The following is a 144179-nucleotide window of genomic DNA, read 5'->3' on the forward strand; positions in this document are numbered from 1 at the left end:
GGTTTCATTTTTTTATTTAAATCTCTAACCCATTTGTACTTGAGTTTATTATTATATATTGTATGGAGACATATTTTACTGCAGTGCTATTTTTAATTACATAATACAAGTAACTTTCTAAATGCTCAAACAAGGAGATTTGTTTAATGCTATAGTACAGAGACACAATAAAGTATTAGGCAGCTATTAAAAACTGAACCATATATAAACTGATATGGAATGGTGTCTAAAAGACACTGAGTAAAAAAAAACTTTAAAATAATTTATGTATATGTATATATTTATATAAATAGGCAAATGACACATTTATGTACATACATGACTTAAATGAAATTCAGAGTCAGAGAATGTTTCAACTTAGTGGTAAAACACAAGCATATGTTTCACCATTGAAGTAGCTGAGATTCAGAGTCAGGCAATGGCCTTACCCCAGGATACAGAACAAGTCAGAAAAATTATCTCCCACAACCCAATACTAAAGGGCTTGGAATGAACATAAATAATGCTAACATGCATCCTACTGGAATAAGTATTAACTACAGTGTCTTTATTGTGCTGAAATTCCAGAAGAAGGTGCTCTGCCATACAGTCCCCATTGCCTTTGCAAGAAACTGACTTACCCTGTAAGTGATCTCCTCACTCCACTGGTTTCAGAGAATAAAGCAGGGAAGTGATTCTGAAAGGCAGATGGGAATGATTCCCACAGGTTTCCTCACCTGAAAACTATGAGAAACAGGATCCCCATCATAAAAAACATTCTCTAGTAAGTCATTTATGATTCTACATGTTATACCCAGTTATAAGATTTTGCTCCTTACTTGAATTTAGAGATAAAATTGGAAATCAGAGAACTGTTGGAGTTGCTGAACCCAGCTCTCAGTTGTAAAGGAATGTGTACTGATTACTACTGTGGATACACACAGAAAATTATTCAGAGTATATCATAAATTAGTTTCTAAAGCAGTCTCAAAAACACTCAGTGTAATGAAATTCACAAAAGAAAGGTAGAACTCGTCTCATTTTTAGTATGTAGTAAAGGGAAGAAGAATAAATGAAGCCACACAAAACATTAAGAGATAATATTAATTCATTCACCATAGGTGCGATTATAGTAATTTATTGGAACTCCATCCATACTAGCATGTTAAAAATGTCTTTCTTATTGACTCTATAGTTCCAAATCCAGAATTAATTTTCCATTAAGGCATCCAGATGGATAAAACATATTAAATGTATAAAAGATGGAGTTGGATTGTGAAGTCAATAGCCATTACAATTGTGTGTGTTTGTGTGTGTGTGTGTATGAGAGAGAGAAAGTGTTATCCATGTTGTTTCCTCCTTTTTCCTCAGATAATTTCAAATGTAATGAAGAATGATGGATAATTACAGCATTTGTTTCTCCATAACTCCACATACTTCCATAAGCATACAGTTTCATTACTAGGATTCTACCTCCTTCCCCAACCAACTAAGTTTACAGAACCCCTTTCTCTAGAGCAGAGCCTTTTACACAATTTCCCTTTCCTAATTCATGGTAGCTTACATGGTTTCTGCTTTCCTGCCCTGCAGGTTGTTTTCTTATCATCAACTCAAGATTTTGTATCCTTTATACAAACCTACCTAAATGGTCTGATCTCCAAGTGAGTCCATTTATCATAGGATAAATAGAAGCAGTCCTTGATTTTCAGTAAGGTAGTGCAATACTATAAAAATGACTATAAAAGCAAAACCTGTGCCAAATGATCTCAACAATCAATGAGAAAAATTACAAATGTCCTGTTACACTTGAAAATGTTTTCTTAACACCTTAAAAATTCTCTTACTCTATATATTATAATGTATAGAGAAGTGAAGAAAACATAAAAATTAATATTTATTTAGCACATAGTACATTTAGACAATAGAAACATTGAGAATTTAAGGGTGTTCTTTTAAAAAATAAACTATCAAGGATAGTTTGAATAGTATTTGCTTTCTTGTTACAAAAATTACAAAACTTAACGCACATCTTTTCTATGACATCGTAAATTGCCTTGCTTCTTTCTAAGCTGGGATCAGCTTCTAACATTTTACTCATTGTGTATTCAACATGATGAAATGTTTCTGAGAGTTCTTTTATTGCAAAGATTTTTGTTCTTGTTACTTCCTCTGGGATATCTACATTCTTCTCATCATAAATATGTTTCTTATTTGTGTCGATAAGTCTATATTCACTAATTTTCTCTGGCTATATTAGAACAATGATTGTGTGATATCTGTAGTCTTTTTTCTCTAAAGCCATTTGTATTCTATTTAAAAGTAAATTTCAGGATTATTTTTTATTTATTTGTTGCACTTTTATCTTTGTTGGTCAGTGCTCTCTTTGGCCCATTTTTGTAAAGTGTTATGTGGGTTTATCACTAAGAGACAAGAAGATAATACAACCACATATATTGCTGTCTGTGAGCAAACTGAGTAACATAAAAATGTGCAATGAACACTAGCTGACAGGTTTTGAAAGAAGGGAATCTCTGATCATGATGTGCATCTGTCACTCACATGATACCTGATGGACCAAAGAGCTAGCAGAGATGTTTGCACTTCTTGTAACTACTAATAGTTAATATATGGTGGTAAGTGAAATTTAGACCATATTGTTGAGAGACTGGTGTTATTTCACTAAACTATGATAACTGAAATACATGCATATCAAAATGTGCCCAGCAAGAACTGACTGTATAGTTTTATATATGAATATGCATGTATTTATGCATGAAGGATTTCTTTATATATGACAAAACTTGTTCAAAAATAATTTAAGGCAGATGGTCCCAAAAATTAGTTTTGATCTTTAAGATTCCTTTTTCATTTCTCCTGAAAATTGCCATAACAGGCATGGTTCCAATTTGAAGTTCCAGGCAATCTGGAACTTCAAAGCATATGACAGGAACTGCCTTTGCTGGCCAACTGCTCCTTGGCCACCATCAGCATCAAATAAAGATTTTTTATGTAAACTTAGGCTAGGGTATCTCTTTTCTTCTATAAATGATAGATGTCAGTGTCCCCTAAATGCACAAAATTCTATTTGGCCCGTTAAATGTATTTAATCCAAAAATGCAGTTAGTGGCTATCAATGCACATTACACAATTGTCATTAAAATAATAAAATTCTATTATAGGACATTAAACTGTATGTTCTTATGACAGCAACACAACATACAATGGCATAATACAACAGCAAAATACAACATAATAATTATAAATAATAATAATAATAATAGCTTGCTTTTCAGAGTATCTTCATAACTCTAATTAATTGGAACAACTATAGAATATTGGAGAAAACTCCAAGGCAGGCTGCCAAAAAAGTAAAAGGGCTCTCAGTTCATGAATATGTAATTTTTAATAGTCCTGAAAGTGCTGCTGTTTGTTCATATTCATTTCATTTTTGTCCTCTTCCTTTTGATATCTCTGAAGCACCTCTGGATCACAAAGCAATTATCTGTTAGCTAAGTGTCAACAATATATTACAATGAGCAGATCATCTGTGTCAGACAGTGGTAATATGGGCCCCTCCGGGAAAGGTATATCCAAGCTAGAAGTTTGGCAGGAAGTGAACAGTTGGAAATAAATCTAAGACCTACCCAAATTATGCCCAGGGATTGGCATAAGATACAATGATAGATAAAATATTGTTGCCACAGGCTCAAGTCATACAAAGACTGAGCTGAAGATACTAAGTGACGACTTCTAACATCAATAAAAGTGGTCTACTGGAAAAGGCAAATCACAGGTTTTAAGAACAGGTTAAGAGAGAGAGAGAGAGAGAGAGAGTAATCAAGTGGTTTTAACGTGGGAGATGACTTTAGCACCAGTAATATCTAGCAATAGGATTCAGAGACAAACCCCCAAAAATGTAATTTGAAACTACTGAAGATCTTCAGTTGCCAGCACTGTTGACAATAGCAAAGACTTGGAACAAACCCAAATACCAATCAGTGATAGACTGGATTAATAAAATGTGGCACACAATGGAATACTATGCAGCCATAAAAAATGATGAGTTCATGTCCTTTGCAGACATGGATGAAGCTGGAAACCATCATTTTCAGCAAACTAACACAAGAACAGAAAACCAAACACTACATGTTCTCACTCATAAGTGGGAGTTGAACAATGAGAACACATGGACACAGGAAGGGGAACATCACACACCGGGGCCTCTTGCAGGAGTTGGGGAGGGATGGTGGCTAAGGAAGGAATAGCATTAGGAGAAATACCTAATGTAGATGACAGGTTGATGGGTGCATCAAACCACCATGGCATGTATATACCTATGTAACAAACCTGCACCATCTGCCCATGTACCTCAGAACTTAAAAGTGTAATAATAATAAAATTTAATTTAAATTAAAACTTAAACACAAAAGCTATCTTTGAAATAGACAGAAAAACAAAGTTACCTTACAACAGACATAAAAGTAGGCTTTGCCTGAGAACAACCGACATGTAGTTTCCCATCCCCTAAAGCTGTGGATCCATGTTAGCTTTGAAGGTGGAAGGACACCTACTAAGGAAAATAGGCTACATCTGGTATGGGCATTATGAGAAAATGGTAATAGCTGTCTAGTTCGTTTTAATAAAAATTGTGAGGCTGCACTCCACTTCAGTGGAAAATTGAACTGTGATAGATTCTGAAAGAAACTGCACTCTGATTGATTTGGAATATCCGTCATAGGCATGACAAGCATGAGTTGTAGCACATGTAGAGTGTATTTCTCAATCCAACCCTGTAGTGGGTGTTGGAAAGAAAGCCTGTCTGGCTTCTGCCCCTCAAAATCTGGAAGGGCAGAAGCCAGACAGGCAGTTATAATTAATCTTGCTCAGGGGATCTCACCCTCTGCCTTTTGTTGCTTATGTCCTTTCTCTTTTATTGTCTAGTGCAGCATTACAAGTACTTTATCCATAAGTAGAGAACTTCAGAAATGCTTATGTCTGGGGTGAGTTAGAAGCTTTTCATAGGCTATGGCCAGATTATAGAAAAATCAGCATTTGTTTATAATAAGATCCTATTTTCTTTTCTCTGTGCATGTAGAAAAACAGGGTTCCATTACCCTGGATATATTTAATTATTTATACAGGGGTTGCTAGTGTGTGGTTAGTGACTTCTTATTGAAAGTTATAGATGCCAGTAACCTGCAGTGAAGCTGTGTAAGTGTTTTCGCTAAATTATTAAGATATAAAATGAATAATGAAGGGCATCGTAATGGAAACTTATCTAAAAAAAATTAGCTATTTAAGGTAGGAAAAGAAAAGTAAGAGAGTAAAAGTAATGAATCATTCTGTTCCTTAAAGCAAAACCATCTATCTCATAAATTATTGTATGATGGACGTATATCCAAGCAGATGACACAAAAAGCAGCAGTATTTAGACTTAATGTATCCTGAATCTTTAAAAATGGCATTGTGGAGGGCACTGATATTCTTCCTCAAAGTACTCCAGTGTGTTATCAAACTATAGTGTAATTTTGCCTCTCTTCTATACCTATAACCTTACCTCCATTCAGATATATCTACTAACTTAGCCTTGTTCTGTCCACAGAAAGGAAAAATGTAGGTGTTTCTTGCCACAAATATATGGACATGCCATTTTCTATTGATTTTTTCCTTGGACTTATTGTCCCAACCTTGTACCTATATCATTATCTTATTATCTCTATGGTAGATGTGTGATTTATTTATTTTTAATAGATTTTTTAAGTGTTATCAATATAACATATTTATACATATGTTGGGGATACATTTGATATTTTGATACATGTATACTATGTGTAATGATCAAATCAGCGTAATTGTTATATCTATTACCTCAAAAATTGATATTTTCTTTGTGTTCAGAATATTACAATTCTTTTCTAGCTGTTTTGAAATATTCAATTATTCTTAACTATAATTTTCCTATATTACTATTGAATACTATAACTTACAATTTTTATCTAACTATATATTTTTACCCGCTAACCAACTCCTCCTCACCTTCCCCTACCTTCCTGTTCCCGCCTCTTGTAACCATAATTCTACTCCCTATTTCCACAAGGTTCCATTTTTTTAGCTTCCACATATGTGGTGAGACATACAACATTTATCTTTCTCTACCTGACTTATTTCACTTAACCTGTCAGTTCCATCCATGTTGCTGCAGAAGACAGGATTTCAGTTATTTTTAATGGCTGAATAATATTCCATTGTGTGTATATATATATATATATTTTTTTTTTCTTTATCTATTCATTCACTGGTAGACACTGATTTCATATCTTGCCTATTTCAAATAGTGCTACAATAAACATCATTGTGCAGGTATCTTTTAAAAATATTAATTTCCTTTATTTTGATTATATCCCCAGCAGCAAATTTCTGGATCATATGGTATTTTTATTTTGAGTTTTTTGAGCAACCTTTATACTGTTTTCCATAATGGCTGCAGTACTTTAATTCCCACTACCAGGGTATGTGAATTTTAACATTTAAGTTACCTTTCCTTGCCTGTGTTTCTAACTTGTGCTATCCCATTCCTATTGTATTTCTTCCTTATTTTTGCTATAACAAATTACCACAAACTCAGTATGGTAAAGCAACACAAATTTGTGATCTTGCTATTGTAAAGATCACACATTTAAAATAGTTTGGTAGGGCTAAGTTGCTTCTGGAAGTGCTAGGGAAAAGCTGTTTACTTATCTCTTCCAGCTTCTAGAGGCTTCCATATTCCTCAACTGTGGCCCTGCATCATTCTGACTCCTGCTTCTGTCATCATTTATCCTTCTGTCTGTCTTCTTCTAGAGTCACATCACTTTGTCTGACTCTGACCTGTATGCCTCTTTCTTATAAGGACCCTAGTGACTAAATTGAACTCACTCAGATAACCCAGAATAATCTCCCTATCTCTTAAGCCTTGATTTAGTCACATCTTTGAAGACCCATTGGCCGTATAAGGTAACAGATTGACAGATTCTGGGAATTAGGACTGGGACATTTTGCAGGGCCATTGTTCAATCTACTACACCTATATGAACCCATCTGTTTGATCTTGTCATTTAACATATTTTAGTCTATGTGTTGGACCTTGTAACCTCAAGTAGCCCTTATACCTGAATTTCTTGGCTCTGTAATTTGATACCTCATGTTGCCCTCACTTGAGTTTGGTTTACCAGTTTGGATTCTCTCCACCTGCATTGTTTCAACTGGGATTCTTAACTCCAACCATTCAGTTGAAAACTGACATTTCCTTCTTTCTTTCATTGAACTTTGGGCCCTTAGATTCAGCCAGTCTAGTAACTTGGTAGGATAAACAAGCATCCTTTTAATAGTGAAATGTAGAAATCATTCATCAATGTGGAGTTTCTAAGTCCACGTTCTCCCCCAGCCTCCCCATTTACAGCCCTCTGTATTCCTATAGAAAGAACATATTTTTGTCCCATAATTATTAACTTAGTCCAAGATTAGTACCCCTGTGTCCAACATTTGCAGTGATGACCTGTCCCATGGCTGAAAGCCTGTCTGAGACACTTTGGGTTAGCATCTTACACAAGGTGAATTTCTCAGATGCTTTTGTTGTCATGTAAACCAGACAACCAGGAAAGAGGAGGTAGTGAGGTGGGCGGGGGGTGGGGGGGAATGGGAGAGAGGGTGAGGAAACAAACAAACGAACAAACTCTGCCTTACTTGAGTTTATTGTCGATATGGTTTGGCTGCATCCCCACCCAAATCTCAACTTTAGGAATATCTCCTAAAATTCCCACATGTTTTGGAAAGGACCCAGGGGGAGGTAATTGAATCATGGAGGCTGGTCTTTCCCATGCTATTCTCATGATAGTGAATCAGTCTCATGAGATCTGATGTGTTTATCAGGGGTTTCTGCTTTTGCTTCTTCCTCATTTTCTCTTGCCGCCACCATGTAAGAAGTGCCTTTCACCTCTACCATGATTCTGAGGCTCCCCAGCCATGTGAAACTGTGTAAGTCCAATTAAACGTCTTTTTCTTCCCAGTCTCAGGTATTTACCAGCAGCATGAAAATGGATACATGGACTAATGCAATTGTTTTTTGAGTTTATTTCACATTTTTATCCTTACCTATTCTTTTTACACTTGCAATGCAGCAGAGTCACAGGCACTACAGAGAGTTCCTAGTCAATAAAATTCCTAACCCATAAATTATGGTTTGCTATTTGTCCCTACAGGTTTCAAAGGATTAATATGAGCTTGTGATTATTAATCTACTTGGTTACAGATATGGTTTCAGTTTGCACAATTTAAAGAAATCCTCCTACAGATCTAATGTTTTCATTTACAACATTTAGATTTCCCTTTCAAATGTTTGTCCCATATTTTCACAAGGGGATTTCTAAACTGTAATGCAGAGACCTAAATATGGAAAAAGAATTCTTTGTTCAATTGCTTGTAAAATTTGGTAAAGTGCTTGTCTAGTTGGGGAAAGCATCATGAATAATAAATCGAATTGAGAAAAAATTTGAAGGAGGGTTTGGGTAGTTAGAAAAAAACCTATTTGATATAAAAATTTGTTTTATTTAAACCACATGAAATCTACCTTGAAATTTTAAATAACACTAAAGAAAGGCTTATAGTTTTTATGCATATTTAAAGGGCACATGAATTTTTTTTTTTTTAGATTAAGTCTCACTTTGTTGCACAGGCTGGAGTGCAGTGGTGTGATCTCAGCTCACTGCAACCTCTGCCTCCTGGCTTAGAGTGATTCTTCTGCCTCAATCTCCCTAGTAGCTGGGATTATAGGCACCTGCCACCATGCCTGGTGAAATTTTGTATTTTTAGTAGAGATGGTTTCACCATGTTGGTCAGGCTGGTCTTAAACTCCTAACCTCAAGCAATCCACCTGCCTTGGCCTCTTAAAGTGCTGGTATTACAGGAGTGAGGCGCCATGCCTGCCTGGGCACACGAATTAAAGAGGCTAAGACATACTGTTTTTTCTAAAATTTTGAATTTTTAAATTATTTTGTTTACCTGTATTGTCTCAATTTTTCATGTTAGAGGATGTGGGCAGAGATAGAAAGTCACAAAAAGAAAGACAGTAAAAATAATATTGTAGAAGTGAAAACTTGGGACAGAGATTTGAGAAAGATGTAACAGCCATTGGAAGGAAGAAGTAGATTTGGGCAATCTCAAAATAGAGAATAGCATACTCAGAGGGAAGATTTGTTCTGTTACATTTAAATGTAGAGAAATTTCCCTATTTAAAAGTGAGTAGTTTCAGCTTGAATCAAATACACCTTAAATTCTCACATTTCTGTTGTCCTCTGCTGCCAGACTTCCTGTACTTTGTATGATTCAAAATCATCAGGTGGCAATTAGACAATAAAAGCATTAGAAAATATTATTTTCCTAAAATACATTAAATATGAAAACAATAATTTAATTTTGTTCTGTTTTTAAAAATTGCTATATTCAAATTAGTTCAGATTCGTGACAAGAAAAATTTGAGGAGAGAAAACTAATTTACTGGTATTTTATTTTGTTCTGTTTTTCTATTGACGTAGATGTACAAAAATTTATACCTCTGGGACTAATTCACTTTTCAGGAGTCAAGGTGTTGAGTATTATTTAGACAGGTAGTATTATTAAATAATCATTATAATTTTCATTTAAAAACATATTTCTGGCTGCACACAGTGACTCATGCCTGTAATCCCAGCAATCTGGGATGCCAAGGCAGGCGGATCACTTGAGCTCAGGAGTTTGAGACCAGCCTGGCCAACATAGTGAAACCCTGTCCCTACTAAAAAATACAAAAATTAGCTGGATGTGGTGGCACATGCCTCTAATCTCAGCTACCTGGGAGCCTGAGGAAGGAGAATTGCTTGAACCCGTGAGGCAGAGGTTGCAGTGAGCCCAGATCCTACCACTGGGTAATAGAGTGAGACTCTGTCTCAAAAAAAAAAAAAAAAATTCTATGAGTATTCATTGCATTTCGGAATGGTCTCATATAGAATATTAAATAGAAAATTATGAAGAATGGCTATTTTGTCCAGAATTTTTATCAAATATATTAGAGATGAAATTGTTATGGTTTAGTCTATCTCAGCAAGGGGTTCCTCAACATTTTCTAGAATAGGCAGTCATCTGGAGCCAAATCATATTTTCTCCAGGGAAAACAGCATTTTCCCACCAACCCAGAGCTCTTTTCAATTCTTTTCTGAAAGTTACACATCTGACAAGAGGTTACAAAGCTGTGATTTTACAGAGAAGCCATTTGAAATAACTAGCTTTCCCTTAGATAAGCCCTCCTAGACATTTTCCACAGATGGTATAGAACACACAGACATTTTAGATTACTTCCCCACTAGCATTTGCCTCTTTTATCACTAATAATCTCCCTATCTCTTGAGATTAATTATCTGAATGGTGGTAGAGTTTGATCTGTCATCAGTCAGTGACTGTCAACTACATATAGTTCATATTCAAATATTTGCTTATTAAATTGCTTTCTACAATTAAAAAGAATATTTAGTCATTAAAAAAAGATGCAATGAAACCACAATTGAAGGTTATTCTAATGTGTTTGGTTTACTAAAGTATACTAAAAAAGTGCAAGAATCCTATTAAGAAAACTTAATTTACTATAATTAACTGATCTTAGGCATCAATCAACAAATACGTACAGTGACTACTTTTAGTTCTAGCAACTAATGTTCCTTTTCATTCTATTTTTGCTGTCATCAATACTGTTTGTTATCTTCATCCTTTAAAATGTATAAGCATTTATTCAAACTTAGGTATTATCTCTAATCCCAATCTAATGAATACAATGAAAAAGACCAAAGACCAATTATGATTCCAGTGTCTATGGCATTTATAATGATTGAGTTACTGCAATACCCAGAGTAGTTCTATCACCCTGAAACAGAGTCAAAGCCATTATTCCATAAAACAATGAGCCTTAGATAACATCTCCCCATTTAAGCTGAATTGAGTAGTCATACTGTATTCTTTCATTTGTTGATTCAACAAATAACAATTGCCAAACTTGTGCCAGATATACTGTACTCTGGGAGTTGTGTCTGCGGGGGATTAAGATGAATTTGAGAGTCTCCTTTTGTGCCAGATATACTGTACTCTGGGAGTTGTGTCTACGGGGGATTAAGATGAATTTGAGAGTCTCCTTTCCAACCCATGAATCATTAATTTTGAATATAGAATTTAATTTGTACCAAACATCATTAGTGAGTTAGTTACTTAAACATACTTCTTCAAATATAATAAAGTAAGGCACTGTATAATGTAATAGGTAAGAAAATGAGCTCTAAAAGCCTATAGTTGAGATTCAAAGATCGTCCTTATCCTTTACTAATTGTGCAGCCTTAGCAAGTTATTCTATGCCTCAGTTTTTTCACTGATAAAATATTTTAAAATTGTGTTGTTATGAAAGAAGATAACATTTTAAAAGCATTGAGCAAAACTCCTGACATATGGCATAGTTTTACATATGTAAAAAGAAAGATTATAATAAAAGGAAATAAATTCTTGGCGAGGTATTTACTGACATAATTGTTTAACTGGTTTCCTCAAACAGATGATAAAGTGATGGAGAGTTTTATCTTTTTGTGACCCTGCCTTTACAACTCAGAACTTATTGTTTATGCCTTCAGAAGTTTATGACTTTTGAAATTAGAATTTTTATAATAAAATGCACATGTTGTAGATAGGGATCTATATGTTTACTTGGTTTGGAAAATCTTAGGGTACCAAAGTTTACTTAGGCCATGACTTGAAAGAGATCAGAACGTCTTCCCACAAGAATAAACATAGTATTGCATTTATTCAATTGAAATAAAATTATGTCTCTTCAACATAATGGATTCAATTTATCACGATCATCCATCATAGAGATTTTAATGAGAGGATATTAAGAAAGTGTATGTAATTCTGAATAAACATATATGGAATTAATGTCTCTGTGGGAGTGTGTGCCTGTGTGTGATTGTGCATTCATGCATGTGTGTATAATTTCAATATTAATAAAAATATTATCTTCTTTGGAACCACCAATGCTGACTCCATCCAGCCTCTCTTTACAAGGTATAAGGGTATGGAATTTACTCTTGCTCATATGTTGCACACCTAGTTGCTATTTCCATTATGGAGAACTAGAACTATATAATTTAGTTTAATTGCCCCCTTTTCCCCAAAGTTCATGTGTATTTGTTGTCTTCTTGGCCTTGTTTATTTTGTTATTACAGATAAAATAGAAGTTAAAATCTGAATTAATGTGCCAATATGTTCCATGGTGATAAAATATAATAGCTTATCTACATATACATATACGTATATATGCAGGTATTTATAGCACACGTGCACGTGTGAGTGTCTGTGTATGTTTGTGTGTGTATAACTTAAATTTACGACCCTGTGGACATTGTTCTGTGGTTATTTTTTGGAATGTATAATTGAATTGGACAGACATACAGGCTCATAGCTTATGATTCACTTAGCCCTTATGTATATTGTTCTTAGACATTAAAAAGTTTTTTGGTGATATGTCAATTCTTCTGTAAGTTTGCACTCAACCTGCTGACCTATGATGCTTTCCTTATGGCTTCTCATAAGCTTAATGTGCCCCTGAGTTACATCTAGTTAAGTAACGTTACACTTCTTTTTCCAGGTGCTGTATTGTGGACTAAGTAAGCAAACAAGGTGAAGAAATTGTTTATGTCCATTGTGTTTGAGCTAGAATGGATATGGATAGAAGTCATTTTCCCCTGCCCTAAATAAAACAAGTCTATGTCTTCCTAGGGAGAAACAAATTTATGTTACTTCTAAAATGTGGTTTTCCTGTGCTTCATTTAATTGAATGCAATATCAATAGAGTCATTTAAAATGGCTCAAATAATGCCAAAATATAAATCATTATTTTCTATCCAACTATTATTTTCTTACATTTTTATGCACTTTGATTTACCAATTTTTGGCTTGATATTTTAACACGAATCCATGAACATTAGAAAATTTGTGGGTAGCCACAATCATTAATATGAGACTGAACAGCCTAGAAATTAAATACAAATAGATGTAGAGATTTGCTGAAGACTACTATAAAAGCATTGCTGAAGCTTCCCTTTTTAAAATGACCATTATATATGGCTTATATTATTTCTTATACAGTAGATAGGCAATTATCTCTTTTCTAGTTTTGTCTCCTTCAAGAGATGTTTTCTCCACCATTGCTCTTTCTTGACTTTCCTCACTTTGTATTGATAGGGCAGTATATTTCCATTACCCTCACGGTCTTCTTTCATTCCTCTTAAAATTGAATTAAACATAGTCTGCTGTTACAGATGTGTTGACTCAACTGAGTTATTTAAGCTAAAAAGAAGTACAAGATTATTATTATTCCAATTGAAAGTTTATATGTTATAAGTTTGTCAAAGATGGGAAAGTTTCTAAAAAGGAAATAATCTTCTTGTTCTTGTGATTTTGAAAAATGTACATAGTGGAAGTGATAACCACCTTTATCCTGGCCCCTGAATTTTTATACCATCTTTCAGCTGATATCAATTGATTTTGATACCAACTGTATAAGAAATTTAATGTACATATTTTCTCTTGTCTTAACCTTGCATTGAATGTTCTCTGCAATTTCACATATTGGAATTATTCAAATAAACTATATTAAAATTTTGATAATATATAAGCGATTTTAGCACAGAAAGGATGGTTTTTTACCTCCATACATGTAACCAACATGATTCTCTACTCCAACTTCAGCAGCCAAATTGTTTAGTAGTTTATAGTTTGGCTGTAAGTGAGTTGTAACATTCTTATCAGGTTTAGCTTTGCCATCTAGGAAATTCAGAGTTGGATCAGTGTTGATTGAAATTTTGATTAAAAAATATAAATTATAATAAAATAATATCTGCAAAGTAAATCCAGTAAGTTCAAATTTCTGTGACTTTGGACTTACTCACTGGAGCATTAAAAGACACAGAGAACCAGCAATTGTCATTCAGGAGTTAGAAAAATACTGTTGTTATATTTTATAGGTATTAACTAAATTTCATTTATTTTTATGTACTTGTAAACATAAAATTTATTTTTATTATAGGTTGAATACATGTCCATAATTCTAAAAATATAAAATACTTAAAGTTAGAATAAAAAGATAATGGAAAGTTTGACGACACTCAGATAAAGCCATGTAAATGTTTAATTTATTTAATACTCCCCCCTTTTAATGCATATTTTGCTTAATTATGACATACTTACACATGAAAGGTACTTCCAATTCCTGAATGCTTTACTTTTCAGAGCAAAAACATTTCTCATGACATAAACTTAGGCAAAATATTATTTTATTGGCTGCATCAATGCCTGGTCATTGCCTAACTATTAGATTGTTTGCTTCCTGATTTTTTATGTCTGCCATCACAACACTAATTTGAAGATCACTTGTGTAAATCCATTTATTTTAATATACTCCAGGTGATTTCCTTAGGAAAACCCCCAAAAGTGAAATTACTCATTTAATAGTTAGGACTAGATCTTGTAACTCCTAATTATTCTGAGTTTAAAGTGTATTAATTTGCAGATAATCTATTAGAAACTATTTCATTAATTTATTGTTATAAGAAATTTCATGTCTCTTTAACAATATAATATTTTCTATTATAAAGTGGCTGTTTGTTATCTACAGTACTTAAAGCAATCCTTGAGTATTATAAACCAAATACTAGAACTTGTCTAATAATCAAGTTTTCATAAGAGTCAGAACTAAACATTGAGTACAGGTGTTCCTAATTGAACAATATACCTAAAGACCAGATACTTGGACCTTGAGCTTATTTTAGTCTGTGTCTGCATATCTTCCCTTCCCCACACCCCTAAAAATGTCAAAATTCTTTAGTACAGAATTCATGCCTTACAACTTTGGTGCTTCCTCCAGTTCTCTCTCTCTCTCTCTCTTTCTCTCTCTCTCTCTCTCTCTCTCTCTCTCTCTCTCTCTATATATATATATATATATATATATATATATATATATATTTATATGTATATACACATATATGTGTATATATATACACACACACTCATATACATATATATACACATATATAATGTCCATATATATGTATATATGAACATTGGTACATCTTTCCAGAAATTTGCAATTAGATTTGTAAATTAACAAAATCATGTTGGTGAATTAATATAACGTTCACAAATGAACTTTACAGATTCCAGAGAGCATTTGTAAAACTAGTAATAATCATAACTCCAGAAAGGACTATTGCCTTTCACCAAAAAGAAAGTCTAAATGGTATCATAGCTATTTCCATGAGCTGCACAATGTAAAAGAAAAAAAAATAATAGAAAGAAGATGCTCAGAGCACCTCTTAGAAAAGTGACAGTAGCTTTCTATCCTCCTAATGAGGCTATATGCAACTCATTTTCTAATTCCCCTGTTGCAAAAATAGGAAACATATTCTCTCCTAGAAATTGTAATCCCTATGAATGTTCTTAACTTTATTCCCCTGGGAACCTAGCTGTGTCCTGAGCTAGTTAAATGAATGCCTCCTGAGAAAGCCTAACTCGACAGATGTTCTTCAAGAAATTATGTAATTTTAAATATCTAGCTATTCAGAGAATTAAAGACTACTCTTAAAAAAGTATTATTTTTTAGGGATAAGTCTTACTTTATAAGAAAAATTGGAAATAGGTGATAGTAGAAATGGGAAGGAGATAATAAAAAGTAATCACCTCTCCCAAGAAAGATAAAATGAAATTTTTTCTATGTATTTCTTGTAATTATATCTTTACTTAATAAATATTTGTTTAACACTTAAAATTTAGTAGACTCAGCAATAAATTATAGGGATTTAAAATTAAATAAAGCAGGGCTCCTGCCCTCAAAGAGCTTAGGCCATAAAGGGAACAGACAAGTGAATTATTAAAAACATTAAAGTGTGATAACCATTATGTAACAAGAGTATGGGGAGTCCTCTGACAGCACAGATTAAGGGCTGTGGACACTTGGCTGTGGCTTAAGAAATATTTTTGAAGGCTATGTTCAGTCAATTTTTAATAAAAATGAAAGATGAAAAATATGAGGAACAGAGAATCACATTTCAAGCAAAACAATTGCAGGTATAATGCACAGACATAGACATGAGAAGGAAGCTGGGGCAGTTGGCAGGTTCCAGATCTTGAATGAATATCATAAAAATTCTATGCTGAAGAAAATCCTGAAGGAGCTTTAAAATTATTTTAATAGAAATGATATGATCAGATTTGCAGCTATGTGGAACACAGGCAACTTTTGTCTGTTTAGGAAAGGATGTGAGGATAAGATCACAGTCAGACAAAATAGGAGATTCCTTACTTTGTATGGAAAAAATTACAGGAGTCTGAACTAAATAGGTGGTGAAAGAATTCTAGAAAACAGACATGATGAGATGTCAAAGCTGTAGAATCAACAAAATTTGATGGCCATCAGACAAGGCAAGGTAGGGGACAGTGATGTTAAAACAAAAGTGAATTTGTCCTAGGTGACTTGGTGGCTAATGATGTCATTTGCAAACTGACAAATGTGAAAATGCTAAGGTTCTTGCTTTATTTTGTTAGTTTGTTTTAATTATTTCCATTTTAGCATGAATTGTTTCATTTTAACATGAAAGCAAAGATGTCTGACAGAACACTGGAGACAGAGGTCTGGATTATATGAGAAATAGGTCAATTGTTATTTGATTAGCAAACATACAGTAGTTGAAGACTGAATAAAGGTGTTTTGAAGATATTGTGAATTCAAAAGAGAGGAGAAATTGAAAAATATCAATAAATGTTAAATTTTTAAAAATGAAAGGTAAAGGAAATCAGGCAAGGGACACAAAGGTAAGGGAAAGTAAGGTCCCACAAAAACTAAAGAAAGAAACAAACATAAAGCCAGCTCTAGAGAAGAGAGTCCGAACGGATTAAAGACTTTAGTAGTAACTTCTTTGTGATTAAGTTGATAGAATTGCCATAACCTAATCTGCAACAGTATCTTATTCTGTCTAGTGAGGATGAAATGAAATCACTAAGAAGAGCCAGATGATACTTTTGGATATGTTTAAGCTACCTGGATAGTCTTTACAATCTCAGAAATGATAGCCAGAGGAAAGTAGTATGTGTGATAGTCAAAAAAAAAAAAAGGAAAAATATTCTACCTTTACAGATTGGAAGAAGCAATACAGTTAAAATATCCATCCTGCACAAAGTAATCTAGAGATTCAAATCAATATCTATTAAAATACAAATGATTATTCATAGAAATAGAAAAAATAATTATAAAATTTACATGGGACCACAAAAGCACAGAATAGCCTAAGCCATCCTGAGCAAAAAGAATAAAACTGGAAGAATTACATTATCTGACTTCAAATTATACTACAGCTAATTTGGTTTATGCTAAACCAAACAGCATTACACTGGCATAAAAGCAGATTTACAGACCAATGGATCAGAATAGAAAATCCAGGCATAAATCTATACATGTACAGTGAACTCATTTTTTACAAGGTGCCAAGAACACACTTTGAGGAAAGGACAGTCTTCAGTAAATAGGGCTGAAATAACTGGATATTCATATGCAAAATAATAACACTAGACCACTACCTTTTGCCATAGACAAAAATCAAATCGAAATTGATTAAATAAACAAATCTGAGAGCCCAAGCCATGAAACCCTACAAAAAATGTTGGGGAAGCTTTCCAGAACATTAGACTGGGCAGATACTTTTTTTAGTAATACCCCATAAGCATAAGCAACCAAAGCAAAAATGTACAAATGGGATCACCTCAAGTTAAAAAGCTTATGCACAGCAAATAAAGCAAACAACAAAGTGGAGACCAATCCACAGAATGGGAAAGAAATATTTATAAACTATCATCTAAGAAGTAATTAACCAGAATATATAAGGAGCTCAAACAACTCAATAAGAAAAAAATCTGATATTCTCATTTTAAATAGAGCAAAATTTCTGACTAGGTATTTCTAAAAAGAAGACACACAGATGGCAAGCATGTTTATAATAAGATGCTCAACATCATTGATCATTAGAGAAATTCAAATCAAAACTGATGAGATATCAATGTATCCCAGTTAAAATGGCTTATATCCAAAAGACAGGCAATAACAAATGTTGTGAGGATGCGGAGAAAAGGGTACCTTCCTCCTGCACTGTTTGTAGGAATGCAAAATAGTACAACCACTATTGAAAACAGTTTGGAGGTTCTTCAAGAAACTAAAATTAGAACTACCAATATGATGCAGCAACCCCACTTCTAGTTATATAGAAAGGAAATCAGTAATCTGGAAATAAAATAAATATTTGCACTCCCATGTTTACTGCAGCACTATTCAGATTAGCTGAGATTTGGAAGCAACCTAATTGTTCATAAAAAGATTCATAGATAATAAAAATTTGGTACATATACACAATGGAGTATTATTCAGCCATAAGAAAGAATGAGATCCAATGGTTTGCAACAACATGGATGAAACTGGAGATAATTATGTTAAATGAAATAAGCCAGGCACAGAAAGACAGACTTTGCATGTTGTCACTTACTTGTGGAAGCTAAACATTTTAAACAATTGAACTCTTGGAGATAAAGAGTAGAATGATGGTTACCAGAGGCTGGGAAAGCTAGTGAAGATGGGAAAATAGAGATGGTTAATAGATACAAAAATATAATTACAATGAATAAAAACTAGTAAGTGATAGCGAACAGGGTAACTACAGTCAATCATTCATTGTACATTTTAAAATAACTAAAAATATAATTGGATTGTTTGTAACACAAAAAAGGATAAGTGATTGAGGTGATGGATATTGCATTTACCCTGATGTAATTATTATGCATTCTATGCCTGTATCAAAATATGTCATGTACCCCATGAATATGTACACCTACTATGTGCCCAGAAAAACAAAAATAAAGGGTTTAATATTATATATATATATGTGTGTGTGTATGAATTTTCTGCCTGTGTCTGTATGTGTACACACATATATATATTTCTGTGTATATATAAATGTATAAATAATAGGCATATATATGCATGTGTAGATATGCACATACATAGTAAGTGTATATATTTATGGGATACATTAGATATACATATGCATGTGTATACATGCACAAGCAGGCAGAAAATTCATACTTTCTATGTAAGAGAGAGTTATAGTAGCATATATATATATATGCATTTTATATATATATATATATGCATGTGCATACATACACACACGAGCAGGCAGAAAATTCACACTTTCTATGTAGGAGAGGGTTATAGTAGCAGTCCAATTGAAACACAAAGTTAAATAGTATTTTGGGGGTTGTATTTCTATTAATACAAGCACTTGATTTTTATTTGGAGACTGTGTTTTATCAGAAGTAACAAATGGAGGCTTGGCTAAAGGAGTTTTGAATGTGACACTTATCTTACCTCATTTCTAGCTCTTGGGACCTATTAGACAAGTGAAATCATGTTACTTTACATGTTTTTCCTGAATAAATTGACACTGACTTTAATAAAGGACCCAAAACAGGTAATTGTATATTTCTATTTGTTACAGGTATAATTACCCATTTAAATGAAGTCTTCCTTAGAAGGTGAATACTAGTATGATACTCTTTTGAAATGTCTTACAATATTGCCTGCTGTAGTTTCTATAATCAAAGCTCCCATGTATATATGTATTTTAAAAAGATGAACAAAGATAAAAATAGTAATCAATGCTTTAAAATAGTATAGCTTAACCAGTAAAATGACTATTATTCTAAAAAAATCAAAAAACAACAGATGCTGGTGAGGCTACAGAGAAAAGGGAATGCTTATACCTTTAGTGGGAACATAAATTAGCTCAGCCACTGTGGAAAGGAGTTTGGAGGTTTCTCAAACAACTTAAAACAGAACTACCATTTGACCCAGAAATCCCATTACTGAGTACATAAAACAGTTGTTCAACTAAAAGAAATCATTCAACCAAAAAGACACATGCACTTATATATTCATCACAGCAATATTCAAAATATCAAAGACATGGAATCAACCCAGATTCCCATCAATAGTAGATTGAATAAAGAAAATGTAGTACATATATACCATGGAATACTACACAGCCATAAAAAATAACAAATCATGTCCTTGGCAGCAACATGGATGCAGCCAAAGGCTATTATCTTAAGTGAATTAGCACAGAAGAGAAAACCAAATACCACCTGTTATCACTTGTAAGTGGGAGCTAGACATTGCATACTCATGGACATAAAGATAACAAAAATCAACACTGGGGACAACCAGAGGATGGAAGGAGAGAGAGGGGCAAGGGTTGAAAACTAACTACTGGGTACTATTCTTACTACCAGGACAACAGGATCAACCTACCCTAAACCTCACAATCAGGCAATGTAGCTGTGTAGCAAACCTGCATATATACCCCAGAATCTAAAATAAAAATTGAAATTTCAGAACTCTTTAAATTAAACAATGTTATTTTTTCTACTCATTCCTCAGATCCTAACATAGTTGATGATGCTGGAGGTATTTCAAAGTTGGCATAGCTAGAATAATTTCTGTGAAAGTTTCAATGAGTGATTAAAACATGAGGATCCTTAGAAAAGCCATTCTCCCTTATCTTAAAAAAATTGTTTATATCCACAAAGGATTTCTCGAAAGAAGACTTCTCAAACATTACCATTTTATGAGTAAAGATAAGTAAAATCACTTCGTCCAAGTGTAAGTAACATACATAAGAAAATTCTCATTAAAAATTTTCTAGGGCCTTTTCATTTAGTTCAATAACACTCAAAAGGCAATAGCGATAAACTTGAAAGTTGGCAGTAGTGGAATATTCCTGCATATAACACACAGCCGTACTGAAGAAAACTACTGCCATATTTCTAAGTTGTTAACCTTTACAATGAGATATATATTTTTATGCATAAATAAAAATGTTCTCTACTTTAATGTGAACTTAAGTAGGAAATATTAATCAAATAAAGAAATCTAAATTAAGTTATATTGGTCAAAGCTGCTTCATTTTATCCTTTGTACATTTGACTTTAAGTTACATTCTGGAAAAATAATCATAGGAAATGTTTGAATCTCTTGTATTGATTGTAATAATGGAATTCTATTATATGAAAACAGGTGAAGGTATTAGCTAAGGCAGATACTTTTTTCCTAGAAGCATGCTATAGAACCCTAATGCTCTTAAAAACCCTCAAAAATCTTAATCTATATCTGATTCCTTCATTAAAGTTTCCCATTTTTCACTGTGGTTCTAGAAAATTCCTTTATCCAAAGAAATACCAAATGGTTGTTTGTTTGTTTTTTAACTTTATTTGTGGAATACATGTGCTGGATGTGCAGGTTTATTACATAGGTATACATGGGCCATGGTAGTTTGCTGCACCCATCAACCCATCATGTAGGTTTTATTCTCTGGATGCATTAGGTATTTGTCCTAATGTTCTCCTTCCCCTTTCCCCTCACCCCCCAGTAGGCCCTGGTGTGTGATGTTCCCCTCCCTGTGTCCATGTGTTCTCATTGTTCAGTTCCCACTTATGAGTGAAAACATGAAGTGTTTGGTTTTCTCTTCCTGTGTTAGTTTGCTTAGGATGATGGATTCCAGCTTCATCCATGTCTCTGCAAACAACATGAACTCATTATTTTTTATGGCTGCATATTATTCCATGGTGTATATGTGCCACATTTGCCTTATACAGTCTATCATTAATGGGTATTTAGGTTGGCTCCATGTGTTTGCTATTGTAAATAGTGCTACAATAAACATATATGTGCATATGTCTTTGTAGTAGAATGATTTATAATCCTTTGGGTGTATACCAAGTAATGGGATTGCTGGGTAAAATGGTATTTCTGGTTCTAGATCCTTGAGAAATTGCCACACTGTCTTCTGCAATGGTTGAACTAATTTACATTCCCACCAACAATGTAAAAGCAATTCTATTTCTCTGCATCCTCGCCCAGCAGCTGTTGTTTCCAGACTTCTTAATGATTATTGTTCTATCTGGCGTGAGATGGTACCTCAATGTGGTTTTGATTTGCATTTCTTTAATGATCAGTGATGATGAGCTTTTTTCATATGTTTGTTGGCCTCATAAATGTCTTCTTATGAAAAGTGTCTGTTCATTTCCTTTGCCCACTTTTTGATAGGATTGTTTGTTTTTCTCTTTTAAATTTGTTTAAGTTCCTTGTAGATTCTACAACCATCTGATCTTCAACAAATTATACAAAAACAAGTAACAGGAAAATAATTCGTTATTTAACAAATGGTGCTGGGAAAACTGGCTAGCCACATGCATAAAACAGAAATTGAACCCCTTCCTTACACCATATACAAAAATTAACTCAAGATGGATTAAAGACTTAAACATAAACCTAAAACTATAAAAAAGCTGGAAGAAAACCTAGACAATACCATTCAGGACCTAGGCATGGGCAAAGACTTCATGACTAAAACACCAAAAGTAATTGCAACAAAAGCCAAAATTGACAAATCAGATCTAGTTAAACTAAAGAGCTTCTGTGCAGCAAAAGAAACCAGCATCTGAGTGAATGGGCAACCTATAGAATGGGAGAAAATTTTTACAATTTATCTATCTGACAAAGGTCAAATATCCCAAATGCTTTTATCCACTCATTTCTGTGTAAGAGCATTTACATAGAATTGGTTATATAAGTTGACCCAATTCCCCCCCAAGAGTTAGATTTTTCACAAATGATTTCAAAATGTAATCTCCCCTTACAAAAACCTCTTCCATATTTACCAAGATAGGATGGAGTACGTCTCATCATATATAGATACATCACATTTGTAGCTAAACTCTATGAACTTTCTCAATTTATGTACTTACCTTGATTAAAATCTTCCATTGTAAAGAATTCATCTCCAGTTTTATTTTGATAGTCTTTTGTCCCATTCATATTACCCCTATGGTTAAACATGTGAGTTTGAAGTAAGGCAGCCAGGGGATATAATTTAGTTTTGCCACTAATGTTTTCTGAGCATATGAATTGATTCTTTGAGGCTTAACTTATGCATGTGTATTAAATAAACAATAATAATATTAATTACAAGGTATTCTTATAAATATTGTATAACATAAATAATGTAAAACAGATACATTAGAATAATACATTGAAAGAATTTAATATGTGTTAACTATTCTCATTCTCAATAATGTTATTATTCTTCTGTTTTTGCATCTCTTCAAGAAATGTAAAATGAAATGAGATAGAGCAAAATGAGCATGGGGTTTTAAGTTAAACAGTTCTGAAATATTGACCTGACTCATATCTTATTCGCTGTGTGACTTTAGGTTAGTGTTCTAACCTCTTTAAGTCACAGAGTAGTGATTCAATGACATGATGTGTATATAGCAGCTGACATGAATTGTGTCCTTATCAAATGCCTGTTGAATAAATATATGACTTATATGATGATGTACATTTCAGTGTTGGCCTTAACAGTTTCAAAATGACCTTTATTAAATAGCATAGGTTTATTTATTACATACAAACAATATACTATGGAAAGCACTAAGAATAATTTCTTAATACATAGGTATACATGTGCCATGGTGGTTTGCTGCACCCATCAACCCATCGGTAAAGAACATTATCTACCCATGTGGTATGTAATATAACACTACATGCTATTGAATTGGTTAATAATTCTCTGTAAACAGTAATGTGTCTTTGCTCATGTCTAAATTATAATTCATATACATCTGAGTGTGCCTAGAAAACTGATGGGGCAGGCCCTCTCAAAATCAATCTCCAGAATGCCTTATCTTTTCCTCTATAAGCCTATCAAGACACTGGAAGCAGGGATGGGTGTGGCCACAAGAGCAAAAATCAAGACTAAGATACTAAGAGAAAGCATTCAGGGTCAGCAATCAGAATACATGCAAGGTGAACTTTGAAATAAGCACTGTGGAAACAGAGACTTTGTAAGTGGCAAGGCTAAAAAGAATCCATGTGTCCAGGTTGAGGGCCAGGATACAGTCACCGGACAAAGATTTTCAGTGTCATCTGAGGAGCAACAAATCTGAATTACCTAAGAGATGATGGTTGAGGCAATCTCAGTTATGTAATCTAGAGATATTTATTTCCCTACATCAGGGTTCAATGTTGGTAAAAAGAAAATTTAATTTAGTGTTTACATATTAGTTACTCAGCCGCAATAGTCAAAACAATGACAGTTAATTCTAATGTTTACCAGTCAAAATATGTATTTCTATAATCAAGTTCTCATTACTTATTGGCTTCTCAGGGGTTGGTCTTTAAATTAATTTTATAAAGGCATTAGAATATGCATTATGACACTAAATGCATTAATAAATTATTTCTGTTTTTAGGCATATGATTTCTCCAGTGGCTTCTATTATTTTCTAAAATCATGTAGTAATAAAATAACCCATAAATAAAAAATGAAACAACACTTTTGATTGTACATGTGTGATTTTGAAACTCGATTATAAAAATTAATGGTCCATGGACCTTTTATTTTAGTTCATAAAATGTGCTTATTTAACCCAGTCTTGGAATCTCTGACAATTACAAGCATGATGTTATTATATTGGATTAAAATTCAATTAATTTTAGTTTTCCTCCAGAAACTCTCAGAGACAAGAAACAGCTCTTGAATAGAGGTTATTTCCAGATTTGATTTTAAACAATATATTTGCAATAGAATTATGTAGAGAATATGATGGAAAATAAATAATTGAAAAACAAAATTTAAACACAGTAGTGTTATTTCCAGAAACAGATAAGATGATTCACCCATGCCCAACAACTTTTCAAATGAAAGTAGATGGAAATCTCTCGCCACTTGACATTAACATTTCAATAGCAAATGTATCTGGCTGTATTCCAAATTGAGTAATTATATTTAGTCCAGAGCCCAGACATTCGATGCCTTAAAATACTCTAATCTAACTTTGTGGCAGGCAGGAGGATCAAAAACCTAGGTCCAGGACATTCTAGCACACTTTTGGTTCTTGAAGTTGGTTATCAGGCATGAAACTTAATAACTCCAGAAGTTCCTTTAGATATCTTGCTAATTCAGCATCAAGAGAAAGTATGGCTGAATGGTTTTCAATCACTCAATCAATTTTGGCATGTTCACTTGTTTAACATACAGTATTGAAGAAAGATTAATAGAATTGGGGGCTAAGATTAAGAAATGAGAATTAGAAAAAATAAACCTCTAAGAGGATGTGCCAGAGAAAGTGAAGAAGTAATTCATCCACCTCAAGTCTTGGTCACATACTCAATTAAGAGAAAATGGCCACCAGTTTCTATTATACATACAACAGCTATCATTCTCACAGCTTGCCCTATTGCAAGCTGGACAGAGGATGGCTAAGGAGCAAATTCTGCCTGAGTTGCTCTACACAGAGTGGCAGCCCATTAACAAGCTCTTTTGGAAAGCTCAGTGAGCAGGGAAAAGGCAGGCTCCTGGGTCTTACTGTGTTATTCTAAGTTCATTACACATTCTGGAAGTATGAGGGAGCAACGTAATTTGTGAGGTGGTGCCCCTTTGCCCTCACATATGTGGGTTCTTGCACTAAGCCTCCACTGCAGAAGATAATCTATGTAATCCCTAGAAACATTAATGTGCTTGATCTCTTATAAGAGACAAGCACAGCAATATAAGCATCCAAATTCAGAAACTGTTGTATTATAAAATGCCATTTTAAAATCAGGCTGCATTTAAAACAGAGTTTTTAAAATTAAGGACTGTTTCAGTAAAAATGTAGTTAAGTTTTGAAGAGAAATTTACACTTTATAGAACACTATATATAGATGTTATCTTATTTAAACTTCAAAATAGCCCCAATAAAAAATAGATATTATATTTAATTTAAAGACAAAGAAATTAAACCACATAAAGACTGAGAGGTGAGATTTTTTTTCTATTTATCAGAAGGGCAGGGTTAGATTGGCAAACAGGTGCACTGAATTTGATTCCAGTTGTATGCACATGAGCATACTATATACTCTCCTTTGAAACAGGCCTCATTATGTGGTGTTATTCAATGGAATGTCTACTACTTGTAAATGATTCACCATTACAACAAACATTGTTGTGTAATTGATAACGGTTAGAAGCCCAGGTACAGTTATTTTACCTTAAAGAGATTTTATATTTTAACTTTTGGATCAAATCTGCAAGGCTATTATGGGAAGACTGAAATTCCATTTGATTTGCAGAATTCCATTTAAAATAAGAACTTGACTACTTTGTGAACAGTAGTAAAAAGACATATTTGATGCAATCAAACCATGTCTATATATGAGGTGATTTTAATCTCATGGCTCTCTTTTTAAAAAATAAAATTTTATATAAATATATATATAACATATATATATTTATATGTTTCTTATATGCATATATAGCATAGCAGTGAAGTCTAGACTTTTAGTGTACCCATCACCTGAATAGTGAACATGGTCACCAATAGGACCTCTCTTTTTCAAGTAAGAATAAAGTTAAGAATAATAGCAGTGAACACTGAAGGCATGCTTTTATATCAGGCATTATTCTAAGTGACTTATGTATATTAATTCTTTGAAATCTTACAATAACCATATGAAGAAGAAACAATTATTTTCCCTTTATATCACAAAACTGAGAAACTGAGACAGAGGGCCTAGACTAGAGTAACTTCTTAAGGATTGCATAGCAAAACAGGCTGTCTCCAGGCAGCCTGAATATATACATTTAAGGAAGAAACTATACTATCTCCTACAAGAGTAGGATTATATCATGGAGAGGAACTGGAGTCACAAAGTCAAGTGGATTCCTGGCTCCACTGCTGTCCAGCTGTGTTACCCTGACCAAGATGTTTACCTCATTTCTGCCATGGTTTATTCATCTGTAAAATGGAGATGCTGGTAAAGCCTTTTCCCTAGGATCATTAGAAGGCTCAAGTGAGACAGTGCAAGTAAAGGCTACTTTCTTGCATATTAAGTAATGAAGAAGTAATAACTGTAGAAGAACAGCATAAATTGTACTTTAAAAGTAATCTACTCTAAGCCCTTAATTTTAAAAGGAAGATGAGAAAACTGAATTCTAAAAGGGCTAAGTGACTGATTTTATATCATTTTGTCAGTGTCAGTGAATGATGAGTGGAAGCCAGGCCTCTCAATCCTTCTAGAGTTCTTAGAACCAAAAAATAGTAAAGAATTGTATCTCATGTGTCATTTCTTCCATTAAAAAGAAATTATTATTAAAATATTTTAATCATTTTCCTCTGTTTAAAGATGCGTTTACTGATGGTGACTGTCACTGGAATATCTTTTTAGTCTTGTCTGTATAACTATTTGCAAGTAAACCGTAAAAAGGTTTCTTCTATCAAATGTGGATAATAAATAAATTGCCTTGAAAAAAATAAGAAATAGCAAGCAAAATCCCGAATTTTGTGTTTTTGAGGCAATAAATTTACAGAGGAGTCATTTTTCTTGCTTTGCAGAGTTAAGATGTCTGCTTATTTATATGTTTGACAGCAGTCATTGCTTGAAGTAAATTCAAGAACTAACAGGTCAGGAGATCCACAAAATATTATAAAACATAAAAACAAGCCAAAGCAAATACAAAGTAAACTCTGAAAGCAAGAAAACCTTCAACTTTGGCTTACTTGTCCATCAGAAAAATCCCTAAGCCAATCACATGGCCCATTTGACCAAGACAATGAGCATACAAGCTGTCAAACTGATTGTGCTGCCTTAACTTATGGCTTTCGAATAAAGCAGTCCCTGATGCCAGAGCTGCTACTGGCAGGGCAAGGATTGTAATGTACTTTGTCATATTTGATAGTTTTATATGGGTACCATAAGTAATCCAAAAAATACAAGTTATCTAAAGGCAGGAGTCTTTAAAATCTTCTCATATTTTCTAGCATAGAATTAAGTAAAGAGATTTTTAAAAAAGAAGAAGAAAAGAAAAATAACATAGTTTAATTGAATTGAAATATGGTTCCTAAGACTATTAACAGCAAGCAAGTGTAAATGTATTTGTTCATTTGATATTGTAGCATCACTACCTTTCAGTAGTAAAATCTACAAATAGACTAACAAAAGGTACAAGGATAAATGAAGATTAAATGCAATGATGAGCCAGCTTTATGCAAAATGACAGCTGAATTCTCCCTGCACTCAGCTATCATGGAGGTACTTTAAGTTATCATTCTTTCATTTTTTTAAATCTGAATAATAGATGTCACTTAAAAATGAGCCTCGGCCATATTTTTAATGTTTTTCAAGCTGACTCAGTTGTAAAGTTGCAGCAGCAGAAATTCTGGAAAGAAAAGAATCACAGTTTAGCAGTCTAAGACACCAACAGTGTTTTGATGAGGTTTTTCTTAATAGCATATTATTTTAAACTCATGGTAGTATAACAAATTGACAAGTAGAAGAAATCTAGTAAAGAGTTTAAGAAGATACTTTAGAGTTTACTTGGGCAAATACAAAATAGGCAAAATTCTAACAGTGAACAGACTACAGATGCTCCCTTTATTTTCCTAGTTATTAAGTATCTACACACTGAGCTGAAGAAAAGAAAGAAATAGTTAATGATACATACAAAAAAAGACAAAAGTTGGTAGAAAATGCAAATAATATATAAAAACCAATAATAACTGTGATCAATATGGTTCTATTTTCTATCTCTCCTTTTCTTTCTTTTCATCTGTCTTGCTATACTTTGGTTTATCCACTGAAATGCACCAATCTCTTCCAGAATAGAGCATATTACACATTTAAAATAAGAAAACAAAAAAACCAATATAATCAAATTGAAAAACACGCTGTTAATATGTGTTGGGTTTCTTAAGCTTAATGTAATTCAGAAAACTTTTATAAAGCATCTATAGCATCTACTGGTAATACTTTCATTGATTTAAGTATATATGCAGACACATATACCTAAGTGTACAGCTCAATGATTTTTTATGAAATACACATCTCTGTAACAGCATCAATATCAAGAAAAAAAGACATTACCAGCACCATGAAAAGCACTTCTGTGCTGTCTTCAGTTTCTATCCTACCAATAGAACGAGCTGTCCTGAATTCTATCATAGTACATCAAGTTAACCTGTTTTCATACATTATAAGGTGTAATCATAACATATGAATTCTTTTGTGACTTATTTCATTCAAATGTTTATTTACATGATTATATTTAAACCTCCTTCAGTATGTAAACTCATAACAATATTCATAAATTCCTTGAAAAAAATTACTATATAGCTAATTTGTCTATTTTTAAATTGGGTTGTCTTTTTGTTTTTGGATTTTTTCTAAATTCTTTGTATATTCTAGAAATAATTTTCTAAAAAGCAGTAAAGAATTTTCTCATGTGTCATTTTTTCCATTAAAAAGATTTGCAAATATTATCTCCCATAATGTAAGTTGTCTTTTAACTTTTTTGATGGTATCCTTTGGACAAAAAATTTAAATTTTGATGATGCCCATTTATGTATTTTTATTTTCTGTCTTTTTTTTTTTGCCATTGCTCAAGTTTTGGAGTCACATTTCAGAGCCTTTTGCTAAATACAAGGACACAATGATTTACTCCTATATTTTATTATTAGATTTTTATAATTTTAGTTCCTACATTTATGTCTTTGACTATTTTGAGTTAATATGTGTATATGGTGTGAGGTAAGGTCCAACTTCATTTATTTGCATATGGCTACCCAGTTGTATCAGTACTATTTGTTGAAAATACTATTTTTCTCTCTAGTGAATTGTCTTGGTACAACTGTTAAGAATGATTTGAATAGATGCATGTATGGGTTTACATCTGGACTCAATTTTATTCCATTAATCTATATGTCTATTCTTCATCAAGCACTCCACTCTCTTGACTACCATTTCTTTGTAGTGAAATCAATAAGTTTAAGTCCTTCTAACTTTTTCTTTTTCAAGTTTATTTTGACAATTTTGGATTTTTTGTAATTTCATATGAAATTTAGAATCATCTTATCAATTTGTACAAAGAAGTTATCTAGAATTCTGATAGGGATTATGCTGACTTTGTAGATCAATTCAGTGAGTGTTATCTCAACCATGTTAAGTCTTCAAATTCATGCACATAGATTATTTTCCATTTATTTAGATCTTCTTTAATGTAGTTCAACAATGGCTTGTAGTCTTCAGAGTATAAACTTTGTACTTCTTTTGTTATATTTGTTTCTCTGTTATTTTTAAATCACTGTAGTAAATAGAATTGTTTTCTCAATTTTATTTTTAGATTGTTTCTTGTAAGTATGAAAGTATAACTGATTTTTTGTATAATAATTTTGTATTCTGATACCATGCTGAACCTATTTATTAGTTTAATAGCTACTTACTGGATCTTTTAGGATTTTCTATATACAAATTTATGCTATTAGTAAATAGATTTTTTTTCTTTTCAAACCAGATACCTTTTATTTATTTCTCTTATCTATTTGCTCAAGCTAAAATATCCTGTACTAATAGAATCATTGAGAGTGCACATTCTTGTCTTGTTCTTACTTAGGAGGAAAGCATACAATCTCGCATCATTAAATATGTTAGCTGTGGAATGTTAGTAGTAGGCACCTTTTATGAAATTGAGAATGTTTCCTTCTGTTCCTAGGTTATTCAGTGTGCATTATTATGAAAGCATAACAGATTTGTTAAATTCTCTATTTAGATGATCATGTAAATGTTGTCTTTTATTCTATATAGATAATGTATTATGTTAATTGATTTTCAGATGTTAAACCAATATTACCTTCCTGGGATAAATAACAATTGGTCATGATGTGTAATTATTATATGTTGCGGGTTTGGGTTTGTAGTATTTTGTTCAGTATTTTTACATATATATTCATAAAAAGTAACAGTCTATAGTCTTCTTATCTTGTGATATCTTTGGTTTTCATATCAAGGTAATTTTGGCCCTATATAATGAGTTAGGAAGTGCCTCCATTCATATATTTTGCAGGAGCTTGTGAAGAATCATTATTAATTTATAATTAATTGAGAATCAATATTTTATGAAACAGAGTTTGGGAAATATTGTTTTTGACAAGCTTCTCTCTTGATAGAATAAAAATACCAATATTTTTATTTTTTATCTGTCTCTCTTTTGATTTCTTTTTAACAGTGTTAGAAAGCAGTTTTGAAGACTATAACTAAAATTACCTTTTGTTTTCAACTTCAATTCTCTGGTCCCCAAATATATAAAATGCTGACGTATGCTAGAAACAATTCACTGATTAAGACTCAAGGTAACAACTAGGTATGAGCTCTTGATAAATCTATCAAGAGATATAATTATTTCTTTATAGATATTATATCTTGATATGTAATTGGTATATAATTATATCTTGATAGATTTTATTAAGTTATTTTGCTGTGTGTGTGTGTGTGTGCGCACATGTGTGTGCTTTATGAACATAAATCAAAATTATAGTGAATGGGTCAGAATGTCCTCTAGAAAGTGATAACCAGAAACATATCAGTAAAACAAGTTAAACTTATTGGGTCCTACAGGGAAGAAGAATGTACACCATGGCAGATAATGGAGTGTGTTGGTAAGAGGGTATCAGAAATGACTTACACATTCTGCCTTTTGTTAGGTGATTTGGGGGAGGGTTCAAACATGTAAGACTTTTGTTTGCATTAAATGTTATCAGGAAATGTACCTGATTTTGAGATCAAGTAACAATAAACCTTATTGCAAGAAGAGAAGATTAGAGAAACTTTAAAGCTGTAATTGGTAAAGAGCAGTCACTCATATTAGTTGGAAAGGGAGGATGTTTGATATTTTAGGGTTTGTACAGTAATGCGGTTTTTCACTTTCCTTAGTCAACATCATGAATTGCTGTTGGGTTTTGTCCCACGTTGTCTGAAACAGACATTTTGTGAAATTGCTCATGTTTAACAGGGGCAAACCATGACTTACTGAAGGTGCTGGCAGAGCTCTTAAAAATACCAAAAAGGCCTATCTATAAAAGTCAAGCAAGTGGATTTTATCAGATGATTTTCTCTTTCTTGTCAATGAACTATATTTTTAAAAAGCACATTTGACATAAAATCTATAGAGGGTAATTAAAATGGAAACAAAAAGCCAGATAATGTAATTAAACTTCAAATGTTACATTCTGTACATCCAAACAAAGACACTCTCTGCGACTGTTTCTCCCTTGCAATTGTCCAAAATAAAAGATATGTAAAGCACCGTAGAGTCTAGCAGAAGAGGTTGGGGAAAAATATATATAATAAAACTCTGACTAGATCTCATGTTTGCACAAACAATCAATACAACAAAACATGTGGTCTAATGATTACAATCCAACATGACAAATAATTTGTCATCGAAAAAGCAATCACTTTCTAATAATATGACAAATATTTCCAAATCTCAAAGTCAGCAGTAAAGTTTGAAGACCTCTATTTATATTCAGATCATTCACTAGGTTCTACACTATCAATTTATTAAGTTTCATGTTAACCTCAGATATTTAAAGGATACTCTTTGGAGTAAATCAGCTGTTTGGCCTTCAGAGCAGTGAATTCAACTTAAATGCACACTCAGGGGGAGATCCACTTTTATAACAGAGCCAGTGTTTTATAATTTGCATGTTCCTTTACTCACAAAGAATTCCTTTTGTAAAGGTATTTTATTATTTCCATTCATCTTATACTATTAAAATAACCTGGCATTGGCATTGCTGATTAAATGGAAATATAATAAATTCATTGAGGCTCCTTGTGCTGTTTCTGAATTTTATTGTATCTGTAAAATTGTCAGTAAATCTTGAAGTTTATCTATTATTTTAACTTATTAATGTAAACCAATGTTTTTAGAGTTATTTAGCATACAAAAAATAATATGTTGTCTACTGCAACTTTAACCAGAGCAAAAAGGGCCAGATTATTCTGACACCATTTCAAAAACATGGGTCTGCCTCATAAAACACATTGATCAATAACTTGTGGGTAGAATTTCTCCATTCAGTGAACTTGAACAGCCAAGCCTAAAGTAAGGTTAACTGGGGCAAAATGTATTGTGAAGTTTCTGATGAGCAGGATTCATATGAAAAACGATGAAGCTCAGAGGGAAGCAAATTACTCATTCTCTTCTCCATGTTAAATTTGATTTCTGAAATGACAAAAATTAACCAAGTATCTAAGACTCATCTCAGAATCCTAAAACAGAAATGATCCTAAAACTGAGTCTGGGTAGAGGATATTTTACACCAATTAAAGCTTCCATAATTTCAGATTTAGAACTCAAATTACAATCTTGTTCACACACATGAGCTTAGGTAGGTAAGACAAATGAGTGACTTTACATAAGATGGTATGAAGTGGTAGGGTTGTTGTGAACATTCTCTCTCTAATGAAATTCCCCTTCACAAGTTTCTTAAATTCTGGACCAGACAAATTAATATGGATATAATGCAATCCATGGAAGACTAGTTTGCCACTCATGTTTACACAGACCAGTGGACACTAAAATACACGATGAAAAATGATGATTACAAATTTATAAAGTTTAGAATAGGCACAGCAATCTGAAAGTTAACTATGTTTACTTCGATTGTGTTCAGACTGATTTATAGGCTTCCCTTTGTCAGTCCTTGAACATTTTCCATGATACCTTTCTACCTAGCTTATGCTATTAAACCTTGAGCCTGCCTTATCAACACTGGATTGGGAAACACTCCAATCAAAAATAAATCCAAGAGCACTCTGTTAAAATTTTGCTTTTAAGTTTAATCTGCTGGGAAAAATTTGAATGTTTTAGATAAAACTTATGATCTAATGTTTTACAGGAACACTAAACTTCAATTTTTAGGATGAGATTATATCTCTGAGTATTCTATTCTGCTCCATAGAATATACATATGTATTATTATATCATATATATAATATATATTTGCCAACATATTTGAGTTAATGTTATTAAGCCAATATCACAGAGTATGTATATTTTCTTATATTTCTTAGTTCTATTAGGCCAAATACCTCTGCTTTACTACTATTATTTAAGATCAGTTTATTCAAGAACTGTTCTTCCATATAAGTTATAGATTAAGTTTTTTAAGCTTATCTAAATATAAAATTTGAAATGTCATTGGATTGCATCAAAGTTATAGATTTAAGAACAACTGATTCATTTATAATAAATAGTAAACCATCCCTTTTAAAAACATGAAATGTCTCTTAAAAATTAAGATATTCTTTTTTTTTTTTTTTTTTTTTGAGACGGAGTTTCACTCTTGTTACCCAGGCTGGAGTGCAATGGCGTGATCTCGGCTCACCGCAACCTCCGCCTCCTGTGTTCAGGCAATTCTCCTGCCTCAGCCTCCTGAGTAGCTGGGATTACAGGCATGAGCCACCATGCCCAGCTAATTTTTTGTATTTTTAGTAGAGACGGGGTTTCACCATGTTGACCAGGATGGTCTCGAACTGTTGACCTGTGATCCACCCGCCTTGGCCTCCCAAAGTGCTGGAATTACAGGCTTGAGCCACCACGCCCGGCCAAGATATTCTTTTATACCCTTAATTTTATAGCTTTTCCCCCATAATGTATGTATGATAAGCTAAGTTATTATAAGAGTTAAAGTTTTAGTTGCTAGTGTGATCGTGTCCTATTTTGTATAATATTTTCCAGGTGATGTGAAGAACTGTGCAGGGTCTGAGATTCTTACCTGACTTGCACGCTAATAAGTTAGCCTATCACAGTTTCATGGATGCTGGCAAAGACACATGACTCTCAGTTCAGAGACAAAAGACAATTCATTATGCACAGGGATAACATTCCAGAATAACAGTTTTTTTCACTCATTTTTTGAAGTCTAGTTTCCATGAGGAAATGTGAAGAAGGCTAGATGATCCCTGCACATGCAGTGGGGGAAAAGGGAGCTTTCAGGAGATAAAACCTCAGCTTAGAGACATCAAACCTTTTATAATCAAAAGCTGGCAAATCATTTTCTTACTCTGGACACCAACATCCTCGATAAGTGTATGAAAATGTTGTAGGCAATGATATCCCTTCAGTTGGTAATTGTCTGGAAAAAGTGTAGAGAAATGTTGCTGGCTTTTATGGGCATATCTTGTGTCCAGACAACTCACAGGGTTCTCATTTATTCTTTTTGTTTGAATGTTTCTTTTTGCTATGTTTTCCTTAGGTAGATAAGTAAATATCTGCATATAATGATAATTGTATATTTTCATTTCTAATCCTTGCACTTCTTAACTATTTTTCTTTCTGTTACGATTTGGCAGGACTTCCAGTACTCTATGTTAAATATTTCTTTGTTCCTAATATTAAAAGAAGTATGTCTAAAATTTCCTTGTCAAGTCTACTGCTTACTATTGGTTTTAGTGTACAACTTTTATCAAGCTAAAGAAGATTTCTTCTAGTCTTCATTTAAGAGTGTGTTTTTAGAGATAACTAAAATATATTTTTATAGAGATAACTAAAAAATATTTTTTATTTTAATGGGTTGTCATTGATGAATTTTTCTGATACTGAATCAGTCTTATATTTACATCTAACCTTGTGATTATAAGAGAAAACTTGAGATTTAGTAAGTTTATATATTATTTTAAGATTCAATGCTACATGTATATATTTTGAGATCTAATCCTACTTATATTTTAATATTTAATGCTACACATATATTCCTAAATATTTGTGTGTATGTGTGTGTATATTCATATGTAATATAAGCCTATACTTTCCTTATATTGTCATTATCTTTATGGTAATCAAAAGCACACTAGCTTCATAAAATGAACTAGGCATCTTTGTCTTTTATTGCATTTTGTCAGACAATTTGTATAAAATAGGAATGTAATATTATTTGAAATTCTGTGTCAACTAACTTTAAAATCTTTTGTTCCTGGCTTTTTTTTTTTTGTTAATAAATTGTGGCTACAATTTTAATTTTGTTTATAACTTATAGTTACTGAAGAAACATTGGCATTATCTATTTTTAAGAAATTACAATTTTTCTCTAGATTTTCAAATTTGTTGGTTTGTATGGGAACCTATATATGATAATGGGAGAGTCAAAAGTAATGGGAAAAGAACAAATTAGTTTATAGGCATAGGTAAATTATTCAAAAAAGAAAATACTTAACAGCACATTCAAATGTAGCTTGATGAATTCAAATTTAAATGTGAAGGATAAACTGCAAGATAATAGGAGAAAAAGAAATCAAGTATTATATATATATAGGCAGAAATGTGCTTATAAAACAAAAACTTCAAAATCAAAGACAAAAAATTAATGAATGCAATTACATGAAAATAGCGACTATTTGTTGATAAGACACAGAAGACAATGTAGATGTGGAGGGCTGACGAAGTGAGAGATGGTATATTAAAGAAAGAAAAGCTTAATATGTAAAAAACAAGACCTGCATCCCAATATAAACAAAGGGAAGTATCTAGAAACCTCCAGCAAACAGAAAGTGTATTGTGAGGATTTAGAAGCATCCTCGTTCTAAAATGAGAGATAAGCAATGATGCCCCAAGGTTCTGTTTGAGACAGTAGGCATACAACATAGAAACCAACAGACTAAAATATTAGTCCCCATGGGGGTTTTGTCATGGTGGAACTTTTGAGATATGTTAGTGTTCTTGCTCACTTTTTATGGGGGTTGTTTTTGCCTGTAGATTTAAGTTCCTTATAGATCCTGTATATTAGACATTTGTTAAACGCACAGTTTGAAAATATTTTTCCCATTCTGTAGGTTGTCTGTTTACTCTCTTAAGAGTTACTTTTATGATGCCGAAGCTCTCTAATTAGGTCCCATTTGTCAACTTTTTGTTTCTGTTGTAGCTGCTTTTGGCACCTTCATCATGAAATGTTTGCCAGTTCCTATGTCCAGAATATCCTAGATTATCATCCAGGATTCTTACAGCTTAGGCTTAGTCTTAAATCCATCTTGAGTTGATTTTTGTATATGATGTAAGAAACAATTACATTGTTGGACTTTTTATCATTGAATTACCACTCTCTTATTACTTTTGAGTTTTAGACTTACAATAATGAAGATGAGGCTAAAGCAAAAAAAAAAATAAAAAGGAATGAGTCATCAAAAATGGTGACTTCTAACTGACACAAAAACAGAAAACCACACTGCATGTTCTCACTCATAAGTGGATGTTGAACAGTGAGAACACATGGACATAGGAAGGGGAACATCACACACCACCAGGGCCTGCTGCGAGTTGGGAGAGCTAGGGGAGGGATAGCAGGGGGTAGGGTGACTGGGGAGGGATAACATTAGGAGAAATACCTAATGTAGGTGACGGGGTGATGGATGCAGCAAATCACCATGGCACGTGTACACCTGTGTAACAATCCTGCACGATCTGCACATGTACCCCAGAACTTAAAGTATAATTTAAAAAGATTTTTAAAACAAATAAAAATTAAAATAATAAAAAAAATTTTAAACATTGTGACTTCATAGACTAATGAATGTGCCATGTTACTCTTAGTATGTTTGTAACAAGCTAAGGTGCAAATATTCTGTTATTGTGGGAAAATATTTTTCTGAGCTTCATTTGGTTTTGGCTTAGTTTTGATCCTTAAAAAGCAAGACTGCATCAACTGAATCACTGTTCACAGGTGGTGTTTATGTTGTCTATTTATGGAAAGAATATAATGTATTCTACTCAAGAGAAAATAATCCAATAGGTTTCTGATTCGGTTGCTTAGATATTTTTGACAAGTCTTCCTACAAGTCTGGTTTTTATGCTATACTAAAGTTTTAAGGAATTTCAAGTCTAAATACTGGTAAGTCTCAACAACTTAAGAGCTTTAATTTAGGATTCCCAATATTCTAGTTTTGTACCACTATCTTCTACAGATTCATATGCCTATTTTTTAGTGGAAGATTTCTGGTCTGTTTTCTCTGGTAAATAGATATACAGAACTTTTTCTGCATATCTTTTTCTTTATAGTTCATTGGAATGGTTGGCAATGATTTCTCCTACCAGTTACAAAAGAATAGGAAGTAATATGAACATAGATTATACAAAGTGAACATAGATTATGCAAAATATATCAAATTGTCACTTAAAGATCAATTATAAAATGGGATCTAGAGAAACAGAGTTCTATTTTAAACCTAGAATCAATACCAGAAATTCACTGTATCAGGATTTGAAAACTAGTTGATATCTTTTTTAAGTTCTGTGATTTAATACACAGAAGAGAAATGATTAAGGACTCAGATAACACTTTCTAAACTCAATAAGGGGACATTAACAAGCAAGGTTAAGCTGAGGTGTGGTGATAGTTTCTGGTAGTCCAAAATGGATTATTTTATGATTCTATGCAGAAACTGACAATTCTAATTGGGAAGAGAGGGTGTGGAAGTGAGACATTGTATAAGACATGACAAACTGCAAAAAGATTCCTTTCCCCTGTACATTCATCTGGCTCCTATTGGAAATATTGCGATCTTATATAATCACATTATCTCAGCTAAAAATGATAGAACCAAGGGACCAGATCAAATTTTTCCCTAAAATAATATTTTTTTCTTTAGGATTGTGGGCTCAGAAGATTAAAAGATCCAAGGTTGTCTCAGGTGATAGAACCTGGCTATCAGATCTCTAAGTTCAGAGCTATTAGAGGCTATGTGGAGAAAGTAGTTCTGTATTGACAGAAAAATAATGCCAACAGGCATGGTAGAAAAGTCTTTACTCCCTGGGAGCAATTCTCTTGGCAAAAGGAGCATAGATCAACTTCTGCTCCCAGAGAACAGAAGTTATACTGTTCCTCTACTGGTATCCAGAATTACCAACGACAAAGGCTTTTAATGAGTCATATCCTTTTCCATAAAGCCAACAGGAGTGCCTCTGAATATACCTTTAGTTTAATAAAAAATAAAATTCTATCCCTTTCATTTTCCTTCACCAAAGGTTTTTGAACAATTCAGGATAAGCTAAGGTGTAAGAATAAATGTGTAAGGTCTCAGGTGGTCCTTTCTTTTTTTGTTAAGCAATATTGCTATTACTTGAATTAGAGTCAGCAGGGAGTTAGTGCTGATTTGGAGCTAAAAATGATCATCCTGTACTGGATAATCAGTGGGTATTGGATCAAGTCATGGTCCTGAACTGTTTCGCTGGCTGGAACTGCTGTCAGGAAAAAGAAATACAGGACAGCTCAGTTATGAATTGCACTTTATATAATAAACAGATAAAGAAAAGTCTTATAAGGAGACTTCAGAGATGGCTGGCTTTTCCCAGTGCAATTCTCAGACACTTAGAAGCCATGTTGACAATCAAAAAGATGCCATTGAAATGAACTCAATGCTTAAGGTTTCAAATTAAACTGTATCAAATCTAGTCAGTACTTTGATTAAAACAGTATGTTAATAAAAAGAAGGGACAGTTTAGGTGACTTTCAGATTAAAATCCAGGAAACATATAAACAATTGGTAGGAAGTAAACCAACTTCTTACCAGGCAATTTTATCCCCATACGCAGAACTGCATTTGGCACTTCCATCTAAATTCCCACTGTACTTAAGGAAGGAAAAGTCAAAAGAGGGAAAAAAATGTTTCCTGGAATTAAACTTCTTTTTCACTTAATTTAGGTTTCCAAGATTTATCTGTATCAAATCTAACCATTCAACCTATAAAAATGCTAACTTAAACTCTGTCATACTTATCCAGTTATTAAAAAAAATTTATATTCTGGCTGGGCACAGTGGCTCACACCTGTAATCCCAGCACCTTGGGAGGCCGAGGCAGGCAAGTCACAAGGTCAGGACTTGGAGACCAGCCTGGCAAATATGGTGAAACTCCCTCTTTGGTGAAACAAAAAAATATAAAAATTAGCTAGGCATGGTGGCGGGTGCCTGTAGTCCCAGCTACTCAGGAGGTTGAGGCAGGAGAATGGCTTGAACCTGAGAGGTGGAGGTTGCAGTGAGTCCAGATCGCACCACTGCATTCCCACCTGCACAAGAGAGTGAGACTCCATCTCAAAAAATATATGTATGTAGTTTCCTAATGGATATCAAAATAATTGACAAATATGTTTATAAATAAAATAATAGTAAATGATATTAATTCCTGTCAGTCCTGATGTTTAAAGGAGTAATAGTTCTCTCAGTATTAAAAAAATCTTGTCATATAGTTGAATATTTTTTTATTATTATTTTAATTTATTTATAGTTTTCTTTTTATACTTTAAGTTCTGGGATACATATGAAGAATGTGCAGGTTTGTTACATAGGTATATGTGCTATGGTGGTTTGCTGCACTCACCAACCCGTCATCTACATTCGGTATTTCTCCTAATGCTATCCCTCCCGCTCCCCGCAACAGGCCTGGGTGTGTGATGTTCCCCTCCCTGTTTCCATCAGTTCTCATTGTTCAACTCCCAGTTATGATTGACAACATGAATGTGTTACGTGTAGGAATTAAACCTGTTTGTCTATAATGTGTATTCTTGATCTCTATGAATGTTACAGCATGTTTCTCCCACTCCCCCTACTGAAAACAAAATTAAAACACAATATGCTCTGTAGAATAATTAAAATCAGTTCTACCTGGGAAAGAAGTTTTCTCATTTTGCAATACCAACATGTGGGGTTCTTTAGTTTCAACGGAATGAAAAGTCAGGAGTAAGGCCAATAAATTGAAAATCTTCTTTCTGATTAGACAAGCAATGTGAACTAAGACCTCTGATAGTATAGGAACAAATAGAAGCGCTAGATCACTTGTTGTCTGCATATTCCAAAACATCTTTATCATAAGGTCTTAATCTAGTGTTTTCAATTTGAAAGACATAATGATCTTGTAGACATTTTCCAATTACAGATTTCATTTTTAGTCCCTGAATCATAAAAAACATCCCTTTTTATTTCCCAGCTGACTCTTCTCTATCTCCAAACTCCCTGTAAGGTGCTATGTCATCTACAAGTCTTTTGAAGTGAATTTTCTTTGAGGTCTCTTGTTAATTTTCTTCCCTTAGCCAAAACCCCATTTATTAAAAGTGCTCCAATAGTGCAAAAGCTTTCCTGAAAGATCTTGAAGAGGATAAACTTCATAGATAAAACTGCTAAAGAAAGAGAAACGGAAGCCTAGTTCCCTTGCCTCTTCGATTAGATTAGCATAGTCTACTTAGTTGTAGTCTATTTAACTGCTTGCAAAGCTGTTAGAAACCCAAACACCATAAAATGAAACAAAAATTTACATAATTGTGTCCTGCATCTAAAAATGTCTTTAATGGGGGCTATTTCAAAAATGTCAAAGCAAAGGTAACAATTTAAAACATACTAGTTTCCATTTATTGAAAGCCTTAGTCTGTGTCAATATTCTATCATATATTATTTGATTCAATTTTTTAACAAAATACTAGGAGATGAGTATTGTTATTATCTTTATTTCATAAGTGAGGAAAATGAGATGAAAGAAAGGTGCAATAGATAACTTGCCTACTTCTCAAAAAGTTATTCAATTAATATTTAGTCTGCACAAATATTCATCATGTGATAATAATGTTTTGAATAAAGATAATATGGTAAGCTTTGTGACTCAGTATACAACCACAAAAATAAAGTCTTTGGGGGTCATTTCTGAATGTCCATCTGCTTTTATTACTTTAGCTGAAATCACTGCCAGACTCTGATATACTAGCCCACCAAGATATTTCCTTTCCCAGTTCAGAAAATGGACTAATTTTAATTAAACTACTCTTTCAGCCACTTATTTCCTCATTTATTCATGCTATAAATATGATTTATTCTACAAGTTTGGTATTTCAGAAAGCATTGCCTTGTATTATTAAATGTAATATACTAAATCTGTCTCCTGTATATTATGATTTTTAATTGACTGCACATTAGGTTTTAAATTTTATTTCATCAAAAATAAAATTATTCCTGTGAACATAAAAAATCAGCTCACGATTTGTTATCTCTGCCTCCAAGTGCTTTTGATTTATGGCATTAGTTTATTACCTAAGTGGATCTGGATCACTTGATAGATTTCATTTTTATATTTTAATCATGTGTTTAGACAATATCCTAAAATACAGAAATTTCTTATAAATTTTATTTTCTAGATTTAGAAAATATTGTCACAGCTCTCTTTAAAAAACTACCCATATCAAGAGAGAGATTTTTATGGCTGATTCTTCTTTTCTACAGACAACAGCTTTTTAAATAATAATGTGAAAGTTTACTCTGGTGACTGCCTTAGTCTAAAGGTGTATTATTGGTATAATATATTATTCAGAAGAGGCAATCAAATAGTTTTTAGATTAAAAAATGTTAAGGGAAATAATAAATGACCATGCCAATCCTTTCTATTTCATCATAGCTGTATTGTGATTTGGGACAGTTTTGTTGACTCATAGTTAAAAGTTCCTATTTCTTTATTTCTAGCTATACCTACATGCACACACACAGACACACACACACACACACACAAATACACATATGCAAAGATACACATAAACACACACAAATGAAACAATATATATTCAGAGATAGCTTTTTCCCAATCTGTGTATGCCTGTATATATACAAGCATATATGCATGTATGTAAAAAACTAAAACTAAATTTAATAGAAGCATGAATATACATTATTGAACAAAGGAGCCAGGATGGTGGAATAAAAAGAGTTTCATCTCGATACTTTCCTAAGCATAAAATGCCTATATTTACAATTTTTACTTATTGCAGGGTAAATATAAAACTGATTCATTAAAAATTATCTTTTTTAAGAATTCAAAGGACATAGAATTTTGTGAAATCTAGTAGCTTTACTTAAGTGCCTTTTTTCTTTCTAATTCTACCTCCCAATCTGTTATTTTATAAACCAGTTGATACTTAAGTAGTTACTTGGGAGATGATATATCACTTATATATGTTCTATGTAGTAAACATTCATATATATTATATATAAATATATAAATATAAATTCATCCAACTTTGTTGGAACAATTCCTATGAATTGAAACTGCCAGGCCAAATAATATGCAAAATATATATTTTGAGTAAGTTTCTCATGACAGGAGTAAGTTTTCCCAGTATTTGAGAATTCTTCATTTCCTAAAGCTGTACTAGCATTAGATATCAATATTTGTGAGCACTGATAATATAATTTATAATGAAATTGCCTTTTTATCTATTAATTTTAAGCTATCTCATCTTTACATAGCCTTACAAGTCATTTGTGCTATTTCATTTTCTTCTTTTTTATTTTTACTTCCCTTGTAATGTTAATCTCTTTGTTACTGATTTCTAAGAGTTCATTTATGATTAAAGATGTTAACATTTGGTCGAGCATTTTAAATACGATGCTTTTTCCATTCATCTTACTGCGGTGTTTTATTTCTTGGCAGTACAGAAATTATATATTGAAATATGCTCTTGTTCTGTTTTTTAAAAACATGAATATACTTCAAATGGTAATCAATGGATTATAAAAATCTCACATTTTAAATATTATAAGCCATAGCCAATTAATCAGACAATGTTTCTTGGGTTTATTTCTTCCCTTTCTCTAGCTCTGCAAATCATGTTTTTTTCTATATTTGAACTTCCTCTGAAGATATCAGTTTTAAAGTTACATTTCAACTCTGCAGGCACACAGAATGAGAGAAGTAGAGTCTACACAACTGCAATGACTGTAATTTTATAATTTTGGCTGTCATGATATTGTCTTGGAACCATAATTAATGCAATACATTTGTTAGCTTCTCTCAGGGGTAAAAAGAAAGATCTAATTGAAACCTTGTAAAGCAACTTCACAAGTGAAATGGAAAGGGTATTGTCTTTTATCTCCCAGCCCCACCTTGACGTAGTCACAGATTATTAATGTTTCATAAAAGTGTTGTAAATCTTAATGCTAATATCACTACCACTGGTGAATTCAGGTCAATAACAACAACTGCATCTTTAATTGCTAATATTTAATAGCATTTCATTTCTGGAATTGGAAGCTATAGATTCTGAAAATGACACAATTGGTCAGTCATAACTCTCAAGAAGTTTTGTATCAGCATATATCAATTTAAGACAAAAGAAACGTTTCATATTCTAATAAAGTAGTGAGTTGATTAATAAAAAATAGCAGTGACATCTAGATAACATAATAAGCACACTCTTCCTTCTCCCACACGGACTGTGTTTGGTATCACCCTTTGAACACTGTGAATAAGGTATGTTGAAATTTTAGTTTTAGATAAGAAAAATAGTATCTTCTCTTCTTCCTCTTTCTCCTTTTTCTATTCTTCCTCCTTTCCTCCTCTTAATGATGCTGCTGCAAAATAGGACAGCCTGAATTCTGGGCTATGCTTATATTGTCTAATTGAAAAATTATTACCTGTTATTGACTGACTTATGGTACTGATTTAAACCTCTGATTATTATAGGAATTTCATGGAGTTATTCTAGGATGTATCAACTCAATAAACATTTACTGAACACATACTATGTGCCCCACTTTAATATTCATGATGTATTAGCTAATACATCATGTAATATTATCGTATTATTAATACAATAATACATCATGTAATATTATTGTATTATTGTATTGTATGAATATTATTACAATATTCATGATGTATTATCTAATACATCATGTAATATTTTAATACACTAGGCTTAGTGTATGAGACAGACTTAACCTTTCTCTTTATGGAGCTTATCTTCATAATCACAGTTTAAAAAAAAATTGACTGGAAGTATTTGGTTAACTCATAGCTTTCAATGAGCCTGATGATAGGAAATTCTCAAAAACAGCACTACATACTATGCTGTATAATTGGGAGTATAATTATTTTTTATTTTTCCTAAATTGTTACCTTAGTATAATTTTTTATGGCCAAAGGCAACAGCATATTGCAGCAGATGCTGCTGTTGCCCAGCTTTTATCCTCTCTGCTTTATCATTTTGGTGCATTTTTTCAGATTTCCAACAGCTAACATCTCAGTCTCTTTGCCTGAGAGTGAGTCTCTGACTCTTGAAGATCAAATAGCATTTGTGCATGGCAGACTGGATGTCACAGAGAATTAATGACTCACCAAATCAATATTTTACCAGTAATCAATCTTAATTGATGTATGAATACCCCAACTCTCTTACCCCCTGGGAAAATGACTTTGAAATTTCTTTAGGTAGTTTAAGCTCCAACGGCCCACAAAGATAACTTACTTGATAATGCACCCTTCATTAGTTCTTTCCTCTCTCTGTCTCAATGTGCTACTTCATTACTCATATTTCCTTAAATAACTTACAAATCACTATTGACATTTGAATTATTTTCTCAGTAGTGGCTTATGAGACAATCTAAATGAAGACAGTTGGTACTGGAAGTGATTTTTAAAAAGCATATCCTTTGGATAAAATTCTAAAATGATATTACTCAATAACCAGACAATTCTTAGTTTTCATTATTGTTAATAAGTAGGAATTATCATTCTTAAAATTCTGTAAAAACACAATAAACAATATTCTTACTTGTGGTGAATTAAAATACAAATGGAATAAAATGCAGTAGCTTATGCAATATCTCTAGTGATCTGGAGATAATAATTATATGAGCTGTGAAATTGCTTGGTCATTAAGTAATAAAGAAAAAATACTGCATATCAAGTCAATTTATGACATTCTTAACTTAGAGTATGACCATGTAAGCCACAAGTCTCTATGGCATTATTAAAGGTACTCTTATTTCTTGCAACCAGAGAGCACAGTGTGTTGAATATCAAACCTAGAATCTGAGTGTGAAAATAATAAAGTTATAAAGAAGGCTAAATTCATAACCTGGCAAATCTTCTATACAAAAGTCAGAGTACTGAGAAGAAGAGTGGGACTTTAAGACCTTAGATGAAATATCTAGGTAGAGTGTTTGAGAACCTTGAAACCCCAGGAGTTCCCAAAACTGTCTGTGCTAGCAAAAGTGGCCCATGCTTCTTATCAGAAAATGGCATCACTTTTCCTGAAGAACATGCAAAGACTTCATCTGAGGCAGATGTGTTATACAATTATGTTTTTTTTCTCCTCCATAGCTGCTTCCCACTTTTCTCATTGCTTTTATACCAGTAACCATGATTATGATTCAGCACAGCCCAACTGAGAAAATAGTATCCTTGTGGTATTTCTTATCTGCTACTGCATAACAAATCACTATGAATTTAGCAGCTTAAACAACACCCATGTCTTATAGTTTCTGTAGGTCAGTCTGAATATGATTTAGCTGGATCCTTTGTTTCTTTTTGGGATCTCACAAAGGTGCTATCGTAGTATCAGCCAGAACTTCAGTCTCATCTGATGTTTATCTAGGGAAGAAACTTTTACTAAACTCATGTAGTTTGGGGCAGCAATTCACATGGGAAGTTGGACTGTGGTTTTCTGAGGATTTGCCCAATTTATACAATAAAAACAACACAAGCATACACACACAACAAAAAACCTTAAAAGTGGGTTACAAAAGGCTGATGTCAACTACCATAATGCAAAATTATAACCATATACCAATTTCCAGGGAACCTATTGCAGAAGAGGCGGTATACTCTTGAGGAATACTCTGTAAAACAAAGCAAGTAAACATAATAGTAAATCCCACAATCTTTTCTCAACACAAACTAGAAAAGATTTCCAGGACCTACTCCTATCTTTTAAAAGATGTTGGTTACAGGGTCTTAGATGACACAGTGCTAGGAAACCCAAAATTCCATTATAGACTCTAATTAGAGAGTAAGCATATAGAGGCCAGATGATACATTAAATACTGGCCTTCAGTCATCTCACTGTGGGTCCACTGATTCCCAGCTCCTAACCCCCAGCCCCAAACCTGATGTCATTTCTCAATCCATAATCAGAATGCAAACACTTAATTAATAGTGATCTCATACTTGCAACTAGACCTGTGTAGAGTACAAGAATCTTAGGAGCATTCAAGTAAAAACTCCTGAAGCTTCCCACTTCCAGGCAAGTTAGTAAATTGAAATTAATACTGCATCCCAGATAGAATAGTAGAATTGTAGAGAATCAAAGAATGAATGGGTGGTAATTTTTTATTTTAACCCTGTTTAATGAACCAGTCTGCATGTCCCATGCAACCTTCCAAAAAAAACAAAAAAAAAAAAACAAAGAAAATACACAAAATAAAGATGGGGTACAACAAATAATAGCAAGTAGTATCAACTTAACTAGGTGTTATTTCCAATTGCAGCTGCTATGCCATCTATGTAACTCTATTAGAGCAGATCAATACAGCCTTGGGCATTTGATATACAGTTATTTATCTGAAAAATATGCTTTTCCTTCCCAATGCTAATGAGGAAAGAGGATTTGAAGCAGTTTATATTCATCTGAAATAGATGGAACTATGTTTTTATAGTCTTGCCCCAAAACAATATTAACTCCACTGATCTTAGCCACATATAGTCAAAAGAAACCTAAGTAATCTGACAGTTATATATACAGTTGATTTTCTATATTAGTGGCATCATATTAATTGGGATCTAGTGAATAGGAAGTGCCAAATACTTTGGATTTAATGTGTCCAGAGAATGGAAGAAAACCCCAATTTAAAATTCAGATTTAGATAGCTGAATAGAGACAGCTCTGGAGTACAGTTCCCAGCAAGAGCCATGCAGAGGCTGAGTGATCACCACATTTCCAAAGAAGTTATTACTGCCCACAGACCAGGAGATTCCTGGGTTGAAAAGCACCATGAGTTTCCAGCATGGCTGTTTCAGTCAGCACAGCAGGTCTCCACACAAAAACTCATGCAAATCTGGATGACAGTTTCAACTGGCACCTGGAATGCCTGGGAGACAGAGCCACCATTCAACTGAAAAAAAAGCGGGCAGAAACAGGGAACCAGGTGATCTGGCTTGGCAGGTCCTACTCCCACAAAGACCAGCAATCTGAAATGCTCTTGACAGAGAGTTTCACAGCAAGCTCAGCTGGACCCAGGACAGTCCAGATCTGTGGGGGTAAGGGCATCCACCATTACTGAGGCAGTCCACCACTACTGAGGCAGTCTGCCACTACTGAGGCAGTCCACCACTTCCATGGTAGTCTGCCATTACTGAGGCAATCTGCCATGACCAAGGCAGTCTGCCATTACAGAGGCAGTCCACCATTACTGAGGCAGTCCACCATTACTGAGGCAGACCACCATTACCAAGGCAGTTCTAACTTTATCTCTATAAAGAAAAATTCAGGGAAGTTCACAGCAGCTGGGCAAAGTCCACAGCAGCTCAGCAATGACTCTGCTGGCAGACGTGACTAGGCTACCTCCTTTCCAGGCAGAGAATCTCTGAAAAAAGGCAGCAGCACATAAGGAATGTATAAATAAAGCCCCAACTTCCCAGGACAGAGCACCTGGGAAAAAAGGTGGTTATGAGTTCTGCTGCAGCAGACTTAAACATACCTGCCCAGCAGCTCTGAAGGGAACACAGGGCTCACAGCTCAGCATTTGATCTCCTATAAGAAACAAACTGTATCCTCAAGCAACTCCCCAACCCGCATATATCCAAAGGGACACTTCTTAAAGGAGAGCTCAGGCTGATATCTGGCAGGTATCCTTCTGGGACAAAGATAACAGAAGAAGAAACTGGCAGAAACCCTTACTGTTTTGCAGGCACCACAGGTGATTCCCAGGCAAGCAGGGTCTGGAGTGGACCTCCAGCAGTCCTACAGCAGAAGGGCCTGACTGTTAGAAGGAAAACAAAAACAAAAAGAAATAACTTCATCATCAGCAAAAAGGACATCCACTCAAGACACCCCATCCAAAAGTCACCAACTACAAAGACCACAGGTAGATAAATCCACAAAGATGGGAAGAAACCAGCACAAAAAGGACAAAAACACCCAAAACCAGAATGCCTCTTTTCTTCCAAGGGATTACAACTTCTCACCAGCAAGGGAACAAAGCTGGATGGAGAATGAGTCTGATGAATTGACAGAAACAGGCTTAAGAAGGTGGGTAATAACAAACTTCTCTGAGCTAAAAGAACATGTTCTAACCCAATGCAAAGAAACTAAGAACCTGAAAGAAAGGTTTGACAAAATGCTAATGAGAATAACTAGCTTAAAGAATATAAATGACCTGATGGAGCTGAAAAACACAACACAAGAACTTCGCAATGCATACACAAGTTTCAATAACCAAATCAACCAAGCAGAAGAAAGGATAACAGAGATTCAAGATCAACTCAATGAAATAAAATGAGACGGCAAGATAAGATTTAAAAAGAGTGAAAAGAAATGAACAAAGCCTCCAAAAACTATGAGATTATGTCAAAAGACCTAATCTAAGTTTGATAGGTGTACCTGAATGTGACAGAGAATAAATCCAAGTTGCAAAACACTCTTCATGATATTAGCCAAGAGAACTTCCCCAACCTAGCAAGGCAGGCCAATACTCAAGTCCAGGAAATACAGAGAACACCACAGAGATATTTCTCAAGAACAGCAACCCCAAGGCACATAATCGTCAGATTCACCAGGGTTGAAATGAAGGAAAAAATGCTAAGGGCAGCCAGAGAGAAAGGTCGGGTTACCCACAAAGGGAAGTCCATCAGACTCACAGCAGATCTCTTAGCAGAAGCCCTACAAGTCAGAAGAGACTGGGGGCTAATATTCAACATCATTAAAGAAAATAACTTTAAGCCTAGAATTTCATATCCATCCAAACTAAGCTTCATAAGCAAAGGAGAAATAAAATCCCTCACGAACACGCAATTGCTGAGAGATTTGTGTCATTACCAGGCCTGCCTTACAAGAGCTCCTGAAAGAAGCACTAAACATAGAAAGGGACAATCAAAAAGATACCAAATGGTAAAGAGCAACAACACAATGAAAAATCTGCATCCACTAATGGGCAAAACAGCCAGTTAGCATCAAAATGGCAGTATCAAATTCACACCTAACAATATTAACCTTAAATGTAAATGGGCTAAATGCCCCAATCAAAAGTCACAGACTGGCAAATTGGATAAAAAGTTAAAACCCATCAATGTGCTGTATCCAGGAAACCCATCTCACCTCCAAGGACACACATAGGCTCAACATAAAGGGATGGAGGCAGATTTACCATCTGGAGAGTAAAAAAAAAAGCAGGATTTAGAATCCTAGTCTCTGGTAAAACAGACTTTAAACCAACAAAGATTAAAAGAGAAAAGAAGGGCATTACATAATGGTAAAAGCATCAATACAAGAACAGCTAACAATCCTAAATATATATGGACCCAATACAGGAGCACCCAGATACATAAAGCAAGTTCTTAGCAACCTACAAAGAGACTTAGATTCCCACATAATAATAGTGGAGACTTTAACACTCCAATGTCAATATTAGACAGATCAATGAAACAGAAAATTAACAAGGATATCCAGGACTTGAACTCAAATCTGAAACAAGGAAACCTAATAGACATCTACAGAAATCTCCACCCCAAATCAGCAGAATATACCTTCTTTTTAGCACCACATCACACCTACTCTAAAACTGACCACATAATTGGAAGTAAATCACTCTTCAGCAAATGCAAAAGAACAGAAATCATAACAAACAGTCTCTCAGACCACAGTGCAATCAAATTAGAACTCAGGATTAAGAAACTAACTCAGAACCACACAACTTCATGGAACCTGAACAACTTGCTCTTGAATGTAGACTGGATAAACAATGAAAAGAAAGCAGAAATAAAGATGTTCTTTGAAATCAACAAGTATGAAGACACATGTACCAGAATCTCTGGGACACATTTAAAGCAGTGTCTAGAGGGAAATTTATAGTAATAAATGCTCATATGAGAAGCAAGGAAAGATCTAAAATCGACACCCTATCATCAAAATTGAAAGAGCTAGTGGAACAAGATCAAAAAAACTCATAACTAGCAGAAGACAAGAAATAACTAAGATCAGAGCAGAACTGAAGTAGACAGAGACACAAAAAACTCTTCAATAAATCCAGGAGCTGGTTTTTTGAAAAGATCAACAAAATAGACCACTAGTCAGATTAGTAAAAGAGAAAAGAGAGAAGAATCAAATAGATGCAATAAAAAACAATAAAGAGGATATCACCACAGATTCCACAGAAATACAAACTACCATCAGAGATTACCAGAAACAACTCTATGCACATAAAGTAGTAAACCTGGAAGAAATGGATGCATTCCTGGACAAATGCATCCTCCCAAGCCTAAACCAGGAAGAAGTCAAAACCCCGAATAGACCAGTAACAAGGGCTGAAGTTGAGGCAGCAATTAATAGCCTACAAACTAAAAAAAGGCCAGGTCCAGATGAGTTCATAGACAAATTCTACCAGACATACAAAGAGGAGCTGGTACCTCTCCTTCTGAAACCACTCCAAACAATCCAAAAAGCGGGAATCCTTCCCAAATCATTTTACAAGACCAACATCATCCTTATACCAAAACTTTGCAGAGACTCAACAAAAAAAGAAAACTTCAGGCCAATATCCATGATGGATGCAGATGCAAAAATCTTGAATAAAATACTGGCAAACCGATTAAAACAGCACACCAAAAAAGCACATCCATCACAATCAAGTAGGTTTCATCCCAGGGGCGAAAGGCTGGTTCAACATACCCAAGTCTATAAATGTAATCCACCACATAAACAGAACCAAAGACAAAATCCACATAATTATCCCAATAGATGCAGAGAGGCCTTCAACAAAATTCAACAGCCCTTTATGCTAAAAACTTTCAATAAACTAGGTAAAGACAGAATGTATCTCAAAATAATAAAAGCTATTTACAACAGGCCCACAGCAAATATCATACTGATGGGCAAAAACTGCAAGCATTTCCTTTGAAATCTGGCACTAGGCAAGGATGCCTTCTTCTCACATTCCTATTCAATATAGTATTGGAAGTTCTAGCCAGAGCAATCAGGCAAGAAGAAGAAATAAAGGGTATTCAATTAGGAAAGGAGGAAGCCAAATTGTCTCTAATTGCAGAAGACATGATTGTATATCTAGAAGACTCCACCCTCTCAGCCCAAAGTCTCCTGAAACTGATAAGCAACTTCAGCAAAATCTCAGGATACAAAATCAATGTACAGAAATCACAAGCATTCCTATACACCAATAACAGACTTAAGAGAGCCAAATTAAGAGTGAACTGCCATTCACAATTGCTACTGACTGTGTGACCAGTCATAAATTTAGAACAACACTGACCCCTTGATATCAGTCTGGTTATTAATTTATTGTCTATAAGCTCCTAGTTCACCTTTCTTTGCCCTGATCTATGATACTGAACCTTAAACCCAGGAACATTTCTCCTTTGCCAGCTGGTGCAATGTGAAGCTTTGGCAATAGGGGGAAATGGAAGGACATGGCAAGGTTATAGAAAGAGGAAGGGGCTTCTCTACTTGGTACTGGTGTACTTTTGTTTTTCTGTGATGTAGCTACCAGGAAATCAGTGTGCCAGAGACCTAGTAGCAAATACTCTGTAGTAAATTTTTTGACCACCAACAGCCATTTCCTACCCAACAATCCAAGCCCACATTTTCCAGCAAATTTCTTCTCCACTGATCTTTTGCATATTTTTGTGGTAACCACACTCTTTCTAATAAGACCTGAATCTCAGTCTGGGAGATGGTATCTCTTCTAAGTTCTTATTCCTTCCTTGTTCTTTCTTTCTCAGTCTTACATGTACAACACTCTTTCACTCCTGTTAGTCATTAATAATACCTTACATTAATTTTTCTTGTTTAAATTGCTGGTATGATTTCTACATCCCAACTGGATCCTCATTAATACACATACCATCCCCTCAAGGAAACCAACCAGGTACCTTTTGGCTAATTGACTACGTTAGTTGCCTTCCATAGTGACAGAACAATGATTCATCTTTACCAGAATTCTTTCATTTCCTGGGTGAAGATTTATGTTTCTATTTTTCAGTGCCTTGAACCATAACACTCTCTGAAGGCTGTCAGAGAAAAATTTCACAGGACAAGTTAGGCAAGGAAGACTTTATTCAACACTATTGCAGTAGATGAAAGAGATTGGACTCACCTCTACTAAAACAAAAGACAGGAGGGTTTTTAAGCACTGTGATGAGGTGGTGAAAAGTACTAGACAATATAGTGGGAAAGTGGGGCAATGTGATCAGGCCTTCTGTGTTGGCTAATTGGTACTTTGTTTATTGAAGGTAGGTTCCCACCCTCCCACAGAGACTAGGAGATTGGAACACTATCTTCTTTAATGATTGCATTTCAATGAGATGACTCCCAGGACCTCAAAGTCCTAGACTGTAAAACTTGAACGAGGCTGGAGAAAATCTTCATTTGTTTTCTAAGGTAAATTTTCTAAGAAAGGTGAGGGATATGTCATCAAGAAGAAACCAATCTGTCAAAAATTTAGTCAAGTGTTGATTAGTGTTCACAGAATAACTGATTTATTGTTATTGGATCCTATATCATATCCCCTTGGATCAAGGAACTCATTTTACAGAAAAGGAAGTGAGCACAGGATCCTCCAGTCCCCCATATACCTCATCGCTCTAGGCTGCCAGACTAACAGAATATTAAAATGGCCTCTTAAATGTATAGCAGGATACCAGTTTGTAGTTGATGCCATTCCTTGAGTTCTGTGATTCAAGATGTGGAGTCTAGTTAAACATATGGCCATTACATGATTTTATAGGCCTGATAAATAGAATAAATAGATCTTGGAAACTGTGGTTCTTATCACACTTCCTGGGTTCACATAGGGAATTTGTACTTCTTGTGACTATAACTTTAAGCTCTGTTGGAGGTGGTCCTGGTTTTCAGGGGGAATTGCAATAATACATGACACAGTAAAAGTTCCACAAAACCTAATTGTTGGACTTCTGTCTAATTATCTGAGACTTCTTCTGCCACAAGATCAGCAAGCACAACAAATTAAAAAAGCGACTGTATTAACAAGAATAATAGAACTTGATTATCATGAAGAGCTAGGAATGCTGTTATCTGATGGGGTTAGGGAGAATTATGTCTAAACTTTAAGATAGTCCTTAGGGAATCTCCTGGTGTTACCATGTTGACTAATATCTGTTAATAAGTAATAATAGCAAGCATGGTCTTACAAGGACATGCTATCCACTGGCACAGACATCTGAATGATTAAATTCTGTATTTATTGACTGGGCCAGCAATCCATAACAGTGAGAGTGAAGGGAATGTAAAATTGAAGATAGAAGTAGAGAAATAATGAATTTCAGCTTCAGAATCAATGAAGCAGTGCTATTATCCCACTTCCTCTAATGTGTTTTTTCAATGAAACAGTGACCCACTGCCATATGAAGTAACAGTGACAGAATAGATTAAACTTAAGAGCAGACAAGTGAGGATCTGGTTAGGATAAAAAGGAAACTGTAGCAGAAGCTCTTGGTGCCCCATCCATTGTCCATTTCTCTACATCCCTTATCATTTAAGTTCATAATAATTAGTTATTACCTTGGAGGGCAGGTAGAGTTAAGAAAAGGGAATAATGAGGGCCTTTGGTAGGTTGACAATGTTTCTTTTTAGATCGGAGTATTGGTTGCACAGGGGTATTTAGTTTGTGAAAATTTAATAAACTTTACATTTATGTGCATGTGTGTGTGTGTGTGTGTGTGTGTGTAAAATTAAGAAAAGCAAAATGGAGTTAAAATCAGAAATATGGTTATAGAAGTTATCGGGCATAACCAGGTTTTACAAACAGTGCATTTTGTTATTTAAATATGTCAGAATATTTCCTTTAACATTTGTCATTATTTCAACTGAAATACTTCATTACAGCCAGGAAACTGATTTCTATTGTATCATTATTTCTTAAATAGGTCTGTTGTATTTAAAATTCTAATATCCATACAACAAGCATCAGAATGCTTTTTTAAAAACTCAGTTAAAATGCATGCCAGGCTTGACACATTCTGATTCAAAACATTAAATGTGTCCTTCAAATTAATTTCTGTGATATTACTTTGAAATGCTTTAAAATTTACTTTCAACTTTTTAATTTCATTACATAAATCAAAACAGACAGTCAATATTTCTTGGATACTCACATACTCAGTATATTCCCTCTTCTTTCTCCTTTTGACTATTTCTTTTAATTCAGGGAAAAAATCTTATCTTTATACCTTAACATCACCTGGTAAGCCATCTTATTTAATTTTCTGCCTGGTTAAAGATATGAATGGCTAGAATAGTGGGGGAGAGGTGGTAATAGTAGAGATTGAAAGATGACTGTTTTTCAGTTTAATATCAAGGTTATGTTGGTATTATCAAACTTGGTTGCTTAAGGCAATTTTTTATGTTCACAAACTATTTTGATAATCCATTAATTCAACATTTATAGAATTTTAAAAAAATACTTTTTTAACAGCCAAATAGGTGGATCCTGCTCTCAGGGAACTCATTGTCTAGCTATATTCTGGGACAGTGTGTCCTGAACCCCATCAGGCTGTAGCATAAGCTTGACAAAGGTAATCTAACAAGCTCTATTTTTATATTCTCAGTCGATACTCTGTCAGTATACACAGACAAAGATGAGTATGGAATGAGAGTTCCTACATATAGGTTATATGGTAAAATTTGTAGAATATTCAAAGAGATAAATAAGATATATTTGCTTTACAGCATTCACTAGGGCTTAGAAGACTCCTGTGGCACCTGAAAGTGAATGTGCAATTGGATTGGAGTCATGCTATAACAATTAGCTGTTCAATTGTGTGTTTATTTCAAATACCATGATCACTTAAATAACATTACAGTGAGACTTGAAGATTTAACCTAAAATACTTTCTCTCACAGCAATTTGTAAACTGACTAGTTAAGAAAGGTAAAAGTCAACACCGCTGAGAATTGGAAACAAATTTCATTCTTCCCTTTCAATATCCTAAATACGTGTTTCTCAATTATTGGTGAATGCCCCAGTGTGAATGCTTCCAGGAGAATTACCTTCAGACTGCCAAACTGAGTCATTATTTTGAATAGCTTTACCTTCCTAAAATGTTTTAATTTGCATCTAGAATTTTCCCACTACTGAAGTTGCCCCAAGGCTGCTCAGAACAGGGGCTGTAAGAATTTCAGAAGTAAAGTGATTTTCAAAAACATCACAAACCCAAACCTGAAAACTATAGAAAATATATAATGCCTTTTTAGGCAAAATTCATCCCAAAGAATTTTTACAGGATTGAAATTCACCAGAAAATTGTTTCTTTTTCAACGATGAATGAAAACAGAATTGAAATGGCTAAAGAATAACTAAGCTATATCACTTGTGTTTTTTATTGTGTTCTACCCCAAATTTATGTCAAAACACTAAGTAATTATAGAATTATTGACCCAATTTGTTCTATCATGATAATTTGTTGACTCTTTGGTAACTAAATTGGCTCAAGTGTACCAAAAACATATTAGTTTATCTGTCATTATGAAACCTAAAACCACTGAATTAGCCCAGAGTCTTATTCAGCATAGACTTGCCTAAAGCCCATATTGATTAACAGCTACATAACATATAAACAGTTTTGCCCTGTGGATGGTGAATTACTCTAAGGAGGACTGAGATATTTTATCAAAAGTTAAGAGCATACAATAGACTATTTGCAATATATGCCCAATGGTTCTCAACTGATACTTTACCCCTTCTATGCCCTCACTCACGGACATTTGCCAATATCTGGAGAAATTTTTAATGGTTCTAACTGGGTAGCATCTAGTAGATAGAAGCCAGGAGTCTTCCTAAATATTCTGCAGTATAAGGACAGTCCCCCACAACAAAGAATTATCTGATACAAAAGGCAATAATGCCAAGGTTTTAAAAAACTCTGTTAGAAACTTCTTTTTATAAATGTTTTATTTGGATTATAAACATACAATATATTTGCTCCAATGTTTTCAATTTTTAGATGACATATTTTATTTTATTTAAGGAAATGCAGAATATATAATGAGTTTGAATAAAATTCTTTCTTAAAATAGAGAATATTTATTAAATCACTGAAGTTCAAACAGGCAATTAAAAAACATAGCAGTTTAGGCAAATAGAAATAAGTGATATTTATGTCTGAAGCTTTCTTTGAAAAGCAACCAGGCATAAGCTCACTGGAAGGATATTGAGAAGATTAATTTGATATGCTTTGCAAAATCGTTTTCTAACTCCTCTTGGAAAGCTACCCCATGTAAGGAGATATAAAGGTGATGACCTTCAGTACTATTCCCTAGAAGCAAAGAGTGTAGCTTAGGTGAAAGCAAGTGCTTGGATTCCACTTTATCACTTCAACCAGTGAATTAAGAATCTACTGGAAAAACGATCTAAAGATTTGGAACAGAACAGAGACCTCAGAGGCAATGCCACACATCTACAACCATCTGATCTTTGACAAACCTGACGAAAACAAGCAATGGGGAAAGGATTCCCTGTTTAATAAATGGTGTTGGGAAAACTGGCTAGCCATGTGAAGAAAGCAGAAACTGGACTCCTTCCTGACACCTTACACTAAAATTAACTCCAGATGGATTAAAGACTTAAACATGAGACCTAACACCATAAAAACCCTAGAAGAAAATCAGTCTATTCAAAACCATTCAGGACATAGTCATAGGCAAGGACTTCATGACTAAAACACCAAAAGCATTGGCAACAAAAACCAAAATAGACAAATGGGACCTAACCAAACCACAGCTTCTGCGCAGCACAAGAAACAGTCATTAGAATGAATCAGCAACCAACAGAATGGGAAAAAATTTTGCAATCTACCCATCTGACCAAGGGCTAATATCCAGAATCTTCAAAGAACTAAAATGGATTTACCAGAAAAAAACAAGCCCATTCAAAAGTGAGCGAAGGACATGAACAGACACACTTCAAAAGAAGACATTTATGAGGCCAACAAACATGAAAAAATGCTCATCATCACTGGTCATTAGAGAAATGCAAATCAAAACTACATTGAGATACCATCTCACGCCAGTTATAATGGCGATCATTAAAAAATCTGGAGACAACAGATACTGGAGAGGATATGGAGAAATAAAAACACTTTTACATTTTGGTGGGAGTGTAAATTAGTTCAACTATTGTGAAAGACAGTGTGGCGATTCCTCAAGGACCTAGAAATAGAAATTCCATTTGACCTAGCAATCCCATTACTGGGTATATATCCAAAGGATTATATATTGCTCTATTATAAGGACACATGCACATGAATGTTCATTGCAGCACTGTTTACTATAGCAAAGACTTGGAACCACCCCAAATGCCCATTGATGATAGACTGGACAGGGAAAATGTGGCACATATAGAGCATGAAATACTATGCAGCCATAAAAAAACGATGATTTTGCGTCCTTTATAGGGACATGGATAAACCTGGAAACCATCATCAGCAAACTGACATAAGAACAGAAAATCAAACACCACATGTTCTCACTCATGGGTGGATGTTGAACAATGAGAACACATGGACACAGCGAGAGAAGCAGTACATACTGGGGTCTGTGGTGGGGAATAGGGGAGGAAAAGCAGGGGGTGGATAGTTAGGGAGGAATAACATGGGGAGAAATGCCAGATATAGGTGATGGGGAGGAAGGCAGCAAATCACACTGCCATGTGTGTACCTATGCAACAATCTTACATGTTCTTTACATGTACCCCAAAACCTAAAATGCAATTTAAAAAATGCAATTCCATTTAAAATAAAAGCAGCTGTCTGTTAACTACTATGACATCAAAATTAGGCTATCACTACATGTGAATGAAAATTAAAGTTTTAATTATTTTCTTTTAAAAAAAAGAAAAAAAAACAGAAGGAGGAAGGAATGGAGGGAGGGAAGGAGGGAGGGATGGAAATTTTTTTTTTTTAAAAAAAAGGAAAGGAAAAGAGTGAGAGAAACCAGGAAGACCCAACTGTTAATGTTAAGTCTCTGTTATGGACAGTATGTGAGAAATCTGCATTATGGCTGTGGCTCTGTGTTATATTTTGTACTTGCTTCTCTCTCCCTCATGACTTAAATGAACTAACCTTAAGACAGATGAGTCTTTTGTTTAAAAGACCAGAAAATGGATTGGAAGAGAAAGTTGTAAATACATTCTAACTGTAAAAGAGCAGGTAGTTACCTTTTTACAATAATGCAAAAATGACTCTTTTTAAATTCCAAGCATTTTGAATTTGGAGAATGCTCATTTTATAATTTCAGGTAAACAATATAGCTCCATGTTGATAAATCCTATGTAATTATTCCATTAACCTCTGTAAATATTTTGACTTTCTCCTGTAACTCAATAGCTGAATAAAAACATACCCTCAGGACCTCATTTACTTACTATACCTGTCTCATTTACAAACCAATTAATTTACATTTTCAGCATTTCAATTACAAGGTTCTATTAATGCCCCACATAATCTACAGTAATAGCTTTCTAAATTCAAATTATTATGAAACTCTAAAATTCTGTAAGTTGATATAAACCAAAAAGTACATGTTAATAAAACATATGACATGAGCCCTAATAGGTACTATTATGTTTTTATGATCCAAATGGAACAACTTATTGTTATAAAAAACTATATCTTTAGTCTTCTATTTTTGGATTCTCAAAAAAACATAATACTCAAATGTGTATGTTTTACTTTCTGGATTGCTGCCTTGCCCACAGTAAAAGTTCAATGAACATGTTCTATTCCAACGTGGCAAATTGCTATCTGTTCTCAAAATCATACTTTTCTTCTTCCTGGGCGCATGGCTATATTACGTGTAGCCAAATAATGGAGATCTACTTACTGGAATGTGAGGAAAAGAGAAACACGCATTTCCAGTCCTGGCCCGTAAAGACCTCTCCAGGCATGACCATCTCTGTTTGTTTCCTTTTCAGTTGGAAGGAATGGAGATGACCCCTGCGTAACTAGATTCTTTAATCTCTTCTTCCTGCAGGACAGCTGTGACTGTGAGCACCTACTTGGGTCTATTACATTGAATGAGAAATCAACTTGCTAGAATGCAAGTCATGAAGAGTGAGGGCTTTTCTGCTTTTATCTGTAAAAGCAGCCAGTATTATCCTGGGACCTTCTGACATACAGAGAAATAATCAAAATAAGCTTTTTGGGAAATATATTTGTATGTGTTCACGCATACATATATATATACATGCACATAAAACAAAAACACACTCATATGCACAAACATATATTTAGATAACTTTCTTCAACAGATATTCTATTCACGGAATTATTTATTGCTCACTGTGAGAAGTTTAACAAATTTCAAAACAAATCTAAAATCAATGAGCTAAGGCTTAAAATCCTTTTCAACCTTTTTCTCCTTTCCATCATGAGTTCTCAAGAACTCTTGTTCACATAAATCTTGGACTAACATCGGAAGCAAAGATTCCTATTAAATCATTACACTGTTTGATTCTTCTGCTCTGATTTTCCTTCATTCCTAATGACTCAAATTCTAGCAATTTCACTTGGTTTCGTTTTTTATTTCAACTTTATCTTTGCAGTGCTTGACTTTTCTGCCATTAGTATTCAAGAATCATAAAACTTTAACCACAAAAGTACTAAGCATTTGGCTTGTTCTAAATATTACATAAACCTGGACTATATTCATGTTGAATGTTCTCTTTTGATTAGATCAATAGGCAATATTTCAGAGACTACTAATCTGATATTCACTTTTATAGAGCCTTTTTTTTTTACATTTCAAGCAACTGAACTGAACACAATGATTGTGTTTTTGTTTTATTGTCTCAGAACTGTTAACCCAAGTGTGTGTTTAAAAATATAGGTAAGAATTTCAAAATTATATGCATCTGGTGACATTTCTCTTCACGATGTGAACATTGCTGCATGTTCTTTCCACTATGATAGCTTTTACAAGGTACACCATGTCATTGGCCTTTTATTTCACTGAGAGGCTTGCCTTGTTCACAAAAGGCTGACAGTTCCACTTCAACTAGTGAGATTTTAAAGGAGCTTGTGACAGTGTAGCTAAGCCAGGCTTCACAATGGATGGTCTTAACAATGGAGTGTTAACATGAAAAGTCAGAGAGTGAAAGGAAGATTGAATAGAGTCCCAGATAAAAGGAAAATAAAGACTTAAGGACCTGTCACATAACACTCATTTCTCTGAGTAAAAGTAACTCAGATATAATTTAAAAAATAATAGCTTTGAAGTCAGAAAGACCTAGATTCACACATTGTACCCTCTCTCAGTTTTAGTATCTTCATCTTAAAACAGGGGGATACAGATGTCTGCATAATAAAGCTATTAGGAAGATAAAGTAAAAAATATGTATGTGTAAACAGTTCAATTCTACATCTGTCTCCCAGAAGTACTAATATTTTAGAATATTCCTATGTGCCAAGCACTGCTCTAGACACATAGGCAGAAATACCTGACCCATAGGACATTCATTCTGGTGGGAGAAATTCAGATCAATAAAAAAGATAAATAAGTAAAAGGTATAGTACATTAGCTAATGAGAGTGAAAAGGGAAGAAAGAATGAAAGGAAGAGGGAAAGGAAGGATCATATTTAGAATAATAGATGGGATGGCCCAAAGAATCAGCACAATTTCATGAAAAGATGGCATGCCATAAAGTGAATGAGTAAGCCAGGGAGATGGCTTGAAGACAAGCATTCTAAAGATAAGAAACTTTGGGAGGCCGAGGCGGGTGGATCACAAGGTCAAGAGATTGAGACCATCCAGGTCAACATGGTGAAACCCCGTCTCTACTAAAAATACAAAAAATTAGCTGGGCACGGTGGCGCGTGCCTGTAATCCCAGCTACTCAGGAGGCGGAGGCAGGAGAATTGCCTGAACCCAGGAGGCGGAGGTTGCGGTGAGCCGAGATCGCGCCATTGCACTCCAGCCGGGGTAACAAGAGTGAAAATCCGTCTCAAAAAAAAAAAAAAAAAAAAAAAAAAAGATAAGAAAAAAGCAAATTCGTGAAAACTAAGGCAGATACAAATGACTCATTCCTGGAACAACAGTGAGTGAAGGAAAAACTAGTGAAAAACGAATGTTAGAAATATCATATATGGCCCTGCAGGTCTTTGTCAGTGGTGATTTTTATTCTGATGAAGACAAGCCTGAATGAAATGTATTGAGCAAAGAAGAGATAAGATCTGTCTAACCTGTTAAGATTACTCTGGATGCTGTTTTGAGAATACATGAAGCAGAGGTAAGTAGCAAAGCTGGAAGACCAGTTTTTAAGTTTTTTTTTTTTTAATCCAGGTAAGAGATGAAGGTAGTCTGACCTGTAGTGGTGGCAGTATAGATGAGAAGTGGTTAAATTTTGTTTATAACTTAAAGACAAAATGGGCAGGATCATCCGAGTGATTGGACTGGGAGTGTGAGAGGCAGAAAGGGGTCAATGATGACTCCAAGGTTTTATATGAACAACTGGAAAAATAATATGCTCTTTTTTTCTCTCCTTTTCCTTTATCTTTCATATATTTTGAGGCTTATTGTTTGAAACAACAAATGATCAGTTTATCTTCTAGAAAGTAGATTCTCAACAATTTAATGAAGAGTCTGCTAGTCAGTGATAACCAAAGGACTGTGTGGGAACTGGAGGAAAACAATACCCTCGATCATGTTCTAAGGCCAATATTTAAGAAATATTCATAAATATATTTTTCAGAATTTTCTAGGAGTCAAATGATACGTTAATAAAAGGAATTCATTCTTTGTTCAAAAATCCATTTTATAATACTTCTGTCTATACTCAGGCTCCATTTTTCTGTAGGCTAAATTGTAAAATCATTTGTTGACATACTCGTTCTCCAAACACCATTCTTAGGTACTGTATTAAGCATACTGGATTACCCAGAGACTTCAGCTTGCAGACAGACCACCATGGACTTTTTAGCCTCCATAGCTGATGTAAGCCGATTTCTCTAATTAATCTCCTCTCAAATATTTATCCAACTCTCTGTATATATCCTATTGTTTCTGTCTTTCTGAAGAACCCAAATGCATGTTCCTTGTGAATTAATATGTATTAGTATGTATTATAAATACATGCTCTAGGTTTAGTAAGATTTATTTTTAAAAATTCATAAGATTGATGGATGCATTATTTATTTGCCATTTTTCCTCTTTTTAAAAATAGGCCTTTAAAAATCTCCCTCTGAGCACTGCTTCAGAGGCATTCTAAAATTTTGATATGTTTTGTTTTCATTTTCCTTTCTCTTTTCAAAAACCAAACACACCATATTAGCATAACCATTCCAACTCTTTTGGCCTTTTATGATTATATCTTTTTTAATCCTTTTATTTCAACTTGTGCCTTTGAAAGTAAATTTTGTCTCATTTATATAATATCTAGTTGGATATGTTTTTTAAGCTAATTTTCCAATCTCTGCCTTTTGATTGAAATGTTTGGTTCATTCATTCTTCCATTACTTCTTTCTTTTGTTTTAAATAGACATATTCTACTATACCATTTTTATTTCCTTATTTACTTTCTATTTTTAGATTATTTCACAGTGATTGCCCTGGGAATTACATTTGCAACTTAACTTAAAACAATCTACTTCATATTAATATCAACTTAGTTTTAATAGTGTACAATTTTTTCCTCACTAACTCTATAACTTTCTTCCATGTGTTATTAATACAATACAAATTATATCTTTATACATTGTAAACCTATCCTTTAAATAAAATCTAAATAAGTACTTATTTATAGTAAAGTTAACTTCAGGAAATGTTTTGACCTCCAAAGCTGTGAAGAATGTAATGAACTCTCTGAAACTAATTTCATTCTTGTCTAGTATGTCCCAAAGAAGACAATGCATTTTAGTTCGACTCAAAGTACATTAAAAATCACCACATAACCTAAAAGTTATCACCAAAGTCCAGAAAATTCCACAGGAGGTTAGGAAAAGGGTGTTAAATTGAAACCATGCAAGAAATTTTCCAATCTTTGGCTCACTCGTAAGTGGGCAATTCTCTCTCTGAAACACACTTAACAATTTTAAGTTAAAATAATTTTACCACCAAACAGACTTGTGGTAAACTCCATAAGCCATCCATACAATAAATGTTTACTATATGTCTACTTTACTGTCTACAGGGTAGTAAGAATGGAGTTTCTCTTCTCAAAGAAGTCACAGGCAAGTGCAGTAAATGCTGAGAAAAATCAAGTTCTTAAGGATGATAAATGTAGGTGCTGGGCAACAGGATAGCACGGGACATAATGTGTAAAAAGAATCCTCCTCTAACTCCTCAAGCTTGGTGAGGACAGGCAGGGATCACTGCTATTAAAAAGTAACACAGAAACTAAATCTTTAAGGATAAACAGGAAAAGGAGAAAAGCAGAAAAATGCCTTATTTTCATAAAGCAGTCCTATATTCAAGGAGTCTGAAATAAAATGAAATGCTTGGGGAAACTTTGAGAAAGTGAGTTTGAATGAACACAGGAGAACTAGGACTTCTTAAAGAGCCATAACTAAGAGTCCAAACCACACAATATCCAAGGATGATCCACTATCTGACAGACTCAACTTTTTAAGTGTGTTTTTCTCTCACGATCCACAAGTGGAAGTACAAACAGTAAAAATAAGGTTGCAACTGCATAATAATAGAATACTTTAAAACACAGTCTTTTTACCATGTTTCTTAATTTAGTTCATTATTTTATTCTGGAGTATTGCATTTTCCTTTTGTCTACATATAAGCAAACAAATGTAATAAAGCTCCAGTAAGTATTAGTGGAGTTTATGTATATCAGTGATCAAAGCCCAGTGGAATACAGAAAGTTGAGGCTCAGGGAACTAAAATAGGATTCAGTATCACATTGAAGCTCTTTTGTTTGAGTCTGTGAATGACAAAGTCAACAGAGAATTGCCCTTCATAGCCCTTCTGCTGTCCCAATGTTACACTCCCGATTATACATGAGATGAATTTTTTGTAGCACTTTGCATCCCTGTATCCAATAGGCACAGAACTTCATAAATAATTAAGTACACTCAAATATTACTACTTGTGAATGCATTTTTAGCTATTTCCATTTTTGAAATAGACAAATATGCCTCCTGGTGACAAACTGCAGGTGCACAGCAATTGTAGCTTCCACTTTACAGACATGACAAGGGTAAAGCCAATTTCAAAATTGTACCTGAAGCATCAACTCTTCAATAGCTTTCCCATAATAATGTGAATGGAAGGTGAGAACTCAAGGAAGATGTTAAACTTGACATGAGGTAAATCAGATGCCACAGCCACGAAGCTATGATCATTTTTGCAAACCAACTTAGGAAACTTTATAAAGCATCTACCAATAAAAAGCCTGAAAGTTGCTGGGATTTCTAAGAAGGCTTTGGAGATATTCAGTAGTTACTTACAAAATTTGGGATAGAGTGTCTCTGGTTTAAGATTCTTGTTTTTCTTTTAAGAGACTCAAAATTGCACTATAAAGTGGATTCTTCTAAATCTGCACAATAATTTGGGAAATACAATATTCTTGGTACAATTAAAAAGTGATGAAGTAAGGAAATCGTTCTTGAGTAATAACACCGGAATATAGAGAATAAGCTCCTACAATTACTCCTCCATTGTATGTTTTTATATTATGTTTTTTGAAACCTGCTTTCTATTTCTGTCTTTAGTTCATATAGTTGAGCTCATTATACTCAAAATTATAATATAAACACAAGATAAATAAAGGGACACCTCTGAACCTGGTTACACAAAAGGATGAAGAATTTAAAGTGTATTTTCTTAGCAAAATGTAAGATAATTTATATTGCAAGGTTGTAGACTTTTTGAAATGAAACTTAAATGACTGTCAGAATGTATTTTGGAAATATGCTTGTATTAGTCCCTTCTCACACTGCTATGAAGAAATACCCAAGACTGGGTAATTTATAAAGAAAAGAAGTTTAATTGACTCACAGTTCCACATGGTGGGGAAGCCTCAGGAAACTTACAATCAAGACAAAAGCACCTCCCCAGAGGGTGGAAGAAGAGAGAATAAGTAACAGCAGGGGAAATGACAGATTCTTACAAATCCATCATATGTTGTGAGAACTCACTATCATGAGAACAGCATGGAGGAAAACTGTTCCCATGATTCAGTTACATCCACCTGGTCCCACCCTTGACATGTGGGGATTATGGGAACTATAATTCAAGATGAGATTTGGTTGAGGACATAGCCAAACCTTATCAGTGCTCAATGCCTCTACTTTAGATAACAATTAGAATAAGTTAATCAGTTCTGTATACTCCAATCCAACTCCTGCCATAGTTCTGGAAAGATTTAAACATAATGAAGAATATATTTTAACTAATATGGGTAATTCTCCTTATTAATCTTTAAATGATTATATGCTGTCAGCTGGATTCAGTGGCTGTTTGTCATTTGTGAAAACCAAAGATTAATAACTGCCTGCTTGAAAGAATAGGTTTATTCTCTGGCCTTACTGGCAGAATAAAAATATTAAAGTCCGAATGTTGAATTCATTGCTAATGATTAATTCCTCTGGATAATGCATGTGTTGTGGGCATGTTGTGTGTGCAAATGGTCAGCATTCATATTAGTCTGAAATATCAGCTGTGTGAGTGATGTTAGCACTTGGCTCAAAATATCCTCAATGTATACAAGGGATGGAGTAGAAGTCAAAAGTGCATGATGGAGACAAGAACAACCCTCTAATTTAGCCACTTCTGCTATAATGTATAAGGAAAGTCAACAGTTTTAGAAGGATTCTATTTAATCCCATACTTGTCAAAATTAATTTTTATCAATTCTATGCTTATTTCCTAACATTTGAAATAAGATGACTCTTATAGAAAAACAATGAATAACACAGGATTTAATATGAAAATTACATGACCAAAACAATCAAGGTTTAATAAAAGCTTAACAAGGCTGCTGGTTTGTAGCAGCATGTGTTAATTCATTTTGGAGTTGTGTGACTCTCTAAAACAAATACAGTTAAGTTATTATGAACAAAGCTGATTAAACAGTCATCACTATAGGCCTCCCACACAAACTCCTGTACTCTGTTAGTAATATAGCTGTAAGATGCTGTTATACTAGAGAACAGGAGTAGACTAGAACATGTATAGCTGTGTCTGTATTCTCTGTCTGTTTTTAAAATCTTTAGTGAAGGAATTACTGTTGAGAACAAAATTTTGCAAACTATGACTTAAGGACCAAAGCTGTCCAACTGCCTGTTTTTGAAAATAGCTCTTTTAGAACACAGCCACCCTTATTCATTTTATGTTTCCTCTATAACTGCTTTTACACTATAAATGTGGAGCTGAGTAGCTGCAGCAGAGACTGCATGGGTCAAAAAGCCTAATATATTTATTATCTTGCCTATTCTAGAAAAAGTTTGTTGACTCTAGTCTAGAACATGTAGATAACTTTGGCTTGTACCTACCCACCATCGCTGCATTTGTTGTGTAATAGTAATCAAGACCCAAGGACGGTGAGGTCATTAACTGCAGTAAAGCATCTCTAAACTAGAAACTTCCGTGAGAGTCTCTCTACGATGAGATCATATCATCTCCAGCATTATTGATTGCCTATCATGGTTCTGACATCAAATGATGTCAGAATTAGAAGAGACAAGCATCCTTGTATCATAGACTTACATGCTTGTAAAGAGGACATATATTCAACACATAATTATGTAAATACTTATTCATTTATAAAGTGGCATATTAAAATGATTCAGTGTACAATAAGAGTTATAACCTTGTCTGGGTTGAGTTAAAGTGACAAGAATGAAAATGATGCCTAAAGATGAGCAGGAGGTCAGAGGGGGAGTATGTCAAAAAGAGGTTAGCATATACAAGGCCCTGAGTTAGGGAGAAGTTTGGTAACTTCTAAGAAGAAGGCTGTATGATATACAGTCAAACCAAAAAGAGAAAGATGTATTAAAATAATGTCTATAGAGGTCTAAAAATTTATCTCCAGAAATGTACCCACATAGTGGGATCCCCAAAGCTTTTTAGCCTCTAAGAAAGAGTTTTGCTGTGAAACCTCACAATACATTCCTTTTTTTCTTTTCCTTTTTTTTTTTTCTTCTGAGAGAGGGTCTCTCTCTATGTTGTCCAAGCTTAAGTGCAGTGGCACCATCAGGGCTCACTGAAGCCTTGGCCTTCCTGGCCTCAGGTGATCCTTCTGTCTCAGACTCCCAAGTTGAGTAGCTGAGACTACAGGCATGCACCACCACACCCAGCAATTTCTGTATTTTTTTTTTTTTTTGGTAGCGATGGGGGTCTTGCCATGAGGCTTGTCTCAAACTCCTGTGGTCAAACAATCTGCCCACCTCAGCTTCCTAAAGTGCTGGGATTACAGGTGTGAGCCACCACTCCCAACTACTATGCATTCAGAGAGAAGGAGAAATCATGAAGTCATGACCACTTACCTCTGATAACAAACTTGACAACATCTTTAAGATAATTTATAAACAAATGGACTTAATATATATAGAACATTTTTATCCAATAACTGTAGAATATGCATTCTATTTAACAGCACATGGAACTTTCTCCAAGATAGACCATATGACAGGCCATAAAATGAGCCTCAATAAATTTAAGAAAATTGAAGTTATATCAAGTACTCTTTCAGAACACAGTCAAATAAAACTGGAAAGCAACTGCAAATGGAACCTTCACAACCATGCAAATTATTTAATATGGAAATTAAATAATCTTCTAAATAAATACTGAGACAAAAACAAAATCAAGATGAAAATGAAACATTCTTTGAACTGAATGACAATAATGACACAACCTATCAAAACCTCTGAGATACAGCAAACGCAGTGCTAAAGGGGAAATTCATAACCCTAAAAACCTACATCAGAAAGACTGAAAGCACAAATGACACCCTAAAGTCACACCTCAAGTAACTAGAGAAACAAGAACAAACCCAAACCAAACTCAGCAGAAGAAAGGAAATAACCAAGATTAGAGTACAAGTAAATGAAATTGAAACCAAAAAAATACAAAAGATAAATAAAACATAAGGCTGGTTCTTTGAAAAGATAAATAATTGAAAGACCATTGGCAAGATTAACCAAGAAAAGAATAAAGAAAATCCAAATACCCTTACTAAGAAATGAAATAGGAGATATTGCAACTGACACAACTGAAACACAAAAGATCATTTAAGGTGAACACCTTTATGCACATAAACTAGAGAACCTAGAATAGATGAATAAATTCTTGGAAAAATACAACTCTCCTAGCTTATATCAAGAAGAACAGATAACCTGAACAGACCAATAACAAGCAGTGAGACTGTTAATGGTAATTTTAAAATTACCAATTAAAAAAGGCCAAAACTACATGGAATAACAGCACAATTCTCCCAGACATTCAAAGAAAAATTGGTACCGATCCTTTAGACACTATTCCACAAGATAAGGAAAAAAGAACCCTCCCTAATTCATTCTATGAGGCCAGCATCACCCTAATACCAAAACCAGGAAAGGACATAACCAAAACAGAAAACTACAAACTGATATCCTTGATGAACACAGATGCTAAAATCCTTAACAAAATACTAGCGAACAGAACCCAACATTATAAAAAGATAATCCACCTGATAAAGTGAATTTCATATCATGATGCAGAGATGACTTAACATGCAAATCAATAAATGTGATACACCACATAAACAAAACTAAAAATAAAACACATAATCATTTTAATAGATGCAGAAAAAGCATTCAACAAACCCAGCATCCCTTTATGATTAAAACTCTCAGCAAAATCAACATACAAGGAACATACTTTAATGTAATAAAAGCTAGCTATGACAACTCACAGCCAAAGTAATACTGAATGAGGAAAAGCTGAGAATTGGAACAAGAAAAGTATGTCCACTCTCACCACTCCTCTTTAACATAGTACTGGAAGACCTAACCAGAGCAATCAGCCAAGAAAGAAATAAAGGGCATCCAAATCGGTAAAGAGGAAGTAAAACTGTCATTATTAGCTGATGATATGATGGTTTACCTTGAAAACCCTAAGGACTCCTCCAGAAAGCTCCTAGAACTGATAAAAGAATTCGGCAAAGTTTCTGAATACAAGATTAATGTACACAAATTAGTAGCTCTTCTATACCTTAATAGTGATCAATCAGAGAATGAAATCAATAACTAAATGATAGCTGCAAGAAAAAGAAATAAAACACTTAGAAATATATCTAACCAAGGAGTCAAAAGGCCTCTACAAGGAAAACTACGTAGCATGTCTGAAAGAAATCATAGACAACATGAACAAAGAGAAACAAATCCCAAGCTCATGAATGGATAGAATCAATATTGTGAAAATAACCATACTGCCAAAAGCAATCTACAAATTCAATGCAATCTCCATCAAAATACCACCGTCATTCTTCACAGAATTAGAAAAAAACAATTCTAAAATTTATATTGAACCAAAAAAGAGCCTGCATAGCCAAAGCAAGACTAAGCAAAAAGAACAAATCTGGAGGCATCACACTGCCTAATTTCAAACTATATTATAAGGCCATAGTCACAAAAACAGTATGGTACTGGTACAAAAATAGGCCTACAGACCAATGAAACAGAATAGAGAACCCAGAGATAAATCCAAATACTTATAGCCAAATGATTCTCGACAAAGCAAACAAAAACTTAAAGGGAGGAAAGGACACCCTTTTCAACAAATGGTGCTGGGATAATTGGCTAGCCACTTAGAGGAGAATAAAACTGGATCCTCATCTCTTACCTTATACACAAATCAACTGAAGATGGACATAGGACTTAAACCTAAGACATAAAACCATCAAACTTCTAAAAGATAACATTGGAAAACCCTTCTGCACTTTAGCTTAGGCAAAGACTTCATGAATAAGAACTCAAAAGCAAATACGATAAAAACAAAGATGAATACCTGGTACCTAATTAAACTAAAGAGCTTTTGCACAACAAAAGGAACAGTCAGCAGAGCAGCCAGACAACCCACAGAGTAGGAGAAAATCTTCACAGTCTATATACCTGTCAAAGGACTAATATCTAGGATCTATAACAAATTTAAACAAATCACAAGATAAAAAAAACAATTCCATCAAAAAGTGGGCTAAGAATATGAATAGACAATTCCTAAAAGAAGGTATACAAATGACCAACAAATATGAAAAAATGCTCAACATCACTAATGATCAGGGAAATGTGAATCAAAAACAAAATGCAATACCACCTCACTCCTGCCAGAATGGCCATACTCAAAATAAAATTAAAAAAAAAAAAACAGTAGTTGTTGGCACAAATGACAAATGCAGTGAACAGAGAACATTTCTAAACTTCTAGTGGGAATGTAAACTAGTACAGTCACTATGAAAAACAGTGTGGATACCTTAAAAAACTAAAAGTAGAACTACAGTTTGATCCAACAATCCCACTACTGGGTATCTAACCAAAGGAAAAAATGTCATTATTCAGAAAAGATACTTGCACACCCATGTTTATAGCAGCACAATCCACAATTGCAAAATCATGAATCCAACCCAAATGCTCATCAATCAATGAGTGTATAAACAAACTTCGGCAATGAATACTATGCAGCCATAAAAAGGAATAAATTAACAGCATTTGCAGTGACATTGATGAAACTAGAGACTGTTATTCTAAGTGAAGTAACTCAGGAATGGAAAACCAAATATCATATGTTCTCACTGACATATGGGAGCTAAGCTATGAGGATACAAAGGCATAAGAATGATGCAGTAGACTTTGGAGACTTGTGGGAAGTGTGGCGGGGGAGAGGAACAGAAGACGACAAATATGGTGCGGTACACTGCTCAGGTGATGGGTGCACCAAAATCTCACAAATCACCACTAAATAACTTACTCATGTAAGTAAATACTACCTGTACCCCAATAACTTATGGAAAAATAAAAATAAGTAATATATATCACACATATTTTTGTGATGCTCAATGAAGACAGTAAGGAATCTATTCAAGGGCATATTTCTTGTTATTCTTAATCCCCTGCTCTAAGCCTATTTGTGAATGCAACCACTTTTACAAGCAATAGTCACAAATCTCATATTTTCTTTGTTCAAATTTGGGCAACTTGCTTTTTCTTCTTTATCAATTGCTAGGACCTGGAGAAGTACTTGTATTATTAATACCTGCATGAATAAACTGATGAGTAATTGGCATTAGAGGACATCTTAATTATTAGCCTCCGAAACTTGTACAACTGCCCCAGACTCAAATACTTTAGGAGTTGTGGGTGAGAGACAACAGGTAATACACGATGGCATCACAGAACACCAATGTCTTGGAGTCACTCCTTGGATTAACTCTGGAGAATGATGTCAGGTTGTCAATTTTGCAGCAAAAGCAACAAGAGGAATATGGACTGATATTCTCTTTAGGCCATCAAATGATGAAAATCCGTATTTTTTTCAGAATCACAAAATGTATGCTCATTGAAACAAGTGATTTAAATTAAACATCTTAAATATTCTCTTGTTGAAATGACTGAAATTGGTCTTGTTATTTTAATTTGTGGCAAGCCCATAGGGGAAACTGCAAATTTCCCTGATTTTGAACAAATGCCTAAAAGGCAAGACTTCCAATTGGAGATCTTTTTGTTAGTTAAATCAAAGCTTACCAGGGAGAAACTGTGCTAATATAGTGGAGATGAGTCAAAATTATAAAAATTATATAAGCAGAGAACACAACTTAACGAGAGAAAGTGAGCAAGAGGCTTATTTTGATGGATTCTTAGAGATGACAAGTCTAAACAATAAACAACAAAGCTCTAGTTTAAGCTTCAGAGAATATAGTATGATTTATGAATTCACAGGTAAAAGCAGGAACACTATCACCACCCTAGAAGAAAATTTATGATAACATTTGAGGAATCTCTTCTAAAGTCTGTGGAAGTAGCTAGACACACACAGATGCGACATGGCTACTGAAATTATTTCTAGAACAAGATAAACTGTGAATCAATGAATACAACTGACTTATCAAATAAGTGTGCTATCTTTTTAGAAGAATGAGTAAACCTCTTCTAATCTATCAAAATATATCCTATTAATTATTCTTGTGCTTCTTGTGAAGAAAATTAACAAAGGTAATGTTAAAAATCCAAACTGATTTCACAATACTACATAATTGTTCGGATCTCTAAGTCATAAACAAAAGTCACTGCATTTGCTCCCAGGAAACTTACAATATAGAAAAGGGACCTGCATTCAGATAAAGCAAAACAATTTAACATGTCTCCTATTGTAATGGAATAGGAACTAGAAGTAATAACAGCATAGTGGATGGAACTTCTAGATCTGGCTGAGGGGCTGTCAGGGAAGACTTCCCAGAGGAGAGTGCAAACACCATGGGGGGCTTTGGAAAAGAAGTAGAGATTCACAAGTGATATTCTCATGCAAGTACATTTCCAACTGCATTATCTGAATAAAGGACCCAGATGATGATTTTCTAGGACAAGTTGAGAACTAATTTTGAGGTCATAATATCCTTCTATTTGAAGTCAAATATTGTGAATAAATGAAATATTCATTATATTCAGAAATGAATAAAATCAAAAAATTTCAAGCAACACTGCTCAAAGACAGATCTCTCTCTCTCTTTCTCCCAGTCTCCCTCTTTCTCTCTCTCTCTCTATACACACGCACACACACACACACACACACACACATACAAGTATATAAACACACACACATATATATAATCAATAGTAGACATTATAGTCTGGCCTGGTGGCACATGCCTATAATCCCAGCTACTCAGGAGACCAAGGCAAGAGAATCACTTGAACCCAGGAGGCGGAGGTTGCAGTGAGCCAAGATCACCCCACTGCATTCCAGCCTGGGTGACAGAGTGAGACTCTCAAAAAAAAAAAAAAAAAAAAAACCCTAAGGCGCACGAGTCTCCTTCACTAATGTACTGTCTTTGTTCCAAGATACTTCACCCTTTAAAAGTTAATAGGGAAGATCAAGAGATCAAAATGAAATAAAGGCTTCACTTCCTCTGAAAAAAAAATAGTAGACATTAAAGAGAAGATTCAAAATATAAAGGAAATAGTGACTAATTTTGAAGTTTTAACCAAACACAAGACTGATTTAATGTCAATAAATTATAAAATGTATGTGTGATTACAGTTTTCTAAAAATAAATACATAAGTATATGATCAAATTACCTCCAGGAAAAAATAGGAATGCTGAATTGATTAATAGGCATTAAGTAAACTAAATAGGTAGTAAAAGTTTCCCCCTTTTCCTAGACTTCAATAGTACCATGTATAGATACTAATAAAAGCAAATTTTAACAAACTTCCCCAGTTTACCTTTGACTTTCACAAACTTTTCCAGAGAACCAAAATGGAGGGAAAGTTATCCAACTTATTTTAGATTTATATAATTAAAATGACAAAACTAAATAAGAATAGTTCAAAACAAATGGTATATACTTATAACTTATAAACATTGTACCAAATCCTTAGATACATTAAATTGTATTTGTGTATTGACTTAACATTGTATAATAATTTACATATTAGGAATGAAAAAGTTATCCACATTATTCATTAAGAGAGTAAAGAATGCATATGATCATCTCTAAAGAGACAGAAAAATCTTCAAATAAATTCTGTTCACAATCGTTGAAAATAAAAAATTAAACTTTGAAAATTAGTAATAGAAAAATAATTCTTAAATTTACTTACCAAAATTCTACAGCAGACAACACACTTAATGGTGAGTACTTAGAACATTTTCCATCAATAACAGAAATAAAGGAAATATATCTCCTCTTATTGCTGTTCTTGTATCTTTAAATTTTGCTTTTCCAATATTTATTCATCCTTCTGAAACTCCTACTAAACACAGGTGGCCACTTAGCATCATATAATCATTTTCTTTAATCCTCATTTTTCACTCTTTTTTTCTCTTTAAATCTGTTTGTACTGCAGAAAGGTTTAAATCTATCTTGAGGCACAATAATTCTTTTTTATGGTTTATTAGTCTCTTTTTCATGCTCTCTATTGAATTTTTCCCCTACATATTACTTGTCTTATTTGTAGAATATTTATTTGTTTTCAAAATTATTCCTATTTTTAATTCATAATATACTGTTTCTGTCTTTTAGAGTCTATTCACCCTTTTAATCAGTTTGACATTTTACTTTTAATTCAGATCATTCTATTGTCTCAAGCACAAGGCTTCAAATAGTCTCATGTGTTTCATATACTGACATTCGACAGTGGTGGTTTCTTTCCCTGACTGCTTTTCAAGTGAGGCAGTTTTAAAAACTGGTACAGTCCTTTCCATTTGACCCAGCAATCCCATTACTAGGTATATATCCAAAAGACTATAAATCGTTCTACTATAAGGACACATGCACACGAATGTTCATTGCAGCACTGTTTACAATAGCAAAGACCTGGAATCAACCAAAATGCCCATTGATAATAGACTGGATTGGAAAAATGTGGCACATATACACCATGGAATATTATGCAGCAATCAGAAATGATGAGTTTGTGTCGTTTGTAGGGACATGGATGAATCTGGAGAACATCATCCTCAGCAAACTGACACAAGAACAGAAAATGAAACACCGCATATTCTCACTCATAGGTGGGTGATGAAAAATGAGAACACATGGACACAGAAAGGGGAGTACTAAACACTGGGGTCTATTGGGGGGAAAAGGGGAGGGCCAGTGGGAGGGGGAGGTGGGGAGGGATAGCCTGGGGAGAAATGCCAAATGTGGGTGAAGGGGAGAAGCAAAGCAAAGCACACTGCCATGTGCGTACCTACGCAACTGTCTTGCATGCTCTGCTCATGTACCCCAAAACCTAAAATCCAATAAAAAATTAAAAAAAAAAAAACTGATACAGACGCTTGACTTGATTTCCCTCCTCATCGGAGCTGTGAGACAATTTCTTTATCCATTTCTATTTTGATGATGCATTCCAAATTCTTGCATTCCATTATTTCTACCATGTCTATATGTTGGAAGTGGCTTTTGAATCAGCTCAGACCTCCATACTGAATAGATAATATATGATAGACTATTAGATACCACCTTCAAATTGACCAGCCAAAATTCAGTTACAGCTCTTTGGCTAGACTCTGAAAGGACATAGCCAAAAGTGTACTCACCCTGACCCTCATAAATGTCAAACTTTTCCATGGGCTGTATTTACAGTCTTGCAAAATTCAAAAAAGTAAGGTGTTTTGTGTGGTTTTCTTAAAAAAAAAAAAAAAAAAAAAAAAAAGACACCATTTCTCCAATTCTATAAGTTTCAGGTCCCAGAAAATCTGTAACTTCCCCCTGAGTATGACTTTGAGAAACTGGAGATTCAAAAATATTCTAAATATGCAATCAGTGATTAGCAACTACAGAACTATTGAAACTGCCCACTATAACAGAAAATATCAGATTCACAAATATTTTTAAGATGAAAAAGAAATATACAATCACAAATGAATACTAAAAGATGGCATGATTAACAGAGAATTAGGAAAAGTATCCATAATGAGTTGAAGTCTCAAGAACGTGCCAATAAAAAGAATACACACTCACACACACATATATATGTATATATGCATATAACATATACATACATGCAGTAGTTCATTTGAACACTGCTGACAAAGATATACTAGAGACTGGGTAATTTATAAAGAAAAAGAGGTTTAATTGACTCAGTTCTACATGGCTGGGGAGGCCTCACAATCATAGCAGAAGGCAAAAGGCACATCTCACATGGCAGCAGGCAAGAGAGAATGAGGACCAAGCAAAAAAATTTTCTCCTTACATAACCATTAGATCTCAGATCTCGTGACTTTCTCACTACCATGTGAATAGTATGGGGAAAACTGCCCCCATAATTCAATTGCCAACACTGGGTCCCTCCCACAACACATGGGACTTATGGGAGCTACAATTCAAGATGAGATTTGGGTGGGGACACAGCCAAACAATATTCATATCTATATCTATAATAATCTGTATGTATATCTATCTATCTATAAACACATACATATTTGTTAAAATTATGTCCCTGATGCAGAAGAGAAATAGAAAGTCAACAATCTAAAGGGAAGACACTCCAACTCAAATCCTATTTTAGTTCATTCTTCTAGAGTCAGAAAAATAATCTTTATTATAGAAATGTATTTGAGATCTCAAACAATGATAAAATTAAGATTTCCAGTAAGCATGTCAGGAAGAAGCATATAAAAAGATAAGGAAGAGACTGCAAATGTAATATCATAGTCTGAACAATTTTAAAAATGGGGGAGAAAGAATGAGCTCAGAAAACGGAAGATTAAGCAAATGTTCTGATTTTTCAAAATGAGTAGAGAAAAGATGTCATTTGAGAAAATTACAGTCAGAGGATGAGAAACTATTCTAGCAAAACTCTAAATAATCAAAGAATATGAATGGATTTTTAAAGTATATAGAAAACTTTATAATACATCTGAACTCAACTATAGTACATAATGACAAACTTGACTCATTCATATATTGGATGAAATTGCTAAGAGGCTCTTAGGTAGCAGTGGATTCACTGTATTAACACCAAGACACAGGATATCATGGGAGTTTCTATATAAGATAAAAAACAAAATAGGGTGATTTGAAGCAGTTTTCTTATTAAGTTCTGTTGAAACCTGGGTAAAGTGCTGCTGGAATACCATGTAGCTCTGTTTAAGGATTTTTTTTTAATGATATCTGGAGTATTTGGGGTTTCTTTTATTTTCTTCCAAAATGCAAAAGCATTAAAGGCAGATTTTTCAAACTTGTAAGTGAAGCAGCTAGATGAAAAGCTAATTTAGTAGGTAACAAGATCAACATTGATTTATTTAGGTCAAAACAAATAAAGCCTTCTCTTTGATGTCCAAGAATATACTAGTGTGGGAGACTGGCTATATACAGCACTTGTCAAAATACAGGTTCCACATAAGCCAAGAAAATAATGATAACATTGGCACAAACTAATATTTGAGAAAATACCCTATCACAGGGAATGAAGTCTCTTTGTTGTTGCAATGGGCAGACCACACCTGTGAAGTGGATTTAAATGTTGGTGGTCCACATTAATAGGAATAGTGGAGAATTGGAGAATAGCCATACAAAGGGTACATTAGTCTGTTTTCACACTGCTATGAAGAACTGCCCATGTTTGGGTAATCTATAAAGGAAAGAGGTTTAATTGACTCACAGTTATGCATGACTTAGGAGGCTCAGGAAACTTACAATCATGGCAGAAGGCGAAGGGAAAGCAAGGCATCTTCTTCACAAGGTGGCAGAAATCAGAAGTGCTGAGCAAAGCGGGAAGAGCTCCTTATAAAACTATAAGATCTCATGAGAACTCACTCACTATCACCAGAACATCATGGGAGAAACTGCCCCCATGATCCTAACACCTCCACTTGGTCTCTCTCTTGACATATAGGGATTATTGGGATTGTGGGGATTATAAATCAAGATGAGATTTGAGTGGGGACACAAAGCCTAACAATATCAAAGGGTAAAGAAGAGAATGAATTTTTTTTTCCTTTTGGTCAAATGTGGATGCTACACACAATATCTAAAAATTCTTTGAGTGATTTATTTCATCCAAAAACAAGCAGCAACAACGTAATAGAATTTTAAAACATTTTTTAAAACTCAGGTTGATTAGCAATCAGAAAACTTCCATGATGCTTCCTATCTGTCTGAATGATTTGCCGTTCTTCACAGACCATGGCAAAAAGCAAGCACTGTGTAGAACTCTCCAACAATCCCAAGAATGTGCTCTGCCAACTCTTATTTTCTAAACAGTTTGTATAGAATTTTCTATTATAATTTTTATTGCATGTGTATTGGCATTATGTGTTTATGGCTGTATTCCTCTTTAGAGTTGAGAGCAGAGACTGTATTTTATTAAGATTTTCATAGAATTAAATTTTGGTTGAACCGAGCCAGACCTTTCAAGCAATTAGAGTCCTTCAACAATGGAATGGAATGTGGTATTTTGACAGCAAGGACTCAGTTGTAAATATTAAGTAAAAATTTATCTTTCCAGTGGCTATAAAGATGACTTTTTCAGCAGGTTGGATTGGGAAAGAGGTGGATAAGAACAAAATTAAAGAAAATAAAGATTTTTTTTAAATTCCAAACTTCAGTGGTTTTCTCTCCACGTCTCTCCCTTCTGCCTTTCTCTTCCTAAGCATTTTTGGTACCCTATTCCCTTTCCCCATCAACAAAGTTGCAGTAGTCCATCTGAGCTGCTAAAATAAAATTCCATAAACAAGGTAACTTACCAACAATATAAATTTTTTTTCTTATGCTTCTAGAGGGTGAGAAGTACAAAATCAAGGTGGTAGCAGATTCTTTGTCAGCTAAGGGCCTACTTGCTGGTTCATAAATGGTGTCTTTGTGCTGTGTTCTCACATGGCTAAAGAGACTAAAGGTCTATTTTAGCCTCTCATATAAGGCCACTAATTTCATTCATGAGGGCTCTGCTAAGACCCTAATCACTTAATCACCTCCAAAAGACCACACCTCCTCATACCATCATCTTGGGTGTTAGGATTTAAACATATGAACTATTTATACTTATGTCTTAACATATGTTAAATATTTTTCAGGATTTAAACATATTTAACATATTTAAACATTTAAACATAGAATAAAGATTGTCCTGATATAGGATCCTTCAATATTAAGATCCTCACTGGTAACCAAAGGTTACTTCATCTACTTCAATAAAACCACATCATGTGGACCTATCTTCTAAGAGGCTCAACTACTTATAACAAATGGAACGGGCTCTGGACATAGATTTAAAAGACCCTTTGAAGTTTATCACAACTTACTCATTTCAAGAGCTTTGATAACTCACTTAGTTTCTCTGAATCTAATGGAGTTATTGAAAACCTCAAATAGTGTTGTCATTGTGAGAAAATCTGTATGGTGTTTTATAAATATAAGTAGTACAATCAGTATTATCTTCATGGTAATTCTGTCTTCAATGTCTTCAGTGTATGGTGGGTGGGGTTTGTTGTTTGGACAGGAATATGTTCAGGACATAGTGGTTACATATAATACTGGCTTCTATCCCTTTATTTGCCTATAAGATCATTGCGCACTCCCAGCAGAACATAAGAGAAGTTTAGTATCATTTAGCTCACAGACTTTAAAGATATTTAACTTCTGGTATCATAAAAAATTGTATATTTCTATTAAAGATCACTTTAATCACTCTACTTTTCATTCAGTGAAGAGAATTGTGACACACCACTCTGAAGAAGCCTGGTTCTACATGTAATCCCTGTTTGTTTTGTCAAAATGGGCATGTGTACTTAAGAACTAGAGATTTTACACTTGTGTCTCTGGGGATCATCCAGACCCTTGAAGTCTTACTGTCCTTTTTAAAAGGTGCCTGTACTCGTTGCATCATTAGTAGGGCCTAGTGCAAAATAAAAGCATGTAGTCTTTGGTTCAAAAATGACAAAAATTTCAAGATGGTGACATTAGATCATTAAACTAAGCACTAGGACTCTCTGGGCATGGGGCCTTATGTAATTGCCTAGGTTAAAACCCAAGAAGCCATCCTGCTAGGTGTCAATGCAAAAATAAATGTAAAACAGCTGTAAAGCACTATAACAGGGAAATGAGCTTTACTACCAACAGTGTAAACATTTGAATTAATGCAAAGAGAAATTTCTGAATAGCCAAAAGCCTTTAAGGAACTTCAAATACAATACAAACTACATTTGGAACTAAGAAAAATTCTGTTTTAACACTCTCTCAAAGCAAAATTGAATATCTACTGTTCTGTCTTTCAGCCTCAGACCTAAACACGAAAAAAGGTTGAGTTTCTACTAAATGGCTCTTGTATTTCACCAGAGGTGGTTTGAGTTCAATGAACAAGATGACCTCATAGCAAGATATTTATAAATGCTTTTGAGATTAGGAAAAAATCCTTCTGTTAATATAAATTACTATTTACTGTCAAATTGACTCTGCTAGAGATTCTGTTAATCATCTTTTACCTTAATGGCAATAATGAGCAAAATGAGGAGGAGAGGAGAATGAAAAAAGGAGTAGAAAGGAAGAAAAGAAGGATGAAGGAGTAAGAGAAGGAGGAGAAGAGGAGGAAGAGAACAAGGAGGAAGGAAAGGGGAAATTTCCAGGAAAGACTTCAGTTCTTGCGCTACATTCATTACATTTTATCACTGATGCTAAATGCTAGAATCACTGAACCAAATTTTTTACTTCGTCCTGGGTAACTCTATCTCAATTATAAGCTGAAGGTTTTCAAGGTGTATTTTACTTCACAGCAATTTTATTTTCATTAACAGAACCAGTGCTGGTATTTTATAACTTCTCAAGAGATAAGAATTCTGAAAAAGGCCTTGATTTTCTCATATTTTATAATAATATTTACTAATCCAATCATTCATCTGTTTTTATTCTTCAATAATAATAAATATCTATGGTTTAATTCAAAGATAAATTTTCAAAAAAGAGGAAAGATATCAGTTCCTGAAATTCAGACATCTAGGCAATCTTCAAAACATTTGCTTGAATAAACATTCAGACTTTAATTTAGTGCTGGGAATAATTGCTCACAATTATTTTTCCTAAATGTTGTCTTTATTTTGGCTGTTGTTCCATGTTATATATTCAGATTATAATATTTATTATATATTCTGTATTACCTGCCAATGCTGGGCTTTAGCCACACCTCATTCCTTATTTAACAGACATCATATGCACACATACTCACACATTCTGTATTAAAAAGAGATTGAATAGGGATTGAAGAATTATAATATTATTACTTTATGAAAGAGCTACATTTTGGTGGCATTGCCCCTGTCACTTGTTTGGAAGATGATTTCAAATAACTTTTATGCTTTACATTTTGAAATGAAACAATTTTCAAAACAGGTACTTAGAGAAGTTCCACATCTTACTTAAAAGCCATAAAAACTATACCGTTGATACATAGTGCTTCTAGCCTATGAAAATAATATTTTAGGTGATGTATGACTTAACCTTATTTATCCAACAAACCTTTATTGAGGAAACGCCATATGCAAATACTGTGCTAAGACGTATCGATATAAATACTAAATGAGAACTTTTTTTCCTTTTTTTTGAGACAGAGTTTCGCTCCTGTTACCCAGGCTGGAGTGCAATGACACGATCTCGGCTCACCGCAACTCTGCCTCCTGGGTTCAGGCAATTCTCCTGCCCCAGCCTCCTGAGTAGCTGGGATTACAGGCACGCGCCACCACACCCAGCTAATTTTTTGTATTTTTAGTAGAGTCGGGGTTTCACCATGTTGATCAGGATAGTCTCCATCTCTTACCTCGTGATCCACCCGCCTCGGCCTCCCAAAGTGCTGGGATTACAGGCGTGAGCCACCGCGCCTGGCCTAAATGGGAACTTTTAGGTAAATATAAGCCCTTTTTCCTTAACAGCAAACAAAATTTGCTGTGTTCTAATACCATAATTATTGGCATATTCAAATGTGCTGCATGTTTAACAGTAATATGAAACATGTCAAAATTAATTGACATCTGTCAAAATATTAATGTGAATAAGAAATATGTTAAATAAATTTTAACAAAATAAAGCCTCACAATAATAATTCTTTACAGTTTAAGAAAAGTGATTATTTTCTTCTAGTGTCAATGCAGGTGTGTTTACTTGATTTTTGGTTACAGGTTTTTTTTCCTTCTAAAATTCAGCCAAATAGTGAACAAGTAGCATCTACACAAATACTAGAAAATGCTTAGTGACATCTACTGTAGATGACTGGAGACATCTGTGAACTTAGACAAATTTCTGCTTGCCTTCTCACACTTCAGGTTTAAAAGGGATAGCTGTTGTCTCTGAAGCTTCTCACTTTTATTTCTGAAATAACACATAAGACTTCTTTGAAACTAAAATTATTTCTGCTAACCAGTTTCAAACTATAACTGTGTTCCAAAATATTTTGGAACTTTATTTATTGTTTGCATGTACAGATATGAATTAAGTATGCACACATTTATGTATTCATTACAAGCTTTGTTGCTATCCAGTCTTGTAGATATTTGAAAATTCAGGATACATGACAGAAGAGACAAGACTGACTTCATTATCTAGAGCCGGAACACACAGTGTCTGTATAACCACGGTGATTAGGACTAATGCCAAGATTTCAAGTAATACCTCAGACAATTCACCTTCAGAGAGCTATTGAAAATTCTAAAATATGCCTTGTGAAGGTACATTTCTCTAAGCAAAGCGAATATGTAAACAACATGTCTTCTTATCAGGGATTTCTCCCTTTCCCCTTCAGTGTTCCCTTTCTCTTTCACCAGGCTCCCAGTCTCTTGACATTCCTGGTTCCTCTCAGTCCACTTGTGTTTCCTTTAATATTTATGCCTACTTTCGAGATATCCCTTTCCCTCTCTGCCCCCTGCAAATCCGACAGTCCCCTTGTAATGTCCCTTTTCCTGAAAGCCTCGTTATTTATTACATTTAAAAGATAGAGTAGTTAAGTGTATACCCTAACCATTCCACATGACATCTACACTGTAATTGAGGCTTCTAAAAAGTGATGTGATATGGAGGACCCTAGTCGGATCAGTGGAGGCATTTGAGAGAGCAGGAGCTTTGGAAATTACCTCAGTGACAGTTGTAAACAAAATCAGCCTATTCTTTTTGTTGTTCCACATCATTTTTTAATACTATTTTTTTAAGAAAAAAAAAAAGATTCCCTCAAGTAAGTATATTTAACATATACATACACATCCTACTTCTATATAGTAAATATTCTGGTTTCCTCAGACCATCCCATTGTGTTCCATTCAGTATTCTAGTATGCCTAGAAAACCTTTGGCTAGAAACCATCTTTTTTTTAACTTCCTCTTTTTTTGAAAAGAAATTTTGTCTTCATGATGTTTGTGGGTTTTTTTTTTCATATTTTTGCTTCATGGGCAAAAACATTTATTCTTTACCTTCTTGATAAAAATACATCTGGATTAATTTTTTAATTATAATTTTAAGAAGGTTTGTTTGTAATTTTCCAAAAGCATCAGACAGGTGGGGCTTGTTTTTCCAGCCTGCAGTGCCCTGTAGCAAAGAAATCTAAGGTGAGTTACTTGACCTGTCTATCCTCATTAGCAAATGTGAGAAAATTCTGGAGTATGATTTATTTTTCATTTACTGTCTCATTCCATTAATGATAATATCTTATATTGCTACGAGTATTTGTGACAAATTTCCTTCTTTCCTGGCACACAAAATACGCAGTCACACTGTGCTAAAGACATTGTCATGGGGCCTCTCTCTGCCCCTCAGGCAGTGAGTGGAAACCTCTACATAGGGATGAGAGATGCTGCTGCCCAGTCCAGAGCCACAGAGCCAAGGAGGGCCTGGCCTGCCCCAGGGCCCATTAGAGAAGAGTTCCTCTTGTTGGCAGAGACTGGGATGAAATTCCTTGCCATGAAGGGTTGTATTTGGTTTTAACTTAAATATTCATCGAATAGCTTCTATATGCAAATTATGAATACAGAAATTCATATAATATATTATCACTGCTTCAAAAACCCACAATCCCTTTTCTTCTACACAGATTTCTCCATCTTCTCAATTGTGATGATAAAGGATTTACTACCTCAGGCACCTCACCACTCTTGAATTTCAATCCCATGGCATCATGCAATAAGAACTGGTATGTACTAAAGACCTCACAAAACATCGTTTGTGTTTCTACCAGAAACCTCCAGAGTGACTAATTTGAGTTTTACCTAGTTGATCTTCACAGGTTGACTTTTAAAAGTAAGTTCTGAATAATCTATAAGGTTTTGGAAATTGAGAAGAATTTAATGGAAAAATGTGTTTATATGGCTTGATTAGCAAAAATTCCCTCATAAAGCATAAACCTGCAGGATCCCTTGGCAATTTACTGAAGAAGGAAAATAAGCAGAACAACTTTTTATAGGTATGTAGTCACTGGACATTAGTTACAAACACTAGGTATATTTTAACCTAATTCTTGGTTCTTGAAAAGCACTAGAGATGACAGCAACAAAAGATAATACTTGCTTTTACCATGAGGAAAGAAAATGGATAACTGCGGGAGGTGATGGATATGTTAGTTTGCTCCACATAGTAACCGTTTTAACTAAATATATGTATCTGATGACATAATGTTGTAGATCTTAAAATACACACAATAAAATTTAGGTTTTTATTTTTTTAAATTAATCAGATTCCCACCTTATTTCTTCTTAAATATCCTTGGTGGGAAAAATGAGATAGTAAACAAATTGTTTAGCAATTCCTAAACATTTCCTCATTAATTATATATCTGATGGAGGCTTCACTTTGTTTTTAAGTTAGTATTGCACTGAAGTAATGTTCTAGATATTCACCTAATATAGTTTACCTCACACATGGGCCTAGCTGGTGTGATTTATAAGAGACTAAGGAAACTTCAGCCTGAAAATACTTCCCATGCTGATGCCTAAAGTTGCTCAGTTAGCAACTGATTTATCTTGCTTTATTTAGTTCATTGCCTATTCTCAACCCATTTTATTTTAAAATCAAAAGGCATTTCCAAACATGATCCAGTTAATTGACAGCCTGAATTCAATCCATATAGGCTACTAAGAAACATTTTAAATCCTTTTTCCATTCTTTTTACCTCAAAGTAACAAACATGAGGAGATTACAGCCCATGAGCTAACCATTTCCTGATTGTTATGGATTTTTGTTTGTTTGTTTTTTCAGGTTTTTTTTGTTTGTTTGTTTCTTTTGAGATGGAGTTTCACTCTTGTTGCCCAAGCTAGAGTGCAATGGGGCAATCTTGGCTCACCACAACCTCCGCTTCCCAGGTTCAAGTGATTCTTCTGCCTCAGCCTCCAAAGTAGCTGGGATTACATGCATGTGCCACCATGTCCAGCTAATTTTGTATTTGTTTTAGTAGAGATAGGGTTTTTCCATATTGGCCAGGCTGGTCTTGAACTCTTGACCTCAGATGATCCACCCACCTCAGCTTCCCAAAGTGCTGGCATTCCAGGCGTGAAGCATCCTGCCTGGCCGTTCCCTGATTATTACATGATTGCATGCATTGATGCTTTAGGAAAGGGGTGGCCCTGAATGTCTTTTAAGTACAGTTTTTCTTAGAATTTAAAAGATGAGAATATTCCATGAAAGTCTTTATTTACTCTCTGTTTACTTATCTTATATATCTACCTAATACTATTCTTAAAATGAAAGAATTATAACCAATATTTAAAATTTTTCTTACCATTAATGGGCACCTAGGTTGATTCCATGTCTTTGCTATTGTGAATAACTCTGTGATGAACACACAACTGCATGTGCCTTTTGGGAGAGTGATTGATTGTATTTTAGATAGATACCTAGTAAAGAGATTGCTTGATTGAATGGTAGCTCTGTTTTAAGTTATTTGAGAAATCTCTGAGACTGATTATCATAGTAGTTGGACTAATTTAGATTCCCCCCAACATTGTATACGCATTCCCTTTTCTCTGAAGCCTCACCAGCATCTGTTCTTTTTTGCCATTTTAATAATAGTCATTCTGACTAGTATGAGATGGTATCTCATTGTGGTTTTGATTTGCATTTCTCTGATGATTAGTGATGCTGAGCATTTTTCATGTGTTTTTTGGCCATCTGTATGACTTCTTTTGAGAAGCAATCTGTTTATGTCCTGCCCATTTTAAATGGGCTTATTTATTTGCTTGTTGATTTAAGTTCACTTAGACTGGATAAAGATACACTAGGTAAATATACACTAGGTAAAAGATACATGTGGTAAATATACACTAGGAAATACTATGCAGTCATAAAAAAGAATTAAATCATGTCCTTTGCAGCACCATAGATTAAGATGGAGGCCATAATCCTAAGCAAATTAACTCAAGAACAAAAATCTAATAATGCATATTCCCACTTATAAGTGGGAGCTAAACATTGAGCATACGTAGACTTAAATGTGGGAATAATAGGCACTGTGGACTACTAGAGGGTGGAGAAAGGAGGGTAGGTGGGTTAAAAAAACTACTCATAGAGTACTATGCTTACTACTTGGGTGACGGGATCCATACTCCAGACCTCAGCATTACACAATATTCCCATGTAACAAATCTGCACATGTGTTTCCTAGATCTAAAAGTTGAAATAAAATATTAAAAGTTAAGAAGGAAAAAATATTTTTCCATGTCATTCCTTTTTTATTCTTACATTTCCCTTTCTCCTTCTGTCTCTGTCTATGTATTATGGAATAATATAAATAAGTATTTTTCTATTTATTGAATAAAATCTTACCTATTAGTATTGCAAATACCATATTTTAGGCCATTTTATGTCTCTTAAATGTAAGTTGCTTCTTACCTATGTGACTATTTGCATTGTTGTACTATTATTGATACAAAACAAGGCCTATATATATCTTCACGGCATACTCACAAACATTTTGTCAATACTCCATCCACAGGATTCTTCTACTTTTGTATATATTAAAAGTTCAAAAGTCTACACATTATCAGAGAGAGATCCTCCCTCCTCTATTTAATTTAACTGATAGAATTTTGCTATCATTTGACTATCTGTCCCCTCCAAAACTCATGTTGAAATTTAATCTCCAAAGTAGCAGAATTGAGAGGTGGGGTACCTAAGAGGTGTTTGGGTCATGAGGTCAGAGCTCTCATGAATGGCTTAATCCATTCATGGATAAGTGGATTAGTAGAGTAATGAGTTATCACAGGAGTGGGATTGGTGGCTTTGACAGAAGAGGAAGACACCTAAGCCAACAGGCTCAGCCCCATTGCCATATGATACCTTGTATAGCCTAGGTAATCTGCAGAGAGTTCTCCCAGAAAGAAGGCCCTTAACAAATGTGATTCTTTGACCATGGACTTTCCAACCTCCATAACTGTAAGAAATATTTTTTTCTTTATAAATTCTCCAGTTTCAGGTATTCCATTATAAGCAATAGCAAAGGAACTGACAGATTCGTTGAGGACATTCAGATGTTATGTTTTTACAGATTTATTTGTGGATGACTGACATAGAATTAATAGCATGTATTTAAAAGTACAGTTTGGTAAGTTTTGACCTATATGTAAACCTGTGAAAATATCATGATAGTTAAAATAATAACCATATCCATTACTCCCCAAAGTTTTTTGCTACCCTTTTGAATTCCTCCCTTCTCCCAACCCACTTCCTGCTCCTGGTTGTCCATTAATCTGCTTTCTGTAGGGTATATTTGTTTTTCTAGACTGTTATCAGGTGGAATCATACAGTATGCACTCTTTTTTGATGGTGGTGGATCTGACTTTTTCCTAGCATATTTTAAATTTCATTCATGTTGTCATATGTATCAATAGTTCTGTCTTTTTTTATGGCTAGTAGTCCATTATAATATAATGTCACAACTTAGGCATTCATTCATTTGTCAGTGAAGATATGAGTTTTTTTCTCCACAATATTTTAACATTTTGGCAAATATTCATTGTTCTGCTACCAAGTCATTATTTCAGATACAAAATCTGCTTAAAAATTTCTCAGGCAGGTAAAATATTCCCTTTGTCATGGTGTGTAAATATAATCTTTCCAAAAATAATGCAGACAAAAAATAAATTTCCATCAGAATTGAATTTTTCAAAATATGGAGGATGTCTACAAATATGGTTTTATAACAAACCTATATATTTGATGAAATTAGCAAATCAACCATATAAAACTGCTGTTTATATGATTGGTTTCTTTAAAACATTAGTAGGGTGAGAATTGATAAATCAGATGATGTTCTGGAAAAAGTAGGTGTGAAATATATCAAGGATTGATATAACAACACAAAGACTCAACAGGGAAGTGCTGTCACCTTTTAAGTCTTATTAGGTATGATTATTAAGGGTAATCGCCGTAGAAACCTCACCTTTATTTTAGTAGCCTAATTTGTTTCACTTGGATCTTAAGAAGATCAGCAGAACAAAGCCTACATGACAGTGGCTGAACAGGGCATAAAAGATCCCATTTTGACAATAATCTGAGTCTGCTGCATCCTGCTTCTGCCTCCCCCTACTTCTCCCTTACCTAGATATGCCAGGTCAAGCAAGGCCAAGATCAGGAGAAAGAATCTAGCAATGAATTGGCATAACTATTGACTGTGAACTTGGAGAAGTTGCAACAGATGAGCCTATTTATCAGAAGTGTAACCTGTCACCTATACCTTTCATGGAATCAAATACATCCTCTCTAAGGCAGGGGTGTGTGTGTGTGTGTGTGTGTGTGTGTGTGTGTGTGTGTGTGTTTGTGTGTGTATCTTGAGAGCTACAGGATAAGCTGGGAAATATATTCTAGTGAGATGTAACACATAGCTATACTCTTAAAATATGGGCTGATAGCAGAGATGATCTATTCATCCTAAAGCAGGAAGGGTCTCTGAAACACACTATCTCTTTCCAGTAACACCTTTCCCGTAGTCCCAGAAGAGGTGCTTTGGATAAAGAAAGACTAATTACTTTTACTGATGTGAATGACATACTATTTATGTCTAGCATACCCTAAAAAGCATTAATATTGATTAAATATGTGTAAGCACTGTCTTTTTTGGTCCTATTAACTTCCAGACATTTTTTCTGATCATGTATATTTAGTTTTATGTTCATAGTCTGTAGGTTACATAGCATGGCTACCTGCTTACAACTTAAGGAGAAAAGGTAAAAGAATACTGGCAGTCAGACATATAACAGCATACCAACAAAATGTTCCCCAAGAGACCAACAGTTCAAATGCTGGTTTCTGACAAGTTTTTTGACTGAAAAAGAAAATCAACTCTTAAATATTTTACTGAGGAAAGACCTATTGTTTCCTCAGCAATCTGAGTGTGGTAAAAAGCACACACCTGGGTAATTAGGCATTAATCTCAGTAATGGAACAGCCCCACCTGCCCTTGACCCCATCAGCACAGAACAAGACTTGTTACTTTTTAGTGACACACGTTTTCTGTTTCTTTTCTTACTTTGCATTTTGTTGAATTGAAAAAAACAGTGTTTCCTTGATTGGATCTACACTGTGGGGATACCCTGATCTGCAGTCATGGGAATAGTTAAAGATACAAAGAAACCCAGACACAAAATACTGCTACTTTCACAAAAAGATCCTGTGGAGAAATGACATTGATTATTCCTGGGGACATTTTAAGAAAGCTTAATTATAGCTCTTGGAACATTTTTCTTTTTCACTTTGTGTCATACATGAATAGAAGTGAAAGATGCTTTTATACAGCAAACCCTATGTGAGCAACAAAAGTGACTCAATTGAATAAACTTGGCTCAGTAAAGACCACTGATCTATATTACTGTAGTACAACAAATACCGGATTAATGCCTACCATGTGCAAAATACTTAATAAATATAATTAATGTATCATTCCTGATAGCCTGAACTTTAAATTCAAGTAGAGAAGTAGGCATATACTTATATAACTATAATGAAAGGGTAACTATGAAAGACACTATAACAAAATTAAAATCATTCTGTTCACTGTCAAGTGCTAGATCTCTAAGTATCACCCAAACCCCCTTCATTAAAATAACATATTGATAAGCAAAGCTGATTTTTCCACAATTGAGAGAGAACGCTGCATCCACAGAGCTTTGATAATGTCTGAAATTGGAATAGACAAGATCAGAATTTATTAAGAATTAAAAGTTTGGCTCAGAGGGGAACTTCCAATGGAAAATGGAGAGTGGGGAAAAGATGATGTGTGCTTAATTCAGATTGGGTAAGAATCATAATAATAATAGTTTAGAGTTGGTGAAAAAGCCAAGGAAAAAAATTCTGAGGCAAGGAATTAATAGGAACTCAAGGTGAAAACTTTCTGTTGATGCTTTCAATTGAACAACTGGCATTTTGGGGAAAGTTCCTGCAATGAGCAATTAACCTACTTACCTGGGAAAGGGTATCCTAGAATAGTAGTCATGCTAATAAATGGCATAATAAAGTCATGCTAATATATAGACCAGACACTGGCAAACTGTGCCCAGGGGCTGAATTCAGAAGCTATAAAGGCTTCTCACATTTTTCAACCTTTTCCAAGATTGTTTAAAACAACAAAACCAAAAAAAAAAAAAACAGAATATGTAACAGAGATTTTATGTGGCCTACAATATTTACTCTCTGGTCCTTTACAGAAAATCTTTTGCTAAATACTGATATAGACTGTAAATTGGGTAAATAGGAAGGTAGTTCGAGCACTTAGCCAGCAAGCATGGGATAGCTCTAGACAGTTTAGGTACTCAGTACCCAAATGAGAGATAAAGGAGATAGTCATTCTTATAGTTAATGGTTGGTGAGAAACTTGGGTTTGGCCTGTGAATTCTGATAGGGAGATTAGGAGATGAAGTTGAAATTGGTATATTTTGAAAACAGCACATGAAGAAACTTGCACAAAGGCAAACATAAGGAATGTAAAGATTTTTCTCCTTTATGCAAACACTACATCAAGAAGCATGCATTCATTTCCTAACTTTTGACAAAGGTAGGCCAATCAGCTTTATCTCTGCTCTGCGTGGACCCATTTTCTAAGACACCAACAAGTAATAGGAACAGAACAATTAAAGATATCAATCCCCATAGAACACCATTCATATATATGACACAGTTATCAATGTCTATGTTTTCTTTTTCTTTTCTTTTTATTGTTGAAACTCTGAATGCCAAGCAAACTTTTTCCTTTAGGGAATCTTTCTATGGCATTTTTTTCCTCATGAATAAGTTATAAAACTAACTAGAATTTAATAGCCAAATAGCCAGTTTGGAATCTATTAAAACAATTAGACCCACCTGATACAATACAAATTGCTAATTAATGAAATGCTGCAAGTAAATCCTTAACAACATAAGTAAAAATTATTTTGGTTTGGGTAGTAGATAACACATGAGTTTTTTCATATGTTCTAGTACAGTAAATATTACATTCTCTTATTTCAAAATCGTTCTATTCTTCGAAGCTCTCCCAGAGTGAATATATGTGGCCAAGAACATTTCCATTCAGTTTGCTTCTAGACTACACCAACATCACGCCAACCCTAGGACTTTGAATTAATCTGTCAGAATATTCAAGTAGCCATGTATGACTATTATAAACAGATAAAGCTAATACCCAGAAAAAACTGAAAATCATTTTTTAACATCTATGATGGTTAATTTTATGCATTAACTTGAATGGACTAAGGGTGTCAAGATATCAACTACTTCTGGGTGTCTGTGACAGTATAGTGTTTGTGCAAGAGATTAGTATTTGAGTCAGTACACTGAGTAAAGAAAATCTGCCTTCACCAATGCGTTCAGGCATCATCCGACTGATTGGGCCCTAACAGAATGAAAAAGGCAGAGGAAGGGCAAATTATCTCTTATTGAGCTGGGGCAAGTATCTTTTCCTATCCCCAATCATCCAAGCCTCTGTTTCTCAGGCTGAGAGTCACATCATCAGTGAAAGACACTATAACAAAATCAAAATCATTCTGTTGGTTCTCAGGCCTTCAGACCAAGACTGAATTATACCATCTACTCTCATTCTCCAGCTCACTGATGGCAGATCATGGTCTTTCTCAGCCTCCATAATTACTTGAGACCATGAAAAATCTCCTATTGTATATTTATATATTGGTTCCCTTTCTGTAGAGAACAATGACTAATACAAGATCCAATGATAAAGGTAATCTCTCCAGATGCTAGAAGCAAAATTAAAACAGAGGAAAGGTAAGATTTTCCAACAACTTTAAGAGAAAAAGAGAGAAGGCCTTTTGTCATATAGAACTAAGAGACTTAATGAAGTCTTTGGAATTTGAGTGTTCAGCACTACTAGAATGAAAATTTGAGAATAAAATTTCTCATTTAAATAATTTTCTTGAAGACTTAGAATGTAGAATGTACACAAAGGATACCATCCAGTTTATTTCCATAAAATGTATGAGTATCCACTTTCAGGAAAATATTAGAGAAGATACAGACATTATTACAATGACTAAGTCTACATGTTATAGACCATTAAGAGTTTAATTTGTTTTGTACTATTTGATATGTAGCACTGTGCTAGAATTTTATTCTACTTATCAGATAGAGGGAAAGTAAAATAAAAAATATTTATTTGCTTGACTATTGGTTATAAATACCTGATAAAAGAAATCAATTTGTAAATTGTTCATGTAACTGAGCAAATTGTCTTTGGGAATAATTTTTTACTGTGATAATTACAACTAGGGGAACAATAATGATGACAGATAACCTTAGTGTGTGTGTTCTTTTTATTTACATATGGATGATCTTTTAAAAGCTCATTTATATATTCCCTTAAATTTTGATCTGTGATCTCTGTACAATTATTTGAGGACTACATGATGTTATATATTAATTCAAATACTTTAGAGAGAGAAGAAAATGAGACTCAGAAAGGTCAAGTGTGTTTTTCAGATTCCCACATTAGGTCTCTTGGGCCTCCATTTCTCTGCTTTCTACTGAATCCTAACAGCCATGATAAATGGTACAGGCTGAGCATCCCAAATCCAAATATCTGAAATCCAAAAGGCTCTAAAATATGAACATTTTTGAAACTCAAATAAAATGTTCATTGGAGTCTCTCAGATTTCAGATTTTCAGATTTGGAAAGCTCAACTGGTAAATGTAATGTAAATATCCCAAAATTAAAAAAAAAAAAATCCAAACTCTCAAACACTTCTGATCCCTTTTCAATAAGGGATACTCAATCTGTATTTCTACTGTGTCATACTTCAGTAATTGGCCCAATAATTTCAATAATGGTCTTGCAATATCAGTGTGTTTACTTCAGACAAAAAAGAGTGGAACAAACATTATATGCAAAGAGAAAAGGACAGGATTATTTTAATGCCCTTTCCTGTCATTAGCCCTCTCTATCTTATCCCATTTATTGAGTTCATTAACTCTTAAAGAAACATACAAACCTTTAATGCCTCCACTTTTCTTCGTTGATGTATCATACTCTGTATCTTCATTTACATCATGGTCCTGAATGCCGTATTAACTACCTGCTTTACTCCTTCACCAGCTCCTCAATCTCAAGGGAACTTCTGAACTTCTGCCACATCCACTGAACCAACCAGAGGCACTTAGCAACCACTTAAAGCAGCCAAAAATGTTGGTTCCTTCAAGATGGATATTAAGTGCCTTTGGAGAAAATGGTGTTATTCTGTTACATAGCTGGGTGATAATTTAGTGCCAGAAAGGAGTACAAGTTGCTGGGCAATTATTTAATGTGTCCTTGGTAACTGCTTTCTTATGCCCCTCAATGACTGTCCAAATATGAATCACTCTCCTCATGCTGTCACACAATCCAGCCCCTGCTCTCCCCTTTCCAATAGAAAATCTCACCTCTCGAAGTACCAAATAGCGTGGTATTGTAGCACAGTATTGCCGCCCTTCATTGCTTATCTTTCTTCACCATTTTACTGTAAATAATTTAGGAAGTAGCATTTCTTATTTATTTTTGTAACGTCAACAGCTAGTCTACAGGAAAATCCAGCATCAGTAGATATATATTGTTCATTGTTCTCTTTTTTTGTTCATTCTCTTCTTGCTAGAATTCCTTCTACCCTATCCTAACCCTATCTTCTTGCCATCCTTCCAACTTATTGAGAAATTACTTCTGAATTTGTTTTGTAATGTATCACTCATCTATCTCCTCTCAGAAGACTTTCTTGACTATTCTTAATCTGAGCTACCTGTTCTGATTCTGTGCTCACAAAATGCCTTTGAATAACTCTGCTATCATTATTATATTGCCTCTATAACTAAATTATATACATAGTTTTAAAAAATCACATAGCACAGAAAGTTAGGAAATAAAAACTAAAATTTTCTGTCTCCAATTCCTTGAAAAATAATGTCAGGGTTAAATGGTTTATTTTTTCTCAAACCACACCATTTTCTCAAAATCATGGATCAGTTGTTTGCTTTGAATTTGGATTACAACTTTCAATAACTTTTTTTGTCTATTTGGAGATTTCAATTGCCTTTCTTTTGCTTGCCTATGTAAGAAGCGTACGTCTTTGGCCTGACTCTAAAATCATTCAAGTTCTCAACCAAAACATTTGTTAAAATGAAGCATCTGACTTCATGTTTCAATTGGAGCTAGTTATTCTCTAATTATGCAGCAGAGTTCTCATTATGGCACTCCAAATTAAGTGCATTTTAAAATTCTGTGTATATATTTTTAAATTTTGTTTTCATTTTACTTTGGAGTATAACCCTACAAATCTGGAGGAAAAAACTCCTCACAGATTATGGATGGCTTGGAAAGAATATAAAATTTTCTCTCGTCTCACAGTAGCATTTTCTAATGCCAATCTGATTCCTCTTCACTTATCCATAAACTGGCAATTTTTCCCAATCACCTTTAAGACCATCTCTGTATCTTTTATGTTCTAAAATTTAATTAATGTGTTTAGAAATAGTACTTTTTTAATCATTCCAGGAACTTTCCAGCTTCTCCCAATTTGATATTTGTTGTGAAATAATGCCAATTAGTTTTTGACTAGTTTCTTGTCTCTGTTTTTTCTGATCTTTCCAAAGTGCTCATTAGCATGATAGGATTCTACCCTCTCTATCTCTATGCTTCTCTCTGATGGTTCTCTAGGAATTTGCTCATTTTTTGACTTTTTGCTCTATCTTTTGAGACCTTTTTTCCTTTTATTTTCTAATACTTTTTAAATGGTTTTCTTTCCAGTAACATTTTCTAATTCTCTGATAATCTTTTAAAATAGAAGCTTGATCTTGTTTTATTTACTGCTGAATCTTCTTGAATCTCCAAGGAATCTCAAAATACATTTTTCTGTTCCTTGAGTTCTGTTTTTTGGGCAATTTTTTCTATTTGCTATTATTATGCTTCTCTACATTTGTTCTTCTCGAAAATTTCTGGTGCTACTTTGTTCTCAATTCACATCTATGAATGCAGCAGACATGTTAAATATTAGTTATTGACCTTCATCTCCTATGACATAGTGTAGGTATTTCTGTTGCTCTGTGTATAAAAACTTACTGCATTTTATATCAGAGTTAAAGATATGTCAACTGGAAGACTTCATTCTCACTTGCATGGGTGGAAAGAATATAGGTCTCCTATAACCACCAAACCTCCTGTCTTGTGCCAAGATAGGATATTGACTCTGAATCCTTGACCACCATAAATTAAATTTTTCAACTTCTTTAAACAGCAGATCTCTAGTCTTCATCTTGGGGCTAGTCTCTCTAAAGGTGGAGAATGAAAGAATGTGGTCATCTGCTTTTGATATTATGAATAAAAGCATAAATAAATGACCTGTTTAGTAGCCTACTCCTGGTCCCTAAACTTGAAGGCGGGTAGGGAAAGAACACTTTTTATTTCTGCTAGAGTCTCCTCCTCTTTATGTTTCTGGATTGCTACTAGAATCATCTGCTATTCTTTATACTTCAAATATCCACGCATGTTTGAGGGTCTTTAAGCCACTGATGAAACCTCTCTCATTATGAGAGCAGTCATTAATTCACACCTTTTTATACAACTTAGGTGTCATTTCACAAAATCTGGAGTGAGAAATGAAAGAAATGTATGAACTTGGCCACCTTGAACAGTAGCACAACCAACACACGTTTTTAATAATATCCACTTATCAAAGTTGCAGTAAGTAAGAGTTACGACTCTTACTGATAAAGACTAGAGATTTGCTGCTATTACTTATGATGCATAGTTAACAAGCTTTCCAATTTCCTACCTGAAATGCATTACCTTTTTGTCAGCTATAAATAGGTTGTAGCAATAAAAATGCCTCTATGTATAAATGTTTATGTATATGTCTTTCTGCATTAAATAGTTAAAAATCCACAGGTATATAAATCATACCTTCTTAATCTTTAACTTGATAGTAGCTGCTCCCCATGGGGAGTTTGTTTAATTGACCTCTAAAAATTACTATTTATTTTTTACAGGAAAGAGAAATAAACCTAGGTCCGATGGATGAAAGTTCCAGAAAGATAACTTCCATATAAGGGAAGATTATCTAACAATTAAGCACTTCAGCAATGAAATAATCCATGTCAGAGACAGTGAGTTCTTGGTCAACAGAATGCTCAAGTAGAGATGTGAAGACCACTTGAAAGGCAACATCTTTCATTAGTAGAAAGGTTTGTTCAAAGAAACTCTAGTTCTATTTTAACTCAGATTTTAAAGTCTATTCAACTGTTGCCTGCAACTGAAAAAAAACTATGCCACAAAATGAAAGCAAAACAAATGAGTCAAGTAGCTAGCCAATGTGCATACTTCTCAGGCTGGAAAAGCTATCTTGTCATCAAAACCTGTTCTCCGGTGTCTCACAGGAGATGCTGCTCTTCCATGGTAAATACATTTTATATTGAGTATAATCTTTCTGTTCACTAAAGATTTGCTTGCTTTAAATATACTTTCTTTTAATATTATCTTAATTTATTCAACACTGTTGCTAATTTTCCAATCCAGAGGGAATTTAAAGTATAACAATTATTAATAAAGTGATGTTAATTATAAGCAAAATGATTACAATTCCTTGAGCAGTAGCAGTTCTCTCATTACAAAGGGGTTCAAAGCAGCTTAGAAGCATTATAAACGGCATGTCTGATCTTTGGTTTCATAGATCTCTTCATTCATTCATCTACTTTTATGCTGGTTTTATATAAATGATAAGACAACTTTCTAAGCCTAAGATGCAATTATCTTGTGTTAATTATTATAATAAAAATATCTACACAATGTCTTCTCTGAACTAGTGTTGATTAGTGTTCATCAACTCAAGTACCCAGGGTGCTAGCAGCTAAAGTAAAGGAGTGTTTTAGGTTGCTATTAAAAAATAAACTGTGTTTTTGGTGAAATATTCTATCCTTTGAGATGGCGTAGTTTCATTTTTATCCATAACCCAGCCCAAATAAATGGTTTTGGTGTTCTATCTTTCCAACAACCTAGTGGGTGGCTTGGGGTGGTGGGGGAGGTGGGATGTTTAATGGGCACAAAAAAATAGTTAGAAAGAATAAATAAGGCCTACCATTGGATAGCACAACAGGGTGATTATAGTCATTAATAACATGGACATTTTTAAGTAACTTAAAGAGTGTGATTGGATTGTTTGAAATTCAATGGATACATGATTGAGGGGATGGATGCCCCATTCCTCATGATGTGCTTATTTCACGTTGTATGCCTGTAATTTTTTTAATTAAATATTTGTTTCCTCTTTAGTACTACTCTAGGTAAACACAACAGTCTAGGCTTGTTCATTCAAACTGTGTCACAGTGGGGAATAGTGGGTCAGTGGTGAATTGGACAGTAGAAGCCTTGTGTGTGTTACAGTTGTTTTAAAATTCATTGTAAAATATTGCAGTATACTAGAAGATATAAACAATGCTACAGTAAATATCTGTGTACCCATGATTCAAATAAAATGTTACAAATGCTGCTGGAGATTTTTGAATATCTAACCTTTGCTTCTTTTGCACCCTACCTACCTACTCTCAGACATATTCATTATATTGATTTGGTTCTTAGTAGTTTCATACACTTCTGTAAGTAATTATTATATAATTGTGTAACTTTAAAATCAAATATAATCGCTTTTCATATCTTAAAATTAATGTACATGGTATCATACAATATGTATTCATTTATCAATGACTTGCCCACCCAAAAGTATGCCTGTAAGATTCATTCATATTGACACCTGTAACAGATCCATTCCTGTTTGTTGCTGTATAATATGCCATTGTATAAACATATCAACACTTTTTTACCTACATACTACATTTATGGTTTATTCTTTGTGTATATTGATATACTTTATTACTCTGAATTCACATAGATATTCCTCTATTCATTTATAACTTGCTATCTAGAATTTATTTTTGTATCCAGTTTAGAGGAAGAATCTAATTATTTCATAAGGTTAACTGAGTAACTGAATCCCATTGATCTGCGATGCCATTACTCGTATGTGTCAGGCTTCCATTGTTCTACTTGCCTATGCCTACGCCAATATCACAGTATTTTAGCTACAATAAAGATATAGTAGATCTTAATAGCTGGTATGGCATACCTACCCATACCAGCCATCTCATTATCAAAAATAACTTGATTCTTCATTATTTATTTTTCTTCTACATGTATTTCAGAATAAATATAATTTTTTGGCAAAAAATATTATTTGTTATTGGTAGTGCATTGATTTTATGAATACATTTAGAAACAACATCTTTACAAGATTGAGCACTTTTAAATCTATGAATATGGAAAATTTACTTCTTTATGCCATTTAAAAAATGCTTATAAAAGTCTTTGTTTTAGTGATTTTGGAAAGATTATGTTGCTGCTGTTTATGATCCCACTAAGAATCCTTATTTACTGGAATAAAGTATCAAAATATTTAGTAATTTTATTTAAATATCCTGTCCATATTTTCTTGTTTAATTTTTTATTTATAATATTGTTTACACCTTTATAGAAAGTTTTTTTTTCTATCAGATCACTTTTGCCAAAGGACTGGCAATTTTCTCTATCTAAAGAAGCAACTTTGTGTTGTTTACCCTCTCTTTTGTATCTTTTTATTCTATTTAATTTCCTTTCTTTATTATTGGCTTACTTTGAATTTATTGTAGTCATAAACTTTTTAGCCCTTCTTTTTGGTAACATTAAAATTGTAAAGTTTTATATTTTCCTTGAATTACTGCTTTAGCTGCATACTTCAAGTTTTGAGATGGAGCATTTCTATTATTTAGTTCTACAAATATTCTAATTTACAATATGACTTTCTTTTGTCTCTGACATATTTTAGTGTATTTTCCAATTTTAAATAAAGTTGTCATCTCTATTTTGACATTGATTTCTTTTTTTTTTTTTTTGAGATGGAGTTTCGCTCTTGTTACCCAGGCTGGAGTGCAATGGTGCGATCTTGGCTCACCGCAATCTCCGCCCCCTGGGTTCAGGCAATTCTCCTGCCTCAGCCTCCCGAGCAGCTGGGATTACAGGCACACACCACCATGCCCAGCTAATTTTTTGTAATTTTAGTAGAGACGGGGTTTCACCATGTTGACCAAGATGGTCTCGATCTGTTGACCTCATGATCCACCCGCCTCGGCCTCCCAAAGTGCTGGGATTACAGGCTTGAGCCACCGCGCCCGGCCTCTTTTTTTTTTTTTTTTTTTTTTTTGAGACGGAGTTTCGCTGTTGTTACCCAGGCTGGAGTGCAATGGGGCAATCTCAGCTCACCGCAACCTCCGCCCCCTGGGTTCAGGCAATTCTCCTGCCTCAGCCTCCTGAGTAGCTGGGATTACAGGCACGCACCACCGTGCCCAGCTAATTTTTTGTAGAGACGGGGTTTCACCATGTTGACCAGGATGGTCTCGATCTGTTGACCTCGTGATCCACCTGCCTCGGCCTCCCAAAGTGCTGCAATTACAGGCGTAAGCCACCGCGCCGGGCCGACATTGATTTCTTAGACAAATGTATTGGAGTAAGCGAGTCTAATATGATGACATCAATCTTTGAAATGTGTGAGACTTTACAGTTTAGCATATTGTTTTTGTAAATGTTCTATGGTGTATTTTTAAAAATGTGTACTCTTAATTTACTGGGTATAGCTTCACATGTGTACATTAAAAAATGGATTATTAAATTCTTTTCCCACTGAATTGAGTTTCTTACATATTCTGGCTATTAATCAAACATGTTCTCCTATTTCATGGGTCGTCTCTTCACTTTGTTGATTGTTTCCTTTGATGTGCAGAAAGGTTTTGACTTGATGTAATAGCATTTGTTAGCCGAGAGCGGTGGCTCACGTCTGTAATCCCAGGACTTTGGGAGGTCAGGTTTCGTGGATTGCCTGAGGTCAGGGGCTCAAGATCAGCCTGGCCAACATGGTGAAACTGTCTCTACTAAAAATATAAAAATTAGCTGGATATGGTGAAGGGTGCCTGTAATCACAGCTACTTGGGAGGATGAGGCAGGAGAACTGCTTGAACCCAGGAGGCAGAGGTTGCAGTGAGCCAAGATTATGCCATTGCACTCCAGCCTGGGTGACAAGAGTGAAACTCCAGCCCCCTTCCCCTAAAAAATAGCATTTGTTAATTTTTGCTTTGGTTGCCTGTGCTTGTGGTATAATACTCAAGAAACCTTTGCCAAGTGCAGTGTTTCCTTCAAGTACTTCTTTTAGAAGTTTCACAGACTGAATTTTCAGATTTAAGTCTTTAATCCATTTTGATTTGATTTTTGCCTATTTCTGTGATCAACAGAAGTATGGTGTCATTCTTCTGCATATGGATACCCAGTTTACCAGCACCAATTATTGAAGACTGTGCTTTCCCCAATGTATGTTCTTGGAACCATTATCAAAAATGAGTTCACTGTAGATGTGTGGATCTATTTCTGTATTGTCTATTCAGTTCCATTGGTCTCTGTGTCTGTGTTTATGCCCGTATCATGCTGTTTGGTTTAGTATAACTTTCTAGTATAAAGTCAGATAATATGATTCTTCCAGTTTTGCTCTTTTTGTTCAGGATTACTTTAGCTACTCTGGGTCTTTTGAGGTTCCATATAAATTTTAAGATTATTTTTTCCTATTTCTGTGAAGAATGCCATTGATATTGTGATACGGATTTGATTTTGTATCCTGCATTGAATCTGCAGATTGATTTGGGTAGTATGGGAATTTCAACAATATTGATTCTTCCAATCCACAAACATGGAAGACCCTTCCAGTTTGTGGTATTCTCTTCAATTCCTCTCAGCGATGTTTTACAGTTTTCATTGAAGAGGTCTATCACTTTTTTGGTGGAGTTTAGTTTTATGTATTTATTGTACCCACAGCCACTGTAAATAGGCTTATTTCATGATTTCATTTCCAGATTGTACACTGTTGTCATACAGATATGCTACTGATTTTTTATGTTGATCTTGTATCCTGCAACTTTACTGAATTTATCTATTCTGACAGTTTTCTGGTGGACTGTTTAGTTTTTTTCAAATATATGATCATATCATCTGCAAAAAAACAAGGGATAACTTGACTTCTTCCTTTCCAATTTTGATTCCTTTTTTTTCTTTCTCTTGTCTAGATAGGACTTACAGTACTATGTTGAATAACAGGGGAGAAAGTGGGCATCTATGTCTTTTTCCAGATCTTAAAATAAAGGCTCTCACTTTTTCATCATTTAGTATTATACTATTTGTGAGTCTGATGTATACAGCTTTTATTGTGTTAAGATATGTTGTTCTATATCCATTTTTTGAAGGTTATCATCATGAAGGTTATTGAATTTTACCAAATGCTTTCTCAGCATCAATTGTAATGATCACATGGTTTTCATCCTTCATTCTGTTGATGTAATGTATCATATTGATTGATTTGCATGAGTTGAACCATCCTTGCATCCTTGGGATAAATCCCACTTTGTCATGATGAATTGTCTTTTTAATGTGTTGAATTTACTTTCCTAGTATTTTCTTGGCAATTTTTACATCAATGTTCATAAGAGATATTGCTCTTTAATTTTCTTGTTTCAGTGTGTCATTGTTTCATTTGGTATGAGGGTAATGCCTCACAGAATGAGTTTAGAAGTAATCCCTCCTCTTCTATCTTTTAGAAAAGTTTGAGTAGGATTGATATTCATTCTTTAAATGTTTGGTAAAATTCATCAGGGAAGCCATCAGTTCCTGGGCTTTTATTTTCTGGGAGACATTTTTTTATTTGCTGGGAGACAGAGTCTCACTTTATTACCCAGGCTGGAGTGCAGAAGTATGATTGCGGCTCACTGCAACCTTCACCTCTCAAGTTCTAAGCAATTCTCCTGCCTTAGCCCCCAGAATTTTTTTATTTTTAGTAGAAACAGCATTACCCCATTTGGGCCAGGCGGCTCTTAAACTCCTCACCTCAAGTGATCCACTCACCTGGCCTCCCAAAAGTGCTTGGATTACAAGCTTGACCCACTGCACCCTGCCACTGGCACACTTTTCATTATGTCTTTGATCTTACTACCTTTTATTGGCCAAGTCAGGTTTCTGGTTACTACATGGTTCAACCTTGGGGGATTTTATGTGTCTAGGAATTTCTTATAGGGTTTCCAATTTATTAGTGTGTAGTTGGGTATAGCAGCTTCTAATGATCCTTTGAATTTCTGCAATATCAGTTGCATATCTCATTTTTTTATCTCTGATTTCATGTGTGTTTTTCTTTTTTCTTAGTCAAGTTAAAGACCTTTTTTATTTTGTATTATTTTCTTCATTTCAATTTTATTTATTTCTGCTCTGATGTTATTTTTTTTCTTCTACTAATTTTGGGTTTGGTTTCCTCTTGCTTTTCTAGTTCTTTAAGATTAAATTTTACGTTATTTGAAATTTTTCTGCTTGTTTGATACAGCTGATTATTGCTATAAACTTTCCTCTTACTACTGCCTTTGCAGTATTCCATAGGTTCTGGTGTGTTCGGTTTCCATTTTTATTTATTTCAATAATTTTTTAAAATTTTCTTCTTAATTTCTTCATTGATCCACTGGTCATTCAGGAGCATGTTGTTTCATTTCCATGTGTTTGTGTACTTTACAAAGTTCTTCTTGATATTGATTACTAGTTCTATTCCATTGTGGTCAGAGAATATACTTGATACGATTTCTACTTTTTTGAATTTTTAAGACTTGTTTTGTGGCCTAACATATCGTCTGTCCTTGAGAATGTTCCATGCACTGAGGAAAGGAATGTGTATTTTGCAGCCATTGGATAAAATCTTCTACAAATATTTATAAAGTCCATTTGGTCTGTACTGCAGATTAAGTCCAGTATTTTAAATATGTCATGCCACTCTCTCCTGGCCAGTAAAGTAACACTGAAAAGTCTGCTGCCAGGTGTATTGGAGCTCCTTTGTATGGACGCTTATTTGCTCCTTTGCTGCTTCTCTCTTGCTGCTTTTAGGGTTCTTTCTTTATCATTGTCCTTTGGGAGTTTATTAAATGTCTTGAGATCATCTTATTTGGGTTAAACCTGGTTGGTTTTCTATGACCTTCTTGTACTTGAATATTGATATCTTTCTCTAGGTTTCAAAAGTTCTCTGCTATTATTGAATTAAATTTCTACCTCAATCTCACTCAGTATGACTTCTTTACAGTCAATAACTCTTAGATTTGTCTTTCTGAGGCAATTTTCTAGGTCTTGTAGGCATGTTTTATTTTTTTAAACCACTTTTTAATTTTTCATTCTCTAACTATATATGTTCAAACAGCCTGTCTTCAAGCTCATTAATTCTTCTTTTTTGTCAATTCTGCTGTAGAGAGGCTCCAATGCATTCTTCAGCTCTAGAATTTCTTCGTGATTTTGTTAAACTATTTCAAACTCCATTAAATTTATCTAATAGTTTTCTGCATTTCTTTTCTCTGTTATCTTGAATTTGAGTTCCCTCAAAACTGCTATTTTAAACTCTCTGAAGGATCAAATGTCTCTATCATCCTCGGATTGTTCTCTTGAGCCTAATTTAGTTCATTTTATGGGGTCATGTTTTCCTGGATGGTCTTACTCATGGATGTTCACTGATGTCTGGGCATTGAAATTTGGGTATTTATTGCAGTCGTCTCAGTCTGCGCTTATTTGTACCCATTCTCCCTGAGAAAGTTTCCTAGGTATTAAAAGGGAATTGAGGGCTATGATCTAAATCTTTGGTCACTGCAGAAGCATCTGCATTAGAAGGCACCTGAGCCCGGTAATGCTGTGACTCTTGCAGACTTGTAGAGGTACCACCTTCATGTTCTTGGGTAAGATCTGGAAGCCTAATAGACTTTGGCTGTGTCCCCACCCAATTCTCATCTTGAATTGCAGTTCCCATAATTCTGTGTTATGGGAGAGACCCAGTGGGAGGTAAATAAATCATGGGTAAGGTCTTTCCCATGCTGTTCTCATGATAGTCAATACATTTCATGAGATATAATGGTTTTATAAAGAGGAGCTTCCCTGCACACAATCTGTTGCCTGTCATGATGTAAGACATGACTTTACTCCTCATTCACCTTCCGCCATGATTGTGAGGCCTCCCCAGCCATGTGCAACTGTCAATCCATTGAACCTCTTTCCTTTATAAATTACCCAGGCTCAGATATGTCTTTATTAGCAGCATGAGAACAGACTTATACAAAGCCTTACCAAGGTTATCAGCATAGTCTCTTATTCTCTTTTCTTATTTTCCTTCAAACACAAGGTGTCTCCCTCTCTCTGTGCTGAGCTTTCTGGAGTTGGGGAAAGTGTAACACAAGCTCCCATGGCCAACACCACTAGAAAGTACTAGGTCAGACCTGAAGCCAGCCTAGTAAATGGGTGTCACCAAGGCCTGTGGTGACTATTGTCTGGCTAGTACCTATGTTAATTCAAGACCTATGGGCTCTATATTCAGCAGGTGGTGAATGCAGACAGGCAAGTGTGTTTCCCTTCAGTGAGGGGGGCTCCCGTTTGGCCCAGAGTGGATCTAGAAATGCTATTTAGGAACTAGACCCTGGAGTTGATAACTTTAGGGATCTATTTGGTGCTTTATTTTGCTGTGGCTGAGCTGGTACCCAAGTTAGAAGATAAAATCATTTTTACTCTTCCCTTTTCTTTCCTCAAGCAGAAGAAGCCTCTCTCTGTGGTCACCATGGCTGGGAATGTGCTGGGTCATACCTGAAGCCAGCACAATACTGGGTCACCTAAGGTACATGATGAGTACTGCCTAGCTGCCATTGATGTTTATTCAAGGCCTAAAGACTCTTTTTGTCAACAAGTGATTAATTCTGCCGGGACTAGATTCTTCACTTCAAAGGAGCAGGTTCAGATCTGGCCCTGGGTGTGCCTTGAAACACTGTCTGGGAGCTAGGGCCTGGAATGGGAGTTTCAGAACTCTGCTTGCTGTTTTATCTTACTGTGGTTGAGCTGTTATCCAACTTGCAAGACAAAGTCCTTTTTACTCTCTTCTCTCCTTTCCTGGAGGGGAAGAAAGGAGGCTCTCCAGGATATGCCCGCTGTGATGCCTTAGGTTGGGGGAGGGGTGACACAAGCACTCCCTTGGTCGGCCAGCGGGTGTCTCACTGGGTTGCCTGTACCCCAAGTTCGCTGGCTCCAAATCCAGCACAGCACCAAGACTTGAAAGAATTGCAGTCCCAGGCTACAAAAGGTGGCCCAGGCTACCTTTCAACTTTAGTTAGCACTCCAGAGTGTCTTAACCCATAGTGTAGGTCTAGGAAGGACCTACTAGTTCCAACTGCTGGGTTGGATGATTCTCCTCTAGTTAGGACTGATGTAAATGTTTCCTCTGTGAGTGCTGGCTGAATTCTGCCCTATGTGTAGCTTTCTGCTGTGACCACTGCTGAGTTCCAGTGCAAAGTCCCAGAGTCACTATACTCTTTCTCCCCACAAGCACAGTTTCTCTCTCCATGTCCTACCATTGCAGGCGATGGGGCAATTTAATGCTATCTTCCTACCCTCTTTTATGCCTCTTTTCTTGGTATATTAAAAGCAGGCATTTTGATCATTCACCTAATTTTTTGTTGTTATGAAGGTGATTTCTAGTGTATAATTGTTTAATTTGGTTTTCCAGCCTGGGGGATAATCAGAAGAAGGTCTATTTGGCCTTGTTGCTCTGTCTCCGGAATCTGCTTTATATATGTTGAAGTAATTTAGGTACCTAAAACTAAAGATTTTAACATCACATAACATCCAGTGAACTAAAACATTAATTTTTATGTAATTACCATAAAATCTATATTAATATATGTCCAGCAGCTTTCTTTTGGTTAGAATTTGCTGAAATATTTTTCCTTCATTTTACTTTCAATATTTTCATGTTCTTATGTTTTAAATATGTGTCTTATCAATGGCAAGTATCTATATTTTTATATCAATTCTATTAATATTTATCTCATTTTTTGACCAGTATGCATAATTTTAGTTGATGATATTAGTAGACTCATTTTAATATTACATTGTGGTTTTACTGTTTTTGCACTGTCAGTCAATGCTATTTTGTCCTTCTTTACTGTCTTCTTTGGAAGTGATCATTTTTCATTTCAGGTATGTGGAATTATATATACATATATATTTCAAATGTATATGTGTGTACATTATATGTATTTATTTCTCTATATAGATATTTCTATATATTTCAATATATTTATAGTTTTCTATATAATATATAGATATATATATAGTTATAAACATATCCATGTCTTTGAAATTGGCATTTCTTCTTTTTTCCTGTCTCACTCCTCTCGTTATTTCCTCCCTTTCTTTTCTTAATTTCTCACTTCCTTTCTTCTATGCCTTGTATAAACTAGCATTTGCATGTAACTCTAGACAATTACTCCCACATGGGAGTTCTGTTGCCAGAGTCTCTTGACTTGCACATAATTTTTAACTTTTTATTTTGAAATAATAACTTCCAGGAAGTTATTTTTGTAAGAAATACACAAAAATGTCTTAGGCACCTTTTACCCACTGTCCCCAATAGCAATGGCTTGCATTACTATAGTACACTGTCAAAACATTGGTACAACTACACTGATAAAAATTAACATGAGTACAATCCACAGAGCTTATTCAGACCTCATCAATTTTATAAGCACTCATTTAACTGTATGTTTTATGCAATTTTGTGAAACAATTGCACATGTTTATTTTTGTCTGATGCATAGTTTCGTGTAGCCATCACCATATTCAAACTAAAGAAGTGCTCTTTCAACACAGGGCTCCCTTGTGTAAGCCTATAGTTATCTTGTATTTTTTAATAAAGCATGTATATGTACATATGAATTTTATATAGCATATTCTGTTTTGCAAATGCTCTTAAATAATTTAAAATGTTTTAGCTACCACCCGTCCAACACTGTGTAGGCCTAGAAAAACAGGTCTATTGCCTGATATCAGCCAAGAGCTGCCTGTTTGCCATCTGGCTTACATTACTACCTCGCTAAGTAACAGTATGTATCTGATGCTTTATTATATGTTTTCACCTAGTGTACAGTATTTGTTTATCTGGAGATATAGGCATTTGCATTTTATTCTCACTCCTTACTATGTAGACATTTTAAAGAAAAGGGTGATATTATTTCTATGGCTGCTAATCATTTACTATGTAGAATATTTGGAGATGAACACAGCAAGTCAGAGGTCATTCTTTTCCTTCTAGTATTCAGGATAGGCCATCTATGAATCTCTTTCCTCAGGCTCCTGATTTTGCCAGTGTGTGAATATATACAAATTTTAATTGCTATTTCCCATCTAAGGAGGTCTAATATATATCATTTCCACTATGGTCAGCTCATTGTAGGCCTGAACATTTACCTTGGGTCTGGGTAGCACGTGCAAAGGCCTGTGTGAATTGATTAGCATATAACCCTATGTTACACATGGTTCCTGGAAAAACAATGATATACTTTATTTTCTGGCTCTACAACTCTGAAAAACTATCTTAATCCTCTGTGTAGGAATCTCCTGTCACATTTCTAAGGTAATAATAACAAAACGGACAGAAAACCTGTTCTGGGCCCTTACTGTGTGTGTAGAACTGCAATGCACCTAACGAGTCGTTCTATTTCATCCTCAACAGCAAGCCTGTGGGGGCACTACTATCATTATTCCTGTTTCACTGATGATAAAATTGAGGGTTTCAGGGGTCTGCATGTGTGGTAAAGGTCAGGCAGGAAATAAAAAGCTGAATCTGAAGGGAGATGTGAATGCAGATAATCTCAACCTTATTATGCTTTAGAGAATTAGTGTTTAGATCCCGTTTATTCAAGACTAGATAAATGATGTAATATAAGATAAAAGAGCACAATTCAAGCCACATGAGTCTAGGAGATAAATATTACATTTTTAAAAATTAAGTTCATACAGTTACTCTTTAATTAAAAGTAAAAACAAGAATCTACAGACCAAATTGTCTTTGAAGTGTGAAGATTTGAAAAAAATGAGTGACATGCAAAATGTTCCTTTTTCATTTAAGTAGAAGTATGGAGAATAACCAGTGTATATCTCTGTAGCTAAACATAAGGATATAGATGGTTTAAGATGGCTACACTATTGTATCATTGAACTGTACAAAAGTTGACAGTGATAAAGACCAGAGTCCTTTAAAACAATATGTCAGATCAATGTAATTGATTTATTTGTAAATGTGAATTAAAGAAAGAAAATCTCATATTATGCCCCACTAAGGTGTGAGTAAGGAATAGTTAATAAACATCCTGATGGTTGGTTAATAGATTCTTTCATGAGATCAGAGATGAGGTCAGGCTCATTACATGGTGTCTGCTTAGAGTCCATTTTTAAAGATGTGGAATTTGGCAGGCAGTTTTCTTGCTAGAAGCATTCATTGTTATTCCTGGTCACGTAGGAAGAATGAAGTGTCTGACAATGATGGACAGTGCAGCAGCAGCTTGTTGAATGGAAATTAATTGGAAATCCTCTTCCGAAGAACTGCTATCTTCTGTTACTACACAGAAACTTGATTGTGCTAATAATGTGTGTCCAACTCAATAAGAGACAGAGTACAAGGCAGAAGCCTAGGACTTCCAGAGAAAAACAAAAACATTGCAGAAAATAATCAAAAATAAACTTTTTAGGTAAATGTATACCATAGTCAGCCCTGGCTGCTATGACAAATATCCATAGACTGGGTGGCTTAAATCTCATGCCAGTTAGAATGGCTATCATTAAAAAATCTGGAGACAACAGATGCTGGAGAAATAGGAACACTTTTACACTGTTGCTAGGTGTGTAAATTAGTTCAACCATTATGCAAGACAGTGTGGTGATTCCTCAAGGATCTAGAAATAGAAATACCATTTGACCCAGCAATCCCATTACTGGGTATATACCCAAAGGATTATAAATCATTCTATTATAAAGACACATGCACATGTATGTTCATTGTGGCACTGTTTACAACAGCAAAGACTTGGAAGCAACCAAATGCCCATCAATGATAGACTGGATAAAGAAAATGTGGCACATATACAAAATGGAATACTATGCAGCCACAAAAAAGAATGAGTTCACATCCTTTGCAGGGACTTGGATGAATCTGGAAACCATAATTCTCAGTAAACTGACACAAGAACAGAAAGTCAAATGCTGCATGTTCCAACTCATAACTGGGTGTTGAACAATGAGAACACATGAACAAAGGGAGAGGAACATCACATACCGGGGCCTGTTGGGGGTTGGGGGAGCTAGGGGAGGGACAGCAGGGGATAGAGGATTGGGGAGGGATAGCATTAGAAGAAATACCTAATACACATGACAGGGGGATGGATGCAGCAAACCACCATGGCATGTGTATACCTATGTAACAATCCTGCACAATCTTCACATGTACCCCAGAACTTAATGTATAATAATAAAAAAGAAAAAGAAAAAAAATATTTTCATAGTTCTGTAAACTGGTAAGTGTGAGACCAAGGTGCTCGCAAACTCAGTGGGTGATGAGGACCAGCTTCCTTCTTTACAGGTGATGAGCTCCTCATATACTTACATGATGGAGAGCAGAAAGGGAACAAACTCTCTGAGCTCTTCTTCTAAAGTTTCTAATCCTAATTGTGAGGGGTCCATCCTCATAATATAGCTAGCTCTCAAAGACCCCCCTTCCTAATATTATCACCTTGATAATTAAGGTTTCATATAAATTTGTGAGAGACACAAACTTTCAGTCCATTGCAATGACTGATTTCTCATTATTAGGGTGTTAAAATTTTTTCTATGACCATATTGAAACTTATAATAGATTCAAATCATATACAATATGCAATATAGGAAAGTAGATTCTATTTTAGGGACAGTTCCATGTGGGCTTAATATTACAATTAAGACTAATACTAACAGCACAATTTTTATTCAATTGATGTAATAATAATGAATTAATGATTGCAATAAGAAGAATCATAATTATTGAACTTTTAGCTGATAGTAGGTACTATGACTGATAGTCTCTTAAAAGGTCAAATAAATTTCCCAAGGCCATCTAACTTCAGATTCTACACATGTACTCACTATGTAATACGTTCCCTATATTTCCCTATCATAACCTCATTGGCAGCCACAAAGAGTAAACAAATAATGATAGCAGACACCAATTGAGCACTTATATGTCCTTGGTGCAAGGCATTTTAAAAAATATATGTGTGTCCATATTAAAAATACATACATCAGCATATATTAACTATAAGTATATATAATTAATATACATTTTATATAATATATATAACACATAAATTAAGTAGGTGTGTACCCATTGGCTACTCATAGCCTCCCTATAAGGTAGAAATTTATGTATTTATTACTATTAACTACATGTTACAGGTGAAGAAGCTGAGGCACAGAGAGATTGGAACACTAGGCCAAGTTAGACTAACAACTTCTTCCCCTAGTTCCTGAGCCAGTTGGTTCTTGGCTGTGCTATTATCCACAATGCTCTCCTAGCTATGCTAGGGTTAAGAATATAAAAATTTCTGAGAATGATCCCAATGCAGCAGTGGGTTTGTGAGAGATATTTAGATCAAGAATTGTTTTGTACCAGGTTTTGACATCCTTTCTCACTTTCTTCTCTACATTTTCATAAATCAGTTATCAGGCTAACAGAAAAAGAAAAAACCCTTGTACTATTGACACATAATTAAGGCTCATTCAAGGTCAAGGAAACTTAACAAGGCACATTAGGGAGAAGATAAGCAGCAGTGCTGTCTGGATGAAGAGGACTGTCATCAGAATCTTAGATCACTGACTTTTGGTTTTTAAGTTGTATGTGCTTTTTGGAGGAATAATCTTAAAAAATAAGGGTAAACCTAGATCTATGGAGTATATATTAATACATGTATATATGCTATATGTGTGTTTGTATATGTATGTTCCTTGCCATTACACACACATTTGAATTTTAGGGAGAAAAAAATCTTCGGCTCTTCTAGAAAAAGAAAAGATCTCAGACTTTTTTTAAAAATGAAGACATCCCTGTGATTCCAAATACATTTTCCCCCTACTTATATTTTACTTGTAGGAAAACTATGATGAATTAAAGAGCTTAGGGAAAAGGAGACTTTTTGAGATATTTGGAAAATTATTCATTTAAGAATACTATCAATTCTGGATTAATATCAGCAACCAGCTTTACTTTGCTGTACTAAGTGAATGTAATCAAAGTAGCAAAATAGCTCACAAGGAAGTATTTTGTATTGTACTAACATGGCACCATGAATTTGTCCTTGGGATAGAAATAGATTTTTTTAAAGGGGAGGGGGAAATTCAAGTGTCGTACTATTGTGTCTGGTAGCACTTTCTGATAGAAGTCGAATGGTTAAAAACAAGCAAACTGTCCTGACTTTGCCGCTTATCCGCTTTGTAAACTCCTATATGCTTGATTTATCTGTGTCTCAGCCTCATTGTTTGAGAGATGGAAATCATAGTTTCTATATCATAGAGTTGCTATGAGGCTTAAATCAGTTAATATCTGGAAGATGAGCAACATTCCTCAGGAGATCAAGTCACAAAGAAAGTGACAAGCAAGGCCAACCTTGTTTATGGGATGCATGAATGACTGCAATCTACATTGCTCCCCTCCTCTGGTTTACCCACCTTTCCCCAAGGCTGTGATGCTGATGGCTACCCAGGGCTGCCCAGCACCATACTCCAAACCCCTTCACCAGACCCTGCTCCCCTGAGCACATGACAAATGTGTCTCTTCATCCTAAAGCTTAGCAAAACATATTTTTCCTTAGAGTTTAATTTTAGCTGGCTGAAAAAATAATCCGTTTGAATGGTAAACACCACCAACAACTTAACTTAGTTCGTAAGTATCTATATTTTTCAAAAGTACTTCTAGAGTCATCACTGCTTTTGCCCAGAAAATAAATGCCTAATGCTGATTCTAGGAACAAAGAAATTAATGTCATGGGAAGGTAGGATAAAAATGGGAAGTAAGTGGTTTTCATCAAATAACACCCCCCTTTGATTTGATGGCTGCTATAAAGGCAACAACCTGTTTTATCCTTTTCCCTGATAAGTACTAAAGCATAATAATTACAATAATACTTAATTGTATTCCAGCACGATACTAACTGCTTGCATACACAACATTATTTTGTTCACATAACCATAGCTCTGTGAGGTAGAAAGTAGGAGTTATTATTACATTTATATATGAGGAAACAGGTTCACATCAATTAAGGATTTTGTCAAAGGCAAACAACTAATAAGTTGAGAGACCAGAAATCTACTCCAACCTGTTTGACTCAAAAGCTCTTATATGTAAGAAAAACATTTAGTTCTGTTATTTTCTTGGTTGGGAGAGAAAGCATTGTCAAATGACACCTAATTCTGTTTTTCAAAACATGTCCTTTACATATGGAGTTCTAACACAATGAATGAAATGGATTACATTACTACAGAGCACAATTGCTTCAGACCTTTCTGGGAAAGGAAGCAATTTTCTATCATTATGATTATTTTAATGTCAAAAAGTTATGTCTACACACAATCAAATTTATTTTTTACATGCTTAACTTCTCAAAGTGAAGAAATAATGCTATGCCTGAAGAGTCTCCTGAGCTACTCTGCTCTGTTCCTGGGCCTCCATCTCCCTACCAGGCCTACAGACTATTACTTGGGTTCAAATGTGTCCTCCATCTACCTTTGCTCAACTCTCACCTATTCTCCAAGGCTTGCTTCCATGTAGGTTTTCTTCCTAGAAACAAACTAACTAGCATTAAATCTCTCTCCCTTCTCTAATCTTCTAAAGTCAGCTTTCTGCTTCCTTACAGTTCTACAGGCTGGAAGACATCAAAGTCTTGGCAGAGTGGTGTCCCTAAGACTTTTCTTCTTGACTTGCAAATGACTGTCTTCCTGCTGTGTCCTCACATTACCTTTTCTCTGTATGTACTCATCCTGGGTGTCTCTTCCTCTTTTTATATGAATGTCAGTTCTATTGCATTAGGCCCCTACCCTTATCATCTCATTTAATCTTAATTACCTCCTAAAGGCTCCACTTATAGTTATATCAGGGACTAAAACTTCATGTAAATTTAGGAGTCACAGTTCAATCCATAATTTTAGGGTTTTCTTGATATTCAGAATCATAGTTGTCTCAGCATCAGCACTAGCCTGTGAACATCTGAGGAAAGCAGGTCTACCCAATTCACCTCTGTAACACCTAACACACTTAGTACAGTTGCCTTCAAATAATACTAGTCATTCACTGAATTCAGTATATTTACACCATTAAGCACTTTGTATATGTTCTATCCAATGCCAGCAATAACACTGCAAGGTAAATAGTTGCTAACTCCACATTAGAAATGATGAAACTGAGGTCCAGACAGAGCAGGGGTCTTGGAATGTTCTTATGATTGGTAAAGAAAAGAAATAAAGCACACCTAAGTCTATTTAAAGTAGATCTCAGGCTCTTTTACTTCCAAATATGTCTCTCATGACATTTGTTGAAGAAATAAATGCCACAAAGATAGCCCATTGGTGGTGCCATTTTCTTTTTCACATTTTCTATGAGCAGGAGAATTTAGGAGATTTTCTTTGGTCACTAACTCTGATGGGCAGAAGAGAAAAGGACAGAAATTTAAGTAGAGCAGAAGCAAAAGAAATTCGTTCCTTGCCAGACTTTTACAGGAAGCAGTATTGAAGTGATTAATAAAGATGTTAGAGGTGAGGAAGATATAAAGAGCATACCTGACATCATAATGATGGCATATTTCACCTTCAGATTAAGAATGAAAAATATAAAACACTGCTTGAATTTAACAGGATCCAGCTTTATTCGTGGAATGGCAGGAGTGTGCTTAATAGGCAATACAGATATACCTACCCCACAATGGTTCTTCATTATCCCTCCACAGTGCCTGAAATTATCACAGTTATAACTCCAGTGGTTCAGATTTTAGAAGAAACCAGTCCCAGCTGCACCTTAATCCCCATTAAAATGTAAATGTTAACCTGTAGTATAGTGAGTTAAAACTGTTATTGTATTAACATGTCATATTTAATAGAAGCTACAAGATAAACAGCTGAATTTTTCAAAAAAAAAGAAATAGCAGTGAATTGTGGGTCAGATAGCATAATTCATAGACTTAGATGTTTAGGAAAAACATAAAATCTTGGAAGGCCAGGGAAGGATATATTCCCTGGGTAGGATAGTATAGAAAAGGAAAGGAACCTGGGGGAATGAACAGGATGGAGAGGCAATTAAAGGGATGATGAGAAGTTGCGGAAAACCACCTGACAATCATTCTCTGGGTTGCCCAAAGACTTAATTCCTAAAACTTTGGATTAGGTAATGATTGAGAGTTTTGCGGCTCTAGGCTTTCTCAGTAGAGGCCAAGAGTAATTGGGCAAAACGTTTGAGATTGGGAGGTCTGAATCAAGCAGGATAAATGAGTGGCATCTAGTTACTTCCTATCTCTTTGCCATTAACCCTTGGGTTCACCATTTTTACAGCCTTCTGCAAAGCAAGTATTGAACTGTGATGTGAATTGATGCTTTCAATTTTTCATGAATTAATTTTCTATTAGGCTGATATATCCAGAAACCCTTACTTGTCTTTCCCTAAACTGTCTAGGTAATTGCTTCTATTCTCTGCTTAGCTTTGACTGTGGAAACCTAGCCCATTTACGGCATTTTTTCTTTCAAATCACACTGCTGCCACTGAAGCAATGAGGTCAGGATGGGCAGTTAGACCAGACAATTCACATTGCCCAAGTTTCTGACTCAGTTACTGGAGGTTTGAAAAGGGGAGAGGAAAAAAATGGCAGAGACCTTATTCTTCTTAGCAACTTAAAAGTGTAAATGATTAGCCACAAGTCAATGTCAGCTGCACAGTCTCCCTCTTTCTGCCACACCTTCCTTTCCAGTAAATTGCCCCATGCACAGCTGAATGTGAAGGTGAAAAGAAGTCCTGTAGATGGTATATATTATCATTCTTTCCTGGCTAATCCTTTCCACAGCTGAGCAATGGCTTAGACATGACATGGATCCCATTGATCTGGTTGTCTTCTTGCCTGCCCTATGTTATAAAATGGGCGCCCTTACTGAATTATAAAGGGGAAGGCAAGACTGGGACATCTAGTCCACAGGAAGACCTGCACCACTGTCGCCATCGCACAGGTTAACTCGGAAGGCAAAGGCACTTTGACTAAACTGGTGGAAGCTATCAGGACCAATTACAGCAACAGAAATGATGAGATCCTGTCACTGGGGAGGCAATGTCCTGGATCCAAAGTCTATGGCTTGTATCGCCAAGTGTGAAAAGGCAAAGGCTGAAGAACTTGCAACTAAACTGGGCTAAATGTACACTGTTGAGTTTTCTGTACATAAAAATAATAAAATAATAGTTTTCTTTAAAAAAGTACATATACAGCACATAAACATACATAAGGGCTAAAAGAATGTAAATGACATAACTCAAAAAGATGTGGGATTTCTTATACTTTATAAAAATTTTACATGCATTCAAACATTTTACAGTAAAGCTTTTACAGCAAGTATGAATTTATTTTTCAATAAACTAATAGCCAAACATTTTTAGATTTTGTAGTGACCATGAAGCTTGTCTGAGAAATAGGTGATTCTTCCCTTGAAGACAGATTGCCAAAATCCTTTGAAATGAAATGAGAAACAAACAAATACACAGGCAATAACTTGTGTTCCTTTCTATACTAACAGTATTCAATCAGAGACTTTAGGAATTTAAAACCATCTTCATTTCCTCATCTGTAAAAAGAGGGGCTACAACTTAAGTTTTCATGTTGATCTGAAGGTTAAAGATACCTTATCTATATATTATCTACTATAATTTAATCATATTAAAATATTTATTTAAAAACATGCATTGGGCATCTGCTGTTTAACAAAAACTGTTAGGTGAGTAATTAACAGATAAGTGTCAGCATCATGCTATGCAGTTGGCTTTTGAGAGTAATTTTCATTGCTAATCAAATTTGAAAATGAAACATTATTTATATAGATACACCTCAATTTGTATAGAAAATATTGTTGCATAAAATGGAATATAACTAGTTTGTGCCACAAATATAGGAAATAATTACAATTAATTTACATATTTTAGGTCTAAATATAATGATTACTAAGATTTAGAAAAAGCATACTTGTAATTATTTTAGACTTTTATTTGAAATGTTTACACATATTTACATCATATATAGGGTTTTATTATTTTTATGAAAGTAATGTTCATGCATTATAATAAATTGAAACAATGGTGAAAAGTGAAAATACTTACACTCTTCTAATCATAATCACCAATTACTATTCCTATGCCAAATATGTGTGCATGCATTTATAATTATTTGTGATATATGTAAATAGATTATTTATATCTAAATATAATTGGATTATACTAAATTCCCTATAGCATCTTTCTAACATCATCTATAATATAAAAACATACATCATTATTTTAATAACTCCTAATGTCCAATTACATGATTATGAAACAACATAAAGTGATAGAAAAAAAGTGAATTAAGAGATATAAATTATACCCCTACTTGGAGTGCTTCTATGCATCACTACATAAAGATAAGAAATAGATACATTGTTTAGTAATTTGGAATAAAATACAAAGGAATTATTTTTGCTTCTGTGTTTGTGTCTGCAGATAGCAATTTAAGTCCTTTGGCTTGCCAATACAGATAATTCATATACATATATATATATATATGAATCATAGAAATAAATTTAGAACATGTGTATGTCTTAGTCTGTTAACCTGTAAAAGTTTTGGAGTGTTTTTAGAAATAATGAAGTACAAAGAAAATAGTTTTTCTGGGAAGAAAGTCCTTGATGCTCTGATAAAGCAGATGCTGTCTTATTCTCAGGACTAAAATCAAGGACTATTAGATCAGAAGGTGTCTTAGAAGAGTTCATATTCATTCCAATATTATGTATCAGGAAACGGAGGACAAGGGAGATTACGTGATTTGCTTATAGTTACACAATTAGAAGTACACAGAGAGTCACGGCCAGCATATTGTGACTTGAACTACTAGGATCTTTAAATCACACCACACCACGTATTATCTTTCACATTCCTTTTGCCACATACTTTATTTTTTGTCTTTGGTACTTGTAGCATAAATTCAAAATAAGGTTATCAAAAGATGATAACTATTTTCTCTTGACCTAAGAATGTTTATTTGGATAAGGGCATTTATAAGAAGTAATACATTGGTCTCTGTCCATGGCATTTATGACCATTTTCAGCATATTTGAATTGATTTTTTTTTCTAATACTGCTTAACATTCTCAGCTCAACAGATTGAAAGCTATGTCTCTAATCAGGAGTCAGTGAATATTGCTACCTGAATCTGTCTGCTCTGATTGAGGAGGTGATTTGTGCAGCCATGGAGTAAGATACTGTAGTTTGCTGCAGCCTGAAATCACTCATCAGAAAGCAAAATTGTTTTAGTGACTAGGACAGATATGGAGGGAGGCAGATGTGGGCCTATGGTACTGAGTGACAAGTTATGCTGGTACCAACGATGCAAGATGTCACTTAAGGTAATGGAAACCTCTAGTAACATGGTTAACATGCTTGCCACAGCTTATAACAGGCAAGTAAAACTACAAGAAAGCTGTTTATGACATTGTTCTTGTTGCAAGGAAATGAATCTACAGCTCATGACTACCTCCCATGAAGGTTGGCTTCTATGACTGCAAATCTGACGAACAGCTGCTAGTTGCAGAAAAACTGGACCTGCTTTTAGAGATGCTGAACAGCATAGCAGCATGCTCTGATGCCTACAACTAACCTGAAATAAAAAGTCCTCACAGATGTAAGAATAACTAGAATACCTACCATCAGAGGATGGAGAACTGAATACTAGTTTTGAGATTTAGGTGACATATAGGTGTTACGTTTGGGTATATGGCTGTACTGGTCCTCTAATTCTCTGGGCCTACTCTCGTTTGAGATTGTACAACTAGATAATCTGAGAGGCTTAACAAGATGATCTTAAAGTTCTGATAAAGGCTATTTCCGCCAAGTCATTGACTTGTAATTCAGAGAAATTATGGCTATGTTATTATTGCTATTTGAGAAATATCTCTGTAGCCTGACCATTTATCCACCTATAGTAATGGTCATTTGAACACTATAGTCTCAGAATGATCTTTTTCTGTTTTCAATATAATTTTTAATTAAAATATTATTTTAAGAAAATATGTAACATTTTCTAGTCAGTGTGTTATTAAACATAATATATAACTGGATAAATAACCTAGAAAATTGAAGTAATTTGATGAAATTTAATGGATTCATTCATTTTTTCCTCAATATAACCTTCAAAACAGTGATTAACTCCGAGGCTGTCCATGGTGCTGAAAATTCTTCTAGCTGTATAGCGAGCATTATAGCTGCATTATGGCAGAACTCTCTTCAAGCAATATTTATGTTGCTCTGGCCAGGCGCGGTGGCTCACGCCTGTAATCCCAGCACTTTGGGAGGCCAAGGCGAGTTGATCACGAGGTCAAGAGATTGAGACCATCCCGGTCAACATGATGAAACTCCGTCTCTACTAAAAATACAAAAAATTAGCTGGGCATGGTGGCACGTGCCTGTAGTCTCAGCTACTCAGGAGGCTTAGGGAGGAGAATTGCCTGAACCCAGGAGGTGGAGGTTGCAGTGAGCTGAGATCGCACCATTACACTCCAGCCTGGGTAACAAGAGCGAAACTCCGTCTCAAAAAAAAAAAAAATTGTATATAATAGTGGAACAAGAAGGACAGTTTTAAGTTGTATAACTATACTCAGTTTGATATCCAGGGCTTCCTCCTTCACTCTAGTTCTTACAATTTTTTTAAAGATATATTTCCCAATAGACAAAAATTATCACTAGATAATTTACACATAATAAATTAAAAAGGCCAGACAAAAATAAAATAATCTAAGAATAATAGTAATTAAGCAAAGAGATAAAATATACACCTATCAAACAACTAAATCATTTGGAGAATTCTCAACATTGAGGAAGGTACAAAAAATAGACCCATCTAATGCTACTGAAACTGTATACTGGTATAAAAATTTTAAGGATAAATTTAGCAATATGGAGAAATAATTAAATTATATCTAGTCATAATTAAACTAATCAGCTCTCAGGAGTGTGGGCTAGTACATTCTCATCCCTAGTATAAAAATTCACACAATAGTGGACATAGAACAATTGCTTGAGTTTACATATTAACTACCTTATCTAACAGCTCCTCATCATGCAATCAAATTCAGTCATACAATTGAATTTGATGGAAAATAGATTTAAATATATAGTTCTCTAGTGCATATGTTTAAAAAGTGCAACAAAATGTAATACAGATAGCAAACCTTGAATCAAAGAGTTCTGTTTTTTTCTTGTACAACATGCACAAACCTGAAGTAAATTACAGAATTTTAGGGTTGGAAATGACTTTAAAAAAGTGCAAGACCTCCTTAACAGATTCCAATAAAAACTGATGATGTCAAATGTTAATTGCCAGTTGTACCCTTACTTTTGTATAACAACCTCTTCATGGCAATAATATGTCTTTTTAACCTGGGGAAGCAGGTGATTTTCCACATTATCACCCAGGATAAACTTTTTTTTTCTGGTATCATTCAATACAGTCACAATGAATCTTGCCTACCTGTGTTCTGAGGATAACAAGTTTTGCTTCCCTTCCCACAGAGATATAACACCCTTATAAACATTTATTTTACCATATATGTGAGGACTTACTTCTAGCCTTTCTATTATATTCCATCAAGTCATGGGTTTTTAAGTTAAAATGCATCTTCCCCTGAGAAGCAAAATAATTACCAACATTAGGTGAAGTATTTATTTCACTTTTCCTTAGAACAGAAGAAATTAGAAGAACTCCTGTGGGATCTGGTCCCTGAGGAATACAGAAGAAAAATTGTTGAAAAATGAAAAAAGCCACAGAAAAGAGAGAACATCTCTGAGATAAGTGGCCCTAATTTGCAATCTAACCTAAGCAGGCAATAATTTGTTTATATTCTAATTTTCTTCCCACTTGAAATTCTTCCTCTTATTTCCATTGGATCATTGAGGTAAAAGTGCTGAGGTAGGTACCAGAGACATCTCCAGGCTAACATTGCGCACAAATATGGTCTTTCAGCTCTCATTTCTCATTCTAGTTGCTATCTTCCACATTCTCTCCTTTCATGCCAAACTCATATATATACATTCTGCAATGAATAAAGTAAGGGAAAAACTGCCTGGTACCTATTGTTTGAAGAAAAAATGAAAGTTTGAAAGATGATATATTGGGCTTTGCTAGAGTCTTTTAGTGATATTCATGTTGTTTTACTTCAATGTGGATAGCTTTGAAATCTGCCAAAAGTTTGGTATCTGCTGTTTGTGCAGCATTATGCATCTTCTTTCATCTGCTTGGACTAGTCAGGGTGTCACTTGTGCCCTTGATCACAATAGTGAGAGTCAGTAGAAAACGAGAATAGAAAAGTGGTTGGCAGCTGAAGTGCCTTAGGTTGGAACAGTGTCCCACAGGCTGACAGTGATAGAATTCTATCTGTCAGCAGGGTATCACCAACCTCAGGAGGGGTATGAATGGAAGTGAGGCATCCTAGGCGGATGAATAGAAAAGCAGCAGGAAAGCATGTAAGACGGATGAGAACAGTAAGTTCAAAAATGCACCCTGAATAATTTGTATGAGTCCTTTACAGTAAGTTGACATTTTTCTTTAGCCATGTCAGTGGCCATTAAAAGATGTACGCTTGGTTCCATTTTAAGGCATCTGAAAAATTTGAAATAAGTAGTTTTGAATAAAAAGAGTATAACTAAATCCTGACTAAAATATGTATGGTTATAATTGAGGAAAATAGTTGAATCTTGCTAATGAAGACCAATTAGAGTTTAAACAGTTGAAACTTGAAGATACTCCATTTAAATGCATAAATAAAACTTGTCTTTCATTATTTTTCCCAAAAAGAACACAGCTAAACTCACTTGATATTAACAGAGAATACAGAGATAACCGTTGTGGAGATTTTTTTACAAGATAGTGAGCCCTATACATGACTTCTCCATCCACAATACCCATGACAATAATACTAAAGAAATGTAAATATTATAAATCCTTATTAAAAAGAAACAAGACATTTTGTTAATTTCTGCACACTGGAAGCAAATAGGAAGGAGAACAGTGGAGAACGCCATATAGAACATTCAGAAGGCCAGAAGAAAAAATAAGCCCAACAGGGCTCTTGAATTTTTCCAGGTCTGGGAGGGCAAAGAGGACAAAAGCAATGGGAGGTCAAATAAGGCTGAAACCAAGGAATTTATAAAGTCCACTTTGTTTTTCCTTTTGACCAAGAGAAAGAAAGACCGGGGTGAAAAAAAAAATGTCAAATAAATTATGGTTCAAATATGAGTCATGCTAAAGAATATATAATTTAGAAAATTGTTGGAAGGTAAGAAAAATTCATAAAGCTCCTTTCCTCTTACGGCAACAGATCATGAAAATAAGAATAACAGGATTTTGAAAGAATTAAGATAGATAAGGCCATGAAAGTAACAGAAGATACAGGAAAATAAGTTTAGGGCTTTGAGGTGAGAAAGATAATCCTAAAACTAAAACACAAAATGAAAGTAAAAGTTGTTTTAATTAAGATAAGAACTGAGAGAAAAGCCTTGAAATGGAGAAAGAACATGGAGACATTAGGCAATAAGGGGAAGCTTAGCTGAAAATATCTGCAAAACTCATGAAGCAATGCATTGATATTCATAATCGTCTTGGGGGCTCCTAAAAACAATAAGGTAAATAGGCAAATAAAATAAGAGTAAAGAATGTAAACAGGCAACTTGTGAAAGATGAGTATTGAAATTGTTACCAGTTTTCCCTAGTGCAAACATTGCTGCAATAAATAGGCTCAAACTCAACCCTGTGTTCACATGCACCAGTTCCTAGTCTTAGAATACAATGCTTTGGAACACTGGATAGTAAGCTGGGCACAAATTGTGCTCCACTGTGTGTATGCTGATTTCCATTTCTTACAAAACTGCATGTGAGTGTCCATTTTCCTTCATTCTGATATTATAAAGGTTTTATGTTTTCTAGTCTCATGGTTGAAAATGAGATTTCGCTAATAGATTTCACATTTTCTCAATTAGTCATTGTGCTTAAGAGTACTTTCCTAGGTTGATTGAACAAATGTATTTCCTCTTCTAAGGATTTTTGTCCTACTGGGTTATATGCTACATAGATATATCTTGTTGATTTGTTACAGCATTCTGTAATTTATTCTTAGCTTTTTTTGATTTCTTGTTCAAAGAGGAATGGCTACTTATGGCTTATAAAAATGGCCATCTGTTGCTTATAATCCATCAACAGAGAACAACACATACATGTCACCTAGAGAAATTGAGCTAATCACCAGAGTAACTCCAAAGAGACATGATGAAGAGTGGCTGCCTCGGGAATATGAAAGGTTAGGATAGAGTACTGCTCATTTTTATTATAAAACCCATTGGATTATTGGATTTTTAAAAAATCATGTATATGCATTACTTTAGTTTATAAACTTGTCAATTATGATAAAGAGAAGTCTTTAATACTTGACAAATCTAGGATATAAATTTTATTACCTGTAAGAAATTAACACCATATAAACCTCAATTTTCTCATGAGTAAACTAAGAATGATAATGCCCACTCACAGCTGTGTTCTGTGTAAAATGTCTAGCCAATTTTAGCTCATGTCATCTTCCTTCTCCTTTCGGTAACTATCTTTTTCCTTCTGTTAGATTTCTAGTATTAAATCAAGGAATGAATCAACACAGTTATTCATTACCTACTATGTAATTGTTAATAATTGTAAATACTATGTGTAATTTCCCACCAAGGATATTACAGCTTGGAGATAAACGACATTGCCACATTATAGATTAAATCCAGCACTTTAAACCAGCAGTAAGAAAATTGTCATAAGAAAAATTATTATGCCTATATTTGTTAATCACTAGAACTTACAGAACTTGTGTTCACCTTTAGAGGTGATGCTGAGATGAATAAGTCATGGCACGTATCATCAAAGCATTCACATTTCAGCTGAAGAGAGACAAAGCAGACTTTGAAAGTAAAGGGACACTCTGAAAAGGGGAAATGCTAAGGGAAAGGAGAAAGGTCAATTACCTTTCTGTAGGAATCTTGAAACTATAATAACGAAGTAGTATTTGGGCAGGGCCTGTACAAATATGAAGGCTTTAGTTAGATAAAAACACAAGAGAAGCAAAGATTCCAAAAGGAACAGTGGCCTGAAAGGCTTACTTACGACATGTATAGAAAATGGAGAAAATTCCTGTGTTAAACAGGAAGAGGCACTTGGTGATAATACTGAAAAAGGTATTATCAACAACCGCCTGCCGCATAACAATTCCCGCAGCTGCAGTGGAGCACTTGTATATGAACACCCATCATTTATGTCTATGGGTGCCTCTTCTCTAGTCTGTATGTAAACAGTAGTTTTCTTACCATATGATTCAGTTGAATTACCAACAATATGGTCCTTTTTCTCTCTTATCACCTACACTCTGCCAAGATGTGGGCATGTATTCCAAACTAGGCCAATCACTTTGTCACCTAAGAATTTGAGTCTTGATCAAGGAAGTGCATGTACCAAATGGCTGTTGGAGTTGAGTCAGTCAATCATAGCATCATCACGCAAGTTTCACGAGTCCTCTATTAGAAGTTGCCTACTTTCTCCTTCCTGAGGCCCTCCTTCTCCTTTACTTTAGTGAGCCCCTAAATATCCTGCCAATAAATTTTATGTGTGTGTTTAGTTTTGCTTGGTTTTTTATTTTGTTTTGTTAGCTTATATCAAGTCAGTTTCTGTTGACTATAGCAAAGACCTCTATCTGATGAACCTGTCTAATGGGTTTGTATATGATTTGTAAATTGTTGGGGAAAAAAATCATTGAAGAGTCATATGATAAAGATGAATTTAGGAAACTTTGGAGCATCATGGAATTAGAGTCAGATTCCAGGCAAGGGGAGGTGCACAATGATCTAAAATTAAGATTTAAAAGAAGTAAATGGATGTAAGATGCTAATAAAAGTGATACAGTTCAGTGGAATGAGCACCAGATCCTGTAGTTAAAAAAGAAAAACAATGGGTTTAAATCTCAGGTTCTTTCCCGCTTCTGACTTGCTTGGCAAGTTACTAACACACACTAGACCATTACTTCAATATTTTCATAATGTGGACAGTAGTAACCCACTCATTGTCAAATTTTGAGCATAAAAATAATATATGGGCAGGACATGATGGCTCACACCTGTAAATCCCAGGAATTTAGGCCAGCACAGGAGGATCACTAAGCACAGGAGTTCGAGACTTGCTTGAACAGAATAGTGAGACTCCATCTGTACATTTTTTTTTAAATAGCCAGGTGTGGTGGCACACACCTGTAGTACCAGCTACTGGGGAGGCTGAGGTGAAAAGATCACATGAGCCCAGGAGTTTGAGGCTGCAGTACGCTATGATCACACCATTGCACACAGCCTGGGCAACAAAGTGAGACTCCATCTCAAAGTGAGACATCCATCTCCAACAAAGTGAGACACAGACACACACACACACACACACACACACATATAATTATGTATAACATATTATATATGCAAGATACTAAATATAATCTGTCATATACAGTAAGTGTTTAGCACTGATATGAATTAGCACTACCTGGTAAATGACTGAATCTTACATGTAAGCTAAAAAGCAAAGTCAACATTGACTGAAAATTTTGAGTCTGGGAGATACATTAAATTATAATGTTTGGCTTGGAAATGGATGGATGCTATGGTCTGAATGTTTGTGTTCCTCTAAAATTCATGTTAAATTCTCTAATGTGTTGGTATTAAGAGGTGGGACATTTGGGAAGTAACTAAACCTAAGAGTAGAGAATAGTGAATAGGATTAGTGACTTATAGAAGAGGTCTAAGGGAGCTTGTTTGTAACATTTATAAGGAACAGGCCCTCACCAGACACCTAATCTGCTGGCATCTTGATCTTGGACTTCCCAGCCACCAGAGCTATGAGCAGTAAATTTCTGTTGTTTATAAATTACTCAGTCTAAGGTCTTTTGTTATAGCAGCCCAGGCATACTAAGACAGAGGGTGAGAAATTGAAATAATTAAAACAAAAACTCAATTTTTTGACATGTAGATTTTAAAATAATTTCTCAAAATTTAAGAAAAAACTGAGTCATTTGAAGTGAACTTCACAGTCACTTTTATACTGTGGAAAATTGGATGATGTGGTAACCAACTAAAGTGACAACAGAAAAATAAAATACTGATGCCAAACTCTAATATGTGCTTATATAAAGGGTCAATGAGAAATAAGGGTCAAGGAAGGAGACAGAAGACACAGTCAGGAGGACAAGGGAGTACAACTTCACAACATCACAGAAGCCAGGGAAGACACATCCAGAGAGAAAGTTTTCTTACTCCACTGTTTCGCATGCCTAAGGTGCTACAGAAAGGACAGCAAGTATGGAGATTAAAAGGAATCCATTATATTTTCTCATTAGTGAGTATTTTCAGAGATTTGTTTCAGCAAAATCATGAAGGTAGAACTAGATGCAAAGAAGTGTAAGAATAATGCCTCATTTATGTTTCAGAATCATTCTTACTCATGTTTCAGATGTTATTTAGGAAGTGGCATAAGATACAGTAAAATTTTAAAAAAAGAAAAATAAAGAAAAGTTAACCACAAGTGAAATAATTAGTACTGGAATAATTAGAACTTCTTTGAAAGTATAACAGCAATTACTTAGTTTAATGTAGTCATGCAAATTAATATAGTTTAATATAGTCATGCAAATCAATGTATGAACATATTGTACAAAAGGCATTTAAAAGCTAGAAGCCACATTGTCCAAATGCCCACACTGTGATTGCATACCTCTGTAAATAGTCCCAAGTCAGGTTCACAATATGTTTTACAATAAAAAACATCTTAGAAATAAACCTGAAATAAGCTACAGAGACATAGTCCTTACTATTTACATTATTTGATATTGATAAACATTGGAATTGAAAGACATATTTTGGCAGAATTGCCAAGACAGTTATTTTTTCCCATGTCAGCTTTCTCTAGTAATAAATGCATTTATTCTCCAAAAGAGCCATCAGCCTTTTTTTATCATGATAGCTCACTTTTTCATTTTAAGCTGTTTGCATACAATCATGATAATATTTAACGATGAAAGTCATTTCCTCAGTCTCATCTTTAATAATGCACTTTATATTTAGCTCATGGTAATCTCTCAAATAAGCTTACATTAGCAATTATTTGTTCTGAACCCTGGGAAAACCATGCTATGAGCTCTTCCACAGGACTTTTTTGCATTCTTGCTGGGAGAGCTTGAGTCGAATCTTGGTAGCAGGGAAGATGATCTCTTGTCACTAGGAAAGTTTATTTCTATGTCTCTCTATAGATAATCATAGACTCAATCCACAATTTGTATTATATTATATGTATGCTTCTATTGTTTCCTCTGACAAATGTTCAAAAGAGAAAAGACTGCTAAACCCCTAAAATGCAATTATTAACAACACCTAGAACATTCTCAATCCCTATTCCAGTCACATCCAATTATTTCCATCAGCAGTTACCTTTTTATTTCTGAAAGAAAAATGGGTGCTAGATCTTTGGATATACTGTAGTGAATAACTGTGAGATTACCTAGAGAAAACCATTATTTGTTTTGTTGTTGTTGTTGTTGTTGTTTTTGAGACGGAGTTTCGCTCTTGTTACCCAGGCTGGAGTGCACTGGCACGATCTCGGCTCACTGAAACCTCCGCCTCCTTGGTTCAGGCAATTCTCCTGCCTCAGCCTCCTGAGTAGCTGGGATTACAGGCACATGCCACCATGCCCAGCTAATTTTTTGTATTTTTAGTAGAGACGGGGTTTCACCATGTTGACCAGGTTGGTCTCGATCTCTTGACCTCATGATCCACCCGCCTCAGCCTCCCAATGTGCTGGGATTACAGCCTTGAGCCACTGCGCCTGGCCCCATTAATTGTTTTAGGTGAACTCCAAGTTAAGGGTTTTCTATTTGCACTTTTTCTTTTCTTTTTTATGGCTACATGCTAATACTTTTGTAAAATCTAAGTTATCTACAAAAAATCTAATGATAAAGTTTAGCACTAATGTCAGGTTTATGTTATCAAACAAAGAACATAATTATTAGGTGATTCAATTCAAACATAAATAAAAGTTTTTTTATTCTGTCTCTGAATACTTTAGGCCAAAATAAAATACTTGTATTAATAATATTCAACAAAATCAAATTAACAGGATTATCTGTTAAATGTCATTTTGTTGGTAAACTGTTTTTTTTAATTCATTTATTTATTCACTTAGCTAACATTTGCATTTAAGATATTCTCAATATCTGAGAAGTATACAGAAAAGGAATATGTGGTTATGCTTAAAGGTTATATTGTTAGGAAAAGTCTGATAGACAGGAGCCTTATTAAAGAAGGTTTTGAAAAATAAAATCTCCTTTTACTTCAGTAACGTAGTTTCTTACATTGCCATTGGCTCCACCTCCTAAATTTTGGTGAAAAAAAAGTAACAATAACTATAACAAAAATAATAATAGCTAATTCAACCTGAATATTTGTATGCCAGTGTGTAATTTGGTCACTCTAATAAACTAAAAAGTTTTGTAGAAAGTTTTGTTTATAAACAACATTTTGCACACATTACTTTGTCAAAGGTCTTTGACTATGAATTCCACCATCTTGTAGTTACATCACACTTCCTGTTTATCAGATGTTGTGACTCCCCAAAGTAACTATGAATATATATATATATATATATATGTTTAACCTTATAAAGCGCAATTATCTTTTGATTTGGAAAATATTTCAGAACTTGAAAATGTAGAATTAAGAGCTCCTGAGATTCCCTATGCACTTCCGCATCCTTGCTTGACTACTTTTCTGTTTGTTTCTGTTTTGTTTTTAAGAGGATTTTAAAAAGTAAGTATTCACTAAGTATATAATGAAAAGAGATAAAAAGGGAGGAGAAAGCGTTTGGAGAGTGGAGGTATCTAAGGCAGTTGTTGGCACTGGACAACCAAAGAAGTGATCTTTGAGGGAGAAGCATGATTCACATGTCGGTCAGTTTCCTTCCCCATGGCAACATTTAAAAAACTGAGATTTAATTATGGGACATATCCTTGGCCAGCTTCTGTTGTCTGAGTTGGCCTCACTCACCAGTCTCTATTCTCCATGCAATCAGATGATGGCAGGCCTTGGGATTAAATTTTTTAAAACTGAGGTCTGGGCACACATAGGCTAGGTAGTGTGGCCCCTTTGTTCCAACTTTTAGAAATACTCATGTAGTCAGTTCTCATCCAGGAACAGCAAATGCTGTGCTGGTGGGGAAATATAGTTGAAGACATTGTAGGTAAACCTTACTATGCCATGCTCCTGACATTTAGGTAGGAGTTCACACCTTGCACTTCTAATATGATCTTTTGTTCTGGGGAGCTGGGAATAGACATGATACTTTTCTTTGGTTTTTAAATATTTTCTCTTGGCTTTTGATTTGTTTCCTTAATTCAAACATACAGTATAGAAATATCCATGGTCTTTAAAAAGCAATTAATTAAAGAGAACTTAGGAAAAACAACTTTCTGGATTCAAATGTTTTAAACTTAGGAAACGTCTGTTTAGAAACATCTCAGCATGAGGGACAGTGAGCCACAGTCCAGATATGTCAGGACTAATGGGGTGGGTTGTATGTATAAGACTCTCCTTTCTATCTCGTTCCTACCATGTGTTTCAGGTTTCTTACCTGACTTGGAAATAAATCTAAAGGCAGAAAAGCCATTAAGAATATATAGCTCCACAAAATGGAATTACCTATTTCAAGCATGCAAAATTTGTTTCATCTTCACATGCATGGGAAGGACAAGGAAAAATATTTATTTTCTGTAGGATAGCAGAGAAAAAAATAAATAACCTGTAATATCACAGAGAAAGGTACTATGCTTTATATAGCTAAACAATAATGCCCAAAATCTATAATTCCATAAAATATAGAGTAATGTTTATATCACTTATGATTTTTAAAGAACTAATTTCTGGTGATCTGTCAAAATTTCAGAAAAGGAGGAAACAGTGGCATGCTACCATTAAGAATAAAGCAATAGGTTGGTAATTTTTGCTTTCTTATTTTGTCTAATGCACTGAGTTCTTTAATCAATTCACCAGAGTATACATGGAATGTTGAACAATTTCATGTAGATGCTAATGCAGGATGAGATGCTCTCATGCCTCATATACAAATATCTCAAATTATAGTATAATGACTTCCTAACTCCCCACTTTAACATTTTCATACTAGTTTGCAACCCAGTAGTAAATCTAGAAATTAATTTGGTAGAATGGAACCAAGGATTTTTTTTCATAAAATAGACAAAGCAAAATAGAAATTAGTAGAGTGCCTCACATGTGGAAAGGTAAATATATTCTCCAAAAGCTTTTGGTTCAGAGAGAGAGAGAGAGAGAGAGAGAGAGAGAGAGAGAGAGACAGTCTGTGTATGTGTGTGTGTGTGTGTGTGTGTGTGTCTATGTGTACTAAATCTTAATGTAAAATATATATGTTACAGTGGTTAATTTCAAGGTATGAAAGCTACTGCCTTGTACCACATATCAGCCTTTCAGAAAGGAGAGGTAAATTATTTAGTATCTCTGAGGTATTACATGGAGGAAATAAGATTCTAAAAGTTTAAAACCTGCATTGTTCCAAAAAAAGACATTCCTGTGACTTTCACAAAGCAACTCCATTATTATCATCACTTGGAAATCAAGATTTTTTCCAAATTCTTAAAAATGAACAGGAAAGTAAGTCCTTAGAGAAGTGTTCATTGTCTATATTGTAATTTTATTGCTTAATAGTATTATGTATGTAATAACTCTAGTTACTTAATATGGACATAAATGATATATGAGATACACACATATATGAAACACCCATATATATACTGCATATATATATATATATAGCAATTAAGCAGAAAGAAGAAAGGACTATTGGATAAATCAAGACTTTGATTCTAGTTATGATTCTGCTTTACCTGGAGCTAGCCTCTACAGAGGTTGCTATAAAAAGATATTCATGAATTATTTTTGTATTATGTTATTCAATCATTGTCTAAACTACTTCTTTTACCTGGATATCTTAGTGCTTAGCATACCTGGTGTATAGAATCTCAATACATATGTGGATAATAGTTGGGTAAGCTTTCAGAATATCAAAAATGAACAAATAAATTCAATCTCAGTCTTCTTGCATATTATTAAGTTGTACTGTTAAAGAATAATACTCATGCTTTCAAAATAAAAGTTTCATTATGTACACCTCCACATTATTAGGCATGCTTCAGTCACATATGCCAGTGTGTGTATGCTTTTGTGTGTCTATCTCTAACTATACAGAAAGCATCTGACATTCATGTCTATCATATTAGTTTCTAATATTATCTTATTCATAAAATTGATGTTAACCTCTGTCTATTGTTTTTTTATTTCTGTATATTATAGTCAGTATGATGAAACTTCAGCGAATCTCTTTATTATACTGATAAACTTCTTAGTATCAATTATTTTCAAATTAAGAGAGCCTGTGAAAATCATCAAGTCTGATTTTCGACATTTTAACTTTGGATCTTCTAGAAACTTGGCAAACCATAATGACAACTATGGCTAAAGTTTAAGGTTGTTATAAAATTAATGATTAGAAATTTCTTCATTTGAGTCTTGTTGAAAGCCCGTGACTGCTTTTGTATTTTTGCTTACCCATTCTTAGGCCCTTCTCTGCAGCCTTTCATTCATTCACTTATGCTTCCAGAAATTCTTATTAAATATTCCTCCTTGAAAGGAACTATATCAAACAATGGAGTAACCCAAATAATTAAGATCTGTTTCTTTTTTTTCTCATAACTTATTGTCTAATTGATCAGAATATTAAGAGGTCTTGACAAGGAAAAACACACAGATCTACAAATAACAATTCTGTTATAATTTGCCATTTCATAAAAGTGATGAATGATATTTATGCCTCACTATAATGCTAAGATAATCAGAATGTGTCCTTCACCACTGATGCTTTATTCTGAATAGTAAGCCAATTTACAAAAGGCACTTTATTAACTATAATTATTGGATTTTTATTAAGAAAATGCTAAGCAAAATATAAATTATATTATGAAATACAAATAAAACAAAACCGAATAAAATACTTAACTAGAGTAAAATTAAGATCTCTTTTATAAGAAACAATTTATTATTATTTATATGTAGTTCCAATCTATGGCAGGTTCACCAAGGAAAGAAGGTTCAAAGATTCATGTCATTTTGCTATTACTTTCTAGATGTCACTTGATATCTAGGAAAATTGAAGACATTTATTTAAAATAATTCCATAATTTCATTCTCTCTTTCCACATGTGGAGCTTCGCAAAGCCAAGGAAAAAAATGTAGTTGCTGAGCAACAACTAAGGTATTAGGAATAGATCCAGAGAAACATCTCTTGAGTCAAGTAATTAATCAACAGATTTTTAAAAACAAAGAAAGTACCCATTAAGTCATATGTTTCAGGGAAAAGGTAGAAAGCTAAATTTTTGTTTAAACATAGGATGATTTTGCTATACAGAAGTTTGTTTTATTAAAATATTATAATACCTTTGCAAATAAAATAAACTCAAAGAATCCTTTGTCCTAAAAAAATGTTTTGCAAACTGGGTGAATAGTAACAAACCATACTTTTCAAAATGATTTTAAATCTACTCAAAGAGGAATAAGCAGAATAGAGAAAAACTCAAATGAAGAATGTGGTTCACAAAGTTGTAGGTATATGTTAAAGATATGAATCAATATTTAAAATGCTGGCATCTCTGTAGGAGCACATTCTTGGATTTTTAAGACTCATAAAATAAAATGCGGGATACACCTGATTAACTCTGCTTATCCATCAAGCACATGGCTAGAATTTTTTTATCTATTGGGTATACTTTGTTATATTAAGTATTGGGCCACATACATTCTAAATGTAAAGCACTAAAATAAAATGACCCAAAAGGATACTCAGATTATTTGTTACCATCTTCTAGATCCACATCAATAGGATAAAGCAGGGGAAGAGGCTTGTTGGACCCTTGAGACCAGGATGTCTATGGTAGACTTTCAAAGATGGGAAATCCTATGGTGATAGAAATGAAGAGTACGGGAATTGGTAAGCGTATGGCAGAGTTGCTGACACCTTTTTATGTAAGGGTGTAAGTATATCAAAGGAGACAGTACATTGGTCAAGGAGTCACTGGCTCTGGAGGTCAGAGAGATTTGGGTTCAAATCCTGAAACTATCACTCTCTAGTTTCATGTATTTGAGGAAATAACTTAGTTATGATTTAAATTTTAGCTCTCTTTGGTGTGCCTATTTTATTGTTATATTGCTATTGACAGTGTATTTGAGATACCAAAAATAATTAGAGATAAACAAATCAGCAAGGTTAGTATTAGTGAAAACAGTGATGTCTCCTATTATAAAAGAAAGACTTTCTGCTCCTAACTGTAGTTGAAGAGGAATTTGTCCCTGTATGTTTGAAGTCATGAAAAGGCAAAGGGATGACAGAGACTGGTAGAAGGATGCCCATGTAACAAGCAAGTTCCGACAACTGTGGTAAAACATCCATCAACAAATCACCAAAGAGAGAAATGCAAATATCTGATCACACATTGCTTTAGGACTTATGAAACACATCGTTCTAATATCAAGAATAAAAACATAGCTTCAGATAGGATTGTAAACGTTTTGGATAATAATTTGACTTGAATTAAAATAGAAATCAGTCAAATTATTTACCAGTACTCAAATCCTAAAACACTGTTAGAGATATTTAAGCTTTCTTTTCTTGTGTCCACACTGCAACTATAAAAATATATAACAGGCTTTTGCCACTTATTTCTGGCATTTTAAAAATTGCTCTATATTTACTTTTAATTACAAAAGTAAGGCAGAAATTAATTTTCTCTGTAAAATTCTAATAAAACTAGATAAAGAAAATATCTTTGATGATTTGTTTTCCATTGGTAACAACATGATCTGTATGTGTAAGCACAGTAGAAATCTGTTTGTTTGGGTGGGGAGGAAATGAATGCTCTATGTGTTACTGAGCAACTGATTTACTAACTTTAAAACACTGGTATATAATTGTATGAATTTATCATGTACAACATATCATTTTGAAGGATATATGCATTGTGGAATAGTTAAATCTAGCTAATTAACAAATGCATTACCTCACATAGTTATCATTTTTGTAGTGAGAACACTTACCATCCACTTTCTAAGCATTTTTCAGAACTACAATACATCATCATTAATCGTAGTCACCATGATATACAATAGATTACAAAAACTTCTTCCTGCCATCTAGCTACAAATACGTATCTTTTGACCTACATTTTTCCACCTTTTATTTTCCATAACCACTCCAACATCTGGTAAACACCATTCTACTCTCTACTTCCGTGAGTCCAACTTTATTAAATTCCACATATGAGTGGGATAAGTCAGTATTTATCTTTCTGTCTCAGGTTTATTTCACTTAGCAAAATGTCCTCTAGGTTCATCCATGTTGTTGCAAATGACAGGAGTTCCTTCTTTTTTTATAGCTGAATAGTTTTCTATTATGCACATATAACATATTTTCTTTATCCACTCATCCATTTATAGACACTTATGTTGATCCCACATCTTGGCTATTGTGAATAATGCTACAATAAATATGGGGATACAGATATCTTTCTCCCTTATATATTTATTTCACCTCCTTTGGATATATACCCAGTAGTGGGATTGCTGAATTACATGGTAGATCTATTTTTATTTTTTTTGTGGAGCATCTAATACTATTTTCAATAACAACTATACCAATATACATTCTTACCAACAATGTTTGGGCTTTCCCTTTCTCCACCTTTCCAACACTTGTTACCTTTTTAAAAAATAATTATTCCAACAACAGTAAGGTGCTACCTCATTGTGGCTTTGATGTGCATGTACCTGATGAATAGTGATAATGAGCAATTTTTTAAATATACCTGTGAGCCATTTATATGTATTCTTTTGAGAAATATCTATTCAAGTCTTTTGCTCATTTTTTTAAATTGGGTTCTTCGTTTTCTTGCTATTGTTTGAGTTCCTTCTATATTTTCTTTATATATTTTGGCTACTAGTTCCTTATAAGATGTAAATATTTTCTTCCATTCTGTAGGTTGTCTGGTCATTTTGTTAATTGTTTCCTCTGAAGTACAGAAGATTTTAAGTTTTAAATAATTCTATTGTCTATTTTTGCTTTTGTGCTTTTGAGAAAACCACTATATCTCTAGAAAAAAACATTGCCCAGACCAATGTCATGGAACTTTTCCCCTATGATTTTTCTAACGGTTTGAGGTCTTACATTTAAGTTATTATCCATTTCAGTTGTTTTTATACATGGTGAGATATAAAGGTTTAATTTCATCCTTCTGCCTGTGGATATCCATTTTTCCTAACACCATTTATGGAAGAGATTATCTTTCCCCAATTGTATGTACTTGAGTCTTTTGTCAAAAATCAATTGGCCATGAGTGCAGTAAATTTCTATCTTGGGTCTTTTCTGTTGCACTGGGCAATGGGTCTGTTTTTATTTGAGGACCATACTGTTTGGCTATGATAGCATTGTAGTATGTTTTGAAGTTAGTAGTATGATGCATCCAGCTTTGTGCTTTTTGCTCAAGATTGCTTTGGCTATTTGGGGTCTTTTGTAGTTTCATGTGAATATTAGGATTATTGTTTACTATTTCTGTTAAGAATTTCACTGGTATTTTAATATGAATTCCATTGAGTCTATAGATCACTTTGGGTAGTATAGACATTTTAACAATGTTAACTCCTCTTCTATAAACACAGAATATCTTTCTATTGATTTGTGTCTTCTTCATTTGCATTCATCAGTGTTTTATAGTTTTCAGTGTAAAGCTCTTTCACCTCACTGCTTAAATGTATTCTTAAGGTTTTTTTTTATAGCTATTATAAATGGAATTGTCTTCTTTACTTATTTTTCAGGGTGTTTGATGTTGGTGAATCAAAATGCCACTAATTTTTGTATGTTAATTATTTATCCTGCAGATTTATTAGATTTGTTTGTTAGTTCTAAAAGTTCTTTGGTGGAGTCTTTAGGATTTTCTATACAAAAAATCATGTTATCTGAGAACAGGAACAATTTAATTTCTTTCTTTCTGATGTGGATATTTTTTATTTCTTTCTCCTACCTACGTGCTCAGGCTGTGACTTACAGAACTACAGTGAATATACATGGCAAGAGTGTGCATTCTTATTCCAGATCTTACAGGAAAAGCTTTCCTTGTTCAGTATGATGTTAGTTGTGCTTGTCACATATGGCCTTTATGGTGTTTAAGTACACTCATTCTATATCTAGCTTGTTGAGAACTATTATCATGAACAGTTGTTAAGTGTTTCAAATGATTTTTCTGTATCCATTAAATGATCACATGTATTTTGTCCTTCATTCTGTTAAGGTGATATATCACATTTATTGATGTGTATATTTGGAGCCATCCTTGTATTCCTGGGATGAATGTCCCATCACTGTCCCATCACTATGTCCATCAGTGATACTGTCCTGTGGGTTTTTTTTTTTTTTTTTTTTTTGGCTGTTGGTTGTTATTGTGTCATTGTCTGGTTTTGATACAGGGTAAGGGTGGCCTTGTAAAATAAGTTTGGAAGTATTCCCTTCTTTTCTATTTTTTTTATTGCATTTTAGGTTTTGGGGTACATGTGCAGAACATGCAAGATAGTTGCATAGGTACACATGTGGCAGTGTGATTTACTGCCTTCCTCCCCTTCACCCACATCTGGCATTTCTCCCCATGCTATAAAAGAGCCCACATAGCCAAGTTAATTCTAAGCAAAAAGAATACAGCAGGAAGCATCACACTACTGGACTTCAAACTATACTACAAGGCTACAGTAATCAAAACAGCATGGTACTGGTACCAAAACAGTACTGGTACCAAAACAGAGATATAGATCAATGGAACAGAACAGAGGCATTGAAGGCAACACAACATATCTACAACCATACAATCTTTGATAAACCTGACAAAAATAAGCAATGGGGAAAGGATTCCCTGTTTAATAAATGATGTTGGGAAAACTAGCTAGCCATGTTCAGAAAGCAGAAACTGGACCCCTTCCTGACACCTTACACTAAAATTAACTCCAGATGGATTAAAGACTTAAACATAAGACCTGGCACCATAAAAACCCTAAAAGAAAATCTAGGCAAAACCATTCAGGACATAGAAGTAGGCAAGGACTTCATGACCAAAACACCCAAAGCATTGGCAACAAAAGCCAAAATAGACAAATGGGACCTAATCAAACTCCACAGCTTCTGAACAGCAAAAGAAACAGTCACTAGAGTGAATCTTTTCAATTTTTTTAAAGAGTTTGTAAAGAATTGGTATTAGTTCTTTTCAAATGTTTGCTATAATTAAGCAATGAAATCATCAAACCTGTGACTTAATTTGATGGGAGACATTTTATTATGTATTTATTCTCCTTACTCATTATTGATATGTTTATATTTTCTCTGTCTTCATAAATCAATTTTGGTTGATTTCATGTGTCCAGAAATTAATCTATTTCATATTGATTATTCAATTTGTTGCAATATAATTGTTCATACCAGTCTCTTCTGATCACTTTTATTTCTGTGGCATCTGTCTTAATGTCTTCTTTATCTAATTGAGTCATTCTCTTTCTCTTTTTAAATTAGTCTATCTAAAGGTTTATTGATTTTTCTCTTTTCAAAACCCATTGTCCATTTTGGTGATCTTTTTCATTGTTTTTTCTATTCTCTGTTTCATTTATTTCTGCTCTGGTTTTTATTATTTCCTTCTTTCTACTAATTTTGGAATTAATTTATTCCTATTTTTTTCTAGTTTCTTGAGCTGTAGCATTAGTTTGAGATTTTTCTGTTTTGATATAGGCATTTATTGCTATAAACTTCTTTCTTAGGACTACTTTTGTTGTATATCATATGTTTCATTATGCTGTGTTTCCATTTTCATTTTTTCTCAATAAACTTTAAAAATTTTCCTTTTAATTTCTTCATTGATCCATTGATTGCTCAGAAGCATGTTGCTTAGTTTTCACATATTTGTGAATTTGAAGTGTATCCTGCTTTTGATTTCTAGTTTTATAGCATATGGTCAGGAAAGATATTTGATATGAATTCAATCTTCTTAAATTTGTTAAGACTTTTTGGTGGCCTAAACTGGATAATATTTTATGTGAACTTGAGAAAAATGTGGATACTGATGAATGGAATGTTCTCTATATGTCTGTTTGGACCATCTGGTCTAGAATGTACTTTAGGTCTAATATTTCCTTGTTGATTTTCTAAGTGGATAATCTGCCTGTTGCTGAAAGTAGGGTGTTGAAGTTCCCTAACATTATTGTCTATATCTCCCATAAAGCCTATTAATACTCGCTTTATGCTTTAGGTGCTTTGATGCTGGGTGCTTATAAGTTTTAAATTGTTATACCCTCTTGCTGAATTGACCACTTTATCATCATATGACTTTCTTCATTTATTTTTTACATGTTTTGAGTTAAAGTTATTTTATTTGATAGTTATTCCTGCTCGCTTTTAATTTTCATTTGCATGAAATATCTTTCGATCTCTTCACCTTCAGTCAATGTGTATCCTTGCAGATGAAATTAGACACTTACATGCAGTGTATAGTTAGGTCTTATTTTTATCCATACAGCCACTCTATGTCTTTTGATGACAGAATTTATATTCAAGGTAATCACTAATAGGTAAGGACTTACTAGTCCCATTTTGCTAATTGTTTTATAGGTATTTTGTAGATTTTTTTCTTCCTTTTTTCTTCTCTTTTTGTCTTTCTTTGTGGGTAACTGATTTTTTATAGTAGTATGATTTGATTCCTTCCTTTTTATTTATTGTATAACTAGTATAGGTTTTTGCTTTATGGTTACCATGAGATTTACAAAATAATTTTGTATTTATAACAAATTATTTTAATTTGTTAACAATTTAACTTCGCTATTAAAAATCTCTATCCTTTTATTTCACTGTCTCACTTTTTGAATTTTTCAATGTTACAATCTATATATATTTATATTACCTCTTCCTTATCATTTTAAAAGTTTTGTCTTTTAACTTTGACACCAAAGATATAAGTGATTTTTACACTATCATTACAGTGTTAGAGTTACCTAAATTTGACTCTTTACTTTTATGAATAAGCTTTTTACTTTCAGATGTTTCTGTGTTTTTCACTTGTGTCCTTTTCTTCCAGCTTAAAGAATTTCCTTTAGCATTTTTTGTAAGAAAGATCTGGTGTTGATGAATTTCCTCAGCTTTTGTTTGGCTAGGAGTTTTTATCTCTCCATTTCTGAAGCAGAGCTTTTCTGGGTATAGTATTCTTGGTTGCCAAGTTGTTTATATTTTTTCTCCTCAGTACTTTAAATATATCATCTCATTGCCTGCTGGCTATAAGTTTTCTACTAAGAAATCTACTGATAATCACATTGGAATTTCCTTGCAGGCCATTTGTTTCTTTTATATTGCTGCTTTTAGAATCCTCACTTTGATCTTTTACAGTTTGATTATAACACACTGTAGGGTAGTATTGTATGAATTGAATTTAATTGTTGACATTTGACCTTCTTTTAACTGGTTATTTGTATCTTTTTCCAGGTTTGGAAAGTTTCTGCTATTTTTTTGTTTACATTACATAAACTTGAATATTTTCTTTTCTGAGATCCTGGGAGCACAATCACTGGAGAATCCTATTCTGTTACCTCACTCTGCCCTCTCTGAAATTGGTTTTTATCACTTAATGTCTTCAAAATCTGTACAAGTGTACATACATCACACCCACATTGCACACATCACACAAACAAGCATATATATTTAAAAACTAATTAAGAGGCTACACAATATTACATACTGTAGTGTAATTATTTTTCATATAATGAAACTGTAGATTGTAGTCTTGCTGTCTAATATTATCTAACAAACTACCCTAAACTAAGTGGCTAAACTCAACAACAATCATTTTGTGAGTTTACAAATACATAACTTGGACTGGACTTGGTGGCAAGGGTTGCCTATATGCTATCTGTCATCAGCTGAAAACTTAGTTCTTTTCTATGTGCATCTCTCTATAGAATTCCTCATGGCATGATGGTAGTATTCCAAGGACAATTGTTCTAAGAAAGAACATTAGCCAGAAACTATTTCACCTTTCATTACCAAGTCTGGGAAATCAAATAACTTCAAACCCCACCAATTTGTCAACCATGTGGTTGAGACATCTTAGAAGCAGATTAACAGCCATTAGTCAAGCCACCCCACTGGATTCATGTAGAATCCATAGGACTCCATTATTTGAAGTCACAAGCTCCAGTACAAGTTTAAGGGGAAGAGACATAGATTACATATTTAGAGAAAGAGTAGTCTGTGAAATCACGTGGAATGAGAAATACTGTTACTGACATCTTAAAAATTACAGCATACCACAGCTTGCTTCCCAATGTTTTAGTATTATGAATAAAATTACAATATATACAATTACATGCCTCTTGGAGAAAGTGTTTAACTATATTTCCGTATGAATTAGAATGACCTAACCTCCCAATATTTATACATATATATCTATTTACCTATTTCTTATCTAGTAATTCTAATATTTTATCAAAAGGCAATACACAATGACTTACAGTATGTGGAAGTTTCAATTCCCAACATAAATTACTCATACTATATTTTTCATTTTTTGCACATTTATGAAAGAAAATATTACATTGTCATAGTTTGCATTTTCTTAGTTTCTATTTACATTAGGCAATTTTAATAATTACTTTAATTTTTTGTGTGTGTCATGTTTAATATCTTTCAAAATTTTCTCCAGGTTTTTAAATATGTAAGCTTTTATAGTACATTTCATTTGCTACTATGTAATCTAATTTTCAGATTGCAAATAAATCTCTAGTGTTTTGTCTTTTCATTAAATTTTTGTACAAAGTTTCAAATTTTGAAACTTTCAACTTTTTACTTTTATTATGCCTTTTTATTTTAGCACTTGCATAAGAAAGCCTTACTCTTTCTTGCTATAGAAGCTTATTTACATTTATGTTTTTCTAATGAGTTAAAGGCTGTTTTAGAATGTTTATCTTTTGATCTAATATGAACTTTTACTTGTTCATGATGAGAGGTAAGCAAGCAGTTTTTTCTTTTTCCTGAATCAAATATCACAACATAATTTGTTGATAGTTCACATTTGCCCTCATGGATTGAAATTACCAATACAACTGTTTATATCCCTTTCTCTCTACATATAATTTCCATAGAATAAAAATATAATATATGTAATTTGTGTGATATAAAACATAAACATAACATACTCATATTTATTAGATTATTGGATATATTTGATCATCAATTTGTCTATTTCTGAGCCAATTTCATATTTTTTGAAATTTTATTGCAATATGATTTATATACCATAAAACAGCCCTTTAATTTATGCAATCCAGTAGTTTCCAGTGTATTCACATGGTTGTATAACCATCATCCTATCTAATACTAGAACACTATAGTCACTCTGAAAAGAAACATATTAGCAATCATTCCCAATTTCCTCCTACCTTCAGACCATGTCTACCATTAATATATTTATTGTCTCTATCAGTATGCTATACTGGACTTTTCATATAAATAAAATGTTATGGTGTGTGGCTTTTGTATTTGTATTTTTCACTTAGTGTGTTTTCAAAATTTATTGATGTTGCAACATGAATTGAGGACAAGTCTATGTTGATGTATTTAAATAGTTTTATAGAGTATTCTGATATCTAGTAGGGGAAATTCTCCACTACTGTTGTTGCTAAACATGTTCTTAGCTATAACTTATACATTTCTCTTATGTGTATGTCAATATAAGATTTGCTTTGATTTTATAAATTAATTGAGTAAAACTGCTATCTGTTTAATATAAACTTTTCTTATTCGCGTACCTTCAGCTCAATCAGAAATTTTTTGTGCTAAAGATTTATAATTTTTATCCCAGCAAAAATTTTCTCTCAAGTAAATTTTTAAGCATTTTATGGTTTTGGTCAGGATAATAATTTTTTCTGTCTTTAGTTATATCAATCATATTATATGAAAATAGCTTTTGTTCTTTTCTAATATGTGTACTTTGTATTTTTTAATTCCTTATCTTTTCTTATTAGTTAAAGCAGAAGTAATAAACCGGGAACAGTTTCCGCTACTTACATGACATTTGGCAATATCAGACAGTCTCCCACAACAAATAACTATCTGGTCTAAAATATTAGTAGTTACAAAGTTAAAAAAAAAAAAGAAAACCTTGATTTTGAGCATTCAGTATAGTTCAAATAGCAGTAATGATAGCAGGTATCCTTATATTGCTCCTGGATTTAACAAAAAATATGTATAAATTCAGTAATGTTTGTCTTAGGTTTTTTATAAGTGAGTTTAACGAAATTTTAAGTTTTCCAATATTTCTAATTTGGTTATATAAACTTGCTTGTGTTTTCATTAAGAATAGATACTAAATTATATATATACCTAATGAGATGGCCATATAATTTTTTTCACCTTAATTTATTATCACGATCTCTTTAATTAGGAGATTTTGTAATTTTTGCCTAAACTTATATCCCTAATATTGATCTTATTCACTCCTCTAAAAACATTGATGCATTCTATTTACTTTGTTTAAGTCTAGGTTTAAAGGCAAAAGTATCTTGGGTATATGTGTGTGCATGAATATGTATGTAACACCCTCACCCATCCATGTGTTCATATTCTTCTATTACAGTTTTGATTTAAAGGTGTTTTTGATTTAAAGGTTATTTGAAGTTTGTTAAGTGGCTTGTTAAATGTCTATTATATTCTCAGTGCTAAAAGATTTCCATAAAATGTAGATGATAAGTTCCTTAAGGATTGTTAGAATTTATTTATACAACTGGTAATGGGGGCTTTTGTTTAATTTTGTTTTGGTTTGTTTTTGAGACAGAGTCCTACTCTCCTACCCAGGCTGGAGTGCAGTGGCACAATCTTGGCTTTCTGAAACCTCCACGTCTCCAGTTCAAGTGGTTCTCCTGCCTCAGCCTCCTGAGTATCTGGGATTACAGGTGTGTGCCACCACGACAGGCTGATTTTTATATTTTTAGTAGAGACAGGGTTTCACCATGTTGGCCAGGCTGATCTTGAACTCCTGATCTCAAGTGGTCTGCTCTCCTCGGCCTCCATAAGTGCTGAGGTTACAGACATGAGCCACAACACCCAGCCTATGGTGCCATTTTTAAGAATAGATTTTTAAATAAAAATAATAGAAAACATATTTTAAGAGTTCCTCAAGTGTTATAATTAAACACTTTACATACATACAAGTCATTTAATCCTCACAATAACCCTATTAGATAGATATTTACATTATTCTCATTATACATATGAGAAACTGCCATAGCTAGTTTTAAGTAACTGTTTTTATGAACGTTTGTCATTATTATCAACCAGCCTAAGTATTCAAATTCTTGTTTATTAAATCCCAGTGCCAATCAACTATAGATTTACTCTGCATTTTTTAAGGTACAAAAGTGTGGGCAGAACTAGATTTTAGTGAAATAAATTCTTCACATGTTCTAGGTTGTAGAATTTGGCTATGCCACGTGTTAGTTGTAGAATTTCGGTAAATATCTCACTATATGTTTTCAAACTTTCTCATGCATAATATAAGGCAGCATAAATAGATAATGTCTTGGGGTCTTTTAGCTCTGCATATAATAAAATTCAATAGATTTTTCAACCA

The sequence above is a fragment of the Callithrix jacchus genome, chromosome 14 (assembly GCF_049354715.1).
Source record: "Callithrix jacchus isolate 240 chromosome 14, calJac240_pri, whole genome shotgun sequence".
In the NCBI taxonomy this organism is placed as follows: domain Eukaryota; kingdom Metazoa; phylum Chordata; class Mammalia; order Primates; family Cebidae; genus Callithrix; species Callithrix jacchus.